At 52.6% G+C, this 140,595-nt stretch overlaps 2 protein-coding genes across 2 annotated transcripts; one reads left to right on the top strand and one right to left on the bottom strand.

The window, feature by feature from the left end:
- Positions 1 to 13,990: 13,990 nt before the first annotated feature.
- LOC138074481 (WAS/WASL-interacting protein family member 1-like) lies at positions 13,991 to 16,418 on the bottom strand. The gene is made up of 3 exons (XM_068966634.1): positions 16,112 to 16,418; positions 15,310 to 16,017; positions 13,991 to 15,129 (listed from the first exon to the last, which is right to left on the bottom strand). The coding sequence occupies exons 1-3, from the start codon at positions 16,416 to 16,418 to the stop codon at positions 13,991 to 13,993; spliced, it is 2,154 nt and encodes a 717-aa protein (XP_068822735.1).
- A 24,364-nt stretch (positions 16,419 to 40,782) lies between these two features.
- DNMT3A (DNA methyltransferase 3 alpha) lies at positions 40,783 to 118,430 on the top strand. Its single transcript, XM_068971520.1, has 24 exons — positions 40,783 to 40,883; positions 54,163 to 54,267; positions 68,724 to 68,994; positions 74,778 to 74,821; positions 75,271 to 75,417; positions 99,171 to 99,386; positions 99,613 to 99,771; positions 100,190 to 100,297; positions 100,515 to 100,671; positions 100,993 to 101,142; positions 101,269 to 101,313; positions 102,485 to 102,564; positions 103,079 to 103,191; positions 103,336 to 103,519; positions 103,769 to 103,853; positions 105,621 to 105,766; positions 106,579 to 106,669; positions 106,848 to 106,996; positions 108,009 to 108,094; positions 110,254 to 110,323; positions 110,987 to 111,105; positions 112,081 to 114,171; positions 114,687 to 114,771; positions 117,987 to 118,430. Exons 1-22 carry the CDS (start codon positions 40,821 to 40,823, stop codon positions 112,220 to 112,222), a joined length of 2,730 nt encoding a protein of 909 aa, XP_068827621.1. The 5' UTR covers positions 40,783 to 40,820; the 3' UTR covers positions 112,223 to 114,171; positions 114,687 to 114,771; positions 117,987 to 118,430.
- Positions 118,431 to 140,595: the final 22,165 nt, after the last annotated feature.

The following is a 140,595-nucleotide window of genomic DNA, read 5'->3' as shown; positions in this document are numbered from 1 at the left end:
CAGGTAGGTCCAAGACAGGCTGGGGAGGGCCACCTCACCCCCTCCACCAAGTACATCCCTCCCCGGGAACTAACTGTCGCTCCATGGGTGATGCAGTGTTTTCAAGCCTTTGAAACACCAAGTTCTTCCTCAGCCCCTTCTCTCAGGGCCAGAAGCTGGTTTGCCCTGGACGACAGAGCGCTCTTGGAACAACTTACCCTTCGCCGGAGGAGGTGTCAGGCTCTCACCGCTACAGTGAGACTGAGGGAGGGTTCTCTGCAGACCAAGAAGAGTCTGCTTCTTTTACTCACTTAACAGATATCTGTTGAGCAACTACTGCCTGCCAGACATATTCCAGGCCCTGGGCATACAGTAAAGACAGAGACAGGGTGCCTGCCCTCGGGAAGTTCACATTTTAGGGCAGGAGACAGACAGTGAACAATTGTGGGAGGACAGGAGGTGGTAAATGCTCAAGGGGGAAAGTGTGGTGAACGTTTACAGAGTGAGTCATGGGGGGAGGTCATGCATGAGCTCTTCTGGGTGTAGGTCTCTGCCCCTCCTTTTTAGGTGAACAAAGAGAAAACACACACTACCCTTGGCAGGAAATTCCCCTGGTAGGTCTCTAGTTGAGAACAGACTCTCTTGTCTTCGCCGCTTATGATTTTTTGGGTTATGTCCCACCGTGGCCAGGACCCTGAACCAGACTCTTCCAGCAGCTAATCCAGCCTCAGACTAACATCTTTCTGCCAACTTCCCCTCCCCTACTCTTGCCTCTTCAGGCCACCCCTGGGTTCTGGACTCCAGGCCTTTGTTTTACTCCCTGGTGGTTTTTGTCCATTTGTTCTGCCCATCCTTCTCTGACCATCTTCTCCAGTAACAAAGTTTCCCCATCACGTCCAGTCCCAGTAGATGACTTTCTACTTTGTAGCAAGAAAAGAATATTCTGGAAATTACACACTTTCAGTGTTTTCCTCCACCCTGACCAACCACAAGGCCAGGTAGCCCCTCTTGGCTGCCCCTGGATATCCCCCAAACCACCTCCGAACGCCTTCTCCTCCCCAGCTTCCCCACCTTCACAAGAGAGCCCAGTGGGTCTTCTGAAATGAGACCAATTTAGCTTCAGTCTGTGGAGTGGCTCTGCAGCCACTGCACTCAGTACTGCTGCTGCTGCTGTTGCTGCTGCCGCTAAGTCTATTCAGTCGTGTCTGACTCTGTGCGACCCCATAGATGGCAGCCCACCAGGCTCCCCCGTCCCTGGGATTCTCCAGGCAAGAACACTGGAGTGGGTGGCCATTTCCCTCTCCAATGCATAAAAGTGAAAAGTGAAAGTGAAGTCGCTCAGTCGTGTCCGACTCAGGGATCTGACTCATGGACTGCAGCCCACCAGGATCCTCCGTCCATGGGATTTTCCAGGCAAGAGTACTGGAGTGGGGTGCCATTGCCTTCTCCGACACTCAGTACTACACTTCCTCAAAACTCCTGCTCCTCTCCCAGGCACCAGCCACTTCTCATTATTGGCGCAAAGCAGTTTTTCAATTTGACATGTGTGTGTAATCACTGATTTGTGTCTGTGAGCTGCTTGAGGGAGGGCCCAGGTCTGTTTTGTTCACCAGTGACTGCAAAAACCCTGCTCAACATCAGATAGAAAGTGGAAGCTTAACAAACAGTTGTCAGATGTGCAAATAAAATATACCCACAAGTACAATTAAATTGGTAATATACATACAACAGTCAAAGATTAAGGAAACAAAAAAGAAGTGCGTTTTGGCTGAGTGGCAGACCCTAACCTTAGGTCCCTTATAACGATATATTTATTACAAGTGGGTCTGACCAAGAATTTCTCCTGGTGTGTCAATTTATGGGGCAACATATTAAGAGATGAAAAATTGAAACTCAGATAATCGTAAAGAAAAAATAACATTACACACCCTCAGGTAACTGTAAAACCAAACATATCACACACATACTTCCTCCTGCCTAGTTCAGGGGCTTTGACTGGGTGCTGTCCCGAGGACCTGCTCGGGACACGAAAAGAAAGCAAGAGCAAGTCCAACCAATCAGAAGTCAGCACCTACAGAGCCCCGCCCCTCCACATGGGTGACAGACAGCAGGCCCCGCCCCAGTCCAGCGCCACCTGGAGGTCTAGGGGGACAAATGCGGCGCCTGCCGGGAGGCGGATCTATCTGCCAGGCGGAGCGCGCTGAGCTGGCCAGGCGGAGCGCGCTGAGCTGGCCAGGCAGGGTCTCCGTGGTCTGCAAAGATAAGGCCTCCGCCCAACTCTAGTCAGGCGGCTCACGGGGCAGCTGTGGGGGTCATTGAGGGCGGAGCCGCTGAGGCGCGGTAGACAGCTGTTAACCTGTTCACTCAAGAGGCTTTTCCCACAACTTTCTGCTACTTCCTGTTGTTAATTATCCCTACTTGACCAGAAGAATGGGTGTGATGAGGAAAAAGTGGCTCAGAAAAGGGACACAACAGCGGTTGTAAATGCTTCAATAACATCTCTTTTGGGCCCAACATCCATTAAGCAGAGTGGACCCGGAGAAGGGGTGATGCCCTCTCTCTGGTGCCCAGTCAGTGGGGCAGGGGTGTGGAGGCTGTCCCTCTCCAGCTGGTGGCCTAGACGTCCCTGGAGGAGCCCAGACTGCAGCGTTACACTCAGACCTCAAGGTCGGACAGCCAGCGTGTCTTCAGCTGCCCCGGCCCTGAATGGGCCTGACTAGGTGGCCATCCACAGAAGGCGATGGCACCCCACTCCAGTACTCTTGCCTGGAAAATCCCATGGATGGAGGAGCCTGGTGGGCTGCAGTCCGTAGGGTCGCGAAGAGTTGGACACGACTGAGCGACTTCACTTTCACTTTTCACTTTCATGCATTGGAGAAGAAAATGGCAACCCACTCAAGTGTTCTTGCCTGGAAAATCCCATGGATGGAGCAGCCTGGTAGGCTGCAGTCCATAGGGTCTCAAAGAGTTGGACACGATGGAGCAACTTCACTTTCACTTTTCATTTTCATGCATTGAAGGGAATGGCCACCCACTCCAGTGTTCTTGCCTGGAGAATCCCAGGGACGGGGAAGCCTGGTGGGCTGCCGTCTATGGGGTTGCACAGAGTCGGACACGACTGAAGCGACTTAGCAGCAGCAGCAGCAGGTGGCCATCAGCCCTGGTCTCTCCCTCAGGGTCAGGGCACAGAACTAAAATAATTGTCATTCACTTCATGTTCCTTGTTCCTAATTTGAAAGGAGGTCTGAGGTCACAACAGGGTAGCCTGTGTTGGGGTGAACTGGGCCAAACAGTGCTGGCACCCTTGAGAAATATTCTTTCCCTCTCCCATGTGGCCTAACACCCAACGCCTCTTATTTTCCCTCATTGTTTCAATTTCCTCTTAATTCCCTTGTCCCCAGAAACATGCAAACCCCAATGTTGGTCACAAAAACTGGCTCCCGTGGCCCAGTTTCTCCCCCCCAACACCAAGCCTCTTTTTCCCTCTTGTTGCTCTCCTGCCCTGTTCATGGACTCCAGTATCCCCAGGGCTACAGGTCATGTTCGGCTCCAGAGAATTAATTAGTTGTAGAATAAAAGGCTTGATCTCCAATAAAGAGATTTCAAGACATCTGGGGGCAAGTGGGTTTTCTGAATACTCTGGATGCAAGAACTTGGGATGCTATTAGGGGAGGCGACTGCAAGGGGAGAGGAGGGTAAGACTAGCGAGGACAGAGCTGGGAGCTCTAAGTCCCACACTCAGCGGGTGAGGACCCTGTGTCCAGTTTCGGCCATCTTCATGACTTGGAGAAGTCGTGGCTCCTCTGGGAAGCTCCATGTGGACGCACAGTGGAGCTGGGAGTCCGGGTCTGGTGCCACTTGGTCACTGAGTCACCAAGATGCCTCTCAGGGTCTCAGTGGTCTCCTTAAAAGTGGCACAACAATCACCAGCTTGAGTGCCTCTGGAATTGTAATTAGGATCTAATGAGAGCTTGATCTAAAAGCCCATCTGAAACATTATGTCCTATTGAGGGTATTTTCTTCATTCTTCTTTCCCCTTAGGTGACAACAAACAGAGAGGACCAGGGAGGCAACTAATAAGAGTACTCTGAGCTGCTTTTTAGAGTGCAAGGGATCTCCCAGCTCCCTGCTGGATCCTTGGGGTGGGGGGCGGCCATTTCTATTGTCCCTGGCCCTGATCCATGTTGGACTAGAACAGGAATTCAAGTGGGAAAGAGAGGCAGTCCTGGGGAGTGGAAGGGCTCTGGAGTTGGGTACTGTCCTCCCTCACCCTGAAGATGCTCCACTGCCTCCATGGTGAGTGCTGCTTGGTGGGATACAGGTGGTGAGCCAGGCTTCTGCTTCCCTTGCTCTGCTATGGGTGGGGCAAGGGATGGGAGGAGGAAACAGACCCATGAAAAGAATCAAGCTGGGACCTTCTGTGCCACACTGCAGAAAAGAGGGGTGGGACTCCTTAGTCTGCCCATGTCTCCCTGAAGTGCTGGGAACAGCTGGAATTTGGGTATCACCACCTGTCTTGCTCCATTCTGTCATCTGACTCTCACACCCTTCTAATACTGTCCTGTTAGGGCCCTCTGGGGGAAGTTCAGGTTTGTCTTTGCTCCTCTAGTAAGCTGCATCTCAGCTGGCTTCCTGGTATGGTGGTTTAGTCGCTAAGTCATGTCCAACTCTTTGCAATCCCATGGACCGTAGCTTGCCAGGCTCCTCTGTCCATGGGATTCTCTAGGCAAGAATACTGGAGTGGGTTGCCTTTCCCTTCTCCAGGGGATCTTCCTGACACAGGGATCGAATCGGGTCTCCTGCATTGCAGGCAGACTCTTAACTGACTGTGCTATGAGGGAAGCCGGCTTCCTAGTATGCAGACCCTTATATAATCCTCTCCCCTTGAGAGTGGGCTGGTCCTAATGAAGAAAGAAAGTGAAAGTTGCTCAGTCGTGTCCGACTATTTGCCACCCCATGGACTATACAGTCCATGGAATTCTCCAGGCCAGAATACTAGAGTGGGTAGCCTTTCCCTTCTCCAGGGGATCTTTCCAACCCAGGGATCAAATCCAGGTCTCCCACATTGCAGGCGGATTCTTTACCAACTGAGCCACAAGGGAAGCCATGAAGAGAACAGGGCAAAAGCATCTAAGACTCAGTTATAGAAATCTGTGATGGGACTTCCCCGGCGGTCCAGTGAGTAAGATTGCAAGCTTCCAGTGTAGAAGGGACAGGTTCAATCCCTGGTTGAGGAACTAAGATCCTGCGTGCTGCACAGTGTGGACAAATAATAATAATAATAATAATAAAAGTCTGTGTCCTCCATCTCTCCTGCACACTGTAGCACTCTCCTGTCCACTCTAAGAGCGAAACCATGGGCCATCTTGTGAGCTGCCCTGTGGGAGGCCCACAAGGCAAAGAACTAAGGGCATTCTCTAGCCAACAGCCCATGATGAACTAAGCCCGAGTCCAGCAACGTGTGAGAAACTGAATCCCATCAGCAACCACAGGAGTAAGCTTGGAAATGGACATTTCCCTATTAAAACTTGGAATGATTGCAGTCAGACACCTTGACTGCAGCCTGTGAGTGACCCTGAGCCCAAGGACCCCACCAAGCTACCTACAGATTCCTGACACACAGAAACTGTGAAATAATGTTGTTGTTTAAGCCACTAAGATTCGGGTTCATTTGTTATGCAGCATAGATAACAAATACACTTTCTCTTCAACCCTGTTGCTTCGTCAGTGCTAAGTCTCTTTGTCCTTGGCCTTCATTCACTCCTCTGGTTCACTCCACCGGTTCACTCCACCCCCACCCCATTCACTCCACCCTCACCCTGCTGCCCCTACCTCTCCAGGGCTCCTCCCTCTTGTCATTTCTCTCACCCCCTAATTGTGGTCTCCCCCAGCATCTGTCTGTGTACTCCCGGAGAGCCCCTTGCTCATTGCTTCAGTAATGAGTAAGCTCTGTGTTTACGGAGATATTCTTCCAGTCATTTCCCCCATTCCTCCCGCTCATCTGCATTCAGTTCCATTTCTCTTCTGGCCCCTGAATATATATTTTATCTAGATGTTACTATAACAACTCAAATCAGTTAATATGTTCCCCCTCGTCATGTCTGTTTTCAGTCAGCAATACATGTTCCCTTCAGAAGGCGGCTCAGAGCTTCCCTAGATCCCCCGCCACAGCTGAACACGAATCTCCTCTCTTCCCATCTGCCTCTCTTCAGCTGAGACTCACTTTCTTTACATGCGACTGCCTGTATTCCCTGGTGCGACTTGGTTACTTCCCTGGTCGCAGCTTTTTAACCTGTAGCTAAAAACTAGAAATAGCCCAGATGTTTTTCAACAGGTGGTACGTTTCCATGCCATGGACTACTACTCAGCAATAAAAATGAAAGCATTATTGATACATATAACAACTGATGGATCTCCATAGAATCATGTTGAATGAAAAAAAGCCAGCCCCCAAAGGTTATATACTGTACGACTCCAATTTATATAACACTATTTACATGTGAAAACTATGGAAATGGAGAACAGATGAGTAGCTGCCCAGGTGAGTAATTGGGGCAGGGGGGAGGCAGGGAAGAAGTGAGCATTATTGAAAGAGAGCAACGTGGGGAATCATGGGCCGATGGAAATATTCTGTACCTTGACCACGTCAGTGTCAATAACCTGCTTGTGATATTACACTTAAGTTTTGAGAGATGTTATCATTGGGGAAAACTGATAGACGGTATAGGGGATTTCTCTGTAGTAGTTCTTGTAATTGCATGTGAATCCAAATTGGCATCAAAAGAAAAAGTTTAATTAAGAAAAAACACCGCCTTGAGTTACATGGAACTCAACTTATAACCTAGAAAGTACATTACCTAGAAAGTACATTCATTCCTAGAAGGTATCAATGAAAAAAAAAAAAAACAACACTGCTTAAAAAATAATTTAATCATCTACAATTCTTTATTTTTATTTTTAAATTAAAAAATTTTTCAATTTTTTTGGCCACACCCCATGGCATATGGGATCTTAGTTCCCCATCAGGGATCAAACCCATGACCCCTGCATTGGAGGTGCAGAGCCTTAACCACTGGGCCACCTGGAAAGTCCCCATAATTCCTTTTTTCTTTTTTTAAATTGAAGTATAGTTGATGTGAAATATTATAAAAGTTACAGGTGTACAATATAATGATTCACAATTTTTAAAGGTTATACTCCATTTGTAGTTAACATTGGCTATGTTTCCTGTGTTGTACAACATATCCTTGCAATTAAAAAAAAAAATCACCGCTTTTAACCCACTAAAATGTTTGTATTTGAAAAGTAGTAACAGAACCCCAAGTTTCTAATCTTCCACCTTGCCCTTAAGTCAAGAAAGCTAGGTGGACTGTGGGACTGCCCACTGTGCTCCCCTTAGACCATAAGATCAGGTCCAGAATATCTGCTCTTCTAACTGATCTGGCGCTCCTGCCCTCTTCTTCTGGAGGAGCAAAGAAAAGCAGGAAGAACTCAGAGAAGCTCTTTTAGGCAGGGGAACTGAGTCTGAGGTTGGGGCAGAAAGAGAGGGATTAGGGCAAGTCACCACAGGCAGGTCAAGTTCTCACCCTTACAGTGCCTTCTTTCCTCTAAGCTCAGGATGCCCTCGTTGACCGAAACTCCACCATCCTTCAGCCCCCGCTCAGATCCCATTTGCTCAGGGACTCCTGCACTCCAGCCCTCATCCCTTCTTGTCTGAGCTTCACAGTTTAACTCCTGATTAACTGGTGAATGTTAGTCTGGATTGTGTTGTGTGTAAACTCCTCACAGGCAGAGAACACATGTTTCACCAGGCTCTTCTGCACAGTCAGTTCAGGCACTCAGTTGTGCCCAACTCTTTGTGACCCCCATGGACTGCAGCACACCAGGCTTCCCTGTCCATCACCAACTCCTGGAGCTTACTCAAACTCATGTCCATTGAGTCAGTGATGCCATCAACCATCTCATCCTCTGTTGTCCCCTTCTCCTCCCGCCTTCAATCTTTCCAAGCAATGAGTCAGTTCTCTGATTCTGCACAATGCCAGGCACCAAATACACAGTATAGAAATATTAGTAAGTATTGGCTTGTAACACAGTCAAAGGGATAACCTCCTCAATTCATGAAGAGGTCATTTTGATAGAAAAGATAAATTGACAGTTCTCAGTTTATAAATGCAAACACCCCTCAACACATGAAACAAGTTAAACTTCCTCGTGGTCAGAGAAATGCAAAACGAAACGTACAGCAAGAGATCACTGCTCACCCAACCAGTGGGCGGAAGTCCAAGAGTCTGATGACATACTCAGTCGGCAATATTCTCTTTCAAATGTATTCCTGGTGAGAAGGGGAAAGGCTACAGCTCCTGGGGGTAATTTTTTTAACTTTTAAATTTAAAACTATCTCTCAGAAACTACAGAAAACTACAGAAAAGATGTAAATGTCGCAAAATAATTTATTTTTTTCTAAACTATTTGTGACAGAGTGTCAACATGGTGCCCAGTCACCCCCCCCTGCAAAAAAAAACTTACTATAGGATATATTTCTTTTTATCCGATACTAGAAATATATTCTTATAAGGACGCTGTCTTCCATAACTGCAGTACAAACACCAAAATCAGAAAAGTAACACTGATCCATTACTATCATCTATTACTAACCTCAGACCCAAGTTACAATTTTCTAATTTTTCCAATAATGCCCTTTGTACCAGAAATATCCAATCCAGCATCACACATTTACTTGTCTTGTCTCTTTAGTTTCTTTCCTTCCATCTGGAATACTTCCTCAATCTTTCCCTGACTTTCATGGCCTTGACACTCTTGAAAAATACAAGTCAGATATTTTGTAGGACATCCCTTTGCAATGGTGTGATGTTTGTGTCCTTTCAAAAGTCATATACCGAAACCTACCCTGCAAGGTGATGGTATTAGGAGGTGGAGCCTTGGGAGAAGATTAAGTCATTAGGGCAGAGCTCTCGTGACTGGGATTAGTACTCTTATAAGAGAGACCCTAGAGAGCTAGCTTGTAGCTACCACCATGTGGGGGCACAGAGAAAAGATGGCTGTCTATGCAGATGGAAGCATTACCAGTCATCAAATCTACTGGCATCTTCATCTTGAACTTTCCAGCCCCTACTGTGAGATATAACTTTTCATTGTTTATAAACCACCCAGTCTATAGTACTTTGTTACAGCAGCCCAAATGGATTAGGAGAGGGTTTGTCTAATGTCTCCTTGAGATTAGATTCAGGTGATGCCTCTTTGGCTGGAGTGTGTATGACAGAAATGAGGCTGCATCCTTCTCACTGCATCCTGTTAGGTGGTGTATCATTTCAATTTGGTCCACTACTGATGAAGTTAACTTTGATCACTTGATTAAAGGGCTTTTTCATTGTAAAGTTATTCTTTTCCTCTTTGTAATTAGTAAGTATCTTGCTGGGAAGTACTTTGAGGCTGTGTAAATATCCCATTCCCCACTAAACTTGCAATTTGTTTGTTTATTTATTTCTAGCACTGTGGACTCATGGATTCCTATTTTATGCAGTGGACTTATAATCTGTTGGTATCATTATTTTGGTGCTCAAACTTTCCCATATTTTCCCAGTAGAAGCTCTTTCTGTACCTCATCCTTCATTGAATACTAACTTTAAAGTATAGTATGTTCTGGGCTCATCTTGTTCCTTGCTTGACCCAGCTCTGGAAGCTGCCATTTCTCCAAAGAAAGTCCAGTTCCGTTTGGTAAAGAATGGTATTTAGAAACCAAGATCTGGGCATGAAGTATCCTCATCCCTGTTGAGGTTTCATTGCTTGTACATGCTCTCAGTGGACAGAAGAGGGGAATGTGTGTATGTATATACACAAGATGTAAATACACACACATACATTTTACATCTATTTTTATCTCTGGTTCTATCAATAAAAAGAAGTGAGGCTCCGAGTGGAGTGAGAGGCAGAGGCTAAGGTGTTTTCTGGAGGAAAAGGCTGAATCAGCATCTAGAAATAGGGGAGGGAAGTTGATGACAGTTGCTGTGGGAAATCCAATAAGAAGGTAAAAAGAACTGAATAAAGGACTGTATACTGGCACACGTAAAACCATATAGAATGAATTTGTGTCTTTATGATTTTCTTGGTGAATTAGGATAATGACCTCATTTATGGGTTACAAAGCATTTTTTCCCTTTGGTGTAATGCTCATAACCTCTGTGGTGGCCATGCACTGGAGTCCTCTCATCAGCTTTGGGATTTTAGGGGGCGAGTTACTAGTCAGTTCATGGAGATCCTAGGAAATGAGCTGACTGGCAGCCAGTTGAGGTTTCAAGGAAGTGATTCTGCAGTCATCAGACCCAGGGATTGCCCAGCCTCTGAAGGAATCCCCAGGAAGCCATGACCATGCCAACAGGGAGTTGGCCTTCCACAAAGAGGACTTCTTCCCTGCAGGCCCTCAGGTTCAGCCTTTGAAGACAATGAGCCTCCAGACCAGGACTAAGCTCCCTTACGGAGAAGTGAGTCCTGGCTGCCCCGCTGGCAGGGTGGACCCCTGTGTGCTTTTTCTCTTCCCGTCTCTTCCAAAGTCAGTCTTCATTGAGAATAATCTATTTTGTCTCCACCATCATAGGCTTGGTGTTTTGAGGGTGGTTAAATTTATAACGTAGCCACTGTTACAGATAATGAGAAGCCACGTGTAGACCATTGAGAGGAATGCACCTTACCTGCATCCTCTTCATCCTCCTTTGGGAAGGAGAGTAAGTGGATTTTTAGTTGTAGATGGTGAGGTTCTTTATTTTAGTAGGAGCATTTAAAAATATCTTTTTATTGAGGTGAAATTCATATAATATTAAATTAACCTTTGGAAAATATACAGTTCAGGGGCATTTAGTACATTTACAATGTTGTGCAACCACCACCTGTATCAAGCAGCAAGAGCATTTTGAAAAAAATATTTATTTGGCTGTGCTGTGTCTTAGTTGTGGTACGTGAGATCTTTAATCTTCACTGGGGCATGCGGAATCTTTGGTTGTGCCATTTGAACTCTTAGTTCCTACCTGTGGGATCTAATTCCCTGACCAGGGATTGAACACAAGCTCCCTGCATTGGGAGCATGGAATCTTAGCCACTGCCTACCAGGGAAGTCCTGGCAAGAGCATTTTTGATGCTTGCATGGGGAAAAGTCGGTGTACGTGGATGCTGGGCGGCCACTGGGTGAAGTGCAGTGTGTCTGCCCAGCACCCTTGCTTTGGAGAACAGCTCTGCCCCTTCTCCATGGGGTGCTGCTGGGTCTGTCTCCAAACCTCCTGCACCCACTTAAAGGGGTGGATACGTGATCCACGCCACCCCCAGGTTGTAGGACATGTTCAGAGTGGGCTTTGACCAAAGTCAGAACAACTGAAATAACCCTCAGGACATCTCTGCTAGGGATGGCGCAGAGAGCGAGGGTGCAATTGAAATGCAGAACAGGACAACTGTGTCTCATATTTGAGGCTCAAGGGGTTTGGAGGGTGTTATTTTTTTATTAATTTATTTTTTATTGGGAGGGTGTTATTAAAGATATGGAGGAACTTCCCTGGTGGTCCAGCAGTTAAGACTCTGCACTTCCAGTGCAGGGAGCACAGGTTTGATCCCTGGTCAGGGAAGATTCTGTGTGTTGTGGCCAAAAATACAAACATTAAAAAAAAAAAAAAAAAGGACATGGAACTTCCTGCCCTGGAAGCATTAGGGGGCTTCCTGAAGGAAACGAAATTATGTTCTTCCACTGGGATTCTCTAAGTTGGGAAGAGTAAGGACATAAGACAGCTGCCCACCACCTTGGAGTTTGTTTAAAGCACAGAAAAGTGCCCAAAGTGGGAAGAAGTCAAGAGTGAAGGTGAGAGAATCAGCTCTGGAGCTGGCACTTGAGTCCCTGGATTTATCCGTTCCCTGGTCTTCCTGGCTGTCTAAACTGCTTAATCCTTTTGTTAGGCAGGATTCTGTCACTTGTTTGTTACTGCAGGTGACTGATACTGCCCCTCACCCCAGATGATCTAGGGTTGACCCAGATACTCGCTGGGCCACAGTGGAGCACACACAAGTGATGGGGCCGTAGGAGCCTGAAGGCTAAATCAATCTGAGCTGGACCCCGTGTGATGTATGGTGAGGAGGGCCCAGTAGGGTTAGCCAGCATTGATGTGTCTCTTCTTGGGACAGCCTGGAGGGCCTTCCTCATGCCAAAGACATCAGGGCCAGGCGCCGGAACCAACCCTGCAGCCACACGTTTGCTTCTTACTGGACATAAGCAAACCCCCTAACATGGTCACTTTGGGCCTTTTGACACCAGCAACACAGACATCCAAGGTCACACTTATCATGGGCTCCCAATGATTTCATCACAGATAATTCTATTGAATAGAAAGCTGCTTTTTTTTCTTTTTTGGCCGAGCTACATGGCTTGCAGGGTCTTAGTGCTCCGATCAGAGACTGAACCCAGGCCACGGCAGTGAAAGTGCCGAGTCCTAACCATGGAACCGCCAAGGAATTCCCTACTGAAGAGAGACACAACTGCCCACTTGACCCAGAGAGTTTCAGTTTATTAAGAATAACTGTAAGGTTTTAGGGTAACTATCATGATTTCAGAGTCAGATGGACCATGCTTTGAATCCTGGCTCTGCTGCTTCCCAACTGTGTGGCTTTGACTGAGCCTCAGTTTCTTCATCTGTAGAGTGAGGATGACACAGACTACCATAGAGTGTTGCTAAGGACCAGGAGAAAAGTGCCAACCTGGTGCCTGGCACACAGGAGACACTCAGTAAACTGTCATTGCTATTTGGGGTATTATAAGCCCGAGGGTTTCCCTGGTGGTTCAGATGGTAAAGAATTTGCCTGAGTGCAGGAGACCCAGGTTCATTCCCTGGGTCGGGGAGATTCCCTGGAGAAGGGAATGATTACGTACTCCAGTTTTCTTGCCTGGAGAATTCCACGGACAGAGGAGCCTGGTGTGCTACAGTCCATGGGGTTGCAAAGAGTCGGACACGAGTGAACAACTAACACTGTCACACTTTAAGGAACTAGAATAGATAGTGCAACTATCTTTCTAAAGATGGTCTTCCCCTTAGCCAAACTTTAGCATGTTTATGGATGTCCACCTTGATGCCGAAAGCAAAGTGGCAGGGGGTCTGCAATGCGCATGTTCATTCAGCCAAAGCTTGTGCCAAGTATGGGGCTACAGAGGTGGCAGAGGTGGTCTCTGTCTTCAGAGACCACTTAAGATGGAAGAACATCTTAAGTCTCTGGAGCTGGCCAGGTAGAGACCACTGATAGCAGGACCTCTCACCAGTGGCATGGGGCGACCCCTTGAATGAAGGTGCCACTGAAAACTGTGTAGGTAGTGGTCTCTGACCTTGAGGCTAGGGGAGTTGGCAGACTGAAGGACCTGGAAGCATTAGAGGACTTCTGGAAGGGAATCTCTTGGATGAAAGGTCAGCTCTGTGACCCAAAGAGTTAGGTAACTGGTGCTGTGACCCTTGAAGGGCTGAAGTTAGTGGGGGCGGAGGGAAAAGGAGGACTGGTTCCAGCAGGGAGGGTGATGGATGCCTGGGGAAGGGGGCACACTATGTCCTGGGCCAGGGAGCTCAGAGCGCTGTAATAAAGATGAAGCGCTGGGTGGAATGGGAGTACACTGTGGGAGATGAGGGGGTACAGGCAGAAGAGGGGAGGGGAGTGAGGGGGCCAAGCCTAGTGGTGGTGGTTGGGAGAGTGAGAGTCGTGGTGCTGATGCAAGTACACAGAGATGCCCCAAGTCAGAAACCTGGAGCCCTGGGAACTCTATGGGAAATGAGACCAACCCTCCCGGCAATGGGGTGAGTAAGCACGAGGGTGGAGTGTAGGTGTGTGCACGGAATCTTAGAGCTGGAAGGGATCTTCAATGTCATTTAGTTCCACCTCCCAGCCAAGGAATCTTTCAGTCTTCCACTGACCAACTGAGGGCACTCAACTCTACTTGGACACCTCAAGGTACGGGGAGCTCACTCCCTTCAAGGGAGGCTCATCCAATAGAGGTACTCGAGCCTCCAAGACGGCCTGGATAGGCCTGGCGCCCCGACCTTGGCCCTGTTGAATGCACTGGCCTCCACTCGGCGGCGGCACCTGGCGGGGGTGGCGGGTGGCGTGGGGGTTGCGACGCGGATGGGCCGGCGCTGCTGTCCCCAGCCCCAGTGCTGAGGCAGGCAGAGTGCAGTGGGCTCTGGTGGAGGTCGGGAGAACTGCAGGGCGAAGGCCGCCGGGGGCTCCGCGGGCTGCCGGGGGGGAGGCACTTGACACCGGCCGCGGGAGAGGAGGGGCCGCTGTCCCTGCGGCCAGTGCTGGATGCGGGGACCCAGCGCAGAGGCAGCGCCAGGTAGCGGGGCGCCCCGCGCAGGGTTGGGGTGGTGGTGGTGAGGGCTGCCGCAGGCCCCCGGCGAAGTGGCCAGGAGAGCGGCCGAGGCGGGGTGCCCGGGCCCTGCGCAGGGTCGGGGCGCTGCGGGGTCCGGCTCCCCGACCCGCAGCGTGCGGGGACCCCCGAGCCGGGACGTAGGGGCCGGGAAGTCGGGCCGAGGGCGCTAGGACCGGCCGCGCGCCCAGGCCGCTCCCGCCGCGGCGCCCCGGGGCCCCCAAGTCTGCGCTGCCTCGCGGGCCGGCTCCGCAGCGCCGGGGCCGGGGCCAGCGCGGCCGCGGGGGGCGAGCAGCGGGCGGAGGCCTGAGCCCGCGGGCGGCCGGAGGGAGGGAAGGAGGAAGGCGGAGAGAAGGGGTGGGAGGGGGGGACCCGGCGGAGGAGGCGGAGAGAGGGAGCGCGACAGCGAGCGGAGGGAGGGAGCGAGCGAGCGAGGCAGGCAGGCGGGCCGGGAGGGAGGGAGGGAGGGCGCGCGGGCGGCGGCGGCGGCGGCGGCGAGAGCAGAGGACGAGCCGGGACGCGGCGCCGCGGCACTAGGGCGCGCAGCCGGGCCGGCCCGACCCCACCGGCCACACGGTAATGAGCGCCGCTGCTGGCGGCCCGGGAGGCCGGCCCGGAGGCGGGCGGGGAGGAGGGTAGCCGGGCGGGGGGCACGGTGGCGGGCAGTGCCCGGCTCCGGACACGCTCCCGGATCCCCGCAACTCGGCGCCGGGCGCTCCTGGGGCCAGGGCTGCGGGCGGCGACGGCGGGCCGGGCTGGCCAGGGCGGCGCGGGGGATTGGAGGGTTTGTTTATGTCCCCGCGGGCTCGCCAGGCGCCCCCTCCCGTCCCGCCCGCTCCCGGCGCGGAGCCCCCTCCGCGCCCCCGCCCGGCTCCGGGCTCAAGTTCAAGTCTATACAATGCTGCCGGGGGCCCCCCTCCGCCGCCGGCCTCAGCCTCGGTGCCCGGCTAGGCGCTGCCGCAGGGGCCCCGGCCTGGCCGCCCCCGCCTTCCGGGCCGTGCCTGCCCCCGCCCCGGGGCCCAGCCTGGGGCCTGCGGCCGGGGCGCTGGAGGGCGCGGACCCCGACCCGGAATAATCGGCTCCCGCCGCGGCCCGCAGGGAGCGGGGGAGGGGGGCGGGGGCCGGGCCCCGCGCAGGCTCCGCGGCGGCGGCAGAAAATGGCAGCCTGGCACGACCCGGCCCCCCGCCCCTCCCCCCCGGCTCCCGGCCCTCCTCGGCCCGGCGGGGCGGGGGGACCCTGGAGGCCCCCGGGGGGCGGGCCGAGGGGTGATCGGGGGGCCGGGCCGGGGAGCGCTGCGCAGCGATCTTCCTCCGGCCACCTGTGGCTGGGGGTGCGGGGTGCCAGCGGATCTGGGAGGGGCGGCGGGGGTGGGGAGAGTGCCAGTTGGGGGGCACACCTCTCCGCGGAGAGTCGAGCGGCGCGCGCGCGGGGCGGCGGGGGGGGGGGGGCGGACGTCGTGCCTGGCTCCTCCCTGTCCCCGCCGCGGGCCGTGGGAGCCGGGGCGGCGGCGGCGGTGGCGGTGGCGGTGGCGGTGGCGGCGCCGCAGTGTGGGGGCGGGGCGGGGGCGGGCGAAGATCCCGGACCCGGGCCGCGGGGACCGGAAAACGCAGGGGGGTGGGAGCCTCGGGGCAGGGGCCCGGGGCTTGCGGGCGGGGGCGCCCAGGGTCGCCCCCTGCAGCAGCACCCACCCGCCTGCACACACTCACACGCACGCGGACACACTCACGCACACGCACCCCCGCTGGGCCGGTGCAGACGTGTCCTTGAAAGCTTCGCATCTGCACGGTGAAGGACGAGGCCTCGCCGAAGCTGCGGCTCGGGGTCTTCGGCCTCTACGTCCCAGTGCCCCGGGAGACCCCAAGCTTCGGAGCCGCAGGCGGCTTCGGGCCGTGTCCCGCCCTCACCCCAGCTCCCTTCCCCCAGGCCGCCCTGCCCTCCCTCCCCCTCGGCTCCGAAGGGGCTGGCCGGAGTCCAGGGCCCGCCCCCGGCCTCCCCCAGCCCCCCATCGCTGGGGCCCGCGGCCCTCGGGCTGCCAAACTGCATTTCGCTTTCCTGGAGCCTCCCTTCTTGGGGCACCCACTCCCTTCCCTCTCTCCCCACCCCCCAGCCCCTGTTATTTCCCCCTTTTCTCTCCATCCCTTCCGTCCTTCCTTCTCTCTCTGCTGCAAAGCTTGTTGAGTAGGTGTTGACGCCTTGGGTGGGGAGTGAGGGGCTCGCTGGTTCTCAGGGGCTCTCTTCCCCCCGGCTTGCGAAGGGGAGCCCCCTGTGGCTGCACCTTGACCCAAGATGGCGTCCTGCACCCAGCTGGGCAGCTCCGGCCCGCGTCAAGCAGGGAGGAAGGGCCCGGAGCCCCGAAGCTACACAACTCGCCCCCTCCCAAACCAGCAGGGACAGGAGGCTCGGGAGAGGAGCCCGCCGCCCTGTGACCCAACTTGCCCCTCGCTGCCGTGCCCAGAGACTGCCATCAGCATCCCTGGGGGACTGTTCCGTCTTCATGTTTCAGCCGGGGCTGCCAGCGGCTGAACCAGGCCTCCTGGGCTGGCGGGCTGTGAAGGGATCCTGGGATCAGGTGCTGCTCCGCTGTGCCTGTTCCCTCCCGGCAGATGTGACAGCTGCAGCCGAGGGAGCTTTTCTCCTTGGGCGATGCCGAGTGCTAGGACTGGCCTGTGGGATTTGAGGAGCCCAGCTGTCAGGCGGACCCTCGTTGGACCGTCCCCTGTGCTGGCAGGGGCTGGTCTCTTGGTTGGTTTCCTGAGCTGCCTGGGTTAGGAGGCTTGGGTTTTTAGGAGTTCTTGCTAGGTTTCTGGGACAGGGTGGTCCCCCTTTGCCTCCAGGTCCCACTGAGGCCCTGGTTGGGCTGTTTGACGGGCAACTCTGTGAAAAGTGTGAGTCTTGTGTGCATGTGTGTGCATGTGTGCACATGTGCCGCACGCAGGCAGGGGCCCAGGCAAACCTGTGCAGCGGGTCTGGCACCTGCCCGCCTCCCTTCCCCAGGCCCCACTCCTCTGGGCCCTGGCTTCCTCTCCAGCCTCTTGTCCAGGTCCTTGGGCCTGTCTTCAGCTCCTCATCAAATGCACAGTTCCTGGCCCAGATGGACCGAGGCTCTCCTTGTCCTCCTTCCCAGGCTCATGGACCCACAATAGGAAACCAGCCTTCAAAAGTGAATTCCTTCTCGAATTCAAGGAGTGTCAGTTTCACTGTGCAAGGGCTCCTCCCCTCCTCCCCTCACCCCCTAAGCACTAGAGAAGCAGAGGAGAGGACAGCCAGGGCCATGGTCAGGGTGTCTGTGGACAAGATTCTTCTGTAGGTGGGGGTTGGACTGCAGCTTGAAGGCCCATTCCAGCTTTTAAATTCTATGGCTCTGATTCCATTGGTGTAGTTTCAGACCCAGGAAGCGGGGTGGGGTGGTCTTATTTCCACCACACAGGGATAATCAGGACGGACTTCTCAGGAGAGGAGGTCTGAGTGAGAGCAGGGCCTCCTGAGGGGTCGGCCTTTGAAGGGAGCTGGTGATGTGAAGGGTGGGGGGCCTTCAGGAAACAGGTCAGTCACATCTGACTCCACAAAGAGTGTAAAAGTTTAGCCTCTGGTTAAGCCCTCGCATGTGTGTGTCCTTTTGTAGGTTTACATGGGCATTTGTGTGTGTGTGCACAATTTCTGAGATTTCCTCCCTGAGTCCAGTTTGCAGTGAGCGTCTGAGTTCGCTGTGGATCTTCTTCAGGCTGAAACTCCAAACGTTCTCATCCTTTCTTGGTTTCCCTGGGGACCAGCCCCCATCCCAGAGCCCACCCAGAGTCACCTCATTAGAACAAGAGATGCTCCTAGTTTCATGCCAGTGGTCCTCTGAAAAAGTCTGCAAGGAAGACAGGAGAAGCTATAAAATCCTGGCCTGGGATGACCTGGCTGGGAAGAAGCAGGGCCAGAGCTGCCCTCTGGGGAGCTTAGACTGCCTCCTGCTCCAGCTCTCCTGGTCTCCTACACTGCGTGTCGGTCTCGCCTCTTGGTTCATAGTCTCCACGGGACAGGACTCTTGCCCTGGTCACCTCTGGGTCCCCTTGGTCATTTTGTGGGGCTTCTAAGGTGTCTCTCGGATAGTGAGGAAACTTGCTGCACATCTGTGTTTACGTCCCCGTCCTTTCCCTAGCTGCACGATTGGTGGCCAGGCTCTCTTCATCTTGCTTCTGCTCCGCCTTCCCCAAACAGTCACTGCCTACTTAGGCTCCTTAGGCTCAAGCCCCCCTGAAAAACAGATTCTTTTTCAGCATGAGCCAGGACTCCATCAAGGCTCCTGTTTTTTTTGGGAGCCAGATAGAAAGGGGACTCTGAGAGCAGTGTTGCCAGCTCTCTAATGAGTGAGTTAAAAATAGACCACCCTCTCCCCATCCTCTGCCTGAAATGTTACCATTAGAATCCAAGCCCTAGAATTTAGGGTTGAAAGACAACCTGAAGCTCTGGGAGCACTTGGGCTGGGTTGGGGGCTGTTTGGGTGTGGACCCAGGCCTGGTTTCTTCCAGGGTTGGCAGCGCTACCCAGAGCCCAAGGCCAGAAGGGCCAACTGCCTGCCCATCACATGTTCCCCTCCCTTAGCACTTCCTGCCACCTTCTGCTCTCTTGATCCTGGGGTCCCTGTCTTGGTGCCCGGGTCCCCTTGCCCGGTCCCATGCCCCACTTTCCAAGCCTTGCGCTTGGAAACAGGCAACAGTCAGGACCAAGGAATGGCCTGTAGGACTTGTTTCCACTTCCCTTTTGGTGTTTAGTGGAGAGTAGTGTGCTTGGAAGCCGGGCATCTCTGTGGGCCTGTGTGCTTTGCTGCTGCTGAGCAGGGGTTTAATAGTAGACCAAAGGTGCCAGATTCCTTTCCACTCAAATCTTAAAGGCTCGTTTTCAGGCGTTTCTCTCTGACTCTTTTTCCTTAAAAAACAAACAACCTACCAGATCTAAGATCCATGCAGTGTCAGATTTGCGTGTGTGTCCCTTGGCTAAGTGTGTGGGCAAGACAGGGTGTGGTGCACGTGTGTCTCTGCATATTTCTGTGTACGCGGTGTGCAGCTGTGTGGGGACAGAGACTTGCTTCGACATGAGCCTGTCTGAGGCGGCCCAAGTGAGGGCCTTGGAGTCGGAGGGAGCTGCATTCAGCTTCTAGCTGTGGGATCTGGAACAAGCGCAATTTCTTCGACCCTCCGTTTCCTCACCTGTGACATGGAAGTGAGACCAGGCTCTATGCACAGGTTGTTGGAAGGATAAGGCGAGATAATGCCCATCGCCCTTGGCAGAGTGCAGGCGCTCGGCATGAGCAGCAGCATCATCAGGTAGTTTGCGTGGCTTGGTGCTGCAGTAAGTGCGCTGGGAAGTCTCGTCCACCTTCCTGCCTCTGTGTGCAAAATCTTGGACAGATGAGCAAAGTGCTGATTCTGATTGAAATGTCTTCAGAGGAGGGAGGCTTCTCAGCGCCATTTAGCAATCCTTCTTGAGTTTAGCAGGTCACAGTCAACAGGCTGTCTTTGTGTCCACCTACAATCCCTCACGCCAGCTTCAGCTCTTTATTCGGGTTCTGTCCCAAGTGCAGCCTGTTTACTTCCAGGTACCAGAGACTTGCTGAGCATTTCCTGCAGGCCAGACCCTATGCCGGGCTTTGAGAGGGTACATGGTGAGTTTAGGGTGTGCCCAGGTAATTAATGCCACAGACCAAGGTCGAGGGAGAGGGAGACACAAAATGCTCGAAGGACAGTGAGGTGACAACCAACTGGAGAGATCAGGGAAGACTTCTTGGAGGAGGTGGTACCTGTGATGAGCCTGAGAGCACAGAGATGGGGCATCCTGACCGAGGAGAGGAAGCTAGGCTGCATGGGATAAGGTGGCTGGAGTGTGGCGGAGACCTTGGGGCAGTGAGTGGGGCCTCCATGTGCTGGAAGCCAGCCTGAGGCCCCATGCTGATTTGAGGGGAGTGGGCCCCCATGCCCTGTAGCTCCGGTGTGGCCTGTAGGAACTCACTTCGAACTTCCCTGCTTGTGGTGGCTCTGGCGGGTGGTGGGGGAGAAGAGCTGGTGGTGGGGGAGAAGAGAGGGAGGGAAAAGAAAGGGAGGGAGGGGAAGGGGCCAGCTGAGCTCGTTTGGTGTAGGATCTTGATGATTCCTTTATGTTCTGTAGACTGAAGCTTAAGAGCTCAGACTCAGGGAAACAGAGCAGGGTTTAAATTACAGGAACCCCGGGGTGTCGCAGCAATTAAGGGGAACACCAGCAGAGCTGTCTCTGTCAGTGATGGCAACGTGATGTGAATGGGTGGCAGGAGGGTCCCTGACCTGGCCTCCCAGAGGCATCCCCTGCCCCAGGCTGAGGCATTGCAGCACCCACATCATTCTTATAAGGGGCCGAGAGCACAGGAAAGGGGAAGGGGGTACCGCAGACCCTGCCTGCCCTGCCCTCTCGCCTCCGTCCTCCACATGCAGCAGAACTGAGCCGCCCACCTGGAGGAGAGATGCCCCCAGGTGTGACTGACTGGCAGCCCCAGCAAGGACAGCCAGTGGACAGGGCCCGCCAGGCCACATCTCCCTTGCTGATCACATCGCAGCCCTGCTTGTCTGGAGGACAGAGACAGGGAGAGGAGGTGTGGGCGCCCGGGGCTTTCCTAGCCAAATCCCAGCAGGGAATGCAAATTTTTTTTTTTTTCAACTGCAGCTCTTCATTGCCCATTCCCATCCTGCTCTGGTCCCCCCTGACCTCCAGGATTTCCCAGCCTTAGTTACATCTATAAGCAGGTTCCTATTTTCTCTTTCCTGAGGTCATGGCCCTGCTCACTGTCATCCCTATTGATCTTACCTCTCTGTTTCTGTTTCAAGTGTCAAAGTCATCTTTAGTTCTGAGCCAGTTGTTGGATGCCCCTTCTGGGTGCACAGAGGGGATGGAGGACCATCTCTCACAGCTCGCAACGGGACGGCTAGAACTTGGGTGTCCTGGCCGCTAGTCAGGTGCTCTTCCTGCTGTGCTGCTAGGTAGATGGCTCCTGGGGTCAGTGCAGAAGGTGTTCCAGACCTAATAGACCAGCTCGATCCTGGTGTGCCTGGTGCTTCTTACTTCAGAAGGTGAAAAGATGCTCAGAAGGACGTTACGCGGTCAGATCTGCAGTTGACTGAGCTGTGAGCTGGATGTGGGCTCTGTCATGGTGAATGCCCAGGAACACCTGAGCTGGGAGGCTGGGAGCTTGCCTTCCCTCAGAGTTTCCCCAGAGGACTCAGGGAGGGGCAGGCAAGGGTGCTTGGACCCATGCCAGGCAACTGAGATCCTCCAGCAAAGCAGAACCTGTTGGCAAAGGGCTTCTTGACAGCACGTTCCTGTGTGATTTATTTTGTAGACTCTGAAAGGGTACCTAAGTTAATGGATAAAAGGGAATCTAGTCAGATTCTCCCAAAGCCTTTGAAATGGGATACTCAGTGTGTCTATTCTGACATGTTGGATGTCCATGATATGGTGTGAGGTCACCCCCACAAGCAGCGTGCAGAGTCTGATCTCATTTTTGTCAAGTTCCTTTAAAATGTATACCAGTATGCACACGTATGCTAGCGATGCTTAGAAAAAAAATCGTTCTAGAAGGATCATCCAGCAAGCATGTCAGCATTTTGGTTATACACTTTATATACTTTTGTAACCTTTGCGACAGCGTAAAGGCACATGCATTCCTTTCTTAATGACCACAGCAAAAATAAAACCACACTTTTGAAGCTTCTGGATAAGAACTTGAAAAAAATTTGAGTCACCCTTAGGCTGGAAGGGTGGGCCCTTTTATAATGGATGTGAAACTGGCTTGGAGAGTGACAGCAAAGGGTGGAGCCACTCAGGTACTTGTATTTTCTGGAAAGGTTGCAGGGAGATTTATTGCAGACCCTGAGGTCTCCAAGCGAAGGCATGGACTGGTTGGGGTTGGGTGAGAGCGGAAAAGAGGCAGTTGGCAGCACCCCAGCTCACGCCGGGGCTGCAGACCGAGTTCGAATTAGAGGGCAGGGACGGGAAGCTCTCAGATCTGACCAGGATGACAAACTGATCATCGAGGATCTTCAGTCTGGTTGCCCTTGTGACCCAAATGGTCCCGGTGTGGACCTCAGGCGACCCAGCCCTGGCGTAGCCTGGGGAGCCACACCAGGGCAGCCACATGCAGGGAGGACAAGATGGCACTTCAGGAGGCCCCGCCAGGGGTGGAGGGGAGGCCTGGGAAACTCGTCTGGCATGTGGGCTCAAGCTGTGCCCGACTCTGATCCGGAGGCCCAGGAGCAGGTGGCAGTGACCCAGGTGACAGGGTGGAGAGGTGAGGAGGGGCGGATACAAATTCCTCTGCTGGTTGCTTGGCAACAGCGCCCACCTCCCCCTTCCACAATCGGGTCTCCCAGCCCCGGGCCATGGGTGCCAACTTGGAGCTTGCTTTGCCCCCTGAGACTGCCCTTTTTGAAGACGAGAAAGGGTATGTGGACTTCTCCAGCCCCGCCCCACCCCGCCTCTGGAGTGAGGCTGGAAGATAAATAAAAGGACCATTAGCATCAGCATGGAAGCAAACCTGTCCCTCTGCGGACCGCCCCTTGTCCCAGGTTGCCAGGAGACAGAATGTGCAGGACACAGAAGTGACCAGAGGGCGGGCAGACCTTGATTTGCATCTCAGCCCTGCTACTCCTACGGTAACTGAGAGACCTAAAGGTCTCTGAGCTGGGTGCTTCATCTGTGAATCAAGGATAAGAGGAGCATCTGCCTCTTACTGGTATTGCTCGAATATAATGAAATATTGTGTGATGACATCAGCACTGTGCCTGGCGCATAGTAGGTACTCAGGTGGTGTGCATTCCTTTTCTCTTAGTTGGGTCATGACAGGGGTGCATCTGGGGACTGGGTGAGATGACCCCTTCAAAGGCTCCCTTGTCTTCCAAGACCCCGCACGTGTTGTCTGTCATCCTCATCACCTCTGAGGGGTTGCAGGGCCTTTGTCTCCTCCTCTGTAAAGCCTGGATTTGGCTGTTTGATCTCCAGCCCTGGGCATCTCATCTCTGGGCCTTTAATTTTGATGTACTTCGATCAGTTTCTTGAGTCTCCGTGCCCACCAGGAACCAAGCAGTTTCCTCAAGCTCTGGGCCCTCTCCCTTCCTGCCCTCTGCTCTCTTTGGGTCCAGAGCAGGCACTGGCCTCTGCTCTGGTTGCTGGGCTCGCTGGCAGGGCCAGCTCTGCCCCCTGGCCCACAGGCATGGGAGGGTCTAGACCTCAGCCGGGCCTGGCAGCTGGCGCACAGCACTGCTTCCTAATGGTTTTATTACCAGCAACAATGTGGTGCTTGTTGCCATCCTCTCCCAGGCCTGTGGTTCCCAGCCCAACTAGCGGTGGCCTGAGGGCCTGCCTGGTACTGGCAGCTCAGCTGGGAAGCCCAGTGCGGCAGGGCAGTCGCCTCTGCGTTTTCTTTGGTCAACACCTTCTGTGTAGCCTGGACTCTGAGATGGCATGGTGAGAGACTGGGGCCCCGACTCGACAGGCCTGGCAGCTCTTAAGTTTTCTCTCCGGAGGCTCCTTGTTTCAGATCCACGAATAACATTTATTTATTCATTCACTAAAGACCTACTATGTGTCAGGCACTGGCTACAAAAATATAAAGAGGACTGAGCCGGTCCTCAGGGTGTCTGCAGCGGAGGCGAGAGTCTGGCAAGGTGACCATTACATCATAGGTGGGTGGAGAGAGCTCTGCGGCATGTGCCCAGGGCATTCCATGAGCTCAGAGAAGGGACATCTCAGGCAAGTGGAGAGGGAAGATCCAAGAAGGGTTTCTTAAGGAGGTGAGGCTGGAGCTGAATCTTGAAGGGTGGGCAGCAGTTAGCCGAGTGGTCCAGGGCATGTTCTCCCTTGGTGCGGCAAGAGTGAAGGGTGATGGGAGCCATGGGATGTGAGGCTGGGAGGGCTGAGCAGGGCTGGACAGAAGGCTGGGATGTTACCCATCAATAAGCATTGGGCTTGGAGTACCGTGCCCGTATTTGTGTATCAGAAAGATGGTCCAGGGGCATCAGGGAGGAGAAATTGGGCAGCTGAGGCTGGGGACAGATTGGCCAGGCAGAAGGCTGGTGCAGGAGTCCAGGGGAGCAGCAGCCCAGGCGTGGAGGAGGAGGAGGGGGAGGAGGGCTGTTCTGTGAGGCATTTAGGTGGGAGTGGCTGGGTGATGGAGAGGGTGAGGGAGCTGGCTCAGCCAGTCTGGTGGGCGGGGCCGGGGGTGCTGTCCATTGAGAGGATGCGGGTGGAGGGAGTCTAGGAGAGATCTAGGAGTGCTTCCCATGGGAGGCCGGTTGGAGTTGGGACTTGAGGGCGGTGCTTAGGATTTTTATGCTGCTGGAGCCTGGGCTGAGCCAGGAAGGTGAGAGAGGCCTGGATGGAGGGGGGCCCAGGGAGGCGCAGTGTCCGGCTGATGGATTAGAAAGGCAGGTGTGTTTTTCTCCATAACTGGTAGCCGTCCTTCTAGATTTTTGAGGATGGAAGTGACTTAACCAGGAGTTTGTACCACATGTACTGGGGATCCTGACGTTGGGGCCCTTGAGCAGGGGCTTCTGCTTCTCAGGAGCTCCCCCAAACGATGAGCCGCAAGGCCTAGACCCTGTTCTTCAATTCCCACTGCACGACCTGGAGGGAGTTGTCGTCACCCCCTGGAGTTGCAAAGTTGACATCCACCCTCCATTCAGAGGCAGGTCTGCCAAGGTAGGAGGGAAGATGGTGTCTCTGCAGTGCTTGTGTTTGTTTGCAGTGTCGGTAAGCAAACAGAAGAGAAACAAAAACTGTTTCTCTAAAATAGATATATGAGTCTTCTGTGTATCCTAGGAAGAGCTGTTTCTAAAGAGTTTCTAGAAAACGGCATGAGCCAGGTCAGCATCCCTGAACCCGGGCAGAGGCGAGAGGCAGCATGGCGTTGCGCCAGGGCCACCAGGCTTGGCGCTGGACAGGCAGTGATTTCACCTTGGCCTTGCCGCCTCCTAACCGCATCCCCCTCAGGTAGATCACTTAACTGCCCTTAGCCTCAGTTTTGCCGTCTGCAAAGTGGAAACCACCTTCCAGGCTTGTGTTGTTTGTTTCAAGAGCCCTGCTTCTTGCACTCAACCTGTGTGTTTTGTTTCATGTATCTTTTAAAAGAATGCTCCTACAGTTGGCCTCGCAGGTGAGTGAGGATCGCAGTTCAGCCGTTCCTGGCCCCTGTCTGGCGCTCAGGAGACACAGCCCCTCTCTCCCTGTCTCACAGGCTGAGCCTCCTCTTGCTGTTCACCTCCCCAGAGGCCCAGCCCCCAGTGGGTTTTGAGTTCCAGGTTCCTGGGAAGTTCCACTTAATCGTGTCCCATTGACTCCCTTGTTCCACAAACCTGGGCCACCCCAGTGTATCTGAAGAGCATCTGTCGAGCTCAGTGGGAATTAGGGGAGGGGGCTCAGCTCCTTTTCTCTTCTTAGTGGAGGGGAGGTGGAGGTCTGTGCAGAGTGGCTCCTGGCTGTGTGGACAACAGAAGGCGAAGGTGGGAGAGGCTCTCACCTGCTTGGGTCCTGGGTGGACCATAGGTTGGGAACTTGCCCAGGACCTGGCTTCCTGTGCCTGGAAAAGGGCTGTAGGGCCTTGGTCCATCTCTCTGGGAGATGACTTCGGGGTGACCTTGGCCTGGACAGTGAGGCCAGCTTCCCAGGAAGCAGGCACACGTGGTGGCCATTGGGCACACGTGGTGGCCTGTAACATGCAGCCACGCCCACGGGGAGAGTTTTGAAGCATCTGTGCCTTGCAGAGGAGGCTCTGGCGGGGGTGGGGGAAGGTGGGTTCTCAGTGGGGGCTCCTGTGGTGGTGATGTTGGCAAGAAGGCCAATCAGGCTGTCTCTGGCTGGGGATGGGGTGGGTGGGGACCACTGTCAATTCGAGGGTGGAAACCAGTGTTTCTCTGGTTAGTACAGACCTGCTCTTGCTTCCCCGTCACAGGGGGAGTGGGGCTTGTGTGGACCGAGGGTGTGGTGGTGTCATCACATGAAACGTACAGCATAATTAATCCAGCATACCCTTAATAGTATGCATAATTGTGCTGCCTGGTAATTAGGTGTAAATGGTAAGCAGTTCACATAAATGTTTTTGTAATTGGTATTAATTTTGCAGAGGCAAACTAAGTTTATGTGGTTTCCCTCTTGCTCTGTTAGTTTTCTAGCACAGGCAATTCCTAGCTCTTGGAGGAATTCTATTGCAAATGTTTGTTTATAGGGCCATGTTTTGTATTTTCTCTCAGAACAATGTTATGAATGGTTATGAGGTTCCCAAGCTGGTTTCCAAATGCCTCTTTGGCCCGCACTTTAGGTGAAATGTGTGATGCATGTGTGGGGAGGCCTCGCTGGGAATCCTCCTGCTCCAGGTTCCCAGAGCCTGTGTGTGTGTGTGTGTGTGTGTGTGTGTCTGTTGTGCGCGTGCGCTCACGAGCGCACATACGTGTCTTTCTGCATGTGTCTGTGTGTGAGTCTGTGTCTCAGTGTGTGCCTGTGACACCTCAGGTGACGGTGGCAGGTTAAGGGTGCTGGTAAAGATGTTATTTATTCTGGTTGCAAAGGCCTTTGCACTTGGGGATTAGGGGAAGCCTCGCAGCATTAGCCGGGAGAGAGGACTCTGGGTCAGGCCACAGCAGCTGTGCAGGAGCCATTCTTGGGCATGGTGTGAAGTAGGAGTCTAGGTTTCCTAAGGACACTTCACCGGCCTTACTCCCTAATTAATAACATTTTTTAAAATGAGTATTTATTAAGTGCCTACCTTGCTCCAGGTATCATGTTGAACATTCGATTCAGATTCTCTCATATCTTAAAACAGACTCAGGAGTCAGGGACTCTTATTCACCCCACCCTACAGGTTGGTAAAGTGAGGCCCGCGTCTGCCATGGCAGAAGTTTGAGGTGGGTTCTGGCTGAGTCCTCTTAGGGCTGAGCTGCACCAGGGGCGGCTGTGTCACACGGAATCGTCCTCCCCCCGGCTCCCCACCCCCGCCCCTCTACAAGTGGTTGGTTTGGGTTGGGGCAGAGGGTAGGAGAAAGGAAACAAGGGAGCAGTGGGTGGTTCTGACAGCCGCAGACTCTTTCCCGCCTGCCCTGGGTGGGAAGGGGCCGTGCCCCAGCAGCGGCTCCCAGACCGTGAAGGCCCTCTGGGGGACCCCCTGGTTTGGGCCTGGGAGGAGTGTGACAAAGTGTGAGCGGGCAAGCATCCATCACATGGGTGGTGTGGGGAGAGAATGGTCACAGACAAGCGGGGGACCAGCCTCTAAGGGCCTGAGTACAGGGAGGCCAGCTCCCCCTACTTCCCATGGTTCACAGACACACTGACCCAGGCGCCTCCCAACCCCGTATTCCCTGGACATCTGGAGGCTGGTGGGGCCCATAAACCCTGCAGCAGGTGTACGCCCTGGCCTAGGGCAGGTGGAGCAGGGGTCTTCTCGGCACAGTGCCTTGGGGAGCTCTGCCAAGCGACCCCTAGAGTAGGGGTTGCGGGGGGTCGCTCTAGGCACCGCAGCACTGTGTGGGATGTTGCAGCTGCCTTGGCATCAAGGGTCGCCTGGACCAGGGAGGATGGGAGGGGCAGGTGGCAGAAGCGCAGGGTGCAGGGAAGGACTCTGACCTCATGTGTTTAGGAAAACACGCACATCCGTCCACATGTGAGTCGCTAAATGACCACACGACAACCTGATTAAGGACCCCTGGGTGGATGGTCAAGGAGAGGTGAGAGGGGGTGGGGGTGCTGAGGGATGGAGGAAAGGGGGCCTGAGGGGGCTCTCTGGGAGGAGCCCGCCCCACCCCCCCTTTGAGGAGAGAACAATGTGAGTGTTGACACAAGTGTGTCGGAACAGGGGATGTGAGCCCGGGGCCTGGAATGATGGAGTCCACTAGGCAAGGTGGGGGCCAGGTCAGAGTGATAGGCTGAGGTCAAACTTGGTGAGCCAGCAGTGTAGACCAGACCCGAGTTTAGGCTTTATGGTATGTGAAAATCACTGGCATCAGAGGGTTTTTTAAAAAGAACAGCTTTGTCAGAATATAATTCACATACCATATAGTTCACCTGTTTAAAGTATGCGATTCGATGGTTTTTAGTACATTCACAGAGTTGGGCAACCATCACCACAATCAATTTCAGAACATTTTTATCAGGCATCATAGGTTTTGATTGAGGAAGCCATGTGTGGAGAATCTTTGCTGAGAGGCTGGGGCAGGAGGGAGAGACATCGCAGGCGGCGTTCCAAGATAACTGCCAAGGTCTAGACCTGTGGTTCCTGGGGGCGGGGAGGACAGGGATGGGAACAGGCGCCCGAGAGTCAGGTGCCTGGTGCAGTGCGGGGATGGAAGGAGGAGGCAGGACCTCAGTTTTCCCTGGGGCAGGTTTGGGGTTTTGACAGCTGAGGATAAGGTACTGCCACTTCCCACACAGAGAGCGGGGCCAGAGGAAACATGAAGCCTCTGGTTCTAGAAGAGTAGGATCTTAGGTAACTGCAAGTCATCCAGGTGGGGTGTCCAGAGAATAAAGATGGAGGCCTTGCAGTAGGAGGTCTGTGCTCACTGAAGGCCAGGGATCTCAGCAGAGAATTTCGAGTACAGCTGGAGCCGAGTGTGACCTGAGGGGGTGCCCGCTGTGCAGTAGTGGAAGCAAGACCCCAGCCAGCTCAGGAGATGGAGCAGAGGGCCCTGAGGGCCGAGAGCATAGAGCCAAGTGGGGAGAGAGAGCCAGAGAGTCCCCTTGCTTATGAACTTGCAGAAGCAGAGGTCTCCTGTTCACCCAGGGCCCAGCTTGGCAATGACACTCAATAAATGATTGCTGAGTGAGTGCTTGAAGCCGAGAATGACTAGCTGGCAAGCAGGCTGAATTGAGCTCAAAGATGCCAAGGACGGAAAAAAGGCCCTTTGAGGCCGTGGGTGACTATATCTGTCAGGGTCAATTCAGGAGACAGAAACCACATAGTGATTTGAACAGGAAAGTTTTAATATAAAGACTTATTAACCATAACGGGATTGGAATATCGCAAGACTGACCAGTAAGAAGTAAAGAGAACTGCAAAGGATACAGAAGTAGCATTAATGAGAACAGCCACTACACCTAAGGTGGCCACAGAGTGCCCAAGGTAGAGCCCCAGGGTTGAGAGCCTGACCGTGATGGAAAGGGCATGGCCCTGGCTCCCCGGATGACGGAAAAGTCACCAGGGTGCCGTGGTGGCACTACTCGCTGGACATTTGTGCTGCCTGTACCCCCCGCCCTCCCCCCCACCCTGCCGCCCATTCCCAGAACTCAATGGAAATCCATCCTTTTGGGTCCCAAGGAAAGTTGTTCATGAGGAATTATCTTGCTGGAGGCACAGTGCTGCTAAACTACCCCAAAGGAGAATTGAGTGGAGCTGTTGGCTGTTCTTGACTGTGAAACACTGCTACAGCCAAGTGCTGGAGAAGTGCCCTGGCTACTGGAGCTGGGCACTGGAGAAGCTGTGATGGGACAGGACTGAGCACTAGGAAAGGCACGGGGCAATAGGATCCGGTTGCTCGAGAAGTTGTATACAGTGCAGGAATCCTCCAAGAGAGCACTCTGGCTCTAGGAGAGAAAGCACCTCCTCCTCCCGTGTCTCTGCAGTGCCCTCTACTAAGGGGGTTTGATGTCAGGCCAGCTAGTCTGCTAGCTGGGGACATATTTAAAGGGCCTTGCTGCATCTTCACAGAGCAGGCAATGAAGGGTGAATCAAGTCGCTGGCACAGTCTGCTGCTTCAGCTGCACAGCTTCCAGTGGCTTCCTTTCTACACCCATGTGACTCCCCTATAACAACAGAATAGTTGTATTTCTACCTATCAAAGCAGCTCTCCCGCTTCCTGTTCTCACCCTGTCTTCCAAACAGGGAGTCCCAGCACTAATTGTCTCAATCACTGTCCACATGAATAATGTCTCATATTCAATCACAGTCTCCCTGAATATTCTGTTACCTAAAGACTAGACTGTAATTCGCAACTGAATTAACGAAATAAACTAAATTAACTTCCAACAACTTGTTTATAAAATAATGAGAAGATGGCTGGAAAAAAAAGAAACTAGTTACCATGTACAAACAAACACACGTCTCTATCAAGTAAATAGAAAGCGTGCAAAAACTGCCAGAGTTCTCATTTTTGAGTTTGTTCACAAGACCACGTTTGCTATCTGGCTTCCTTCTCCCGTTTCTCATCCTTTAAGTTCTCTGCACTCTGCTGGGACCTCAGCAGGGCCAGCTTTTACCTGGTGGAGTGACCCAAAAGCCTTGATTCTTGAAGGATCTGAATCCTTGGTCCCGGTTTTCCTTGGCACTCCCCCCACCCCCCTTTTTCTGTTGTTGTTGTTGTTTTTGGTTCCTGTAGTTTTTCATTAACCCTTACTTTTGGTTATGGAAATTCTAAGAGGTACCTGAGAGAATCCGCTAGTTCCAGAGGTTATCTTCCTGGCTTCTATTGTGTCCAGCAACCCGATTTCTCCTTGGTAACTGGGATTAGTCACTCCAGCTCACGAAGTTAACTCCTTCTTGTCTGTTGATTCAGCAGTATAAGGGGCTCCCCCAAAAGTCAGTGACTTGTGTTCCAGTGCAATCACTGCAGTATCCTCTTGGGGGGCAACACTCAGTGCCCCTGGACCCTTTCAGAGATACAGGGGTGAAGTGGGGGCCAGATGCAGGGATCACGGGGAGAGTAAGGGAAGAGCCTCTAGAGCTGGCAGTTGTGAACTCTGAAGGCTGGAGAAGCGGAAAATCACACAGGTGTGGACCGTGGGTCACTTCGGGGCAGGGAAGGGTGGGGACAGAGTCAGATCCAGGCCTGTGGCTTTCCAGACAGCAGGCCCCACCAGGGCCTCATGGGAGCTTTCAACCTGGACTCTGTGACCTGCCTCTCAGACGTGGGACACCCATCGACTCCCAGATGTGTGGCCCATCGCTGCACACACATCCCCAACCCCCTAAGACAGGGTTCCTCCTGAGTCACCATGTTCGGAAGTGCGTGCTCCTGTATGGAACTCTGTATTGGCTCGTTTTGGCTCCTAAGAACAACTTCAGCTCCTTACCAGTGTCTATTTTGAGTAAAAACCATTTCCCCCCGCCCTGCTTTTCGGGCTGTGTCATGGTAACCGTAAAGTATGAGCAGAGGACTCCGATTCAACTCATCTCTGCCCATGTGGCCACCATAATGGCAGCACTGGGTGTGATTATAAACGCTCATGCTGGTGGTGCCCCAGCCTCGAGGGTGGTGTGACAGCCACAAGCCATCTTGCCGTGACTCCAGAGCCGGCAGATGGGCTTTGAAGTGGGGGACAGCATGGCAGGATTGCTGACCTGCTGCCAGTGGCTTTTGGCGCTCTATGGGCCGCTGGTGGTTTGGGTGGGAATGACGTTTCTGGAAGTCAGAATGATGGTATGATGACAATCCTCTCCCTCGTGTTGAGAGAGAATGAGCAATCAGAAAGTGGCACTGGGGCCTCCCCCGCCCCCTTATCCAGCCCCAGTCTTGTGACCAAGAGAGGCTGTGGCGGGGAGGGGGAAGACGTGGCAGATAAACATCTCCGTCTGGGAGGCCGTGCTGCCTCCCTTTAGCTTTCTGCTGCCCCCAGCCTACCAAGTGTATCACCACCCTGGCGGATGATTGGCTGGTGTGGGGCGCACGATACTCTCCTGTCTTCTGTCACCCACAGGACGCGTTTGCACCTCCTCCTAAGCTCAAGTGGGAAATTCAGCCTTGAGCCTGTAGGCTCAAGGGGCACAGACAGCTCAGCTGGGGGCCATGCTACTCACATTCGTTGCCATGTTTGCAAGGACTCCTGAGTTAGATGAACCCAAATTCAGAATCCTACGAATCCTGCCGGGGGACTTTCTTCCTGAAGTACTCTGGAGAGGTAATTAACCTCTCCAGGCCTCAGCTTATCCTTCTGTAAAATGGGAATAGTAGTAGAAACAACTTCATAGACTTCATAGGATGGTTCTGAGGATGAGATGGAGGTAGTGCATGTCCCGTAGCACAGTGCCTGACACAGTAGGTGCTCAGCAAATAGAGGGATGACTACATGAGCGAATGGCTCCCGCATTGGGCAGGGCACTGAGCACCATGATTAGAAGGTCGCATGGCCTGTTACCACCCCTCCCCCTGCCCACTGCCAACCAACTTCACCAGGAAAGAGAGACGACCTGGAAACTTTGTTTTCTGATGAGTTCCTGCCCAAAGTTAAAACATGGCTCAGTGGTAAAGAATCCACCTGCCAATGCAGGAGACCGGGGTTCGATCCCTGGGTTGGGAAGATCCCCTGGAGAAGGGATAAGGCTACCCATTTCAGTATTCTGACCTGCACTGTATAGCCCATAGGGTTGCAAAGAGTCAGACACGACTGAGCGACTTTCAGTTTCACTAAGTTAAAACATGGCTCAGTGGTAAAGAATCCACCTGCCAATGCAGGACCCCAGGGTTCAATCCCTGGGTCGGGAAGATCCCCTGGAAGTGGAAATGGTGACCCATTCCAATATTCTTGCCTGGAAAATCCCCTGGACAGAGGATCCTGGTGGGCTACCTACAGTCCATGGGGTCGCAAAAGAGTCAGACCTGATTGAGTTACTAAGCAACAAAAGTTAACAGTGCAGTTAGAAGTCTACAGTGCACTTGCTAATTGTAAGAGATCCTGATGGAGTGAAAAACTGGGAGCCTCAGAGGGCGACAAGCCTGCATCTGTATTGATAGCTGGCTCCCCTACCACCCACGTACTGTGTGACCTCGGGCAGCTTTGCTAACCTCTCCTACCTCGTTCTTCTCATCTAGGAAATGGGGATAAAAATAGTCTGCACTTCAGAGGGTTGGAGTGAGGTATAAGGATGAACAGGATGTTGAAACTGTAAAGCTCTTTCCACAGGGCCTGGTGCGTTGTAAGAATCATAATCAGTATGAGCTCCTGTCTAAGTGAAGTACACTCACAGGCACTCCAGGGATGTCAACAAAGGAGAGAGAAAACTGTGGGCTTGGTTAGTCAGGGACCAATAATTGTTAAAATTTATTGAGTATTTTCTTTGTGTCAGGCACTCTAGTTAGCGTTGTGTTTTTTTTTGTTTGTTTGTTTTTTAAGTAATAATTTTAATGTTATTTCGTCCATTCTTCTTCTTTTTTGGACATACCACCCAGCTTGCTGGATCTTAGTTCCCTGACCAGGGAATGGAACCTGGGCCCCCTGTAGTGGCAATACAGAGTCCTAACCACTGGATATCAGGGAATTCCCTGTTAACCATTTTTAATACATCTCATTTTAATTCTCACAACAGGCCTGTGAAGTGGCAAGTGTCATTTTCCCCATTTTACAGCTGAGAAAACTGAGGTACAGGTATGCCTCAAGTTGCAAAGTTGTTGCTAGTTAAGCCAGAATTTGAACCCATGCAGTCAGGCCTTCCAGGTAAGACTTTAGGAGGTTGAGATTAGTGTATGAGTCAGCGTATGGCAGTCAGCCACAAGGCACACACTCACTCACACCAAAGTAGGGAAAGTCACACATTACTCAGGGGAGGTTCAGAGATGACCAGCCTTCAGGTACAGCTGGATCCAGGGGCCCCCAGACAGTGACTTCAGTGTTCCAGCCCTCTATCTCCATCCCTCAGGCAGGCTTTCTCCAACACAGCCAGCAGCCCCTGACTCACATCCTATCATTGTTAGTATCTTTCCACTGCACTAAAACGCTCCTGGGGGGCCTCTGGTTGGCCGTGCTGGGTCACATGCTTACTCTGTGACTAGGGTTGGGGGTGGGGTCAGTGCAAACACCACAAAACCCCCTGGGAAGGAGAGGAAAGGAACCAGATAGACCCAAACCATTGAAGTCAACTACAAGAAGAGTGGACTACCAGCTTCAGGGGTGAAGAAGGAACCCGGTGCCAAGATGGTTAGATATTTGTCTGCAGTTCACATACAGGATTCGAGATGGAGCAGGGTGGTCTGCGCTTACGGTGATCATGTTAGGATCATTTTTGATGGAGAATTTGGGTTTGTGGGCTGTTATGGTTTTGTTTCTGGAAGAGGATAATTCCATGCTGGCCCTTGTTGAGGTGAGACTTGGGTAACGGTCTAGTGGGTGCTGGTTGGAGAAGGCTTGGAGGCGAGACTTTCGGGTGAATGGCCCGGGGGTGCTGATGGCATTGGGGTTGGTGAAGAGGGTAGGGATGGCACTGGGGACAGTGTGGTGGCAGAGGCGGGAGCTGAACAGCAGGAGGGTGTGGGCAGGAGACGGTTGAGTTGTGGGTCTTGGGTCTGAGATGGACTGATGAGCAAGCGGCGTCATGGTTAGGGATGTGGGCAGCCATGGCACATGGAGATGCAGTTTGGGAGGAATGTAAGGGAGGTGAGCTGTGCCATGCATGGGCAGGGTTTGGTGGAAACGATGCTGGGAGAATTAAACATTTCGTGAAGGGTGTGGTGGTGGGGCGAGGAGGGAGGTACCACTTTTAGAGCTGATGATGGAACTCTGTGTGGGTGTGAGGAGCTGATGATGGTTATTCCGTGGGACGTGATGGTTTCATAGAGTAATAGAGGTGGAAGGACTTAGCTGCACTCTTACGGAGGAGGATGGAGGCCAAGCCCACCTGATGGTTCAGCTGTGATGAAAGTCCTCGTTCCCAAACCCATTCTCTCTTTTTAAAAATTACTCTTTATTTTCTTCACAGTGGTACATGTGTATAATTTAAGAAGTCAGACAGGACTAACATCTCTTCACAAAAATGCACTTGTTCCTCGCCTACTTCCACCTTCTTCTCAGAGGCAACCACTTTTAGCTGTTTCTTCTAGCAATTTTACAGCTCGTGGATCTGAGTAATATGCGTATTTTTGACTCTTCCATTGTAGACCTTTTCCATTGATTTCCTATGTAGTAAATAAGAACTTAACTCTCTTATATGGCCAGCCATGGCTTTCTACCCTGCCATCCTCCTAAACAGCTCTCATGGTAGGCATACTATTAATAGTACCTTACCAGTGTTCTATCAAAAATGTCTTATGCATAAAATAATATATGTATGTGTGTAGCTGGCAGGTAATGGCTCCACAGAAATTCAGGGGATTAGGACGTGGCCACATCCACATCTGAACCTCGTGTACACGTGTCACCTCGTGTGGCAAAAGAGCCTTTGCAGAAGTGATTAAGCAAAGGATCTTGAGCTGGGGAGATTCATCCTGGATCACCTTGGTGGGCCCAGTGTCACCATCAGGGTCTTTGAACATGAGAGGCAGAGGCAGGCAGGTCAGAGTAGTGCGATGGGAGGAAGACCAGCCATCACTGACTTTGAGGATGGAAGGGGGCCAGGAGCCAAGGAATGTGAGCTGCCTCCCAAAGCTGAAAAAGTCAAGAAAATGGATTCTCCCCAGGGCCTCCAGGAAAGAATACTGCCTGCCAGCACCTTGATTTCAGCCCAGTGACAAGAACCATTTTGGACTTTGTTTAGACTTCTGACTTCCAGAACTTCAGGAAACACATTTGTGTTTTTTTAAGCCATTAACTTTCTGGTAATTTGCAACATGTAATATGTGTACATCCACATGCATACATGCAAACATGCACTCGTTTGTATGTTTTATGTATACACACACACACACACACACACACTTGTTAAATCAACTAATACAACTATTCACAGCTGAGCTTTATACTGTACTACCATAGTTTCCTTTTTTCCTCCTGAAGTGACTAATTACCTTGCCTCTTTATGAGCTTTATTTTCTTTATACCTTTTGCCCATACCTGCCGCACCTGCTAATAGCTATCTGTATGGCTTTCCACAAGGGCAGTCACAGCAAGTATTATGTTTCAGTTCCATTTTTTGAGTTATCTGCTCTCAGAACTTACGGCACAGTGTAGCTGCTCTTCACTGACTTCTTCCTGTGGTCTTCCTTGGCATTCCCTTCACCTTCCTTCTGGTTGGAACTCCTGTTTTCTGGAGCTCATGTCTTCTTGCTCGGTTTACTCCCCTGTTTGGAGCACATTGCCCACGACAGATCTCCATTTTAATCCAAATCCATTATAGCTCCTGAATCCAGACCATAGAGTAAGAACAGCTAGTCACACCTGTAGTTCTGTCTGGTTAAAAAGACGGCCCTCCAAGTCTTGACAGCACTCCAAGTTAGGAGGCTTCCCTCGGATAGCTAGTGGTCCTTGGTTGTCCTTGCAGGATTAATAACAGGGGACTGAAATACAGATTAGAAGCTGGTTCATTTGCAGATCCACGTTGGCTGATGTAAACAAGCCACTTGGAAACCATTTGGGTTCTGGTTGCCGGTATCTGTATTCTTAGACCTTTCTTCCTGCACTGATAAGATTCTGCTGAAGAGAAGGTAGGGTCTGGCTCCTGGTATTCTAGGAACCCAGTGAGCGACTAGCCTGAGGTATTCAACATCAGCATTGAAAATATCCTTCATCTCCTTGGGTTTGTGTTTTTGCATTTATTTGACAGCACCAGGTCTTAGTTGCAGCACATGGGATGTTTGATCTTTGTTGCTGCATGCAGGACCTTTAATTGTAGCTTGTGAACTCTTAGTTGCAGCTTGTGGGATCTCCTTCCCTGACCAGGGATAGAAGCCAGGCCCCCTGCACTGGGAGTCTTAGCCACTGGATCACCAGGGAAGTCGCCATCTCCTTGGTTTTGATTTATTTTTCTTGCTGTCAGCTGTGCTGGACGACTCTATGCAAAGACCTTCTGTCTGGTGCTCTCCAGAGAGAAAACCTTCAGACTTTAGGGTGGAAGTGTATCTAGATTTTAACTTCTTTCATTTGATCTTTTTCACACATACCTTCTCTTCGCCCCTGGTCCCATGGATGATTCGTGGTGCTGTCATCCCAAGTGTCTTTAAAGGACTCTGTCATAAATCACTTGTCATGTGCTATCTGAAATTTGCCTGCCACAAATCTGCTTTCCAGACCCCCACATTCTGTTGGTGGTGTCTCCTCTCTGTTCAGCCCAGTCTTGTGAATTTGTGTCTTAAACAATCTTTCTCCCATATTGGATTTAGAAGATCGCACATTTGGGCAGTTGGGTGTGTGTATTCAGAATCCCAGTCTTTTTCCGTAACAGTTTTGTAGCTGGAGCAGTGATGACGGTGACCATGTCAGCTGTGATACCAAGATACTTTCCTGTAGGATTCCTCAAAGCAATTGTTGAAAAGCTCTTGTAAACATTATTCATGGTCACTGTGGACTTTAGCAGTATAAAGGAGAAAATAAAAGCTGCCTATCACGGTAGTGGGCCTTCCCTGGCGGCTCAGTGGTAAAGAATCTGCCTGCCAATGCAGGAGATGCCAGTTCGATCCCTGGATTGGGAGGATCCCCTGGAGAAGGAAACAGCAACCGACTCCAGGATTCTTGCCTGGGAAATCACATGGACAGAGGAGCCTGTCAGGCCACAGTCTACGGGGTCCCAAAAGAGTCAGACACCACTCAGCGATCAAGCAAGAACAACGAATCTTGGTGGGAGGGTTCTTGGCAAGGGTCTCTGGTGGTGGTGGTTTGGTGGTGCAGCCTTGGCACTGGTGAGGAGGGTGCTTTGGAGCCAGGAGCAGCAGGGTGGTCATGTCATGATGGACACATGCTGCTGCGTTGGGACCGTGGGCTGAGGAGCAGGTCCCTCCCCTCAGCAAGGCTGCTTGGGAGAAGAAGGAAGCTTCTAAGGACAGGCGGGCAGCGCTGTGTCCAGGCCTGGACCTTGGCCGCCCCAGTGGGCCCCAGAGCTCTGCAGTGCCTGGCCTGCCCGGCCCTGTGCTGGGTGATTTTCAGTGATGCTGGCTGACTCAGAGGGACACTTACTGACAAGGCTGTTCCATCGAGTTATGCAAAGGAGCCAAAAGGCTGACCCAGGTCAGCTGTGTTTTCTGTGTGGACAGAGTGTGCAGCTCAGGCGGGTGAGCAGGGGAGGGTGAGGGGGACGAGCATTTCCTTTCCGGGGTGTCTGCCCTCAGGGTCAACACCCTGTGATGTTCTGCTTTTCCCCTCTTGCTTCCTTCCTCCCTCTTGTCACCAGTGCTTTTTCTAACAGAAACCCCTGGACATTTCTAGCTCTCAGGGCAGCATTGAAACAAATTTCCTAGAGAGGGTTCTCTGTCCCTAATGTACTTGGTGCCCAGCTCTGTATGGACTTCATGCTAGGCCCTCGGGGCTCACAGAGACACCCAGACCCTCCTCTCCCTCAGTCTGCTCCCACCCTTTGCCCTTGGGGCCTCCAGCAGCTTGGCAGGACAGGGCTGGAAGACCTGGTTCTTGAAGATCAGCCCAATGCTTCCCTTTTACAGATGAGGAAACTAAGGGCAAGAGGAGCCCGAGTCAGGATTAGAGCCACCTCTGCTAACTCTGGGATAGCGTTCTTCCCAACCAGACTCTGCCTCTCTCGGCTTCCACCTCCTTTTTGAAGCTTTTGATTATGATGGGTGACTGGGGGATGTTTGTGCTAACAAACAAGGAGTGGGTTTGAGGGGGACTTGCTGGCTAATGATGGGCGGAAGCCCTGTGGAGTTCTGGGTCTGACCGGTGTCTGATGGGTTCCTGGGGTTGTCTCTGAGGGTTGGTATGAGCTGGGGGGATGGAGCTTTATAGAGATGCCCTGAGAGCTCTGGAGTTGGTGATCTGGGTTCAAGCCTCTGCTCTGACTCTGGAACTCAGATAAGCCCTAGCCTTCTGCAACCTTAGATTCTACAGTAGACGGTAGTGATACTCCTATAGACGGTAGTAACCACTCGTGGAGATGGTAATAATACTCGTGGCTGCCTGAAGAGGAGGGCCCATTCTGGGCTTCGCACAGCATGGGACACCCGGACCTGCTCTTGCTTCTGCACCCACTGTGCCAGCAGCTAACGGCACACACACGTTCTTCAGCTCAGGTGTCCATGGACCACCTGCGGCTTCCTTAGGGCTCCCCTTGGATGGGGGTGGGGGTGGGGTGGGAGCATCTTCAGCCCGTCCAGGCTCTAACTTATGGAGGCCCCTACTGTCCTAGCCCTAAGGAGGTCCCTCTTAGTGCCAGCTTCCCCTCCACACCACCCGGCCCCCAACGCCCATCCCTGGGGAGGGGCTGCACCCGTGGGAGACCCAAGCCTGCGCCTTCTCCGGCTCCTGGTTTTCCAGGGAGCTCTAGCTGGAGGGGGATGGGAGAAGAAGCCCTGGAGGGAGGGGGAGTGGGGGAAGCAGAACCGGGAACTGGAAGGGGAAGGGTGTGGGTGGGCCTCGATCCAGCCTGCCTCCCACTTTCCTCCTCCTGCCAGTCCCCTCCCCGTCCTGGCTGGCGCACTGGAGGCAGGGGCTTGGCCCAGGAGAACTCAGTGTCTCCTCCGAGTGAAGAGGGGGTGGTGAAGCCACAGCACCCCCACCCCCAGCTGAGGCCTGTGGTGGGGGTGGGGCCCAGGCTTTGTTAGTTCGCTGGCTTGAGGCCCACACCTGAAGCAGGGAGACTGAAAAGCCCCTAAAATTCAGCCATGTGCCTTCACAGGGCCCCTTGGAGCCCACCAGTTTCTGAGGGCAGATGGGGCCAGTCCATGGGGTGGAGGGGCAGAGCGGCCTGGCCTCCTCCCTCGGCGGGGCTGCGGCCACAGCCTCTCCCGCCCACAGGGCGTCCCCACGACAGCTCTGCAGACCTAGGCCTTCAGCCCGGCCGCAGCCCCCGAGTTCAACCTCAGCTTTCTCCGGGCCCAGGCGCCCGTCCTGAAGTGAGGTGACTTTCATTTCACTACATCCTGTGACTGCGGCTCACTTCCTCCACGTGGGGGGAGCGGTGTGGGGGTGGGGGTGCGGGGAGGACAGATCAGAGGAAAATGTAGCCAGGCTGGGGACCTCTGGGATTTCCCAGGGGGGTGGTTAGGGGTGGGAGGGAGGCTGCGGGAAGCTTTCAAAGGAAAGAACAGACGTGAATGAAGACACGGGAGGAGGCGGGAGGCAGCTGTGAGCCCCACTGTGCCACAGCCGTGCGGAGGCCCCGGGGGAGACTGTCGTCCCATCGCCGCCTCGGAGGCAGGTGTTGGGCTCCCCGAGGAAAGCCAGGCAGGGCCCTGCTGCCAACCTGGCTGCCTCGATTTACCCTGGCCCCTAGGGTGCCGGGTCCAGCCAGGCCCCGTGAAAAAGAGTCAGGTTGGAGGGGCAGGCCTCACAGGCTGGGGGGTGGGGGGTGCCCTGAAGCTGAGGGGCTGGCTCCGGGAGGGACTAGGGGTCAGGTGGGAGGGCCTGGGTTGGGGGGAGTGCCTGCCCTGCTGACCCCTCTTCTCTTTTCTTCTTCCACAGGTGGAGTCACTGGAAGCCCAACCCCACCGGCAGCCTGAGGCCGCGGTTCCCCAGGGTTTCCGCTCCGCACCTGGATCTATGTCTAAGTTGTAACTCTTGCTTACCAAGACCACGATAATTCCTTCCCCAAAGCCCAGCAGCCCCCCAGCCCCGTGCAGCCCCAGCCTGCCTCCCACCGCCCAGCTGCCCGCGATGCCCGCCAGCGGCCCCGGGGACACCAGCGGCTCCGCTCTGGAGCGGGAGGAGGAGCGCAAGGTGAGCGGCTGGCTGTACGGGGATGGGGGTTAGTGCTGGGCGCTGGACCGCATTGCTCATCTCCATATGGGGCTGTAGGGAGGAAGGAGTCTCCTTTCGTGATAAGCAAACTGAGGCATGAAGAGGTTAAATACTGGAGGTCAGGCTCCAGGAGCTGGTCTCTAAGCCCCCACCCCCACCCCTCCACGGTGTTTGAGCTGAACTTCAGACCCCAGGTCTGTGTAATTGTTAGGGGTTGGGCTGGCAGGGGCCCCAAACCTGGCTTCCTTTTTGAATTGGCCTCTTAATTAGCTGTGTGTCCTTAGTCATTTTACCTGGTTTAGTGGCCTCTGTTTGCCCGAGGGGTTAGTAGCTTTGGGGAGGCCAAAGACAAGTTCAAGGAGCTCTGTAGATGGGAGGCCTGGTGAGGACTCCCCCTGCCTCACACAGCCGGCTCACTGCGGGGCATGGGGTGCGGTGAGCTCAGGGTGGCACCAGCCACGGTGGAGACACTGGTTTCCCGCCCCCACCCCACCCTGGCTCTGAGTAGGCGTCACTTCTGGCCCTAGAGCCAGTGACATCCTTGTTTTTAGGGCCCCAAGAGGAGTGACCTGTTCGCCCTTCTGCTGAACTCTAGAATGGGCCCAAGCCAGTTAGAAGAGATCCCTGCAGACTAGTGGGAGTCCCGGCTGGGTCCTGACTGGCTAGCTGAGGACCTCACCAAGCCATGTCCACCTGTCGGCAGAGCCACTAGAATCCCCAGGGATGGCAGGCCCCGCCTCCACCCTGGCAGGGAAGCCGTGCCAGCCACGGCCTTCCTGGGGCGTCCCAGCTGGCAGGCCCGGGCTGGTCCCCGCAGTGTCCTCTGCCTGCTCTCCTCTTCCTAAGCGGGAGTGAGGGGTGGTGGTGCTAGGTGGTAGCTGGGAGTAGCAGGGTGTGCTCATGGGGCACAGTTGGTCTTTCTGGAACCAGGGGGACACCTGACACCAGGCATGGGGCCCCTGAGCCCTCTGAGGAGCGGCAGCTCTGGGGACCGCGATCGGCTGCAGGTCCGAGACCTGCTCCCTGCCTACTCTTCCCACCGTGTGTGCTTGGCTCCTTCTGAGGCTTGCTCATTCTTAGAGCCAGTTTCTGTTTTCTGGCTAATTTCCATCCATTTGGTCCTTGAGGACAGCCCTTGAAACAAATGGGGCAAGGACAGATGGTCCTGGTTTGTAGACGAGGAAGCTGGGCCCAGCTAATCAGTGGTAAGTCCGGATGAGAGCCCGGTCTTCTGCCCCACCTGTGTGGGTCCTGGTATGGACACACACACACACATGTGCATGCATGAAGCCCAGAAACCTGCCTTCCCAGCCCAGAATCCAGTAGAGTGCCTTAGGATGAGGGGCCGTGTATGCCTCCAAGCTGGGGACAAAATACATGCTGCGGCCCACCTGCTGGGGCGCCTAGGGGCTGCAGGTCAGTTCCTTTCTTTCTGATCCCATGGGCTTTCTGGGCTCCTCCCACCCAGGACTCAGACCATAGCAGACCCACACCCTGCCGTCAAAGAGCCAAGGCCACCTGCGGCCACCTGTGCTCTTGATCCGCAGCTGTGGCCATGACTAATTCCCTTCCCTCCTTGGGCTTGGCTTTGCTCCTCCATTGACCCTGACCCCCTCCCCTCGCCCGGTGTCCTGGCTGGTGCTGACACTGCTCTGTGTCCATGCACCTGCAGTCGGTGGTCAGCTGCCTCCGACAGATGAATGAGACGGGGCAGACAGGCCACATTCCTCCCGTTACTGGCCAGGGCTTCCCCGGGCAGCAGAGCCCCCAGGGAGAGCAGCAGATGGGCTCGCTATCATGACAGTTCAGGACAGAGAAAAAGCACTGGCCAGAGAGTCCCAAGTCCTGGGCCCCAGGCCTGCAGATGTCATTTCCTGGAGATGGGACTTTCAGGCCCTCTGGGCTTGCATTTGCTCAGCTGTAAAATGGGGATAGTAACTCTTACTATGCCTGTTTTATAGGGTGGTAGTGGAAGTCAGATGAGGTCACAGGCATGGAGTGCCCTGCAAACAGCAAAGTCTGGTCCAATTATGAGGGATTACGATTGCTATTATTATCTACCCATAGTAACTGCTCTGGTTCAAGAGGCAACAAACACACACACAGGCCCAAGCTCCTGGTGCTGATAGAAGGAGCTGATAGACAGGGGCTGGGGCATGGCGGGCGCTCCTCCCCGGTGTGCATGCTGGCTCACCTGGCACATCTCCCTGGCACCTCAAGGCTGGCTCTCCTGGCTCCAAGAGCCGCCCTGGGAGGGCGGGCAGAGATGCTGACAGCCACTCACGGCAGCCCGTGAAAGCCAGGCCTGGGGCAGGGGTGCCGCGTGGCTGCAGAGGGGAAGATGGGTTTGGGCCAGAGCCCAAGGAACCTGGCAGAGTTTCCAGGGGCGCCTGGCACAAAGGAGCGGTTTGGTGAGCCAGAGGGCAGGGGTGTGGCTGCCCACTGGCCCCTTCGCCGCCCGGCCCCACGTGCCCTTCCCACCTCCCCCGCCCTCCGCACCGGCCACGCCTCCCTGCACCTTTCACTCCAGTGCTTCCTGGAGCTACCAGGCCTTTGTTTATGCTGCTTCCTCTGCCTGGTGTGCCCTTTCCCTAAGCTTCTCTCCTCCTTTCTGATCAAAGCCCTGGCTTCAGTCCGCCTTGAATTACAGAGAGAATCAGCAGTTCTCAAACTGTGGTCTATAAACCAGCAATACCAGCAATACCTGGAAGCGTTAGATATGCAGATATTGAGGCCCCACCCCAGACCTGCTGAATCAGAAGCTCTGGGGAGAACCCAGAGATCCTTGTTTTAACCAGCCCTCTAGGGGACTTGAGAAGTACTGGTGTGGATCATATCCAGCCCTGCCACTGCCCCTGGAGGGCAGGACCCCAATACTGTCATTGGGGTGGATCCTCAAGGCCTGACTAGCTCAGAGCAGATGCTCAGAAAATACCTTATGGATAGGACAGAGAGGAAAATGAGAGTGGATGAGACTCCTTCACTGGAGAGCAATCCCAGAGCCCGGATCAAGCAGTCAGGGTGCAGCGCTGGGGGCGGTAGGCTGAGAGAGCAGAGAGGTCTGCGTTATTTGGTGTCCTTCTGGCTCCTGCCCAGCATCCCTTCTCCCTGCAGCCTCCCTCACCTTACCATCCGTGTGCTGGGCAGGGACGGGGCTGCTTGGGGAGACTGGGAGGAGGCAGGCTTGGAAGGGGTGCTGAGCTCTGGGACTCTGGCCAGGAAGGGTCAGCTGGGTAAATGTGGCCACAGAGAAGGGAGGGGGAGGTGAACTGCAGGAAGGCCAGGAACCTGGGTCCTGGCTCAGAGGGAATCATGGAGATGGGGTTCTAGGTCCCGCTTGGAGGGGAAAGGTAGGGCAGAGAAACAGGGCAGGGGACCAAGAGTGTTCCAAGCCTCGGGGCTGGAAGGGCCTCCTCGGATCCTCAAATGTGAATCAGTGTCTCACGAGGAGTCCAGGCCCCAAGCTGGGCCCCTCATCTTCCTGCTCCCCTTCTCCTCTGGCCTCAGAAACCTAACAGATGCATTGAGTGCTGACTGTCTGCCAGGTGCTCTCTTAAGCTCTGCGCTTGCCTTCTTACAACTATTCCCCAAGATAGGCTCTGTTATTTCCAACACTGTCTTATTAAAGACTAAACTGATGCTCAGAGAGGTCAGGTCACTTGTCTAAGGCCACAGAGCTAGCAAATGGTGGTGCTGGGATTATAACCCAGGCTTCTGAGCCTTTCAGGCTGCGACCCATGTGAAGGGGGAACAGAGTGGATGTTGCCTCCCTGCTGTGATATTCCGTGGTCCTAGCCACGTTTCTTCTGCTGCAAGTTAAAGAATGTTTATTTAGACTAAAAGTTGGGATGGTCAGAGAACACTTTTCTCTGCGTAGCCGTGCTCTTGCCCTGGGGTGGATGTTGGGGGTACTCACCCCTAGCAGGAGCTCACGTGTGCAGGCTAGTATGCACGACTGGGTACATGTGCGCACGTGTCCATGCAGACACACACACACACATATGCACCCAATACATGCTCTTCTGTGTAAAGACACTGCTGTATACATGTTGCTTCTTTCTCTTCCGCCTTCCCTCTTTTCTTTCTCTTCAAACTTAGGTTTTTTTCCCAGTACCTGGCACATAGTAGGGCTCCGCGAGTCTGTTGGGTGAACTGAATAGACCTCCCTGGAGGATCTAGCAAAGGGAAGGGGATAGGAAGATACAAGGATGGGTAAGCCATGCCTGCCCTCGGAGGAGGGAGGCTCCTCGTTGGACAGTTTGCCCTCTCCTGCTGGCTAGGAGAAGCGCCAGTGGTGGTGGTGGGGAGATATGTGTTTGTGCTGGGGAGCACAGCAGGTGTGCCTGTGTATGCGTGTATGTGTGTGTTTACATACATGTGTATATATACACACATATGGCCAGCGCCATGAAGGGGGCTTCTCCCTCCTCACCTAAGTCCAACCCAGAGGCCTGGCAAGCACTGACTTCCTGAGCTCTGGCTTGTGAGCTTCAAGCGCATCCTTGGGTGGGGTTCCCCTGACTCCAGGCTCAGCTGTTCTTGCTGGTCCACAGGTCTGGTGCTCGCCCCCAGGCATGCCTTCCCTTTCGTGCACTTAAATTGCACATGGTCACTCAGGGCCGGCTCTTTGCTTTATAATTGTCACCATAGGGGTAGCCGAAATAGCCTTCCCTCTTACACATTTAAACAGTTTCAGAAAAGGCAGAAATACCCTTATCTCTTCAGGAACACAGCAAATAATAACAGTCCACGGATAATAAAAAATGTCCATTTTTAGCTCAGTGGAGTTGATTAGATGCTCAGGCATGGAATGATGTAAATAGTGCCCTCCCTGCCCCCAGCTGCCCCAGAGCTGACCAGGACCTCCATTGTAGGGTTCAGGCTCTCTCAACTTCTCGAAGTTAGCTGCTACAACTTGTCGCATTTAAGTTTACAGTCAGTTCAGTCTTGAGCAGGGATCAGCTGGACTCTGGAGACAGGCCTGTGTTTCAATGTGGACTCACCTGCATGACTGCTGAGCATTGAAATGTGAGGTTTCCAGGAGACAGTGTGTGTGAGTGGTTAACACAGGGCCCTGGCACAGATTGAGTCTTTTATCATTTATCTTGTATAGTTAACTAGCTGTCTATCTACCTTCTTACCTTTCTCCCCATTTGCCTGTCTGTCTGCCTACTGCCCTATCTGCACTTTGGTGCCCAAGATCTACTGTAGCCCTGAGGACTGAGGGCCTGGGAGAAGAATGGGGATGGTACAGATGAGGCTGTGAGTGGTGTGGGTTTAAGCACCCTGAGCGCCCCTGGCCCCTTCTGTCACCCACTGAGCAGAAGCAAAACCGAGGGAAGTTGCGGGATGAACGCAAATCCAATGGCAGCGGCTCTGCTATCTTTGGAGGCTCCATGAGGGGCCATGGGTGGGGAAGCCGAGCTCAGTTCTGTGGAGCGAAGAGGGCCGGCAGGGAGCTGAGCAGGAGAGGGTGTCCCAGGGAGAGTGTAAAGTGGGGTGATGCCCTTCCTTTCTGGCACCTGGGCTGGGCACAAGGACTGGACCTGGCCTGCAGCTGCCCTTACGGAGGGCCACAGAGCAACGAGGGCTCTCACTTATAATCACCCCACTTAGCACATGCACAGCATGGAAAGGCAGAATCTAGAGGAATTACCTGTGCCTGGCAATTTCCTCCCTTAATCCTCACGGTAGCTGGAGGTGCCCACTGTCATTATCCCCATTTTTACAGGTGAGAAGTTGAGGCTGAGAGAGGCTGAGAAATTTGGTAAAGGTCACATGGCGGCAGAGTGGTTTTACCTGGATTCTTTCTGTCCACGAAGTGAGGGTGGCTGGTGGGGCAGGGATGAGATGGTGGGCTGTGCAGAACCTGGGTGGGCTGCTGAAGGGGTGAGGGCAGAGGCGCTTGGGGGCCGCAGGGGTGGCAGCTAGCCGAGTGGTTGTGCTCCATCCAGCCTTCAGCACAGTGCAGGCCCTTGTGTGTTTAGGTGGTGTCTCCCGCTCTGAACTGAGTTCCCTATTTGCTTATCTTTATATCCAGTACACAGTAGGTGCACAATAAATGTTTCTGAGCTCATCCACAGGCCTGGCCTCATGGCAGCCCTAGGACTGCAAGGGTGGGCATGGCCGGGCTGCAGTGGGCTGGGTGTATATTGGAGGAGCTTCTCTTCTGGAAGGCAGTGAGGCCCCAGCATGGCGCACGGGGTGTGAAGGACCTGGGAGAAGCCATGGTGTGCAAGTGCCCAGGAGCTCTGAGGGTGGGAGGGGCGCACAGGACACGGCCGCTGCCCGCCCAGAACCGGATCCTTTTGGGAGCCGTGGAAGACCTTCATCAATAGTTATTACACGAAGCCCACCGAGCAGTCGGTGAATGCTTATTGAATATGGTTGGATAGTTGGAACAGAGGACTGCTGAGCTCTGGGAGGTGACTGAGAGCAGGGAGGAGGGGGCCCAGGAGGACTGTGTGGAAGTGTGAGCACCCACAGTAGTGTCCGCTGTCTCTGCCCTCCCGTCCGGCCTCCTGAAGCTCGCCCTGAGGCCACCTCTCCGTGGCCTGGCCTGGGCCTGCCGGGCGTGTGTGTGTGCATGAGCGTGTGTGGGGTGGCCCGGGGGTGGGGGTGGGGGTCCTGTTCCCGTAGCTCTGCAGGCTGGGGCCTCAGGTGCCCAGAACGGACTCTGCCTGCCAGAGAAGCCAATTCGTTTCACTGAATTCCACAATCACAGACAGGTCTTGGGAGGCCGGCCAGCCAGCTGGCAAAGGCTGGTACATGCTTCTTGTCCCAGGGGGGCCCGGGCAAGTGGCTGGCTAGATCCGGCAAGTTCATTCCCTCAACTCAAACACCAACTTAAGACATCTGCTCAGTGGATGCCGGGTTGGTAGCATCCGGTGTGCGTTCCAAAAGGAGCACGTGTGTCTGGCTGGCTATCTCTGGGCGAGGGCCTCGTGGGATGTGCTCTCTCTTAGCAGGAGGGGTCCCCTGAGATAAGTGTGTGTGGATGTGTGTATGTGTGAATGCCAGCACATACCTTTACCTTGGCTTTCCTGCCTGCTCATGTCACACATATGTACACGTGCCAGGGGCACACAGCAGAGGGGGGTATCGTGGCATGTTGCTGTGGAAAGATCCAGGGGCTGGGAATGAAAAGATTTAAATTTTGGTTCTTAAGGCCTCCCTTGCTGGCTCTCTGATCTCTGAAAGAACCACTCTGAGCTTCAGATTTCCCGCCTGCGTAATGGAAAAAAAAAAAAAAAGAACCAGCTCTACTTTCTGTAAGGCATAAGAATAAAATGAAATAACGTATGTGAAAATGCTTTGTTAATTACCACGTACTATACAAATGCGAGAGATTATTATCATCATGGCCCAGCTCCTCAGAATGAGAAGTTGTATGTGGCTTAAAATAATCCATCCAGTGAGCTGTGTTAAAATGTAGGTCAAATCCTAGCCTCAGAAGTTGAGAGAGCCTGATGATAACTGCCTCATCTAACAGACCTCCAAATGCGAAGGGGCTTTGAAACCTGTAAAGGGTTATATAAATTGAAGTGACAGGATCATGTTTAAGACAAGAAGGTACATTTTAGTCACCCTCTTGCCTGATATACAATTTTAATGATCAAGCAGCCCTTGAGCCTCCTGCTTGGTTGTACTGGTGCAGGTTTGTGGATTTGCACATGTGCGTTTCTCTCTCTCTCTCTCTCTCTCTCTCTGTGGACTTGTTTATTGAGCATCTACTATGTGAGAGTTACTCATCAAGTATTTTGAGTCCCTGCCCTGTGCCAGGTGCAAGGAATGGAGGCACTGGGGACAGAGGCCAAGGTGAATAAGAGAGTTCCTTCCTTGGAGGGGCTCATGGGCTGGCCAGGAGGAGAGCCAGCAGTCAGTTGCAGCATTGGAGAATGGGTACACTGTGAGAGGAAGAACCCAGAGACTCAGTCTAGTAGAGGGATGGGAGGAGGGGCCTGGGGGGGAAGGAAGGGAATCTAGGAGGTGAGGTTGGAAAAATTAGGGTTTGCTGGTCAACCTGAGAGGAAGGTAATCGTGGCAGAAGCCAGGGTCTGTGTCAAAGTCCCAGGGAGGAAGCAGCCCACATTTGCACCTGGTGTGGTGGTTTTGCAATGGCCGGAGCTGCCAGCCAGAATCCTAGGTTCTGTCTTTACCAGGCTAAGGAGCTTGGGCTGATTCCGCTGAGCCCTGCGAGCCCCCTCCGCAAGGGCTTAAGCTCTGTGGAGTGACATAATCAGTTTTGCATTTTGGAAAGATCATGGAGCCCCAGTGTTCCTAAGGATCGCACTGCGGCGGGTACCAGCCAGATGTTGGGGTTTGTCTGAGCAGTGAGTGATGGCTGCATATGCAGGCCTTGAGCTGGGATTTGCATGGGGGTGGGGAGGAGACACTTCTGGGAATAGTTCTGGTCCATACGTGCGGAGCAAAGGAAGTTAGCAATTCTTGAGTGCCTCACACATGTCAGCTTTCCATATATTACCTCAGTTAATTGTTCTACCATTGCTGCGAAGGAGGTATTAGTATCCCCATTTTGTAGGTGGCGGAACGCTAGGCTGGAGAGGTCAACTAGCTGGAAGGGCCTAGTGAGGAAAGAGCAGAGCAGAAAGTCTAGCCTGCCCCTCCCCTGCCCACTCCCCAAAAAGCCCACCTCCTTAGAATTTCTGCCCATTCCCACTGGAAGGATTGACTAATCCAGTCCCTTCACTTGACAGATGAGGAAACCAACCTGGGCTCAAAGCTTGTTCTGCTCAATTTGTTACTGTTTTCCAGCTGCTCCAAGTCATTGTGGATCAGATTCTTCCCTTTCAGAGTATTAGTGACGCCTCCTAACTCAATGCTACTTGCAGATTTGATAAGCATATTTTACATTCCTTCGCTCAACCCATCAGCAGGGATACTGAATGAAACAGGCCCCCTGACAGATGCGGGAATGAACCACTTGATACGCCTCCTTGAGGGGCACGGCCCCAAGCCATCTGCTCACCCTGCTCAGCGTATTATCCCCTCTCCCTCATGGGTGTGAACGTGGGCAGGCCCGGAGCAGAAGGTATCACCGCCTCCCTCTGCCCTGCTATGTCGCTACATCACGGAAGAATGACACGACTGAAAATAGCGCGCTTTTCACAAAGCTCTGTGCGGGGCCGGATGGAAAGGGTATGGGCCAGAGTCACTCAGACCTGGCTGCAACTCCTGCCAAGTCTCATGGCCACTTGGCTTCCTGAGCACACCCCAGGGTACCTGAGGCCTGAGTGTTGGACTGGGCAGCAAAGGCCTACTTGGGCCCCAGGGACGGGCTCAGGACAAGGCCCCAGGGACTCCCTGTTCTCAACACACCAGGACTGGACAGATGGTCTGGTGTCAGGGTCCTCCACCCCTTCCTCTTGGGGGTGTTGCTAAGTCACTTCAGTCGTGTCCGACTCTGTGTGACCCCATAGATGGAAGCCCACCAGGCTCCCCCGTCCCTGGGATTCTCCAAGCAAGAACACTGGAGTGGGTTGCCATTTCCTTCTCCAGTGCATGAAAGTGAAAAGTGAAAGGGAAGTCGCTCAGTTGTGTCCGACTCTTCGCGACCCCATGGACCGCAGTCTACCAGGCTCCTCTGTCCATGGGATTCTCCAGGCAAGAGTACTGGAGTGGGGTGCCATTGCCTTCTTCGCTTGGGGGTGTTGAGTTGAATAAAATTCAACAAGGGAAGATGCACTGAGCGCCTCCGTGCATCGGGCTGAGAGTGCGTGGCTTAAGGTGAGGAATGACAGCAAGTCTCCAGATGGCAGGGGGTTGCCTATCAGGGGCCCCCAGAGGCTTTCTCCATATGCTGATGTGGGGGTGGGCCTGGTGGTCCTTAAAAGTCAGGTGTCTTTGTTTTCAGTCTGTGCAGGCGGCCTGGTGACTGGTTCCTGAGTGCTGTTCTGAACCTCTGACCGGCTTTCATGCCTCTGATTAATTCAGAGCAAAAGTTAGAAAATCAGATGAATCCTCCTGTAAGAAATGCAGTGTGTTAAAGAAACAGTTCAGAGGCCAGAATTTCTGGGTGGTGGGAGTCCTTCCAGACCCTTTGGCTGCCCAGAACGATCCCAGCTCACCTCAAGTACCCCATCCCAGCTGCTGCCTGTGCCTTCCAGGCCCGTCAGCCCCGACACAAGGACAGTCAGAGGCTCAGCTAGGTCTGGCCTGTGTTCTGTAGGCAAGTCCAGGGGCTTGGTGGGCCCTCTCTTTTCCAGGGAAGATGTTATTCCTCTCATCTGAGAGGCACGTGGAAAACCCACCAAGGGCTGCGTCTGTTCTAGGCTCTGGGAATTCAACAAGGGGATAAACCATTTTATTCATCTGTCTTCTTAAAAACCCGAGAAGCAGGCAGAATGGGCACCAGACACCTTTATGCCCCCACTTTATGGATGAAGCAACTGAGGTTCAGAGAGAATGGTCCTGAAAGCAGCACACAGACAAGCCAGGCACATAGCAATTTAGGTTTGCTCTAAGCTCTGGCTTTCTATGATCGACCGCTCTGTGAATGCTGAGTTACCTGGTCAGCGCAGTCAAGACAGTGCCATTTTAGCCACTGTGGAGTCTGACCGAAAGCACCATCTCAGATTAAATTCACCATACTTGGTTAGATTCAGTTGCAACCTTCACAAACATTAAGTTGCGCTGGGAATCCTTGCTCTCTGTGTGATCCAGGTGATTGTTTCTATTTTTTTTTCCCCCATTTAATCAAATGTTAATTCAATGAAAGTATGTATAAAAACTTTACAAATCTTAGAACTCAACTGTACATGAAGTAGGATGATGGGATATTCAGTTTTTGACATAAACGTACAGCACAGTTATTAACTGTGCTTCCGTTTCCCCTTCAGTCCTTATTTCTGGCTCCTGTTTTATCGTGTGAGACCATTCTCTTATTGGCCTAAAGGAAGATTAATGGACAACTTTTACTGCTGTCAGGCCAATGGAGGAAATTTCAGGTGGTTTTTTTTTTTTTTTTTTTTTTTAAGAAATGGGAGACTAAACATCAAAAATTAAGTTTTTTCCCAAACAGCAATTTTTTGTCCTGATTTTTCTCTGCCATTTTTGATGCCTCGATGAATGTTGCCAGTAAACTATCAGCATTAACATTTAAAGTCATTAAAGTTCGTACATTTGCTCACAACTTTCCCTGTAAGGTGCATATGCTTGTATCTTTCCCCCACCCCTGCATACTCACACTGATTTAAAAGCAGTTGACTGGTGCTAAAAACAAATTTACCATTGGCAACTGCTAGAATGGCATGTTGTTTTCTATTCAGAAAGACAATCTATAGAATGGTACTCTCAAGTCTGATTTTTAAAACAACCAACAAATTTGTTGGAAACTGAAACACGTATTTTGTTGTTATTCAGCTTTGAAAAAAGCCAGCAATTAGATAAGGCATGTGCATTAATTCACCTGTTTACAGCAAGTATCCACACATATAGGTGATTGTTTCTTAAACGGAGGTGTCTGTGGGGTCTTGGAAGATTGCTCAGAACCAGCAGGTCTGGCCCACTCACCCTAGGCCCCTCCTAGAGGCCTCTCCTGCACCTGGCTGTGTCCCACCTCAGCCTTTCTGCCCTCACAGTCTCTGCCAGTTTTTCCTGAACAGAGCCTTGCAAGGGCCTCTGGTCCCGAGGTAGCCTTTTCTCGCTGCCCTGCACCCTCCCCTCCTGTCCACAGCCAGCACCGTGCTCCCTGTCCTTGGCTTCTTATCCAGACTTCCCTCAGCTGGGCTCCGCAAACTGTCTCATCGGCCCCTCTCGGGGCTCTCAGTCCTCACTGCTGTGTCATTCGGCACAGCTTCTCCAAAGGCTGGCCATGCCCATCCCTAACCAAATCGCGCTGCCCTCGACTTCTCTGCATCTGTCAATTTTTGCCTCTTGAGTTGGTAGCTCCCTTTTTTTCTTGTACCCACAGTACACTGGTGTCCACTTTCTGCTCCTCTAAACACTCTCTCCATGTCTTCCAGCTCGACCATAGCTTTCCCCTTGGTGCCAAGGCCTGGCGTCTCTGTCATCATCTCTTTGCATGTCTTCCGAGAACTCCCAGAACCTCAACTGTGATGCCCCCAAATCTCCTTCCTGGTTGGGTCTGTCCCAGATGGGCCTTGAATGGATAGATGGAAAGAGGGGCCAGGGTTGCTCTTCCCACAAGTCTAAGGTCTACGACTGGTCACAGTAGGTTTTCGTCCGCATGTCTCACCATCACCTGAAAATTAATGTGGCAAACCACAAGCTATTTTGAAATCACAAAAAATGAAAGTTGAGTGGGACATTGAGAGCCACCTCGATGAAATCCCCTGGGAATCTGTGTGCCTCCCCTTCTCTGTGGCCCCAGCATGGTTCTGGGCCAGCGCCCTCCCCTGGGAGGACCGTGATGCCACCCAAAGCTGCTGATATCATCACACGGGCATGAAGGGCAGCTGGTGGGCCCCCTGCTGGGTTGGGGTCCCTTTCTCTCTCCTGCCCCAACACGGTTTGTGCTCGTGATTAGTCATGCTGGAGCCGCTGAGTCAGAAGCGACTTGTGGGTGGTTTGTGGCCAGGCTAGAGCAGTGAGGCAGGAGGACTTTCTAGGTTTATGTGTCTGCCCCACGAGACAAGCCCTGCAGGGCCTGGCCCTGGCACAGGTGAAGGGTGGTAACAAAACCAAGGTTCTGGTCCAACCCAGTCACAGAAAGAGGGGCATCACAATGAACCAAGACCCAGTCCCTGAGACACTCCCGTGGGGTGACAGCGCACTGTGGCAGGTGCTTCAGGGCAGGTGTGTGTAGAGCGGCTGCGACAAGCCTGCTTCCAAGGGCCTCGTGCACTTCCAATAGACGCTCAGCTTCATGTGTCTCTTCAGGGGATTCTCTTCAATAAAGGTGATTCACTCTATAGAGCTAATTTCATTTTTGTACTTGTGTTAGATTTTTTTTTTTCCCATATAAATAAACTCATGTCCAGAAACAACTTTTTTGTCAGAGCCTGTGTGATGAGTCTGTGGTTCAGAAAACGTGTCCACCCGAGGGAGAGCTGTGTTCTGCCGGGGCAGCGGGGCGGCCCACAGGTCCCCCCGAGGATATACTGAAATCGGCCCGCGGGAGTGGCTCAGCTCTGCCAGGCAGGCGGCGGGTGAAGACCATCCCTACCAGGGTGCCGGCGTGACACCGCCCTGGGAGCGTGGCTGCCCTGTGAGTGGGACTCTGGGGAGGGCTCTGGGGGTCCAGCTCCGGCTTTACAGGCTGTGTCTGTGCCCACAGGAGGGAGAGGAGCAGGAGGAGGCTCGTGCCAAGGAGGAGCGGCAGGAGCCCAGCACAACTGCCCGGAAGGTGGGGCGGCCTGGCAGGAAGCGCAAGCACCCCCTGGTGAGTGAAGTGGCGTCCACCCCAGCCCCGTGTGCACACATACACGTACCCACATGTGTAGGCTCTAAACATCCGTGATGTGTGGCCTGCAAGGACCTTGGCACACTAAGACTGGGGGATGGGGTGCACCCCTCCAGCTGTTAAGAGCCCAATTCCATTCCCTATTTTCTGGACCCCAAAACCACCCCCCACAACTTTCCTATTTTCTACATTGAACTGGATGCCCCCAGAGGCCAGGGGACTTGCATTATGAATCTTGTGGGACTTGAAGCAGGCCCCTGACTCCCACTTTCTTTCTAGAATGCCAGCAAGAGGGTAGGGCTTGTTTTTCCCTGGCCTGCCAGCATGGGCCCCTCCCTCCCCATCCAGACACCCACCTTGGGCCTCTGTCCCACCTGGAGAACTTGGAGGAAGGGGACTAAGGTCTGGAAGTCTGATCAAAGTGAGTAGGGAAGACATGCAGGCTCATGAGTCCCTTTGTCTGAGAGAAGGAGGGCTGGGCACTGTTTTAAGTCTAGTTGAAGTGGAGGACTCCAGCTTCTGGGTGCCATTGCCTCAGAATCCAGGGCGAGGCTGCTGGATTGCCCAAGATGAGGAGTGCTCTGTGGGGCAGGGCCTGGGGGCTGCAGGAGCCTGCCTTCCTTATGCCTTAAACTCAGAGGCAGAACAGTAGTTATTTGCCAGCACCAACGACAGCTGGTTCCTTTCTTTTCGTCCCTTCCAGCTGAGAATGGGAAACTTGGAGCAAGAAGGTAAGGAGGAGCCAGGAGCCCCGCATTAATTGTAACTCAGCCCTTCAAGAACATGTTCTCAGAGGAGCAGGATTTTCTTCCGTGGGGCAGAGAGTAGGGTGAACAGTGGCTGCAATGAGGGAGGGAGGGCTACACCTACTGGAGGTGACGGGGTTTTCGGAGTCAGGAGGTTTGGGAACCTGTGGGGCATTGAAGTGCACCGCTGCCAATGCTGCTCGGAGATTTGGAGTGGAAGAGGGCAGAAGTTAAGTCATTTAACTGGTAAGTAATTTTGAACACTTTTAATATTCAAGCAAACATGGATATTTTATGGCCTGGAATGAAAAATGCACAGGCAGTTGAAAGATAAAACTGGGGACTTCAAAGGAATTTCCAGCTTGCAGCAGATTCCAGGCTGAACTTCCAGATTCCTGGGTGCCCCTCCACTCCACTCCCCAGGTAGACTGGCTTGTCGGGGAAAGTGGGGGGCACAGTGCCGATGGAGTCAGAACCCATCGGTCATTCCATATCTGAGCCATGCATGTGCCTGTCATCTGCAGAGCACGCTCCGCCCTTACTTTCTGGTGCTAGGGGTGGGAGCCACCACCTGTAGCAAATGGAACTGGCAGCCCTCTGACTCATCTTTGTGAGTCCCTGAACCAGAGGGAGGGCACATGACGGAGAGGTGCAGGAGGTCCTTGAATCAGCGGGTACAAGGAAGTCAGGGCCAAGTATGTGTCTGGAGTTGGATGAAGAGAGAGAAGGGGGTGCAGCACAGCCCAGTGGATGAAGGGTCAGTGGGTCACACACCTTGGCCTGGAAAAGGGGCCCAGCAGGGAAGGAAAAGCACTGTCTTTAAAATCCAGCAGACCTGGGTTTAAATCTCAGCTCCACCACTGACCACCTGTGTGACCTGGAACAAGTCAACGCCTGAACCTTGGGTTCCCCTTCTGAAAAACAGAGATGATATGAATGCATTCCCCCTAGACCCCTGGGAAAATTAAATGAGTTAAAACACCAAAGAGCCAATGGTCAGCCAAAGTCGGTCCTGTTCTTACGTGGAACAGAAGCAGCAGCGCTGGATTTATTCCTCGCCAGCTGTGTGACCTTAGCAAGTTATTGAACCTCTTTGAGCTTTTGCTTCCTTGTTGGAAAAAATATGGCTGCCAGCCATACCTGCCCTGTCTACTTCCACAGATGCTGTGCAAACAGCAAGGTGGGCTTCAAATGTACAGTGTCATAAGCCTGCCCCTCTGGCCCCCACAGGGGCCAATGGGCCAGGGTCTAGAAGGCCTTTCGCATGGGAGCCTGGCATCAGCCTCTCAGAACTCCATGGGAGGTGCGCACATCCCATGCAGGTCAGTGTTGATGTGGTCCAGTCCTAACTGACATCTGAAGCCACCTGGACTCCCAAGAGAGGCCCTGGGAAGGGGGACAGAGCACGGGGAGGCAATGTTGATTGGGGAGGCGGGGGATCCAAGGCAGTGTTGTGACCGGGACCCTTGCACATTTCAGGGCACAGAGAACAGCCAGCCGGTCTTTCCTGGCAGCAGCCCCATGGACCCCGAAGGGAGCCCGCATAGGGGAAGTCTGTGCTGCAGCCCAGCGCCAGTCCATGGTCTCCTGGGCCTCTTGCAGAGCAGATGCTTGCCCAGGCCTCTTCCCCTCCCCAGCCAAGGAGCACAGCAGCCTGAGTTTCTGGGGACCTGGTGCAACTGTCACCCTGGGAACGGATTGACCAGGGTGCTTTAAGGCAGCTGAGTGTGTGTCATCCAGCTAAGCCTGGGAACCAGGCAGGCAGTGGTGGGCTCGGCTCAAACCCTGGCAGGTGGAACAGAGCAGGCAGTGCTGGGAAGCACAAGAGGAAAACCTGGCTGCAGGCGGGCTCTTGATTTGTGCCAACATTGCACACCCACTGCTGGACAGGAAGGGATCAGGTATATCCAGTGGTGTCCTCACCATTCCCCACCCAGGGTCTTTAGATTTTGCTCCCAAGGCCTACCTGTCTCTGGGTACCTTCCACTTTCTCCTGCATCAGCCTCCTGGCTGTGTCCTCACCCAGACCAGGCCCCACCTGCCCGCAGCATCTCTCTAAACACCCCCTGCTGCTGCTGCTGCTGCTAAGTCGCTTCAGTTGTGTCCGACTCTGTGCAACCCCATAGACGGCAGCCCACTAGGCTCCCCCATTCCTGGGATTCTCCAGGCAAGAACACTGGAGTGGGTTGCCATTTCCTTCTCCAATGCATGAAGGTGAAAAGTCAAAGTGAAGTCACTCAGTCGTGCGCTCAGTCGTGCCCGACTCTTAGCGACCCCATGGACTGCAGTCTACCAGGCTCCTCCGTCCATGGGATTTTCCAGGCAAGAGTACTGGAGTGGGGTGTCATTGCCTTCTCCCCAGCCCTCTCTTTTTTGGCCACAAACACATTACACCAACTGAGCACCTGCCAAATGAATAAGACTTATTTCAACCTAGTGTGTTCGAGAGGAGACCACATGTAATTACAGTAAATACAGCCTGGGGCACGTCGCTGTTCAAGAATCTGCAGGGGGACCTCCCTGGTGGTCCAGTGGTTAAGAATCCACCTGCCAATGCAGGGGACGTGGACTTGATCCCTGGTCCAGGAAGATTCCACACGCTGTGGAGCAGTTAAGCCTGCGTGCTGCCACTACTGAAGCCCGTGTACCTAGAGCCCATGCTCCGCAACAGAAGCCACTGCAGTGAGAAGCCTGAGTGCCACAGTGAAGAGCAGCCCCTGTTTGCCACAAATAGAGAAAGCCTGTGTGCAGCAATGAAGACCCCGTGCAGCTAAAACTTAAATATTGAAAGAAAAAATCTCCAGGGGCTCCGTTTCTCATGGGATGAGACCTGGAACACTCCGTCTGGCTCCTCACCACGTGACTTTTCCTGCTTCTGCATGGGTGCTCAGCATCCACCTCTTTTGCCAAAGAAACCCCGTCAGCTTGCTGCTCCCTGAGCACCCTAGGGACATTTGTTCTGATGTTCTTGGCAGCCTTACCTGCTCTCTGCCCACCCAGTGTCACAGCCCACCGAAGCCTGTCTTGCAAATGAAGCCCAGGGCAGCCATCGTGAGCCACGCCGGCCCTCCCTTTTAAACCAATTGTTGAATTAAAATGAACACTAAGAACTAAGACAACAGCCCTGCGATCCCAGACCTGGGTCCGCACACCTGACGGAGAAGCACCAGTCTGAGAGCTGTTCGTTCCCCGGTCTGTACAAAACCTGAGAATCAGTTTAGAAACCTTTATATCAACTTGATGCTGTCACCACATCTACAGGCACAATTTTGTTTTACAGAAGTATCATTCCCTGATGGATTGGGAATCTAAGATACCTAAACCAAAGCCTGGCTTTTCGCACAGAAAAGCTGGTGGTGAGAGCATGTCGCTTCCACCAGATCTTCCATTCAGAGGTGTACCGCCCCTTCCCCTTGCACCGGGTACCCGCTCACTGAGACTGGCAACCCTGAAGAAAAGCTGAGAGTGGCGCAGCGCTCGACTCCCTACGAAGGCCTTCTACCCCCGTGGGCCTCATTTGATGCTGACAGCAAACCTGTATGGGGAGGTGGGGACTGCTGTCGTGACTGTCCCCACAGTCAGAGGAAGAGACCAAGGTTCAGAGAGGGCGACCTAGACTTGGCCTCCAGCCTCCCAGCTGCAAAGCCCAGGGTGCTTATCCTCTCTCGCCACTCCAGTCTCACCACCTGGGAGACTGGGTACCCTAAATTCGCTTTAAGATAATATACGCAGGCCGGGCTGTTTGAAAACATGTGTAGACCTGGTCTGAAAAGCATCTAGAGGAAACAGAACTGAGCAGGGCGACTGACCCACATACTTGAGAGCCTGTGGCTAAGCGGGGAAGGGTAGTCTGAGGACTAAGAGGTGGGCCCGTTTCAACCAGGCGGCGGCATTGGTCTGTGGCACTGGCCTAGGAGCCAGGATGCTCACGGCCCCCACGGCAACAGGAAACAGGAAGCCAGCCACAGGGCTGGGCGGGGCCTCGGAGGGGAGCTGGCACCTGCGTGCAGGGCCTGCTGGCTGGCCAGTTCTCATGGCCCGCAGAGGGGACAGCACCGTGCGGGGCTGGTCGCTGCTGGCCGGAGAGCAGAGGCCCGCGTGTGGGTGCGAGTGTCGGGCTGGGAGCAAGAGGCATCTTTTCTGTTCTCCGGCTCCAAGGACATTGAGAGTAACAAGTGAGGGTGTCTGAAGCTGGTTCCTGCCTGATCGCAGGCCCAGACAGCCCTGCGACCAACTTTGTCCCTCGTGTTGGTTACACCTAGGGCTCTAGGAGGGACAGTATCCGCCCTTGCCCACCAGACCCTGGTGGGGGACTGGACCTTTGGGGCTCCCTGCCCTGTTTACTAGGTAGATGTACTTATTCATTGAAGATTTATACTCATCAACTTCCTCCAGGGTTATTTTTGCTCAGTGGGAGCACTCTGAGGTCACTTCTTGCTAAGAATAACCCAGAGAGGGAGGGAGGGGGAGGGGAGGAGGGGGCTGGGAGCAGGCACTGAGCTCAGCCAGACCGGCCCAAAGCCAGTGTTACTCACTCCTCTTTGGAGGCGGAACCTCCAACACCGTGCCCCAGTGAGTGAGCTCACAAGGGCCACACTGCCCCACTTCAGAGTGAAGTATTTGGGGGTGTAAGCTGTGTGAAGCTGGGATTCTGTCCCATGGCAGCTTAAAGCCAGCTGTTATGTAACTTGCTCAGTAGTGTCTGACTCTTTGCAACCCCATGGACTGTAGCCCACCATGCTCCTCTGTCCATGGGATTCTCCAGGCAAGAATAGTGGAGTGGGTAGCCAGAGGATTCGCTTCTCCAGGGGATCTTCCAACCCAGGGATCGAACCTGGGTCTCCTGCATTACAAGTCAATTCTTTACAGTCTGAGCCACCAGGGAAGCTAGCTGAGAACCTTTTAACTCGGTTATTGAGAGTTTGCAGTACTGGCTCATTTTCCCATCTAACAGATCCCTTTGCTTCTGAAGACAGCGCTTTTTGTGTCCAGGTTCGAAGGGCTCCTTCACTTACCTCTGGAACCTTGACTCAGTGACTTGGCACCCCTTATTTTTATGTATAAAACTTTCTGAAAGGGTGTCTCCCATTCCTGGGGCCCAGCCCCTCAGGGGGCGTCCCTGCCTGTGAGCCTGCATCAGGCACACGGCTGCCCACTCCCGTCTCCTCATGCTTTTGTAGGGGTGGGGGAAAACAGGGCTGGCAGGCCTCTCAGGAGGGCAGAGACTTTTCTTGGAACTGTGCCCTGCAGACGTCTCTGCTGTTCCCACAGCTGGTCAGTCAGATCAGCACTCATGGAGGCCTCCGGTACCCAAGAGCCTGGTCCGAGGTCTGCGCCTGAAGTGCCAAAGAGATGTTGTGGGGAGGGGCTGGACTTTCAAAGGGAGGTGATCCCTGGAAGGGGAAAGTAAGAGATTTTCCCACTTGGGACCCTCCTGAGCAGCATGTTCAGAGAGGGGACCCATGTGGCAGGGAGAGGATGGACTGTGAGCAGACTGGCTGGGCTGAGTGGATGGAGGTTTCATTTAAAAACACCTTCTATCTTGGTTGGAGAGGTAGTTTGCAGGCTGCCTGAGGGTTTACATTTTATCCTCTTGAAAATACGTTGTGTTTATCTGGAGAAGTTTTGAGACAGCATAGGGTGTGAAGTGATGGGAGTCAAGTTTTGGGAAGGTCATTCTGGCATTTGTGAGTATGACAGTTTGAGATACAAGAATGCAGGGAGATAGGGTGATGAGGCCAGAAAACATGTGCAGGGTCTCCTGGGTTGGGGGCAGCCGCGATGGGACAGGATGGGTGGGGCCTGCGCTGCCGGGCTGCAGACAAGGGGGAGACGTGAAGGTGCTGCTGGCCTCCAGGGATGGCGACAGTGTTATTGCCAGAGACAGAGACTTCTGGAAGGGCTGGCAGGGGCCCTTTCAGAGGCCGCTCTAGATAGCTGGTCTTAACCAGGGAAGCATCTGAGTGAAATCTCAGAATCTCCATTTTGCTTTCCCGAAAATCCCTGCTTATTTTCATCCCTCCCTGGCCTCTTCCCCAGAGCCACACGTCCCAGGCCACCTCCAGCGAGAGGCATTCATTCCCTCCAGTCCCAAGCCCTGAGGGCTTCCTAGGACCCCGTGGGCTTCTGGGGAGCCTGAGCTGCACCTGCCACACTCCCCCAGTGGCAGGGACCTTCCATGAACGCTTTGGGGCAGGGTTGTTGACGTCGGTCTTCTTTCATCATCCTCACCTAGAGAATTCTGTGCGTTTCAGTTCTGCCACCTCAAGAAAGATGTAACGGAGCTGGAAGAGCTCCAGAGAAGGGCAGCTAAACCGATCCAGGGGAAGGCAGGGCTGCCAGGTGAGGACAGACAAGAGAGAGTATGGCCCTCCAGTCTGGAGAGACAAAGGCTGAGTCGGGATGTGATTAAAGCTATGAAGTCACGGCATTGGGTGGGGCAGGATGAGCAAAGCCCGGCGGGGGTGGGTGAGGGTGGGCGGGGAGACACCCAAAGAAACTTTAGAAAGGTAGGTGAAGCGGAGAAAAGAAAGCCCCATTTTCCATGGTGAGTTCCCTTCTCACCGAACCTGTCACCCGAGGCCTGAATGTAGAGGCTGAAAAACAGAAAAAACTTCAAAAGAGGCTGACTTAAATCCTACGTGGGATCTTCTCCACATAATGGCTTTTTCAAGGCAGCCTCCAACTCACCCTGAAATCCTTTGAGGATGACTTCAAAGAGCACAGCCAAGCCCTCTTCCAGGTGGACAGGTGTCCCTGGCTGAGAGCGGAACCCCAGGTGGGCCACCGCTCACCAGGTGCTTGCTTGCTCTCACATCCATGTGTCACAACCAGCAGGGGCCCCAACTGAGTGACCTCTGCACCCTGAAGTTCTCCCCTCCATCCTCAGTTGCAAGTGGGCGTGCACACGCACACACACTGAAGAGATCTCTGGGGAGGAGGGTGGGTGGGAAGGCAGCTCCTGGCCTCAGTGGTGAGAGGAACGGTAGGACCTAGAAGTCGCATGCAGCCTGGGGGATCAGACTTGCCAGAGTTGGCCCTCTTTGGCCTCTGGTCCTCCTGTCCCTTGACCCCACTGGTGGCCCTTTTAGCTACTCCAGTGGCTAAAAGGAAATTGGAAGGGTCGAGGTCCTGCTTCCAAAGTCTTGGGGCCCAACTCCAATCATCCCAGGAAGACTGGGCAGGGAGGCATGTAGAGCCTCTCTCGAGAGTGGGCACGGGGGGCCTCTCTGGCTCTCTATGCCTCAAGGCCACTTCCGGCCAATCAGAACAGACAGTGGCTGGGGGAAGGGGCTGCAGGAAGGCCTGGAACAGAGGAGACTGGGGAGCCTGGGCCCAGTGCCAGCGCTTAGGGGACAGGGCCGCCCTGCTTACGTGGACAGTTCGGCTGTTTCCTGAAATTAGAATCAAGTTGGGAAAATCCAGGGCCTGGTGGGGACCCGATGGGCCTGCAGCAGCTGAGGGACTGGATGAACAGTGGGTGTGGGTGGAGGGGGATGCTGGTGTGTGTTTGTTGACATCATTCTGGGGCATCTGAGCACAGCTCTGTCCTATGGCCAGTGAGCAGATGTCTCTGGGCCATGGGTGCACTCCTTGTGTGTCTGCACATGTGATTGTGTGTCTGTGTGTCTTTAATCAAGAAGACGTAACTGGCAGGATGCCAGGGTTCCTGGCTGGCACAGAGCTGACTGCTGCCAAGGGCCTTAAAGGCACAATGGCCATTTGGGGGTGGGGGTAGGAGGGCAGGAAGACGGGAGGGCGAGGTGAGGCCGCCCAACATCTGCTAGCCTCAGGGCCTCCTTCCTCCGGGAGTGAAGGCCTTTTTCAGCAGCGGCTCCTGGCATGGGAAGAGAGGGTGAGTCAGGTGCTCAGAGCCAGGCCGGGACCTGGCTCCAACTTTCAGGGCCGTGCAGTGGGACAGGCAGGGTCCCTGGGTCTCCCCCCTCCACACCTGAGCTCAGGTAAGCCTGCATGCCAAGGCTGTGCTGGAGAGCTGGGCCCTGGGCCCTATCTCCCATGTATTATTTCCATCACCTCTTAACTTGCCAGTGTGTGTGAATCTTGTGTGTGTGTGTGTGTGTGTGTGTGTGTGTGTGTATTATAACTGTAAAAAGCCTCAAAAATCACTTCCCTATCTGGAGCCTCAACACTCCTCCCCACCTTGGAAGACAAGGCCTCACCTCCTGAGGCCTGGTGGGCGTACTGGGGTCTGGTCCAGACTTCCAGCAGAGAGGGAGGGGAGCAGGGCGTGGGGGGTGGGGCTGGGGAATTGGCTTTGGCCTGAACAGGTTCACTGCAGAAGGTTCCTTCTTGCTTCGCCTCTGGCCTTTCGTTGTGGTGGCTGCTGCCAAGGAAACAGCCGGCAGCCTTTCCCTGGCCCTGCTCAGGCACATCAAAGCCTCCTTTTCCTCCTTGCAGCCCTTGGGATTTGAGGTTGGCTTTTCCGGAGACTCAACCCAGGTGGGGAGGCCAGCTTTCGAATGCCTCTCCTGTACCTGGGTCATTCTGGAAGCTCTACCACTTAGAAGGTGTGTGACTGGAGGGCAAACTATGGAGCCTTTTTCTTTGGAAAAGTAAGAGCAACATAACCCATCGGGATAACTGTGATAATTACGTTTATTAATTGTCTAAGCATCTTTATGCCGAGCCCTCTGCTTAATACTGGGGAGCTGTCAGTGGAGTGGTTGGAAGGAAGAGAAATAAAAAGATAAATAAGGCAAAGCTCACAGCCTAGGAGGGAGACACACAGTAAACAAATAATTAGGTACCATGTGAGGAGTGCTTTAATGAGATAGGGTGTGAAAGTGCTTTGTAAACAAATGTGGTGTGCGGTGGACTGGGAGATGTGAGTAAATGCTGGAGTGGACTGCAGCGCCAGCCTCCACGGGGGCTCTTGGGGGGCAGAGGTTGGGAAAGGGGTGAGGCTGAGGGCCTTAAAGAGCAAGCAGGGCCTGACACAAATGCCTTCCAGAGGTGTATGTGTGTGTGAGAGAGAGAGAGACAGACAGACTTAAAATATTCCTTAGAAGACAGAAAGTAGAATAGTGGTTGCCAGGGGCTAGGAGGAGAAATGGGGAGATTTTTGTTTAAAGGGTACACACTTTCAGTTTGGGATGATGAAAATGTTTTCAAGATGGGTGGTGGTAATGGTTGTACGACAGTGTGAATGTACTTAATGTCACTGAATTGTACACTTGAAAATAGTTAAAATGGTAGATTCTATGTTACATATATTTTACAGCAACGTTTTAAAAAGTTAAAAAAAAAATGGTCCTTAGATAAGGTCCCTGTGTCTGTGCCCCTGTCCTCAGCCCAGGGCTTTTCAACAACAGCACCCTCCCTCCCCCTTTGGGGCTGCATAATTTCCGTGTTGGGGGTTGTTGTGTAGAGTATTTAGCAGCATCCCAGGCCCCTACCCACCAGAAGCCACAGTCCATGCCTGCCCCCACCCCCTGCCACCCCCACAGTGTGGTGACCAAAAATGTCTCAGACATATTGCCAAATGTCCCCTGGGGGGGCTAAATCCACCCCAGCTGAGAACCACTGCCTTCACTGCTTGGAATAAGCTGCTCACAGGAGAGGTCCAAGGAGCAGGTAGGCAGCAGAGAAGCAGGAGGCGTGATCTTGGGATGGAGGGGTCTTGCTTGGAAGGAAGACAAAGGCCAGCAAACTCTGAGGGGGCCCCAGGAGGTGGTGGGCCGGGTTTGAAGACCCAGAGTGAGGCATGTTGGGGGGGAGGTGCACGTGGGTGATGGAGTCTAGCTTTACTCCACTCTGTTGTGCCCACCCACCCAAAGGAAGAGAAGTGAGGCTCCCATTCCCCTCCTGCCACCACGCCTGACCCCCTCTCCCCGCCTCTGCAGGCACGAGGCAGAGGAAGGAGAAATTGTCACCTACAGCTGCTGGTGGCCCCTTCGAAAAGGGCTGGGGGTCGGGGGTGGGGTGCTTCTGCTGCTACCCTTTCTCCCACAGGAGAAAAGAGTGTCTCAGAGTGTGTTGTGTCTCCTCCACTCAAGGCAGTAGTAAAGAGTAAAAGCAAACAAAACCAGATCTTTAACCAGTTAGGTTTGACATGCAACGAAGTCGAGACTCCCTCTAGACGTGTGGACTGGATGCTCTCACTGTAACCTGGTCTTGGGCATTAAGGAGTTCATTATGAATACTAAAGAGCTGCCAGGTGCCCTACTCAACGCCCAGTCTAACCCAGTAGAGCGATCCCGTGCCGCCTCTGCGGCTAGTGGCCACAGAGGAGAGGAGGGGGCTGAGGGGAGGTAGAAGCAGAGGAGACGGAACCGGGAGGGCACAGGCCGGGCTGGGGTGGCCACTCCCGGCAGCTTCCAGGTCTGCTCTTCTCACCTGAGATGGAACATCCAGCTCCCCCCGTGGACCTCCTTCCTTCCTTCCTCTCAATGGTTTCTTCTGGGTGGATCTGACCTGCCCAGTTTCCATGCCTCAGAGAGAGGGACAGTGAGGGCCCACTAGTAGCTGGGGGTGAGGGGGGTAGTTCTTCATGGGTTAGATGGATCTCAAGTTGACAGTGGTAAGAGTCAGCAGCTCCCCTAAGCCCAGAACTCCAGTTGACTCAGGCTGGTGGGGAAGGGGGATGAGGGGGAATGGTGAGATCAGGGCCGATTTCAGCCCACTTGAACTGACACCCCCCAGGCTGGAGCTGTGCAGAGTGCCCCCTGACGCCTCCTCCGCCCACCTCTGGAAGGATGGCCTGTCTCACCCTCTTGCAGATTGGGGGTCCCTCCGGGGCAGGCCTGAGAGGGGTCTCCAGTCAGGGTGGCTCGGGACCCCGGGGCTGGGTCGGGTCTCAGAGCAGGTACTCCTGGGTCTCTATGCTCTGGAGCTGGCAGTCAACAGGAAGTGAGTCCCAGGGTGAGAAGAGGCGGTGTGGTCCCCGGGCAGGAAGTAAGTGACAGCGGCGCTGTCTGAACAGTCTGTGGGGCTGGGAGCCTACCCTGACTCGAGGTGTGTGTGGGGAAGCGAGTGGCTAGAGGAAAGGAGGACACGGCTATGGTAAGAGATTGGTGCCGCTGACCCAAACTCCTCAGCCTGGCCAGCGGGACCCCCCGACTCCCTGCACAGCCAGACCTGAGGGGGGCAGAGCCCCCGCTGCGGGCCCCTCCTCTAGGCGTGCCTGGCTCTCCGGTTGCCCGGACCATGTGACTGTGTCACACACAGGAGGCTTGCGGACTGAGAGGATTCATCCAAGGAGGGGAGCTCCAGGCCAGGGAGCCCACTGGCTTGAGCAGGGAGGTGGAAAAGACCTCCTGAGTCCTGGAGAGTATGTGTATGTGTGAGTCCCGACCCATGGGGTAGCCACCGAGGAGGACAGGGCCTGCTTGCTCTGCTGGCTTTGGCCTCCAGTGCCCAAGCCTGGTGGAGGACTTCTCCCTTCTCCACCCCATCCCCGAGGCCTACCTCTTCCTCTTGCTGCAGCACCCCCGACCCCACCCAACCCCACCCCACCCCACCCCACCCCCGCTGCTGAGGAGCACACACGTGTAGCCTTCCGTGGGAGGGTTTCTTCCTGGAAGCAGGCCTGCCCAAGCCGGTCCCACATGCCCCCTTCCCCTGGAGAAAGCAGCCTGGCCAGGCCTCGAGGGCGCTCTGCATGCCCTCAGGCTGCTCTGTGTAGGGAACCTCGTCCAGGGCGGACTCTGGCTTTTATTTCTGTTGTTTTCTCCAAGGCCCTTGTCCCTCTTCGCCACCTCTGGGGTTTCCTCGCCATACAGCAGTGGGCTCACCGGTGAGAGTGTGGATCCCTGGGGCAGAAGCCGCCTTGGAAACTGCAGGGCCTGGCAGGGAGGGGCTGGGGAACCCAGCGCTCCGTCAGGCTTCGGGGTGCGTTCTTCATGGGTATAGCTATCTGGAGGGAGTTTGGCAGGATCTCTTTCCTCACACTTGGATGAACAGACCCTCTTCCCCAGCCAGGCCACTTCCGGGACTCTGGCCTATGGAAATTCACAGGTGCAGAGAGCCATAAGTGCAAGAGGTTCTCTGCAACAGAAAGCCAGTCGGCCCACAGCCCACCACTAGGAGACGGTTTGAATAAATTAAGGACCATCCTTTCAATAGAATGTTGAGCAGCCGAGGCAGAGTGAGCCAGATCCATACGCGTTGGTATGGAGAGATGCCCGCTGTGCTTGCAAAGTGAAAAAGCAAGTTGCAGAACAGGATAAGTCATATGATCCCTTCTTAGGGGGAAAAAAAAAATTCTGGATCTGGATGTGTGTGTAAATACGTGTGTATAAACATGCAACTTACGCATGACTAGATGCACAGGAAAAAAGTTGAGAAAAGACACTCGCCAAACTGTAAATGATGATTCACCTGTGGGGAGTCAGTCTGGAGGTAGGGAATTGAAATAGGGGCTTTAACCTTCCAATGCTATTCATTTTTGTGTGGTTAGAATTTTTGTATATGACTGGCTTTTATAAATAGAAAAAAAATGACTTGAAGGAAACCTTCCTATAGGACTAGCCTAGTCATCTCACCTTACAGGTGGGGAAACTGAGGCACACTCTTGAGCAGCACCTTCCTGAGGCTTTTGCTGAACTCGTGCTGCTCCCGCCCTCCTCTGGGCACCGATTCTGCAGGGGAGCCAGTGGGCAGGGCTGCGGCGGGTGGTCCGGTGCCCGCAGGCGTGGCAGAGCGCCAAGCACAGGGGGAATCCTGTCTCTCCTGCCCTGAGAGGACACCTCTGTCCCTTCTGAGATGTCCTGGCCTACCTGCCCCCAGATGGCCGAGGACCAAGTGCTCGCCAGGCTCTGTCCTCACAAGGTGTGTGAGTGACCTCAAGCTAATCACAAAAGTCTCCGAGAGCCTCCCCAGGAGGCTGGGTGCTCTGAGGGGTAATGGCTGAGAGGGAACTTCGCCCACCGTGCAGTGACACTTAGGAGGGACAGTTGTGACAACTCTCAGTGTGGTTCCTGTAGCAAGCTCAGTTCTGAGACTCTTGGGGCCAAAGCACGACACTTCCTCTTGGGGGGGAACATGGCACCACGTACTCCAGACTTGCTGCAAGCCACTGTGTGCTGCTGGCCGGGGGCCTTGGCTCTCCTAGGGTCTGAGCGCCCTCGAGAGGCTGTGGGGCCAAAGCTGAGCGAAGGAACAGTGCTCGGGTTGGGGTTGGGGGAGAGGAGGCCCCCCCTTTCACCCTCGCACTCCACATGCCAGGCCGCAGCTCAAGAGGACAGCCAGAAGGGCGTTGACACAGGAGTCAAATCAGCCCCGGGTTACTAGGAATCCTCTGGGGAAGGGTCCTGGTTTGAAGTGGGGATAGAATGAGGAGCATTCGTTTTCAGTGGGGGCCACAGGGAAGGCTTTGGGACCCCCCCCCGTCACTTCAGTGAGTGGGGGTGCTGTGGGCTGGGGTACAGAGCTGTAAACATGTTAGTAATGAAGACAACTAGCACTTGTACAGGGCTTCACAGTTTACAAAGCACTTTCTCATACATTTTCCCGTTTTCTTCTCTGGAGTCCACAGACCTTTGGACTTCAGAGGGTGAAGCCCTTGAATCTGAGAGAAAGAATTGAGTGTGTTTGACTACATACACATTTATGTGAACACCATTTTCTGGACAGACGGTGTGTAATTTTCACCAGAATCTCCACTGGGCCAATGATGCATGAGGGGCTGAAACCACTGGTCTAACGCTCCCCTCATGTTTATCTTTGCAGGTGGAAAGCAGTGACACACCGAAGGACCCTGCCTTGACCTCCAAGTCCCTGTCCATGGCCCAAGACTCAGGCCCCTTAGAGCTGTTACCCAACGGGGACTTGGAGAAGCGGAGTGAGCCCCAGCCAGAGGAGGGGAGCCCCGCTGGAGGGCAGAAGGGCGGGGCCCCAGCAGAGGGTGAGGGTGCCACTGAGACCCCGCCCGAAGCCTCCAGAGCTGTAGAGAATGGCTGCTGCACCCCCAAGGATGGCCGGGGAGCCCCTGCAGAAGAGGGTAAGTCCCGGGCACAAGGGGGGAAGCCTCTGCAGGGCTGGCCGGGATCCCCCTGAGGGTTAGAACTCAGGGCCTGGAAGGTCCCAGAAGGCCCCAGCTGGGTGGTGGCTGAAGGTCTGCTTGCCAAGGCTGTGTGCCCTGGAGGCTACTGGCTGGATGTAGCCCGCGCATGTTTTATTTGACCCAGGCAGTATTTTAAACATTAAAAAAAAATTATTTGCCAATATTTGAAAATCAAGAAATTTCACATAAAAATCTGGAGTTTTGGGGTCTCATAAAAAAACAAAAACAAAAAAACTAGATTTGGTACAACAGTGAGTTTGCAGAATGCTAGTGGTTGCTGAACTGGGGTGATGGCTGTCTCTCCACAGGCTGGTTGTTCTCCTTGCTTTCCATCAGCCTTGGCCTCGCCTGCTCACTCTTCCACAAGACCTGTAGCTCTTAGGGATCCACACGCTGGAAGCCCCTGGCCTGGGCACTCAAGGACAGCAGGTGCCCTTGTGGGTGTTATAAGCCCCGTCAGCCTTTCCCAGTGCAGATGTCCTAAGCCCACCACAGTTCAGCAGACGGGACTGAAGTTCAATGGTGACAGAGTAGGGGAGGGGTAGGGCAGGTGGGGGTGGGGTGTGCACTGCCCAGCCCAGACCTCTTCCTCTAGGGACTTTCTGGCCTAGCCCTGGAGCCCTGGAAAGTTGCCCACTTTTTTCTTTCAGGTTAAGCCAGTGATTTCAGGGCCAACAGAGCTGTAAACATGTTAGTAATGAGGACAACTAGCATTTGTACAGGGCTTCACAGTTTACCAAGCGCTTTCTCATACATTATCACGTTTGATCCTCCCAGGGCCCTGCCAGGTTGTTTTGCATATGTGCATTTTAATTTCAGAATGCCTTCCTTCCAAGAGTACATGATGGGGAGTGAATCAATCGATTAATTGGCGTGACTTAATTTCACATGCTTCCAAACATCATATTCATGCAGGGTAGAGAGCATCTCCAGAAGAGATTTCCCAATTTATTAAAAAAAAATCTTTCATTCATTTACTATTCAACTAATATTTACGATGCTCCCACCACGTGCAAAGGGCTTTCTGAGGTACTCATTCTGCATCTGTGGTTTTATTTACTCTCTCAGTCTTCTTCAAGAGGTATTATGAGCCTCATCTTAAGGTGGGAAAAAATCAAGGCTTAATGAGATGCAGTGACTTGCTCAGGGACCCCAAGCCTGTTGGCAGATTCGGAATTCATTCATCTTGGTCTCTAGCTTCAAAGTCTGTGTGCCCTTCCCATGCCCCCTGCTGTTCTGGGGGGTGGGGTTGATATGGCGGCCGGTCCTGAACTCAGCACCTCTGGGGATGTGTCCTGACATGCAGAGGAGTGGCCATGGGGCCTGATTTGAAACAGGAAGAAAGGGAGAAAACACCATCTCCCTTTACAAAGACCAGATGTGCAAGAGCAGAACTGGGAACCCACTGGTCCTGCCCACCAAACAGGCAGCTCCTGGGACCCCACCATAGCTTGCACCCAGCTGAGGCCCAGGGCTGGGGCAGGCCTTCCTGCCTGTTGGGATGGAGCCAGCACTGTAAGGCTGCTCTTAACTCGTGAGAGTTTGCTTTCGGTTTGGGATTTCCCTGTTCTCCGTTCTCAGGAGCAACTCCTCTAGTTGGTCAATAGGGGTTTATTAAACACTTACTTGATGTGTGCCGAGATCCGGGGAAGCTATCACAAACAAAAACCTGGTTCTTGCCCTGGAGGACCTCAACAGTCCACTGAAGAGATGGACATTAATGAGAAATGCACACTTACAAGTGTGTGTTTATACACAGAGATAAGTTCTTGAAGAGAAAATAAACATGGTTCTCAGGAACTGTAACAGAGGAGCCCCAGACAAGCTGGGCTGTTACACCTAAGCAGAAGGATGAGCTGGGGTTTACCAAGCGAGGGGGTGAGAACAGGTGGGAGGGAGCAGGGTATCCAGGGACCTGACAGAAACGCACACGTGTGGAATGGGGGGAAGGAGGGAGAAGGGTGTGCCACAGGGGGACAGCAGATACGGCCAGTGCAGCTTCAAGGCTGCCCTCTCGAGGGGTGACATGATCCGCTTTACGTTTTGAAAAGATCCCTTTGCCATCTGGATCCTGGGATGGAACAGAGGGGCCGGGAAGCAGGATGAGCAATCAGGCGCCGAGGGGAGGATGGCAGATCTGGAGAGCTGTGGATGAGCGCCAGGGACAGGAGGGGGGCGGGCAGAGATGATGTCAGGGTGACTTCTGGGTTTGGGACTTTCGCACACTGAGGGATCCTTCTCAGACTCTTAGTGCAAAGTGCAGTGGGCGAGAACGTCCTGTGTGTCCTTGATCTCCAAAATTTGGCCTTGGAGCACTCCTGTGTGGCTTCAGCTATTGAGGCTGTAGAGATGCTGGCAGGGATCAAAGCTCGGATCCCTGAAGGTCATGGTGAATTGCCTGGATGCAGAGACTGGTGAGCTGGTTCCTAGAGGGGTGGGCAGTGGCCTACTGGAGGCTTGGCCACTGCTTCAGCAGTTGGCCCCATAGAATGCATATGCAGCTGCTTGGTTCCAAGAAGGAAGGAGACTGAGGCCCCAGGGAGAAAGTGACTTGGTCATGGTCTCTTTTCAGGGGCCCCATCTGTCTCTCCCGGAACTCCTCTCATTATTTCCTACACAGGAAACATGGAGGACTTTAAAACAGTCTTGGCCTGGGCACCCTCCTGTGTGCACGTAGGAGCCCCAAATCCTGATAGTACAGCCAGGAGAAAGGAGGAACAGGGGAGATGATGAGTAATAAGGACACGAGCCACCTGGACAGGCAGGTGGTGGCCTTGGAACTGCTCCTGCACTCCTAGCATTAAGGCCATCATGGTGATAGTAGTAATGACGGTAATGTAGCTTTCTTTTTTACTGAATATTAACCATGTGTTGAGTGTTCTATGTTCTTGCTACTCAAAATGGTCCATGGACGAGCAGCGTCTCCTGGCATCACCTGGCATGTTACAAATGCAGTCTCCAGCCCCACCCATAGACCTATTGAATCAGAATCTACATTTGAAAGAGATCCTCATGATTCTGAGGCATATTAAATTTGAGAAGCCCTTTTCTTTATGTAACTCTCTCATTTAATCCTTGCAAGCATCTAAGGAAGACTTTTATTATCCCCATTTTTCAGATGGGGAGACTGAGGATTCAGACAGGTTAAGTTAGTTACTGAGATTATACAACTTGGTGAAGGGCCAGATGAGGGTCAGCACAGAGCTTCTCTCTGCTTAGACTGACACACTAGTCCTGGGCTAGTAACTACCCTCTGAGGCCAGCCTGACCTCAGTCCTGTCCTTGGGATTTTGGTTCATTTTAAAGGGAATTTGGAGGTGACCCCCTGGCAGAGTATGGCCTCAGACCAGCAGGTAAGTGTTAGAAGCACTCTGGCCTCCCCTGCCCCCAGGACCTGAGATGCCCCAGGGTTATGTCCAAGCCTGCTAGGGCCATCCTGGAAGACACACAGCCACCTGGCCCAGCCTGCGACCCTGGGTCTGGGCCGGGAGCAGATGGACGGCAGAGGGAGTGTCCAGAGAGCAGCTGACCACCCCCTGACTCAGGACAAGTGCTGCATTCTGAAGCAGCCCAGTTGGTTGTTTTGCTGGGCCGGGCTGGAAAGTGTGTGTGCGATATCACTCAAGTGGGCATGCGCGGAATCTGTCATGGAGAACATTCCAGAAAGAAGCCAGTTGGAAACCGCATGAGGAAAAGTAGTTCTGTTTCGGGGAGCATGGGGGCTGGGGAAGGAGGAAGAGGGGAGCCTCAGGGCGGTGTGATGTGAAAAGGAGATAGCCGGCTTGGGAGTCAGGAGCCCTAAAATCTCAGCTCTGGTAGTAAGTCCTTCCGCTCCCCGCCCCACCCCACGCCCCCCCGCCGCGCCTCAGTTTCCCCCTCGAAGGGCAAGACAAGTATCCCATCATCTCGACAATTCCTTTCAGCCCCGATTCTCGGTAATTCTAGTGAACAGAGGATTCCCCACAAGCCAAAAGCTACGGAGGGTCCCCCGGAAGAAAGGTCCCAGGCGCCGCGTGATCCGAGGGTGGGCGCCCCCTCCTGGCCAGCCCAGAGCGTCGCCGGGTGGAACACGGGGGGTCTGAGAGACGTTGGGGGGCGGGGACCCGGGGAAGGAGGGAGGCCCGGAGCCGGCGGGCGGGGAGGGGGGGCTGGCAGTGGTGAGGCCAGACGGCCTAAAGGAAGCACGAGGAAGCGACAGGGAAAGTCCGGTGAGACGTACCTTAAAAGGCCTGCTGTGTACACAGCGCTGGCGAGTTAACACGCGCCCCCGCTTCCTCCCGGCGCCCTGGGCATCTGGCACCGCGGGGTCCACACCTCCCAGCAAACCCGCAGGTGCAGCCCTGCCTGCCCTGTCCCCAGGCTCCAGGTCATCGAAGCCCAGAGCGGAGCCGCAGGTCTCCCTCCGTGAGTGAGAGAAGGGGGAAGAAACAGCCTCTTCAGGGGCTTGGGGATTCAGAGACCTTCAGTGCTGTGGCTGGTTTCCGCCTCACAGCCAGGAGATGCAAGAAGGGCTGTTTTTTCCGTTTTGGGCTCTTTGTCTCCCCTTCACGCCGCCCACAACCCCCCTACCCCCAGCCTACCAAGTGACCTTGAGCCAGCCTTAGTGACCTTCCTGCTTTGGGGCCAAGCACAGTAATCTTGACTTCAGATAAAGGAGGTCTGGGGCCCAGGTGAGGGGAGGCTCACCCCGCCCCCCCCACACACACCCCAGCCTCCCTGCCTCAGCACCCCCAGTCTCCAGCAGGAAGCTGGAAGGCAAAATTAACCCAACCCACAGCCAGGCAGGGCTGCAGACTCCAGAGTGTGCCAGTGAGGAGCCTGAGAAGGACAGGACCAGCCTAGGAGCTCCGGGACCTTTTGGAGCTTGGGACCTGGAGAAGGACAGGAGAGGATAAGGCTTCCCTGCCCCCCACCTGTAAAGGCTGTACTGCTGGGGCTTCAGCCCCCAGGGGAACCTTCCATTCCAGGAACTGGAGTCCGGGCCAACTGAGGAACCGTGGGGAAGAGGATCAGGGAAATGCTGTCTGAAGCATTAGCAGGGTTATGTACCTATCCTCAATGAGGAAAAAGCTGGGAGAGATTCCAGAATGACTGTGGAGAGTGGGAATCCAAGGCTTCTAGAATAAAGACAGAACTCAAAGACCTGAGAATGGGGTACAGAGGCAGATATTCATGGTAGAAGTATGGTGTTGAGAACTGCAGGAGCACCTTAGAAACCATTTCCAGCATCTTTATTTTCCACATGAGGAAACTGAGTCTCAGAGAGACAAAGTTGCTTCAGTAGTCTTGCTCCGGTCCTCCTGCGCCCCCATCCTTCCACCCCCAGAGCTTCTTTGCCACACCCCACACCTCGCAGTCTGGCCTCCCCTCCAGTAACTGAGCTCTCTTGACTGGGAGTAGCCAAAGGGGCTCTTTCCAGACCCTCCTGTGTGCCTGACTCACTCCATGGGCCAGAAACCACAGCCCTGGCTTTTCTGTTGTTCCTTTGGGTTTGGGCCTCCAACCCTGCCCAGGTCCTTTTTCTGCCCTGGCTGCGCTCCGAGTTCTGGGGCCAGCATGATATGATGCCTGGCACACAGTAGGCCATCAGGTTTGACATAGGCGCGACCGAATGGCTGGAGAAGCCCTATCCCCGAGGCAGGGACCCCAGGCACAAGGTGAGGCCTCTGAGCCACTCCTGTAACTCTGCCGACAGTCCCTTTGTTCTTCCCTCTCCACAGGCAAAGAACAGAAGGAGACCAACATCGAATCCATGAAAATGGAGGCAAGTGTTTTCCTCAGCCCCCAGGGGCTCTGTGGATCCTGATTCTAGAAGAAAGCCACCGCTCTGACCGACCGTGGCGAGTGTGTGTGAGGGGAGCCCGAGGTGGCCCCTGGCCCCTTCTGTACTTGTCCCTCCGTGAGGAGCAGAGGAAGTGGGTGTGGAGGTTGGAAGGCCCCCAGCGAGGCAGCCAGCTGGTCCCCACTCCGAGACCAAGCACGTCCCCTCCTGTTTTATGTCCCGCCCCACATCCCGCCCCATCCCTCACTCCTCCCACCCAAGCAGGGGCTTGTCCCGAACTCCAGGGCCGGCATCTCCGGCCAGGAGTCAGAGCTCCTGTGTTCTGTACGAGGTGAGTGCCTCCTTGGTTTCCCCTCCAGGAGGAACGACCCTGCAGCAGGGCTGTCCATGCCCACCTTAATGCCGGTCTGTCTGTCGTCTCTCTGTCCTAGGGCTCCCGGGGCCGGCTGCGGGGTGGCCTGGGCTGGGAGTCCAGCCTCCGCCAGCGGCCCATGCCGCGGCTCACCTTCCAGGCGGGGGACCCCTACTACATCAGCAAGCGCAAGCGGGACGAGTGGCTGGCACGCTGGAAAAGGGAGGTGAGGTGCCTTCTCTGGCCTGGGCCCCAGCCCGTCCCACAGAACCGGGAACCTGGAAGTTAGCTTCAGCCACCGTCTGTGGCTGTTGTCAGGCCCTGGCTGAGCCTCAGTTTCCCCTTCCCCTTCAGGTTAACCTCTCACTCTACAGGGAACTGCTGGCTCCCTAGGCAGTGACTGCGCGTCCTTTGTTATTTCCACAAATGTTACTGGACACTCAGCGTGCAAGCAGGCAGTGTCTAGGCCTCATGCACGTATAATTCCTGCCCTCATGGAGCTGACATTGTGATGGGGGAGATGGACAGAAAACAAGTTAGAGCTCTTATTAGACCTGAAATAGAGGGTAGCAAAGGCCTGCTTTAGGTGGGGTGGTACGGAGGGGCTTCTTGGAGAAGGCAGCATTGAAGTTGAGACCTGGAGGAATAAAAGAGCTGGCTCTGTGAGTTGTGGGGTGGGGGAGAGTATTCTAGGCAGAGGAAACAGCACAAGCAAGGCCCTGACTTGTTTGACTGTGTAAAAGACCGGTCTTCTCAGAGTGAACCAAACGGGAGAGAGTGGGGCCAGATGAGAGGCGGCGAGGGGAGGTAAGCAGAGGCTGATCATACAGAGCCTTGAGATCTGTTTAACGCTCAGGTTTAACGCTGAGTATCCTGGGCAGCCCCTGAAGGTTTCTACGCAGAGGAGTGATTCGATGTAGATTAAAAGAGCAGCAATGGTGAAGGAGAGGAACAGACCTGGGCTTGCTAACCGATGGGAAGGATGTGGGAGGGGAGACGATGGACATGGCCCACGGGGGTGATGCGTGTGCTGCTGCTTCAGGTGGGAAGACTAGAGGAGGAATGGGTTTGGGTGGGAGGGAAGCAAGCGTTTAGTCTGAGATACTAAGGTGCCCGGATCCCAGAGCGGAGGGAGGCCAGGCTGCAGATGCAAAGGTGGGAAGGCATAGAGCCATGAACACTGATGAGCTCACCTAGGAGACCAGAGAGAACTGAGCCGCATCCTAGGCCTCGGGCAACAGAAACCCTGCAGTGATGGCCGCATGAGGTAGGGGCAGTGGCAGGAGTGGTACTGAGAAGGGGCCTGGGAGGAAGAGCCGCGTCTCAAAAAGGAGAGAAGCTTTTCCAGAGGCAGTGGCCACCTTGTGCAGGCTGAATTGAGACGGGCTGTTTGCACCTGCCCACCTGGAGGCAGCCGGTGACTTTTCTAAGAGAGGCTTCCGTGCGGGTCAGGAGGGAGGAAGCCAGGCCAGGGCTTCGGCAGCGAGAGGCGGTGAGGCGGTGGAGACCAAGGGGCGAAAGCAGTCCCCCCCGAGCAACCACTGGGGGACTGCCCTCCTGTGTGTCTGATGAGCAGAGAGAAAGCGTGTTGACCAGGAAGGGAAGGGACCCGCCATGAATTGCCACCTGCGGCCTTTCACCTTCACTCTCACTGGTCTTTACCCCAGGCCTACAAAGGAGGGTGTTATCCCATCTGCATTGTGTGAAAGCTTGCTCTAGAGAAAGTTCAGAACCAGGTGGGAGAGAGAGAGGGTGGTAGCCACTTGATTATTTCCATTTCCTCTGCGATCCAGGAAGGCAGAAATTTCTCTCCTGGAAGAGCCTGGAAAAGGGACAGCCTCTGCAAGGTCTCTGAGCTATAAGTGTGGTCTTTGGGATGGAAATTTCGTTCAGGACTTGGGGCTATTCCTCTGGCCGGTGGGAGGGGCTTTGCTTTTTAACTACTTGTTACGTGCGGTCTGTGCTGCTTCTCTCCTTTAGCCCTGGGGCCAGAAGCTAGATATAATGACTTTTACACTTGACGGGCTTCCAGAAATTTGGTCATCCTCAAATTATACTTGAAGAACCCTTATGGAGGCCTGCCCTCAGTTGCAGTTAAAATAAAAAAGGCAGTCTTTTCTCAACTCACAGGGAAAAGTAAGATAATAGATACATTTTCTCAATCTTAAAGTTGCCGCTAAAATTTATTAAAAAAAATTTTTTTTTTGGCTGCACCATGTGGCATGTGGGATCTTAGTTCCCAGCCAAGGATTGAAACCGTGTCCCCTGTGGTGGAAGCACAGAGTCCTAACCACTGGACCACCAGGGAAGTCCCCCCAGCTAAAACTCAGGGTGAGGGATCGGGCACCTCAGGCAGAGCATCGCCAAGGACCTTAGACTGATTCTGCCTTGGGTCACCTTTGCACCAGCAAGAGGCGGCTTTTGGCTTTTAAAGGACGAGGGAGAATTTAGGGAAAGGGGAGGAAAGGCAGGGCAGAAAGAGACTTAGAGTGTGTGCAGAAGTTGAGAGGCACAAGACTGTGCGGTCTTTTCGGGAATGCAGGTCCGCGGCGGCGGGTGAAGCACAGAATGCAGGCTCAGAGCGGCAGGAGGGTGGCTGGGGAGCTGGGCTTGTGTGAAGGCTGTGGGGCTTCGCCTGACCCGTCTGCCCCTGGTCCACGTGCCTCGCCTGTAGCGCCTTCTACCCTCAAAATATCCCCCTCGGCTTAATTTCCTTTTCCCATGACCTCCCTGGTCGCTCCACACTGTGAGGTCTGCTCTTTACCATCTGAGTTTACCTGCCACCTTAAGCTTTGAAAAAAAAAAAAACTAGAAACTAAGAAGACTTAGAATATCACAAAATAAATGAAATTTAAAATAACTGGATGAGAAAAATGGGGCATTTCCAACCCCTCTGGCGAGGCTGAAGTGGGGATTCCTCCCTGAGCTGGGATGCTCACGTCTGTCTGTCCCATCTCCTATTCTCTGCACCTCTGTGCTCGTCCTGGGAAGGATTAAATTTTGCCGTAGTCGTGACCAGGCCCTGCAATAGAACCAGCAACAACTCTCCATTGTCTCCCTGTCATGTCAGAAATCCTCTGGCTGTTTCTCAAGACTTTGACCCTCACTGTGACCTCCACAATGGCTGCACCCCCCAAACCCTCCCACTACCATTCTCTGATAGAACAGTCCCTGTGAGAGACTGGTCTCCCCTTTCTGCTTCCTTTCTGCTATACTTTTCCCTTTTCATTCTTCAGGGTTGAGTCCGAGAGCTGCTGCCTCCTCCAAGAAGCTCTCTGGGATCTCTCCAGTCCACACTGCCCTCTTCCCTTCTCTGCACTCCTGTAGTCCTTACTGTTAATATTGTTGGGTTTAGCAGTCAGTTATATTTCATAGAGTACTTTTCACTAACTCTTACATGTTATGTCTTCACCAGTTATGCCAAACCTGATAATTGGGCAGGGAGAACAGGCTCTGTGAATAGCTGTTGGTGGGCTAAGCAGTTGGGAGGTGGGCAAATATGAGACAACTTTTCAGGGAGCTCGGGCCCAGGCCATTGGTTTCTGGTGGTGCTGACAAGTGTACCCGGAGAATAGTGTGAGGCTGGGGGACTGAGGGCAGGCTCCCACGGGCAAGGCGGTGCCTGAGTCTTTTCCATCCCACGTTCCTGCTGTCCCCTCTGGTTCTCCACTGTGCTTGAGCCAAGGAGCACCTACCTTGGCCTGGCAGAGCTAGCCCAGGGTGGGGTGTGGGGAGGAGAGACGAGAGGCACCTTCCCCCAAAGGAGGGCAGTTCCAGACTCTTCTTTCTGTTTTCAGAACAGCGTGGCCCTGAAGGAGCACTTTAGGCTTAGGAAGGGCTTTTCACAGGTGTTACCTGGTTAACCCTCACGAGTGCGAGGCAGAGGCCTGGAACTGTCATCCAGCCAGAGGGCCTGCGGGCTCCCTGTGTGTGTCAGTGCTGTGGTTTTAGGATGCGGTTATAGCCCGGTGATATTATGACTCTTTTTAATGTCTTCACCCCAACCTATTCTAAGTTGCTTCAGGGTCAGGAAACCATGTCCTGCTGTTCTAGAATCTTGCCTCTTTCCTGGCTCCCAACCCAAATGGAGGGACTCCTGCATCCTCAGACTTACTAGATGTTTCAGTTCAGTTCAGTTCAGTCGCTCAGTCGTGTCCGACTCTTTGTGACCCCGTGAATCGCAGCACGCCAGGCCTCCCTGTCCATCACCAACTCCCAGAGTTCACTCAAACTCACATCCATCGAGTCAGTGATGCCATCCAGCCATCTCATCCACTGTTGTCCCCTTCTCCTGCCCCCAATCCCTCCCAGCATCAGAGTCTTTTCCAATGAGTCAACTCTTTGCATGAGGTGGCCAAAGTATTGGAGTTTCAGCTTCAGCATCATTCCTTCCAAAGAACACCTGGGACTGATCTCCTTTAGAATGGACTGGTTGGATATCCTTGCAGTCCAAGGGACTCTCAAGAGACTTCTCCAACACCACAGTTCAAAAGCATCAATTCTTTGGCGCTCAGCCTTCTTCACAGTCCAACTCTCACATCCATACATGACTACTGGAAAAACCACAGCCTTGACTAGACGGACCTTTGTTGGCAAAGTAATGTCTCTGCTTTTGAATATGCCATCACTTATTAAATACTGATAACAAGTAATCAGGGGCTTCCCAGGTGGTGCTAGTTGTAAAGAGCCTGCCTGCCAATACAGGAGATATGAGACCTGGGTTAGATCCCTGGGTCAGGAAGATCCCCTGGAGGAGGAAATGGCAGCCCACTCCAGTATTCTTGCCTGGACAGTTCTATGGACAGAGGAGCCTGGTGGGCCACAGTGTGTGGGGTCAAAGAAGAGTCAGACACGACTAAAGCGACTTAGCGTGCACACAGGCAACAGTCATCTCTGGTGCACATAGTCCAGTCTGTCCTCTCCTCCCTTCTCCCTCCTGCACTCAGAGGCCCCTTTTCTCTCCACAGGCAACACAGCCTTCACTTTCCTGGAAGTGAGTCCAGGTGCCAACTTGTCCACTCGCTGGACCCGGGACCTTCTGCATCACTTAACCACCCCATCCCCGCCCCGCTCTCCCGCCACTGCTCCCGCCCCTCAAGCTTAGGTCCCTGCGCTGTTTGTAGACTTTGGCTGTACTCTGCTGTCCTGTGTGCGTCTCATCTTCATGGAACCCCACTCACCAGTGTGTGTTCTGCTTTTGCCCAACCCGAGCTTGTTCAGCACAGGCCCTCTGGGCACCTCTGCTCCCAGGGCTTGCCGTTCAGGAGGTACTCTGTAAAAGTTTGCTGAATGAATGAATGACTACTTCTAATCTCAGAGTTGTGTGAGTTAATAAGGGATATATAACATGTACAGCACAGGGCTAGAATATATAGGACGTGCATAGTTCTTTAAAACTGATTTTATATAAGTATTATACAAATACATTCTTTAAAAAAAAAAACAACCATCCCTCCCCAGTGACTTTAATTCCCCTACCAGAGGTATCTGGTGCTGTCTCTATCCATCTATGTGTGTGTGTAAATTTATAATTTTGCTTCACAGCTGCTTTTTTTCTCTTTTCCTTTTTTATATAAATAGAACCACACTATAGTTTCGTTTTACAGCTTGGTTTTTCACTTACGATAAGTCTGGGCAATCAAGCCACATAATTACTGTTCTCTTCCACTGTATGGATTACCATGATTTTATTTAACCGTTCTCTTATTGGTGGACATTTGTGTGGTTTACAATAGTTTACTGCATAAGCACCACAGCAGTGAACATCCCTGGTCATATCTCTGTGTGCATCTGTTTCTCTCAGAGAGATACCTAGAAAGAGAAATGCTGGGTTGAAAGGAATGTGTATTTTGCATTTTATACAGTGTGCCAAATTGTCCTCCGAAAAGGGCAGTGGCAACTTAGGCTCCCGTAAACAGGGTATGAGAAGATTTTCACCTGTGCCAACATCAATATTTTGCTAATCCAATGGGTGGGAAAAACACTATCTTGTTATGATTTTAATTGGCATTTCCCAGATAAGTGAGGTTGGACATCTTTTCATGTGCTTATTGGCCATTTGTGCTGCTGCTTCTGTGAGCTGAGCAAATGTTGCTTCCTCTTGCTTTATAACCCTGCAGTCTCAACAGACTGTGCTTCCTGTCGGCCATGGGAAGAACAGCCTCTGAGTGTCCAGCGGGTCATCTCCTGCTGTGCTGTATTCCATTTAATAAGCTATCCCCAAGCACCTTCGGTGTTGGGGGGTTGAGGGTATTGTGGCAGGCACTTTGAGAAGAAGGAGATGAATTAAGTGTGATCTCCTGGGCTTTAGTACAGGAGATGTGAGAAATGGCAACATAAAGTAGACCTTTAAGGACTAAAACCAAACTATTAGCCAAGTATGTGGGTAGCAGTTTTAGGGGATTCCAACTGGCAGCCGTTCCTTGCTTATTCACCATATAGTATATAAACTAATGAAAACCCGAACCCTTACAGTATGGCCTCAGGAAAAACATTGCCCTTAAAGGAGATGATGCTCTTTAGAGCAGATGTGACAAGTGTGCTTTACCGAACGGCTGAACGAACACCTTTTAAAGGCACTGTTGTGACAGCCTGTAATCAGTAGTGAGTTCCAGGGCTGGCCCTTAGGACAGGCTGTGAAACTGTCATCACAGAGGCGCCCGTTGTCTCTCCAGTGGACCAGCTGTTCGCCCACTGAAATGTTCACTCCATCTGGGGGGGCCGGTGGGTACAGAGAGAAGAGTGCTGAGAACAACCCCCACTTTTTAGTGGTGAGAAAACAGTGAAGGAGGCCCTGGGTTCAGCAGTGGCCACGTCCACACCTGAAATAGGCCAGACGGGCAGCTTTGTGAGCACCTCCTTCATCTCGGGCAGCTCAGCTGGTAAAAAATCCGCCTGCAATGTGGGAGACCTGGGTTTGATCCCTGGGTTGGGACGGTCCCCTGGAGAATGGAAAGGCTACCCACTCCAGTATTCTGGCCTGGAGAATTCCATGGACTGTAGAGTCCATGGAGTCACAAAGAGTCAGACATGACTGACCGACTTTCGCTTTTCACTTCATCTCAGGGACAGTGCCGAGAGCATTAACTTCTACCACAATCCTAATGATAAAGTAATGTTGTATTTCAGGTTTCACAAAATAGAGACCACCCCTGTGGCCCGGCCCAGATCAGAAATCTAAACCTAAGTCAGTGCATGGGCTAGGCCGTCCCTGTGTGTGTGTGTGCTCAGTTATGTCTGACTCTTTGCAACCCCATGGACTGTGCCCTCCAGGCTCCTCTGTCCATGGGATTCTCCAGGCAAGAATAGTGGAGTGAGTAGCCAGAGGATTTGCTTCTCCAGGGGATCTTTCAACCCAGGGATTGAACCCCCTGTTTTGTGTTTTGCATCTCCTGCATTGGCAGGCACATTCTGTACCCCTGTGCCACCTGGGAAACCCTAGGTGGTCCATGGGCTAGCCCAGTGGTTAGGAATCCATGCTTCCATATAGGGGGCCGAGGTTTGATCCTCAGTTGGAGAACTAAGATCCTGTATGCCATGCCTCAGCCAAAAAAATTTTTTTTAAAATAATAAAGCTAGGTCAGTGCAGGTACGGGAAACTCCTGCTAACTCTTCAGCTCAGTTTAGTGGATTCACTTTCCCCTAGGAAACAAGACTTGCTACCTTATAAGGAAATCCCATCCTTGCTGGCCAATCACGCCCTGTTCCTGTTCCGGATGCCTCTTCTGTCAGTGGGCGGAACTTACGCTGGCCCAGCATCCTTGGGAAGGCGCTCTTGCAGCTCTAAGCCTCTGTACTTCCCCAGTCTGTGGACTGTTTTCCCTTAAATAAAGGACATCAGACTTGTTACTAAATTGTATTATTTTTGTCATTTCACAGGTATACTATTCACAATTACTATAAGTAAGCTAATTTTCGTCCCTATTTTACCACTAGGAAGCTAAGATTCTTGTAGATGAGATAAGAGTCATGTGGACATCCTTGTGGAGAGGCCTTTGGGCTAAACCAGACTCCAGATCGCAGGCTGCTTCTGTTTAGCAAACAACTCCACTAGAACTGTGTCTTCTTGGTTTTCAGTCTTGGCTTCCCCTGAAACTACTGGATAGGGTTGGAGGGAGCTCACTGGCCCAGCTCTCTGTCCCTCCCTCGGCTGCAGGTCTTCAGGCCACAGGGTCTTGCCAGGTTTGGGTCCCTTTCACCCTGGGGACCCCTTCCCTACTTCCTTCTCCACTCCTTTGGTCCTGAGCCCTCGCCCTTGAACTGCTGTTTTTCTCATGATTGGTTTTGATGTTGTGAAATTGGATTAAATGGAATGAGATTCAGGAGGCCTGGTTTCTGAGTACAGCCTCTGCTGCTGCTGCTGCTAAGTCGCTTCAGTCGTGTCCAACTCTGTGCAACCCCATAGACGGCAGCCCACCAGGCTCCCCCGTCCCTGGGATTCTCCAGGCAAGAACACTGGAGTGGGTTGTCATTTCCTTCTCCAATGCATGAAAGTGAAAAGTGAAAGTGAAGTCGCTCGGTTGTGTCTGACTCTTTGTGACCCTATGGACTACAGCCTACCAGGCTCCTCTGTCCGTGGGATTTTCTAGGCAAGAGTACTGGAGTGGGGTGCCATCGCCGTCTCCGGAGTACAGCCTCTACCCAGTATCAATTTGAGAAGGTTGTTCTCCTCTCTGTACTTTAGTTTCCTCGTTTGTAGCAGGGTACAAATGGACCAGATGACCCCTGAGATTCGGAAATAGCATAATTTAAGGGGAGGCGGACTGAAGTCATGAGCTGTAGCTCCCTATGTCTCCTTGTATGGACGTCCTAAATTAAATGTTTGAGTGAATTCTCATACCTCACATATATGCTTCTTTTAGAGGCACATACATAAAGTATCTTAATAAAGATGCTTAGAAAAAACTTTCACAAAATTAATGTTTTGTGCTAGAATCTAGTTTTCCTTTCCTCTTCATGGTGGACCCCTTTTATTGTGTTTGCTGCCAGGATCAGAAATAGTAGGGCTTTCTACTCACCTGGGCAAGGGAGAGGCTTGAAGCCACCACTAAAAAGGTGATGTTGCAAACACAGCCCTGTCTTAACAGGCACACGTTCCTGGGGGCAGTTCCTCAGCCCAGGAACTGCACATCCCTGTTCTGGCTTTGGTCACCAGGTGTCTAGCTAGGTCTGCCCCTTACTGCTCGTTTTCTCTTCTTTAGTCACACAGTCACCCTTCATCCTTTTGAGAGTTACAAACCTTGACTGAGCAAATACTTTGAGCTCAGGCTTTCAGAAAACTCCATATTCATCTGGGTCTCTGCCACTTTCCCACATTTTCTAGACACTAAAGAAACACGTTTAAAGGAACGTCAGAACCCCACCCTGGCAGCAGTAGGCAGTTAAGTGCTGCAACCCAGTAAGGACTAGGACAGAAATAGGAGGAAAGGAGCCATGGGAGCAGCTAACTAGCCCTGCCCAAGGAGGCCGGGAAGGCCTGCCGTAGAAGAGACATCTTGCAGGCCTGCTCCTGGGATAGGAGTTTGCCTGATGGGGACAGTGGGGGAAGGGCACTGAAAAAAAAACCCTCTAAAAACCCTCTAAGGGTCTAAAAAAAACCCTCTAGGAGTTTGGGATCTAGAGCACCTCAAGATTTCTTGCATTTTTATTTCAGCTTTCAGAAACCACCTCATAGCCCTCGCTGTGAGGCAAACAGAGAAGATCCAATGGTGCTATTCTCTCTGCTTTCATGATCAGAGCATTCGTTAAGGAGGTCCCTGGGATGCTCAAGCACGGGGCGGGGCGGGGGGGGGGGGGCGGTGGCTCAGCCGGACTGTGTGACTCTTGTTAAGGAGCCAGTACTCTAGATGTCGTAAACGGACTTGAGTCTGTATTTACTAAATACACACAGCGCCATGCTGGCACTGGAGGAGACAGTGGACACAGTCCCTGTCCCAGGGCACACATGGTTTAGAGGAGGAGGTGGGAGTGCCCACCGTGAGCCACAACATCAGATGGAGCATGGGCCTCGGCCTGTGTTTCTGCCACCAAGAGTCTGGTGAGCACAGAGGAGGGCAAGAGAACTTCTGGGGGAACTCCTGGAAGGTTCCCTGGAGGAGATGTCCTTTGAGAATTCCAATAAGGATAAATAAGGAAGGCATTTCAGGAAAAAGAACCACTGAGGGCAAAGACAAAGAGGCATAAAACTTCTGGATTGGTCAGGGAACAGCGTGAGAGCCGGTAACTAGGTGTGGGAGTTGGCAAGGAAGTGTAAGAAGAGAGAAAACTGCAATGGGAGATGGTCAGATTGTTACCAGCCTCCCTGTCATAGTGAGAGACGTGGGCTTCACTGTGCAGGAGGGAGCTGGAATGTTAGAGAACCGGGTGTGTATTTTGGGAAGGTAACCCTCCCTGGCTGCAATGCAAAGGGACCCAAGGCAGGTTAGAAGGACCAATTAGGAGGGCGTTTCATCTGATTTTCACGAAGGGGCCAGGCAGTGGGAGGCAGACTTGATAGAACTGATACAGTTTGCCTCTGGTTGGAGGGGAGGGAGAAACGGCTGGTATCTGGGGGCTGGGGTGAGTGGTCGGTCATGATATGAGCTAGGAAATCCTGAGCTAGGGAGGAAGAGCAGGTTTGGAGCAGGAAGGTGGTATGGACTTACCACTTTCTTACGGATTTATTTTGATGGTCAGAAGCTTTTCATTTGAACGAAGTCCAGTTAACCAAATTCTTCTTTTATTGGAGTGAGTGTGTGTGTGTGATCTCTGAGTTCTCTGCCTACCCTAAAGTCATGAAGATACTCTCTTAGGAGGAGTAAATTTATCTGCTTGTCTGGCTGTGTCAGATCTTGGTTCCGGCATGTGGGATCTTTCGTCGCGGCGTGCAGGCTCAGTAGTTGTGGCGGGCAGGCCTTCTTGCCATGTGCCACAGGGCTCAAACCCCCGTCCCCTGCATTGGAAGGCGGATTCTTAACTGCTGGACCACCAGGAAGTCCCAGGAGTGGACTTATAAGTTAGGTTTTGGACAAGCTGCTTTTGAGAAGCCAGCAGGGTGGCTGACAATGGGGAGGGGTTTAGCAGGCACTCAGGAGTCATCCACTAGGAGGGTAAGTGCAGGCTGGCGAGCAGGGAGGGAGGAACCCTGCATTGGAAGGACCAGGGTAGGGAGGGTCAGCTCACCTACCTGGGGCTTCTGGGAGCAACCAGCTGGCAGGAGTTCCAGAACAACTGAAGGACCACTAAAGGCCCCCTTTGCACCTGTCTCTGGAGGCTTTTAAAAGAGTTGCCTTTTAAATAGTACCGAGATTCGCATAAACAGGAGACTGCACTTTTTTATTCCTACTTTTTTTTCCTAATCTGAGTTGAAAGTGAAAAATTAAAAATACACTGCCCATTATTCCTTAACTAAAGAGTCATATAGCATCTGTGAAGAGTTGTTATTAAGGGACGGCAAGTCAGAAAAACAGTAAAATTTGCTCACAGTGTGCAGTTGGCATGGGAGAGGGGGAGGACCAGGATGGCTAGAGATCTGACGGGTTAGAACTGAGTGACTGACACACACGTTCTGGAGCTATGAGGCAGAGACCCTGGTGTGATTCCTGGGAAATCTGACTCTCTAGTCAGATGCCCATGGTTCTGGGGCTTGTGCAAGTTTGAGAACCACCCAGCTTCAGATGATCGGACATAAACCAAACCCGACACAGAAGCGTAGTGAATAGTGGTACTTGCTCAGTCGTGTCCAACTCTTTGCAACCTCATGGACTGTGGCCCGCCAGGCTCCGCTGTGCATGGAATTCTCCAGGCAAGAATACTGGAGTAGGTTGCCACGTCCTTCTCCAGGGGATCTTCCCAAGCTGGGATCGAACCCAGGTCTCCTGCATGGCAGGCAGATTCTTTACCACTTGAGTAAACCGGGAAGCCCCCTGACACGGAGGAGATGCCTCCAGAGATGCATTTATTGTGTCACCCACCACCCTGATAGTGAAGGACAGGGAAGCCTGGCATGTTGCAGTCCACAGAGTTGCAAAGAGTTGGACATGACTTAGCAACCGAGCCACCACCACCCGGTCACCCTCACGGGGTCTCCCTGCACATTCGCATTATTAACCATTGCTCTCTGGGCCCCCCACCCTGGATTCAGTACGCTTGGAATTTAGTTCTGGGCCCAGGCGCAGATCTCTCCTAAGGCTGTCCAGGTGACTAAGGGCTTGAAACTCAGACCGTGAACACTGAGCTCTAACGCTGGCACAGCTAGAGAACTGTTTCCCAGTAGAGGTGGGGGGAGAAGACCGGAAAGGACTTGGTGCAGGAATTCAAATGTTTCCTTTGGGATGGAGATGGTAGGCGTTCCTAGTGTTTTCAGCAACGGGTTTACCCCAAGGCTTGTCCGCTGGGTTCCTCCTGGGTCTTCCCTTTGGACCCTGAAACTTGAGAGGGTCTGCATGCCTGAATCTGAATGGTGGTCCCTGAGGTCCCTCCCTTTGACCCCTGGAGCCTGGGGTGGGGGAGGGGAAGAGAAAGCAACCCTGGCAGTTCAGGTTTACTTGATTTCTTTGGACCCACACCCCCCAGGTATAAAATTAACAAGTCTCCCCAGAGTCTAGTTTCTAAAGCAAAGTGACTGTATGTGGTCAAGCTAACTTGTCGAAAGGTTCTTTCCAAACCTCTTACATGATATGCCCTCCTGACTTCCTTTGACCTTACCTATAATACTCAGCAGATATCTGTGGTCCCATCGGACTGATTAAGAAACTAAGATCCAAAGAAGCTAGGCACTTACCGAAAGCTTTGTCATCAGCTGTGATCCTCTGCTCCCATCCTGCCCCTTCTGTTCTTTTTCCTGGCAAGGGGCAGGTGAGACCTGGGGACCTGCAGCACCACCGCCTCCACCCTTGCTCCCTGCCCACAGCCTGCTCACAGGCAGGGCCGTGCTCACCCTGCAGCTCCCGGTTAGGGGCTGGAAGTGATGGGGCGGGAGAGTCGGGTTTGTGGAGAAGCCTTCCTCTTAAGGAGCAGACCTGGAGCCGTCGGGAAAGAGGGGTCAGATGGGCGAGGGCAGAAAGGAGGCTGCAGCTGAGGCTTCGGGAGCTGCTGGCAGGTCTGGCGAGTTGAGACTTCCAAGCATGTAATGACTGGGAAGGGACGGGGGAGCCAGGAAGGAAGGGATGGGAGAACCAGGGAGAGAGGCAGAAGAGATGGAGACGTGAGGGGTCAGCGAGGAGGTGGCTCCCAGACCCTGCATTTTACTCTGGATCAGATGTTTGTCATCAGTGGAATGTAGAACAGGCAGGAGGCCCTGGGCGGCTCGCCTCCCTAACAGGTGTGCACACAGCTGTGCTTGTGCATCTCTCTGGGAAGCTAACACAATTGCAGATGCCCCCAAAGATCTGCCGTCTGAGAAACCTGGGAGGCTGGGCCCTGTCCTGGCTCACCGTCTCTCATCTTCCCTCAGTCTTCCTGCCTTGACTGGTCCCGGCAGCCTCAGATTTCCTTCAGCACATGGAGAAAGCATATCTACCACATAATTTACCATCTAATTGCATGCTGTCTTGAATGAGGGCTGTGGCTTCATGTGCGGTGGGTCCTGGGCACACAATTAGGCTGTGAGGAGTAACAGGAGGGAGGTCAGCTCCTGCACTGGCTCCGCCCCCTCCCTCCCCCAACCCCCAATCCCCCTCCCCCATGCGCCCCCACCCCCGCCCCCACCCCAACCCACCCTGCCCCTGCTGGTGTGGTGCTGCTGCTGGATGCTAGGGTTTTGGTGTGATTCAGGCAGGCTCAGAGGTTGGCTCCTGGATAAAGCGCAGCCTCCTTACAGTTCTGAGAGTAGACTAGATCCGCAGGGGTGAGGGGTTTTGAGGGGGTGGGCTGCCCCTGCCTCATGGCCTTTGCCTAAAGATGAGCCTCTCTTGGGCCCAGGTTTGGGGATGGCACCAAGCCCAACCAGGCCAGTACACTGCAGTTTCCATGGTGACCCTTTTGGTTTCCTTCCGAAGGAGGATGGATTTCCTCTTTCAGTCCAGGTCGTCTGCCTGGGCCGCCACCACTCTGAAACACTCTGGGGACCAGGCTGTCCAGCTCCACTCCCCTCCACTTTCTGCCAGACGGGACAGTTTGTGGAGAGGCTCAGTTTTAAGTCACAGTCCAATATCAGACATCAGCATGTTCTGGTTTGAAGGGGGAGCAAGAGAGACAGGCGCAGAAGAGGGGGTGACTCCCCTCCTTCTACCTCCCCCTCCTCAGTTTTGACCCTTTGGGTGGGCTCAGTACCCTGCAGGCCTGTTTCCTCATTTGTAACAGCCAGGGCCCTCGGTGATCTCCATACCTGATTGGAAGCAGAATCACTTAGGGGAGGGGGTTTTAATAGATTCCTGGGCTCTACCCCAAGCCAGCTCATCGCCATAGGTGGGCCTAGGAATCTGTATTTTTAAAAACCTCCTTGGGTGATCCTGATACAAATGGGTTTGAGATTCTCCTGTCAAGGTGACCTCTGAGGCCCCCACAGGAAGGAAAGGAAGCTCTGCCTTGTGCTGAGGACTGACTGGCCTTTCTGGGGTCCCTGGAGCTTCCAAAGAGCCCATCATAGGTCACTCTTGTCAGGAAGCCGGTGTTTCCTAGTCACACTGGCTAAGCCAAGACCAGGCCCCCACCTTTTCCCCACAGGAGAAGCCAGGAGAGAGAGGATTGGGGGGTGGGGGGAGGTTGCCATAACAACCAGCTCCAGGCAGAGGCCTCCCTTCCAGGGGCTGGTACTTCACCCCAGCAATGGTGGTTTCCATGGAGATGGGTTACTGAGGGACAGGGGGAACATTTGCCCCACTTAGTGTATTAGTCAGGAGCTGCCAGAAGGCAGAACCATCTCTAGGTGGGAGCCTTGGACCCCTGTCAAATTTGAGTCCCCCCCGCCCAACCCGACTGTGGCCTCTGCTCTCTGGGTGCAGGTCTGACGCTTTCTCCCCGCTTGGTTGCTCTCTCTGTGACTGGTCTCCCTAGCAACAAGTCCTGCTAACTCCTTGCTGTTGGCTCTGTGGCTATTTTTAGCTTCCCTGCCAGCAGCCCAGTCCTGGTCATTTGCTTGCAACCTCCATGTGGATTGCAGGGGAGCAGGAAAACAAAGATTGCTGGCCTCTTTTGGGAGCTGTGGACCCAAACCTCTTAAGCACCTATTGGAACTTTGCTGTGGAAAGTATTTGCCCCCATTTGGGAACTTGGTCAGTAGACTCCAGATGAGGCTCTGGAGACAGTGTTGGATTCAGTTTAGCAAACGCTGCTTTAATCCTCTACAGTGTGCAAGAGGCTCTGGTCCACACTGCTTCCACGAGAACCCGAGTGAGAGCCGGGCCCTGCCCTCTAGGGATTTTTAATCTTGTGAAGAGGAAAGAGGAGTACACCTTAGTCCAAGCAAAGATCGGCAGGTGCTAGGAGAGGATTACAAGGTGCTCTGGGAGTATGGGGGAGGAGGCGGGACAAGGTAACTTTCAGGTGGGGAATGATAAGGGTGAGGGGCCAGAGCAGCACTGTCCAGGAGAATGTTCCGCAATGACAGAAATGTTCTAAAATCTGTGCCCTCCACTACAGTAGTCCCCCTCAGCCACCTGGGCTCTTGGACACTTGGGATGTGGCTAGTGCAACGAGGAACTGAATTTTCATTTTTATCTAATTTCAATGAATTTAAATGGTTTTGTGCAGCCAGTGGCTCTCTCACTGGCCAAGTCAGGTCTAGAGAAACCTTCATGGTGGAGGTAACTGGTGAATTGGGCTGAGAAAGATAGGTAGGCTTTTGACTGGTGGAAGGTGAAGGGGAGGAGCAAGGAACGGCATGAGCAAAGGCATGGAGGCAGGGAAAGGGCATATTTGGGAAACAGCAAGTGGGGGGGCTGAGTGTAGGTTGTGTGAGGTAAGGGCTGCAGATGGTGGGGGCCTTAAGTGCCATGCAAGGAGCGCAGGATGTAATCAGCAGGTGGTCAGAGGTCTGCCGTGTAGCATGGAGGCTTCTGAGCTATAGGTGGAAGGGCAGGATTGGAAGAGACATCCATCTTGACCTTGTGGTTCTTGTCTAGATAAGTTCTCATTTGTCATGGGAGCAGTGGGAATGTTTGTGTGTCAAGAAATGCACAGTGTCTACCAATATGTGGCTTTGCAGATGGCTTCCCAGGGATCCTGGCTCCTCCAATTTTGAGTTCAGGGACTCAGGTGCTAAAACGTCCTGTTCAATGGACGCCACATAACCTCCCCACCTCCCACCAGCACCGGATTTTATGACAAAGCATGCTTCAGAATGCTGAACTTCGAGTTAAAATCAGTCAGGCATTCCCACTTGCACCCGTGGGAGCTGCTGCTCCTGGGGGGAGGATCACGACTTAGCATCTCATCTCCGCTCCACAAGCTGGAAAGTCAGCTTCACAGCGCTCCCTACACTCATGCTCCCAGAGACAGGGGTGAGGCCCACACCTGGATGCTCAGTTTACAGATTTATAATAGGACTTGTCCTTCCAACACAGATCCATCCAAGTGCTTGTCCCCATTTTATCTGGCAACTTACCGGTATCAGAGTCACTGGAAAATGTAATCAAAGTTAGAAGTTTGCTTGATGAACACAGGATCAGTGCTGAGTCAGGTGTCCTTAAGAGGTATTTTCATCAGGCCTGTTGGAGCACTGCAATCTGCCTGCCAAACAGGAAATATGCCCTCTCTTTCAGGTTGCCCTCTCTTTTGGACCATGCTGGATACTCCCTCTCCAATGCTTCTTTTAGGCTCTTGACATCTACCAGATCTTCTTTTCATCCAGGGGTTCCTCCTTTCAACATACTTTAAGAACACGTCCAAGAACCTGGCTCATTTTACGTGGCTCTGCTGTTTTAGGTTGACTATCTTTATCTTGATCAAAAGACCTATCCCAATAACTACCCTGGGCGGGTTACTTTGGAAGGTCGAGAACATATATGACCTGAGGATCCTAGAAGGCTGCCCTGGTTTTTTCCTGACCTTTGGCTAAAGTCATTTCTTAGCCTAGATCCTGGGATCGCTTCTGCTTTGAGGTCTCTGTGCCCACCAAGTACAAGGTAGACACAGATCTCAGTCTGAGTGACTCACTGTGTAGAAAAGGGGAACCTTTCCCCTTGGTGTAGCTACAGGAGAGGGGTGGTGCTGTAAGTAATAAGAGGACACCTTTGAGTTGAGCTTCCTTTTTGCTTAAGTTGGGAGCTATGTGGAAGAGGTAAGATTTGGGCTTAATATTACTAAGCCCAATTTTTTATTGAGGTATAGTTGATTTACAGTATTATGTTTCAGGGGTACAACATAGCGATTCACAATTTGTAAAGATTATACTCCATTTATAGTTATTATGGGGTTCTCTGGTAGCTGAGCTGGTAAAGAATCCCCCTGCAATGCAGGAGACCCCGGTTTGATTCCGGGATGGGGAAGATCCCCTGGAGAAGGGATAGGTTACCCACTCTAGTATTCTTGGGCTTCCCTGGTGGCTCAGACAGTAAAGAATCCACCTGCAGTGCAGGAGACCTGATTTAATCACGGGGTTGGGAAGATTCCCCTGGATGAAGGGAATGGCTACTACCCACTCCAGTATTCTTGCCTGGAGAATTCCATGGACAGAGGAACCTGGCAGGTTATAGTCCATGGGGTCGCAGAGTTGCACATGACATACACACAGTTATTATAAAATATTAACTATATTCCTTGTGCTGCATATCCTTATAGTTTGTTAAACAATAGTTTGTACCTCTTAATTCTCTACTTTTATCTTGCCCCTCCCCCCCAATTCGAGCTTAATTTTAGAGAATGAGAATAAGTAAGTTTGGCAGCTGGAGGGAGAAGGCACTTTTTGAGTGGGCCAAGGGAAAGCAAAACTGATGGTCCTGATCCGTTTTGACACTTTTGAGTCCTGGCTGCATACACAGGTGTCATTACTTATTGAAGACCAAGACCCCGGAATGTAGAGTCTAAATGTTTACCCACATAACAATAGAAAGAGAGATGTCATAGGTGAGATAGTGTTTTTAAAGAGCTGGCCAAGCCAGATCAGAAACTTCATTTTGAGAGGATGCCTGGGGTGAGGTCTAAAGTGGCCTGTTAACAGGGCCTGGATGCCGGGGAGGCATGAGTGAGAGAAGCCAAGCAAGTCCTATTACATTCCTCAAAGGGTGAGAGCAGGCAAGAGGTATAAAAGCATGGAAACTGTACCAAGCAGGTACCTTGATTGGGCTGAAAGATGGCTAAGAGCAGACTAGGGCCTTTGTTATGTGGAAGGGCTCCTCTTTGCTGTAGAGGTTCTGGGTCTCAGTCAGGGCTGGGAGGGGGTTTGTACGGCTTGGGTGTTCTGTGGAGAAGGCTCTCTGATGTGGGGTCCTCTTCCCTTTTCAGAGCCTTCTTGTTCTCTGGTGGCCCCCAGGAGGGTGCTGAGCCCTGGCAAGGATGGTGGGTTCTCCTCACAGCACATCTTTTGACCTCATTATACCAGCACCTGTTCCAGCTGGTTTGTTCCCACTGTCTGTGGCTGAACGGCAGGCACCTGGGGGCATTATCTCCTTGAGATGCTGGTATCCTGGGCCTGGGAGGGCAGACGTCATCACTCCTGTTTTGCAAGTGAAAAAAAACTTCTTGGAGTTAAGTGGCTTGTTCAAGGTCACAGGGACAGAACCAGAACTCCAGTCCTGATCTATCGAGCAGTGCAGCCGGCCACACAGCCATTTTATTCATCTTGCAAACTGAAACCACACTAATCTTTTTCCAAAATACCCATTCAACTCATGTCAGAAAACCTGCCGTTATTCTTCACTGCAATAGGATATATCCACTGACATCTCTTTTCTGCACTTTCGCTTTAGTTGTATTGAGGGGATGGGAGGTGGAGGTGGGCAAGGGTTTTCCTCCCTTTCCAGCCTAACATCTCTTATTTCCTACCTGGCCAGCCTCAATCCAGATCTGATTCATCCTCCAGGTTCAGTCTCTGCTCCACATTGATCTCATTAACCTTATTTATCACTCATACTACTTGTTTTTGGTTGGCTTCCAAGCCATCCTGGCCCATTGGACTTGGTATTGGTGGTATAGTTCTCTAGAGATGCTTTTCAATGACCTTTTCCAATTACTCCAAGTCTAGTTGAATTTGTTAGCTCCTTGAAGGCAGTGTCTGCTTCTGGGTTGTTGCGGGGGTTGGGGGTGGGCAGGGTGTGGAGGGACAGAGAGTGAGTGTGTGTGTGTGTATATATATGTATATATTTTCTTTGTGGGGAGGGGCCTCTGCTCAGGAGGAGGGAGCATGAAATGGTTGAAGGTGCAACTGGAGGCTCCACCTGGAGGCTCCAGAGGAAGAATGGAGTCTTGAGCTGCAGATGTTAGTGCTGCGAATGGAGGTGTTATATTTTTGCACTCCTCTCCACCCCACCCCCAACCCTGCACCTTGCAAACAGGAAAAATGAGACATAGAAAGCAGACCTAGAATGACCCAGGGGACCCAAGAACTTGGCTAGGAAGTTATTTTCTAAGCCTGAACTCCTCACGCCACGGTAAGGCACCACTCTATCCACGGGCAGTGTGAGGAGGAGACCCCCCCATCCCTTCTCGCCGCCCCCCACCCCCCACCCAAGTTCTCGTTCTGGAGCGCTCCCGGTTTTGTGCGGGCGCTTTCTGTCCCGCTGTGTGCTTTGAATTTTCCTTCAGCTTCCTGGGCCTCTCCGCTCACTTGTAAGCTTTTCCTTTTTTCTTTTTGGTTGCGCTGCGGAGAGACTCACTTTTAACAACTTTCTCCTGGCTGTCCCAGACGGTCCGAAAGCTCCTCTTTCCTTTCGTCTGCGCTCCCGGTTCTCGGGGCGCTCGCAGCTTACCTCCGCAGCTGGAGCGCAGCGCCTTCCCTCCCGACCCCCGTCCTTCCCTCCCCGCGCTGTCTGCGGGCTCCCCGCCTCGCCCCCGGCTCCGCGCCGGGTTCGGGCCGAGTTGGGGCGGGGGCAGGGACAGGGAAGGCCGAGCGGTGGGATGGGGCGGGCGCCGCCTCCAGCCTGGCTTGGGCGGGGCCCCAGGAATGGGCGGAGGCCCAGCCGCGCCCCCAGGCCCCAGCGCCGGCCCGCGCCCCTCGGACCGGAGGAGAGGGGCTGGCCCACTGCCAGCGTCTGAGAGTCGGCCCCCTCCCCCGGCCCGCTCGCAGCCAACCAGGCACTCCAGCGGGGCCCACGTGACCTGGAGTTCTAGACAAAGAAAATGTTCAATCCCTCCCCCCCACCTCCCCCCTCCCCCTCTCTCTGGCCCCCTCCGCCCCCCAGCCCCATCGCCCCCTTCCCCTCCCCCCAGACGGGCAGCTACTTACAGAGCTTCAGGGCCGGGGCTCACACCTGAGCTGGACCACCGAGGGGCTGCACCTGGCCTTATGGGTAGGTTCCTGGACGGAGCCCTGGGGAAACTGGGGGCGGGGAGGCGGCAGGGGCCGGTGGGAGGATCTCTGGGCCTGCAGCCCTCTGGGTTGAGAAGAGTCAAGTCTGCCTCCCCGGCCCGCGGGAGCTGGCTCCCCTGCCTGGCCTGAGTTCTGGAGATGCTGAGTTACTGCCGTCCCACCCACTCTCTGCTCAGGAGCCCCAAGCCCCACTCCTCCCTGCTCTCAGGTGGGACCTGGTGGCTCCGGGGCCAGGAAGAGCAGCCCTGGCCTGAGCCTGGAGCAGTGGTCCGCGAAGGCTGGGGGCAGACTCCGGCCCGTGGAGTTGGGCTGGAGGCAGTGGTTTTGCTGAGCTGGCTGGCAGATGGGTTGTTGGCGTTTCCTGGCTGACCTGTGTTCCTGGCTAATGGACCACGCTGTCCTCAGGCCGTGCCAACCTTGTGGACTCCCAAGAGGGATGGTCTCCTCTCCTGTGTGTTCCTGGGAGCCACCGTTAGGCCACCAGAAAGAAATGGTGTTGGAGTGGGGGGGAGCACTGGGACCCTAACACGGGGCTGTGGGGTGGGCCTTATGCCGGCTTGGGATGGCAGAGGCACTGGAAACAGCCCTGGGTCTGCTGCCCCAGCGGGCGTCCGCCTGGGTCCCTGGACCTCTGACCTTTGGCATGGGAAGCAGCCTGAGTCCGGAGGGAGGTGGAGGCGGGACAGCTGCCGGAAGACATGGGGGACTGGACGGGGAGGCCTTGCCTCCACCAGAGTGGAGTTGCCAGTGGCTCTCCAGGCTGAACAAACTCCAGGCCAAGTGGCCTCCCGGGTGGCCTGTAGTGGAGCTGCAGTGGTGTCTTCATCCTGCCCACTCTCTTGGCTACTCTGGCCTGGGACCTTCTGAACTCAGGTGGCGAGGAGGTGTGTAGGAGCTGTTAGCCCCAGAGCCCAAGCCCAGAGTTAATTAACCCTTATTTCTCCTATTGTCTGCCCGGGGAGGAGGGTTGGCACAAATGTGGAAGCCCAGCCCTCTCTCACTGCCCTAGGCAAGTCTATTCTAATTAGCCCCTCCCCCACCCAGCCACCCTCTCGCCCCTTCTTCCCCTTTCCTCTTGCCTCCTGCTGCTAACCCCCCCCTTCTTCCTTCCCCCACTCCTGCTGGCCGGGTCCTGTTGGAGGCCCCTTCCTCCTCCTCTGCTTGCCAGACCATGCTGGATGCATGTTCTCCTGCACCTACTGGGTTGGGGGCGCTTAACAGCCATCAGCAGCATCCTCTGACAAGCTGGGGGAAGTTGTGGGGGAAGAAGAATGTTCAGGAACTTGCTTTGGAGGGGGTGAGAAGAGAGACAAAGGGGCTGAGGGGGAGTCAGGAGGGTGGTGGCAGGCACGACTCCCTTCTAGACTAGGGGAAGCGGAGGGGGGTGCCCGGCGTGCCCTCCAACCAATGCTGCTGACTGTAGATCCGTTGCCATCTGCACACCTTGTTCTGGCTGAGGGGGCCATCACCCCTAGAAACTGGGGCTTTGGGTCATCCAAGGCAGCACCCTGGTGTAGATCAGCATCCGTGCCTGAAGTTGACGGAGGAGCGCGTGGTGGAGGGAAGGGAGCAGAGATGGCGAGGCACACTTAAATCTGAGCACATCTGGTACTGGGATAGTGCTGCTGCAGCTGACAGTTCTAGAGAAGAAGCCCTCTCCCCCCAGGACTTGAGTGCACACCTAGACACACCTTCCTGTAGGGGAGGAAGAGGTAGATAATTGATTTAGGTTGGGGTGGGGCAAAGTCCCCAGGTGAGAGTGGGGCTGGGGAGGGAGGAGCAGTAACCCTGCATTCTCCCGCCCCCTGGTCTCCAAGGGCTCATTCTTCCAGCTGTTCGTGCTTTGGGGGCAAAGGATACTTTATCCCACTGTAGAATTTGAGTTAGAGAAAGAACTAGGACTTCCATCCTCAGGTTTTAGGAATTGCCGCAAGCAGCAGGTTTGGTTTGTGGCTAGGAGGCAAAGACTTGAAGATAGAACAAAATAAAATGAATCTAAGAGACAGTAGACCCTTGAGCTGTTCTAACCTGGGACCTGGGGATCCATGGATAGGCTTCAGAGAGTCCTTAGAATTCCTGGTACATGCATAAATCATATTTTTAAACCAGTCAGAAAAGGTTAACAGCAATCCTTCAGTTCAAACTCCTTTTTTAGGTGGAGCAACTCAAGGGACTGCTCCAAAGTCAGCTATTAATTAGTAGCAAGGCTAAGACAGGAATGTAAATGCTGTGACTTCCAGCTTGGAGGTCTTGTACTCCAGGTAATCTTGAGGCTGGGTTTGTATTCACAGCTCTAAACTCTCAGGGAAAGTGTTATTTTGATGATGGGATTTTTTTTTTCCCCCTGAATCTGATGTGGTGAAAATGGGGGCAGAGCCTTGAAGTTTGAGGGCCACGTGTCCTAGATTCGATAGTTGGGGTGAGGTTAGGTGGAATGCCCCTCAGAGCTCTCAGGCATTTCATCCTCTGTAGGGTGATGGGAGGGCTTCCCTGGTGGCTCAGTTTTAAAGAACTCTCCTGCCAATGCAGGAGATGCAGGAGACGTGGGTTTGATCCCTGGGTTGGGAAGATCCCCCTGGCAAAGGAAATGGTACCCCCACACCGTCATTCTTGCCTGGGAAATCCCACGGAGAGAGGATTCTGGTGGGCTACAGTCCATGAGGTCGCAAAGAGTTGGACACGACTTAGCGACTAAACAGCAAAGGCCATGGGAATCCTGGAGCAGGTTTCGAGAAGGAAGGGGCCTGTGGTCACAGCTTGAGAGAGGAGCATGAAACAGTGAAAGGATGGAGGCTGTTGAGATTGGGCAAGTCCCTGGGATTGTCAGTGGGATGGCAGAGAGGATGCCTGGCTATACTGTGGACTCTCTAAATGACTGTTGAAAGAATGAATATGTTGATGGATCTGAAAAGGTGCACATAGAAAGAAGGCGTTAGAATCTGGTGACCAAGTAAGTTAGATATAATCCTGAGAACTCCAGGATGGCGTGTGAGCAGGAGAGCAGGCAAGCTCTTCTGGGTCTTGTGGTGGTGGTTGAGCAGATGGGAAAAGAACGAAGCACTCTGAACACAAAATAGTGATTTCATTGTTAGGCATCACAGCAAAACTAGAATTGTGTGGAAGCCAAGACCAGGAATAGAAGGGGTCGACTACTCAGGAAAACTGTGGAGAAAAGGACAAGAGAATCTGTTTCTAGACTGGGGAGTAAGAGAAGAAAGGATGAAACCAAGGTCTGTGCCTAATCTTAGGTGCACACACAAGGTCTGTGCCTAACCTTGGTATCTAAACAGAATAGTCTCTGAATATAATTGATGCATATCAGAGAGTGGGCAACTGATGATGCTGACCATTGAGGAAGATTAGTTGAGGGAGGAAGATTTCCTAAGAGGCAGAAGAGAAGGCTGGAATTGAGTCAAGTGATTGAGTTCACCTCTCAACTGCAGATCTTTCTGTTTTCCATGGCAAGCCCGTTGAGTTGATGAGGGAACTTCTGTCTCCAGCCCCTGACCTTCTGTCATGATCTCCAGACCATGGAGAGATGGAGAAGTGCCCCTTGAGTATCAGATCAAGGTAACTTCTGTTCCTTGTTTCCCCAGGCTGAGAAGAAAGCCAAGGTGATCGCAGTAATGAATGCTGTTGAAGAAAACCAGGGGTCCACCGAGTCTCAGAAAGTGGAGGAGGCCAGTCCTCCCGCTGTGCAGCAGCCCACTGACCCTGCGTCCCCCACAGTGGCCACCACACCTGAGCCCGTGGGCGCCGATGCCGGGGACAAGAACGCCACCAAAGCAGCTGACGATGAACCAGAGTACGAGGTGAGCCGCTGGCTTCTTCACCTGCCTCGTCCGGCTCCTTCTGTCCTGCTCTTTCTACCTGACCCCACGTCTCTTGGTCTCTCCAGTCTTGCTCTGTCCATTCCGATGGAGCTCCCTCCCGGCTGTCGTGACCCTCAGACGTCCAGGGCTGGGGTGCTGTGGGGGGAAGCAGGGTGGCAGGGCCTTGTGACCACCCTGTAATGACTTCTGCTCCTTGGGGCTCCAGGACGGCCGGGGCTTTGGCATTGGGGAGCTGGTGTGGGGGAAACTGCGGGGCTTCTCCTGGTGGCCAGGCCGCATTGTGTCTTGGTGGATGACGGGCCGGAGCCGAGCAGCGGAAGGCACTCGTTGGGTCATGTGGTTCGGAGACGGCAAGTTCTCAGTGGTGAGTCCGGGGTTCGGTGGTGGCCTGGGGAGTGGGGATGGGAAGGGGTCTTGGTCCCAGGGTCTCTGGTTTCGGCTGGGGGTGTGGTTGGAGTGGGATCATAGGAGAGGGAGCTGTGTTCATCCCCACTCTGCAAATGTGTGGTTGGAAAAGTCCCCAGAGGTAATTAGGTTGCACTTGGAGAGCTTGGCTGCCTTCCAGGAACCCTTTACCCGGAATGCCCTTCCACCTGCATCAGGTCCTCCCCGCACCTGGGGCTGGACTCTTCCTTTGCATTCTGTGATTACTTATTGGTGCATCTGGTCCTCTCGAGGGCAGAGGCGGGTCTTACTGTTCCCCCCACTCCACCATGCCAGGCATGTGGTGGGTGCTCGATGAACTTGGGAAGAGGTGCAAATGAGGCGGGTTGTGCCTCCAGGTGTGCGTGGAGAAGCTGATGCCGCTGAGCTCCTTCTGCAGTGCTTTCCACCAGGCCACCTACAACAAGCAGCCCATGTACCGCAAGGCCATCTATGAGGTCCTGCAGGTCAGTGCTCCTCCAAGGGGCTCAGTGGCGGGCAGCGGGTGGGGGTGGGCTCCGTCTGGGGGCTGGAGCCCAGGGTTAGGCTTGGGCAGAGGGTCCACCTGCGAGGCCCTTTGGCCTCCTCTCGTCACTTGCCCCCTTTCTGCACCTTCTCCCGCCTCTTGCCTGAGCCCACCTTCGCTACTCTCCTGACAGCCTCCCCTACACGTGTTGCCCCCAGGTGGCCAGCAGCCGAGCGGGGAAGCTGTTTCCAATGTGCCATGACAGCGACGAGAGCGACACTGCCAAGGCCGTGGAGGTGCAGAACAAACAGATGATCGAGTGGGCCCTGGGAGGGTTCCAGCCCTCTGGCCCCAAGGGCCTGGAGCCCCCAGAAGGTACATGCAGGTGCACCAGCAACTCCGCGCCTGGGCTGGGGGAGCCATGCTTGGAGGGGGGGCCTACCAGGTCTCTCTCCCATCACAGTGGCCTGTGGGAATGCTACCATCCCCATCTCCCTGGGGTCAGGGTAGGGGCAGGGCTGCTCTGGGACTCCGAATGACCTGTTCCCCATTGGCTTGCGGGCCCGGAGTTGGGAGTAGGAACAAGTTAGGGACCAGGCTGCACCCCCTTGTTGTTGTAGGCAGATGTACAGGGGAGGGAGCTGGGGTTCCTTGTCAGCGGTAACCGTGGTCTCCTCACCTGCTTCCCTGATCCAGAGGAGAAGAACCCCTACAAAGAAGTTTACACAGACATGTGGGTTGAACCCGAGGCAGCTGCCTATGCGCCGCCCCCACCAGCCAAAAAGCCCCGAAAGAGCACAACAGAGAAGCCTAAGGTCAAGGAGATCATTGATGAGCGCACAAGAGGTAGTGGGCCTGGCTGTGGAGGGCGGGGCCCCTGGAGGGCGTGGTGGGGTGGGGCCGGCATTCAGAGGGGTGGGCGTGGCCCTCGAGGGCCCTTCTAATCCCGTGCTCACTCTCCTCCCCTCCCAGAGCGGCTGGTGTTCGAGGTACGGCAGAAGTGCCGGAACATCGAGGGTGAGTCCTGAGGGGCTGCTGGGTGTTGACTCTGGGAAGTCGGTTATCTGTTGTCTGTGGGCCGGTCCTGAGGGCCCATGGGGTGGACGTGAGGCCCACAGGTGGTGGCCGGCACAGAGCAGTAAGGTACCAGGGAACATCTGCTGTCGTGGGCCAGGGGTACTTGGAGGCGGCTCTGTCCTGTACCTGCCATTGCCTCCAGCCTGCTCGGCACACCCCTGCCTTCCCGGTGCTACAGTCTCCCTGTCAGTGGCAGGGGCCGGTCACTAGGGTTGTTGGTCAGAGAGCGGTGGCCTCGTTTGGACTTGCACGCGTGCTCAGTCACTTTAGTCGTGTCCAGCTCTTTGCAACCCCCCGGGACTGTAGCCTGCCAGGCTCTTCTGTCCATGGGATTCTCCAGGCAAGAATAGTGGAGTGGTTGCCATGACCTCCTTCAGAGAATCTTCCCTACCCAAGAATTGAACCCACATCTCCTGCATTGCAGGTGGATTCTTTACATGGGGCTTCCCTGGTGGCTCAGAGGGTAAAGCGTCTGCTTGCAATTCGGGAGACCCGGGTTCGATCCCGGAGTCAGGAAGATCCCCTGGAGAAGGAAATGGCAACCCACTCTAGTACTCTTGCCTGGAAAATCCCATGGACAGAGGAGCCTGGTAGGCTACAGTCCATGGGGTCGCAAAGAGTCGGACACGACTGAGCGACTTCAGTACTTACTTACCTAACACTTTACACCTAAGCCACTGGGGAAGCCTGGATTTAAGCTTGGCCCTTTTACCTTTCTTTTCTCCACCTTCTCTCATCTGGTGGTCATTAGTGCCTCCCATGTCTGTCTCCCTTTGCCAAATGATGGTGTGTCCAGCTTGGGGCCCTCGGGGCTGGGAAGGATGGGATCAGGGGACCCAGGCCCTAAGGACTGGCTGCTCAGGGACATCTCCGGAGTGACCCGGGGTCAGGCCTGTTCTCGCAGGCAGGCATTTGTCCTCATAGCATGCCTTTCCTGAAAGGTGGCATCGTTGCTCTGGGAGATGAGTAGGCTCCTGGGATGGGGCTGCATGGCCTCCCTGTTCCATGGGGCCCCTCCCAGACGCCTTCCTGCCTTCTTTTCTGGAGCCAGGCTTTGGCCCCAGGCGGGAGGGGGGCCCTTCAATGACACTCTGCTTCCGCTGCTCCCCAGACATCTGCATCTCTTGTGGGAGCCTCAACGTCACCTTGGAACACCCTCTCTTCATTGGAGGAATGTGCCAAAACTGCAAGGTAGGGCACGCCCAGCAGAGACGAGGCCCTAGGCTGGCCACACCTTCTGGCCTCTGGGCTGTAGTACGTGTGGTAGCTATAAGGGTGACTCTGAGGTTTGCTCTTGATGCAGAGTCCTGATAAAATGGACCCTGGGGGTTCAAGTGTCTGACCTGCTGTTGTTTTGCCTCTGAGAGATCCTTGCCCCCGCCTTCTAAGGCCTGGTTCTCGTCCTCAGATGGCGTGCTCACAATGTCACAGTCACTAGTGTGAAGTAGGGGCAGGACACGTCGTTGAGTTAGGGTTAGGGTGCCTCTCCCCGCTGTGTCCACTGCAGTGGGTGGGGAGACACGGCGTCCCCTTCCCAGATGTGTGGTCTGGGCGGAACCCTGACTGGATGGGTGGCAGGGTCATGTCTCCAGGGCTGTGTGGAGGTTCCAAGGCGAGAGCCGGGAGGCTGGGTTTACCGCCTGCCTTTGCACTGGCTGGCCTTGGTGCTGCCGGTTGGTCTCTGAGCCTCCATGCTGCTCCCTAGAACTGCTTCCTGGAATGCGCGTACCAGTACGATGACGACGGCTATCAGTCCTACTGCACCATCTGCTGCGGGGGGCGTGAGGTGCTCATGTGTGGGAACAACAATTGCTGCAGGTGAGGCCCTGCCCCGAATGCGGTGCACTCCTTGCCCGGCACCTGGGCTTTCACTGCCCGTCCTGCCCAGCACTGCAGCCACAGCCACGCTCCATCCTAGCCTGGGGGTGAGCGTCCCCTTTGCTCCACTGTGCTTCCTTCCAGGTGCTTTTGCGTGGAGTGTGTGGATCTCTTGGTGGGGCCAGGGGCTGCGCAGGCAGCCATCAAGGAAGACCCCTGGAACTGCTACATGTGCGGGCACAAGGGTACCTACGGGCTGCTGCGGCGGCGGGACGACTGGCCGTCTCGGCTCCAGATGTTCTTCGCCAACAACCATGACCAGGAATTCGTGAGTGCTGGGTGCTGGGTGGAGGGCAGCTCTTTTCACCCCCACCTGCCAGAGCCAGAGGGCAGAGTCTGCCAAAGCGAGAGCACTGGATTGAGGTCCTGAGCACCGTGTAGCCATGCCTGCACTGCCAGCCAGGAGTGTGGGGGTCTGGAGGGCCCAAGTGCTCACAACTGGCAGAGAAGCCTGCCCCAGGTGTGGGTCTGTGGTACATTCCTGGATGCTCACCTGGCCTGTTGTGCTGGCTGCTAGGACCCTCCGAAGGTTTACCCACCTGTCCCAGCCGAGAAGAGGAAGCCCATCCGGGTGCTGTCTCTATTTGATGGAATCGCTACAGGTGAGAGTGGTTGGCATCTTGGTCCTAGGATATGGGAGCTGAGCTCGGGGGACTGTGTGTATGTCACTCTGGCAAAACAGGGTGACAGTTAATATTACAGCTGTTAAAATGTTAGCCTAAGGAGGAAACTCTTGTGTTGAAGGAGAAGTTGAAAATAGGTGGTAAACCAGCATGTTCAGTGGGCATTCCCTTAAATGGGCAGGGCCAGGGGGCTCTTCAGCAGAAAATGGAGCAGTTGGTGGTCAGAGATTATTGAAGATTTTCACAAAACCTCAAAGGACAGACTTGGCGACCAAAGTAAAAACATAGGCAGTCCTGTTGTGCTTTGATTATAAGTCACAGTGAAAAACAAACTGTAAACAAAAGAGTCTAAAGAATATTTAAATTGCCCATAATCCTATAATTAGTGTTTTGGTATATGTCCTTTTACATTTTTAGATTTTAGATTTTCTTCTGGGCTTGTATGTTTATATAATCATATGTAGATATTAAAATGCATAGTGTTATATTTTGCCATTTCATTTATAGTGTTACGAGTAGTTTTTCACATCAACCAATATAGGACTGTGTTATTTGTAAATGCTACATAGGATTCCGTAGAGTGAAAGTACCATAATTTAATGAACCCCTATTGGGTGGTTTGCTTTTTTCCTGATTCTTCTGGGCAGTGTGGTAATAAACATTCTCATTCATGCGTCTTTATATACTTAACTGTGTAGCCAGTTTTTAATTTCACGTGTTCTTAACCTGAGTCCTGACATCCACTCCTCTGCCCTGCCCCCAGGCTGAGGCTTTTCAGTCTTTAGGAAAGAACAGTCCTCCTCAGAACTTGTCCCAGGACCAGAGGAAGATGGGAAGGCTGGGCCCAGAGACCTTGGCCAGAGGGTGGGGCTGGTCCCCCCAGACGGATGTGTGTCTTTACCCAGCTCAGTGCTGTTGTGTGAACCTAGAGGAGTTCATGTACAGCTTGGGTTTCCCAGGCTAGAACCTGGAAGCCTCCTTAAGCAGCATCACACCCCAAGAGGCTGGGCAGGCTCCTTGTGGGGAGATCTCCTGGGAGCAGATCTGCTGGGAACAATGAGAGATCATACAGGGTCTCCTGAAGCTCTCAGCGTCTGTTCCGAATGCTGGTCTGTTCCAAATGCTGGTCTGTTCCAGCCAGTTTGTGGAAGGGTCCTGGTCAGGAAGTGTGAATACTGGTTAGCTCAGGAGGAAGCACATTCAATGAGACCACCCACTGTGCCGTGAAGACCCAAAAGAAGGGTTGGATCAGGCATGCATGGTACTCTGAGGTGGAGAGGGTGCCCGAGTGTTGGGGGCTCAAAGAGGCGGGAAGGCCATCCTGGGGGCCATGGAATGGGGTGGGCATCAGTGAAACCTTTTTAGAGCAGGCGGTGTTTATGTTGAATGTTGTTGGATGGCTGAATTGCAGCGTGATGTTAAGGGCCAAGGAAGGACACGTGTACAGAAATAGAAAAGGAAAGCCCACTCGAGATTCAGCTGCTGTTCTTCCCTGGTTCCGGAAAGCCCTGGAATGTCCTGCCTGGAATGTTTTCTGAATAGATCCAATTAGGCATGAGACAGCCTCAACGGTAACAGCTTCAGTGTCTTTGTTACTGATAATTCCAGTTGGACCCGGAAGTTTCTGGGCAGGGTGGGGCTTGGGCCTGACTCTGACCCATGTGTCCGGCTTGGCTCAAGGACCCCTTGCGAAGACCAGGGTGCCAGGCAGGTGGCCCAGTGACTGCTTTTTGCTGGCTGGTACAGGGCTTCTGGTGCTGAAGGACTTGGGCATTCAGGTGGACCGCTACATCGCCTCCGAGGTGTGTGAGGACTCCATCACGGTGGGCATGGTGCGGCACCAGGGGAAGATCATGTACGTCGGGGACGTCCGCAGCGTTACACAGAAGCATGTACGTCAGCGCCGCAGTCCGCCCCTTTCTCCACGGCACTCAGCTCCTGGGCCCGCCCCTTTACGTCACTCAGCCCCTGGGCCCGCCCCTTCCTCACGTCACTCAGCTCCTGGGCCCTCCCCCTTTTCAAGTCACTCAGTTCCTGGGCCAGCGCCCCGTTGCTCTCATTTTCCTCTCCCTGCTTGCACTCTCTCCCTCCTCCTCTTTCATCTCCCTCTTTTGTCTCGAGGCTGGGCAGGTTCCGCTGGGACTTGGGGGGGCCAGGCCTTTAGGGCCTGGGCTCCTCCCTGGCTGGTTTCTGGGCCCCTTTGAGTGAAGCGTTGTGGGGTACACTAGGTTCCCATCCTCCTGGTACTGCTAGCCACAGTTTCACCAGCCTGCATTTTGTCGCGGTAGTGGGGTCTGGTGGGGTCCTCTCTGAGTGGCCCCCTTGCCTTTCCAGGTAAACATGTAGACCTTGAATCCCAGGCCCTGAAGGGCATTGGAAAGGTTCAGAGGGCACAGGGCCCCTTTCATCTGGCGCAGCCCAGACTACTGTCCCTCCGTGGCTGTTTTCCATGCTGGCCTCCTAGATGCTCAGTTGAGTCCCTTCATTTTACTATCTGGAAAACTTGGCCCAGAGAGCCTCACTGACTTGCCCATGGCTGGAAAGAGAGAGAGTGTGTATGTGTGTGTAGACAGCATACAAAGCATCTGGTCTCTTCTCTCCCAAGCGAAGTACTTTTTTTTGCCAACTTCACAGATCATTTCTCTCTTCCTTTCCGCCTCTGTCCCTGGACATCAGGCCCATCACATTACCTTTATCCTCCCAGATCCAGGAGTGGGGCCCGTTCGATCTGGTGATTGGGGGCAGTCCCTGCAATGATCTCTCCATCGTCAATCCTGCCCGCAAGGGACTCTACGGTAGGTGCCTCATCGCCCCTCCGCCTCCTGAGCTGGCGCTTCCGCACATCGGTTTCCTCTTTGGATATTTCTGCCCTGGGACGGCTACTCCCAACGACCCTGCCCTCCCCGTGCCCGAGCCACACCACTGTCTCCTGCAGACAACCCCAGCTGATGGCTTTCTCTTCCGACCTCTCAGAGGGCACTGGCCGGCTCTTCTTTGAGTTCTACCGCCTCCTGCATGATGCGCGGCCCAAGGAGGGAGATGACCGCCCCTTCTTCTGGCTCTTTGAGAATGTGGTGGCCATGGGCGTTAGTGACAAGAGGGACATCTCGCGATTTCTCGAGGTATAGCCAGCACCCTTGGTTTGGCCAGCTCACTAATGGCTTCTACCTTGGACTGCTGCTTTATCCCTGTCTCATCTGCATTGTGGAGCTGGGGACTGGGAACTTCTGCTTTGCAAGGGGCCTGTTGGGAAGCTCTGGGCTTCCCGAGTAGGTGAGGAGGAAGCCCACCCCTGATAGAACCCGTGGTCTCACTCTTAAGAGGTGGTATGTCAGTGTGGCCTTAGCGCTTGGAGGACCTAACTGTCATAAACAAGGTGGAGTGCCAGACTTGGCTTGGAGGTCTGTGTGGTGTTTCCCTGGGGGAACCTTTTGAGATGCCAGAATCAATTTTCCCAACCAGGATGGTTTGTCCTCAGTCCCAGCCTCCATAATGGGTGCTTTACGCCACCTGGGAAGAAAACACGGTTTATCTCAGTTTTTACTTCACGTAATGTGGGTCCCAACTTGGCTGAGCCCAGTTTGGGCCTGTGCAGAGGGTTTCTGGGCCAGAGCCCTTCTCTGGCTGAGCAGTCTGTGTGCCCAAGTCGGGTTCAGACCCCTCAAGCTGGTGTTGACTGTGTTGGAGCAGGCATCTGTTTTGCTCACTATCGGGACATGCAGTAAAGACTTCCACACTTGTTGGAATGTTCTTTCCCAAAGCCTCCGGGTTAGCTGTAGCTGTGTGGTCCAATGAGGTGGACATCCACCCCATGTGGTGTTCACACTGACATTAAGATTCCCCAGTCGCCCCAGCCTCCTCAAGTACCCAGCCATCAGCACCTGGTAGGCTAGTGGCTACTACATGGAACAGTGCAGATAGAACATCTCCATCTCGGCAGTGTGGACCATGTGCGGGTCTAGAATGTTCCCGTGGGAGCATGTGGAATGTAGCTGAGTTTGATTCTGGCTTTTCCAGGGAGCTTCAGGCTGTCACAGTGTGACCTCCTGAGAGAGAAGTGAGAGCCTTTGAGGCTCTAAACTAACAAAGTTTCCTGGCCCGCTATAATATTCATCTCTCTCTTTTGTTTTATAGTCCAACCCTGTGATGATTGATGCCAAAGAAGTGTCAGCTGCGCACAGGGCCCGCTACTTCTGGGGGAACCTACCTGGTATGAACAGGTTGGTGAGAGCTCCGTGCCCAGGTGGCCGCGGGTGGGTGTCTGCAGGCAGGATGATGGCGCAAGGGGTGGCCAGCCTCCCCTACAGACCAGCTTGCTGCTCTGCCAAGTTTTCTTTGTCTTTCCTTTTCCTTGAGGAAGAAGGGGAGTCAGGGTGTAGAATATAACTTGGCTAAGAATCGAAAAACTAGTGGTCTCAGATAGGACCTTTAAAAAGCACACTCTTGACACAGAAGACCATATATTGTGCTGCTGAGTTACAGGGTTGGTTCTTCTGTACTGGTGATGTGTCAAGAGTCAGCTAGTCCTTAGTTTCCTGAGGTAAAGCCATGGAGGATGTGTTTGGGAATGGGGAAGAGTGGTGCCCACTGCTGGGCCATACTGGCTCTGGAGACACTGTCTTGAAACAGCAGGCACCACACAGCTTAGAGCATCCTCCTCCACTTACTGTTCACACACATCGTCAGCATCAAGTCCTTTTTTGGGAAGATGCCCTTTGTGTAGGTTGCACAGAGATTTTAATGTCCCGGAATGAAGAAAACTTCATTTCTTCAGTGTAATAGTCATAAAAAGGCCTATGAGAAGAGACCACCAGGTTTCTTCCCTGGCGAAGCATCTGCCTCCAACGTGGGAGACCCAGGTTCAATCTCTGGGTCGGGAAGATCCTCTGGAGAAGGAAATGGCAACCCACTCCTGTATTCTTGCCTGGAAAATCCATGAACGGAGGATCCTGGCAGGCTACAATCCATGGGGTTGCAAAGAGTCAGACACAACTGAGCCGACTTCACTCACTTTATGAGGAGAAAAGAATTCTGGTTGAGAGTCAGCAGTTTAGAAGCAGAGGGAGACTCCCCCAATCGCGATAATATATTACAAAGAGAAGTATTTTCCAGAGTGTTTTAAGTTTGGTTTTTTAAAAAATTATTTTAAAATTGGAGGATAATCACACTATTGTGATTTTTGCCATGTATCAGCATGAATCGGCCATAGGCTTACATGTGTCCCCTCCCTTCCAAACCGCCTCCCACTCCCACCCCAAGTGTGGATTTAAATCTCCATGGTTTTCTTATAAATTAGATGAACCATTTAACCTGAACTCAGTCATCTACTATGCCTCTCTGCCAATAGCAGAAGGTTTTAGGAACTTCCCAGTCTCAGACCTGTTTGGCAAAGCTCCTGTCTTACTTGAGGGCTTGTGGCTCAGAAGGAGGTGGGTCAGTGGGCACCTGACCTAAAAACTGTCTTGGTGTCCCCCTAACCTTCCCAGGATGTCTGTGAATATTGTATAGGGTGGATTGGCTTATGTAGTCTAGTATTTTTATAGAGCCACTAAGTGATTATCTCCTGACAGACCTTGGGCCTGTGGGATTTTTCTTACCTGCTTCTTCCAAGCCTAAAATTTTAGAACTCTGAGCTTCCAGGAGGAGCGGAGGTACTGCAGGGGACAAAGTACAAGCACAGAGGGACAAAGTACAGGGTGTGTGTGTGTGTGTGTATGCACATGTGCACATAAACAGAGGGGAGTTTGGAGGGGCAGTTTGACTGTGGGTCCTGGGTGGTGGACCACTATGTGAAACCTTTAGTAAATAATCCTAAATGTCAGAAAAGGCCATCACCTAAAGTGATACTTAGTGATCTGGTCTACCTTCTGAGAAGTGACACGTTTAGTGTCTCAGAATTTTAGTCGTCTGGGGACTGTGCAGAATTTAAGTTCTTGTTAACTGTACATGTAAGTACAGTTACTGTTACAGTAAGTACGGTAAGTACAGTTAATGAGTGTCATCTACTGTACACACCTGTAACCATCACCATAGTCGAAATACAGAACATTCTGTCATGGCAAAGCTTGCTTCATGATGAGTACTTTTCAGATGCAGTCTTTAGGGAACGGATTTAAAAATAATTGGATGTTTCCCCTTCTTGGCAGGCAGGCGTTATCTGTTTGTAGTTTGGGACCAATTTTGAGTTTACCTTAAAGGATTTGGTGCTTGATGGCCCTGTGTCCGTGAGTGGCCACAGTGTCTGTACCTGTGTTTGGGGGAGTTTGATGGGGGTTCTTTACTTCTCCATGTGAATCAGATGGTTGCTGGGTCAGTGCCGAGAGTGCATCCCTGCCATTCTCCTGGTTTCGGTCGTTACCCTCTCTCTCCTGCCTCCTAGGCCATTGGCATCCACTGTGAATGATAAGCTGGAGCTGCAGGAGTGTCTGGAGCACGGCCGAATAGCCAAGGTTAGCCCCAGCATCAAAGCCCTCTGCTAGGGGTAAGAAGAAGGGCAGGATGCGCTGGAGCGGCACCAGGGCTGTGTGCTGCCTGCGGAGGATGCAGCTCGGGGTTGCAGTTGGCCAGAGGGGGAGGGTCTGGAGGAAAGCCTGAAGGGCAGGGGAAGAGGTTGGAATCCTTGCTGCTTGCAACTGTTGCTTGCTGAGCATCGCCCCGCTGGTCCCATGGGAGGCAGACGCTAAGGAGTCTTGGCCAAGATTCCTGGGCTTTTGAATTACCAGGCCAGGATCATCATTGCATGAGCCTTCAGAGCAGATTCTCCTATGATGTGGCAGTTCCATTTCTCTCTGGAGAAATCTCTTGGGACTGCTGGCACCCCAGGGGTATCTTTGCACCCCTGGGTAATTTGGCATCCTTTTGCCTGTAAATCATTACTCCTGGGGAAGAAAAACAGTTCTTAGAAGACTTGGGAAGGATGGTGACTCAAGCTGCTGTCTCTCTAGTCCTTGGCCAGCAGGATTGAAGTGAGGACGGCTGGGTGCCCTCTGTGTAGGAGGAAGAGCAGGGCAACCCTGGCCCCTGGATGGAGCAGGCCTTGTAGGCTTTGGACGTGGCAGTCGCTGTCAGCTGCGGATGAGTGTTCATCTTCCGTTTCCTCTCCCATCTTCTAGTTCAGCAAAGTGAGGACCATTACTACTAGGTCGAACTCCATAAAGCAGGGCAAAGACCAGCATTTCCCCGTCTTCATGAATGAGAAAGAGGACATCTTATGGTGCACTGAAATGGAAAGGTACCCACTCTTTGTGCTGGTGGGGGGTGGGATCCCGGCCTCTGTGCCAGGCTCAGATCCCCTGCAGACATCGTGTGAGCGGTGGGTTTGTTTTCCCAGGCATTTCCCAACATGGCTGATGCCTGGGGAAGACTCTGGATTGTGAGGCTGGGCTAAACTAGGGGGCATCTAGGAATCTGTCCCTGGTGCCTTGGCTCCCAGCAGTCCTGCTCAACTCTAAGGAGACACTGCAGCTGCAGAAGCTTCCCTGCTCCATGCCGCTTGTGTTCGGTTCTTTGTAGACCAAGACAGCGTGGGAGCAAATGGGCCTTACAGCCTCAGTGCCCTCATTTGTGCAGACTGGACTTGAGTCCTCATTCTTGGGGTAACTGCGATTTAGCCAAACAAAGAGACATGTAACACACAACCAGAGCAAGCAGAAGCTCCTGGCATCAGGCATGAGTTGGGAGCCTTGCAGAGTTTTCCGTCGTCCAGGGGTGGGGTTGGGAAGACACAGGGGTGTGTATTTATTACAGACTTGAGATGCCCACTGTGGATCTCAGTCTCAGGTGAAGCATGTCCTGGATGTGTTTTTCACAAACACTGACTTTGTTTCTGGGCTTCCTGTGTGGGTCAGCGGCAGAGAGTCCACCTGCCAACGCAGGAAACAAGCGGGTGATGCAGGTTTGATCCCGGAGTTGGGTTGATCCCCTGAAGGAGGAAATGGCCACCCACTCTGGTATTCTTGCCTGTGAAATCCCATAGACAGAGGAGTCTGGTGAGCTATATAGTCCATGGGATTTGCAGAGTCAGACACAACTGAGCACACACACGTTTGTTTCTACTGGGTGGTAAATCTCTCAACAGTCATCACCTTAACTTGCCTTTGGACCCACAGAAAGCAGCCAGGCGCCTGAGACTCGAATTGGTTATCACAGACACAGGATCGCCCCAGGCCGGCGCTGACCCCTGCCCCTCTCTGCCTTTTCTCCCCAGGGTGTTTGGCTTCCCTGTCCACTATACCGACGTCTCCAACATGAGCCGCTTGGCGAGGCAGAGACTGCTGGGCCGGTCGTGGAGCGTGCCGGTCATCCGCCACCTCTTCGCTCCACTGAAGGAATATTTTGCTTGTGTGTAAGGGACGTGAGGGCAGATCGAGGTAGTGATACAAGGTTAAACAGACAAACAAAAAACACAAAACACAACAAAACACCAACAACGTGAGGATGGAGAGAAGTATCAGCACCCAGAAGAGAAAAAGGAATTTAAAACAAAACAAACAAACCCCACAGAGGCGGAAATTCCGGAGGGCTTTGCCTTGCAAAAAGGGTTGGACATCATCTCCTGATTTTTCGATGTTAATCTTCAGTCCTATTTAAAAACAAAACCAAGCTCCCTCCCTACCCCCACTACCCCCTTTTTTTCTGGTCAAACCTTTGTTTTCTACTCTTTTCAGAGGGGTTTTCTGTTTGTTTGGGTTTTTGTTTCTTGCTGTGACTGAAACAAGAGGGTGTATTGCAGCAAAAAAAAAAAAAAAAAAAAAATCAGTAACAAAAAATAGTAACCATACCTTGCAGAGGAAAGATGGGAGAGAAGGAAAAAAAGGAAATTCTATAGAAATCTATATATTGGATTTTTTTTTTTTTTTTTTTACTATATATCTTTTTTTTGTTGTTGTCTCTAGCCTGATCAGATAGGAGCACAAGCAGGGGACAGAAAACAGACACTCAGGAGGCAGAGGCCCCTCCCAGCCACTGAGCTGTCTTGCCAGCACCATTCCTGGTCATGCAGATCACAACCCAACTAGCAGCAGAGAGACGAGAACACCACACAAGACCCTTTTATACAGTATTCAGGTGCCTACCACACAGGAAACCTTGAAGAAAATCAGTTTCTAGAAGCCGCTGTTACCTCTTGTTTACAGTTTATATATATATGATAGAAATGAGATATATATATAAAAGGTACTGTTAACTACTGTACAACCCGACTTCATAATGGTGCTTTACAACAGCGAGATGAGTAAAAACATCAGCTTCCACGTTGCCTTATGTGCAAAGGGTTTTAACCAAGGATGGAGAAAGGGAGACAGCTTGGAGGTGAATCGTTTCCGTGGTGGGGTGTTTGATTTCCCCTTGGTGTTTAACAAGGTGTGAAGGAGAATTTGGGAACAGCGTTCTCCCGCTTCTCCCTGCCAAAAAAGGGGGGTGAGATTCGGTGGTTGGGACCGTGGAAAGCTGAGAGTGGGATCCATCCAGGCTCACGCAATAACCTTTTGATTTTTTTCGAAAAGGAGACTCCCTCGGCAAGATGGCAGGATGAGGGGTCTTCATTCCCAATTTCTCACATTAGCCGATTTGAGGGCTCCTTGCGGTGGGATCAGAAAAAAAATCCAGAGTGCGGGCAAGTGACAATTCAGACCCCACCTGGAGCAAATAAAAAAACATACAAAACGTACTGGTGCTCTCCTGTCTAAGTCGCTTTTTGTGTGTTCTTTTATGAGGCCCCCGCCATCCACCCTCTGTGCACAAGGCGGCTTCCAGCCCCTGGAATGTGATGTTTTTGGTCATCTCCAAAGGCTGCAGTTTTATACTGGGAGGCTGATGACACCTTTTGTTATAATTATTCTTATGGTTCTGGTTATAATTATGTTTGTTTTCAGATTTTCTTTTAAGAAAACAAAAACCCAACCCCCCCTCCCTTTAGGTTTCAAACCAAGGTGCGGGGAGCAGGGTGCTTTGAAGTTAGTGGTGGCCCTGGTGCCCTGGCTCCCCACCCCTCGGGCCAGGTGGGCCACCAGGCGTGGTGGGCAACAGCTGAGCGGCCAGGGAGGGTGTCCCTGAGGCCGGCCTTCCGGGCGTATCCCTCTTCTCTTCTGCTTCCCTCCTCTCGAGTCACGTGTGTCAGGGCTGGAGGGAGGACCAGGCCCCTCTCTCCTCGCGTGTGTGATCGGAGTGGTGTGTATTTTTTTTCTAGTACTTGGTCTGATGAAAGCTGTGCTCTTACCTCGAGTCGGCAGCACCTGGAGCCCCAAGTGCACGACACTTGGTTCCGCTTCCCACCGAGGCAGGCGGCCTGGCGTTGGCGGTAGGCAGGGATGGCGTGGGTGGCTCCAGGGTGAGGGCCCAACGGGCAGACGCCTGCCTGAATAGATGGGGTGTAGATATGTGGCATATAGAGATATATATTTTATAATGGGAGGGGGGAATGGCACCTCCTGGGACTGGCAGGGCTGGGAGGTGTGCTGTCAAGCACATGGTCCCATGTTCGCATCCCTAGAAAGATAGGGCCTATGGTGATAGGCGCTATATAAATACATAGATAGGGTCATGTATAAGAAATATGTCGTGGGGAGTGGGGGAAGGAGGCTTAGAAGGCTGAGTCTCGGGCCCCACTGCAGACAAGCCCCACACCAATCAATCAGTCCCACACGCACACACAGGAACATGTTTCTATACCGATGCATAACAAATGCACGTGCACACACACACACACACACACACACACACACAGCCAGGGAGCTCCCAGTGCTCTTCTCCCCAGGATTCAGGACTTTGCGGAGTCGGCCCTGCAGCTCTTTACCTCTGTTGCCCTGTTTGCAGGTAGACTGTCAATCCCAGAAGTTGCTAGGTGCTGAAGACAGGAAAAGGAGGAGGTTTTCTTTTAGCAGGTGCTCTCCTCTAGCAGGTAGCGTTCTATCTCTTTTGCCCCTGGTGATGTCAAAAGATTCTTCTGTTAGCAACCTGTGACACTGACCTGCAACCCTAGGCACCAGTCAAGTCAGCCCTCAGCTCCCCCTACCTATTCTCCCCCGTCCAAAATGAATCTGACGTCCAGGGCTGTCTTGGCCAGGGGGCTTCCATTGGAAAGAAATGGGACAGCAAACCTCATCTTTGGAATAAAGCAAATTAGTAATTTGTTAAAAAAAAAAATTAACCAAGCTTTGAATCCCTGCTCATTGCTCAGGAGTAAGCTCACAGCTGGTGGCCATGGTCTCCCACTCCTTTTAGGGGGTGCTTAGTCCCACACCCCAAGCTACTCATTTCCTTATCAGATTGGTTTTTAAGATCATACCCAGTTGCTTCCTGCCAGCTCCATGCCGTGATGGCAGGTGGTGATGGTGGGCTCCCCCGGGGCTGGAGCAGCTGGTGGGTGGGGGGGGTTCCCTCTGCCCCTCCCTCATTGGAGTCTGTACCCAACTGTGGTGCTTACCCTGCCCCCCTCCTCCAGCCAGGTTCCATCTTCCCGGCCCAGAGCCCACCAGCACAACTCTGGAGGGCGGGGGAGGAGGGCTGCGCAGACAGTCCAAGGTGCTCCCTCCCCTGGTGGCGGCCGATGCTAAGGTCTTCCCAGCCCGTGTCAGGACTGTCTCTTCCTCTGCGGACCTTCTGCTCTGCTAGGCTATGTGTCTGCTGCTGTGTGCAGGAGTTTGCTTTTCCCAGTGGCCCAAGTTCCATCCAGGGAGCTTGCATGGGGAAGAAACTTGGTAGCCAAGGATGTGGCAAGCCTTGAGGGGTCGGCGTGGGCCAGCCAGCTTGCTTGTTGTGGCTGATCCTTTTTCCTCCTGGTCTGGCAACCTGACTTGGCCAGAGGCCCCCTTGCAGGGATGAGCATTAACAATTGCCAGCTTTTCTTCCAGCCACACCCGGGGGCTTGGTCCCACAGTAGAACTTGGCAAGTCCCAAGGGGACCTTGGGAATGTGCCAACTTGGCCAGGCTGGGGTGCTCTTCACAATCTCCTTCCAACCCCTGGGGTGCCTCTGGGTATACCTTCTAAAGGAGAGTTGTGCTTGGACAGGCCTAGTCAAGGTTGTGCATGGATTAAGGTGGGGGATCATTGGTAGAGGCAGTGCAGTGGGAGAAACCAGGAAGGCCTTTGGAAAATTCTGGAGCATGTTCTTGGTGGAGTTTTGTTTCTCTTGAGCAGGCTCATTTACAAATTCCTAGAAATGGGGGTTTCCAGGGACTTAGGGTGGTACCCCCTACTTACTGCAGGTGCCAAGCGGAGTGTGGTGCCAAAGAGATCCGTGGCTCTGGGCTGGGGGAACTGGCCGAGGTCACAGAGCTGGGGGTTGCCTGCCCAAGGAGGAAGCTGGTCCTCGGCCGTAAGCTGCTGTACTCTGGGGGCCTCGAGCTGGTTGGTGCTGACCCCCTTCCCTGGGGACCAGCCGAAGCACGTAGGCCGGGGAGCCGGGGGTGAAGGCTGGTGGGGTCTTGTAGTCAGAGGACAGCCACCCGGGTGTGCCACTGTCTGTTTTTCTTTCTAGACCTCAGAATCTTCCTGCTGTTGAACATTCTAGAAATACTTCCCAAAAGAGTACAGGGGGCCGCTTGGCTTTTGAGATGGGCCTGGGAGAGGTTGGCTGGCGAAGGTGCCTGTGTGGGTTTTTAATGAGTTTGTACGATGCGGATTGGGACAGGCCGACCCAGCAGGAAGGAAGGCTAGTGGACATTGAGCTAGTCTCCCCCTACTTCCCGAGCAATTGGCAATTCTGGGGAAACCTCGATGGGAATAGCCCACCATCTCCAGCACAGGATGGTGTACAACAGGAACAAGGAAAGGATCCTTTCAGCATTGCCATCCAGGGAGTAGTCTTAGTCTTCATCTCACTGATGACATAAGTTATATATAAAGCGGGTCTCGGAGGCAGTTTTGAATTCCTGTTGTCCTGCCTGGTGCAGAGATGCTGTGGCGAGGGTGTCTTTAAGAGGTGTCATTTTCAGGGAACTTGCAGGGTTAGGGCCATGGGACCTGCCTGGCACCGCGATCAGATCTGACGAGAGCTGGTTGTTACTTGTGGTTAGCAGAGCCCAGATGCTGGTGAGAACTGGGTTTCTAGCCAGGCCTTGTTTTGATCCTGGGAGATGAGGAATCTGAATTTGTCATCAGGCAGGGTCTAGTCTGGACGCTTCCAGCGCTTGTGGTCAGAGATGACACTGGAGTTGTCCAGCTCTCTTTTCCTCCACCTTTGGAGGGATGGCGTGGAGCTGGAATCCCCCCCTCCCCGCCCCCGCCTGGCTGTTCCCTGCTGGGGCAAGGATTAACCACAAGTGTTTGGAGGATCTAAGAGGAAAGAGGACAGGTTTATATCAAGAATGGACTCCACTGTTCTAGCAGAAGCTCTTGGATCTTTACGTTTTGGTAAAGGAAGGCTGGGGTCTTTAGGATGTGAGGTCAGCCCCTCTTGCACTGTGTGTTCCAGAGACCCAGCTGAGCGGGCCTTTAGTTGGCCACCTCCTGTTCACCGCTGGCCCTCTACAGTGGAGTCCAGGGGAGAGGGACAGACAAGCAGGTCAGAAGCAGTGAGGACAAGGATGGAAGGTCCTTGGCTGGTCATGACTGGCGGAAATTGCCCTGGCGGAAGCCCCCAGACTCCTGTAACTCCCCTAACTGGAAAACTCCCCCGAGGGGCATGGGAGGGTGGCTTTCTCAACCTCCAGTCTCATGGCCTCCAGCCCTGGGCCCGAGAACATGAGCAGGGATCCGAAAGCATCACCTGAGTCCCATTTCACTTCACAGACTGATTTGGTAGCACAGCCCTAGAATCCAACCAACCACAAAAATACCGAAATTCCTTAGAATACGCAGAGGGAGGAGGTGACTCAACAAGGTGCTAAAACATTTTATTAAAAATATATATTGTTAAATTAAGTCTGCTGTCTGGACAATGACTGTTTGTTTTGTTTTCTTGTAGTGGAGTTTAAAAGAGACTATTATTTTACTCTGATATATTATTATTAAAAAGGCATTTTAACTTTGTACTTGAAAACTAAATGAACGATTTCATGTGTTTTAGCTGAGGCATTGAAGTAGCGGGTGCTTACTTATTTGTGGGAAATCATGTATTCATACTGAAGAATAAACTCCGTAGCTGATTTGGTAATAACTTTTACTGTTACAGACGATTTCGCTTTGACCCCGGCGGGAGAACACTTTGACTGCACATTCCACGCAGCTAAATGCAGGACTTACTCCCCGACCCTTCCCTTCCCGGCCCTCTTTCCTTTTTCTTCAGTTCCTCTTCTGACTCTTTGTTGTTGTTTTTGTTGTTTTTTCTTCCTGGTTCCAGCATCCTTTCACCACTGTTTTTTTTTTTTTTTTTTTTTTTTTTAGGGTTGCTTCTCTATTTATTGACAATAATAATGTACATTTCACAGTCTGGTTCTGGGACATTGGGGAGGGGGTGTGAGAAGGCCCTGCGTGGGTCCCCACCACCACTCCCCCATGTCCTGTTGTATCTCTGTGTAAGTGATGCTCGTGACATAGCTGTTATGAAATAATTATAAAGAGGTCAGTGCGTACAGCAGATGTAGAAAGTCTGTCAATTCCGCCTTCATCACTTTTTTTTTTTTTTGTGCCCAGAAGAATATAATAAAGCTCCTTTCTAATGTACTTGTGCTGGAGAACACTTGAATAAATGGACTGTTTTTGTGCAAAAAGAAAAATGGAAAAAGCACCGTAATAATGTCCTTTTGTCTTGCGTCTCCTTCCCCCTGACATGACTGTTCTCAGCCTTCCCCAGAGAGGTTTAAGTGCCCCAGTCGGGAGGTCCTAGCATTGGGTTTAGGCAATGCAGTTCCTCCCTTTAAAACACCACCTGCATGAACATTGGATAAGGATTGTAAACCAGATGAAAAAAAGGGTGGTTTGATTGACTGGAAGGTCAAAGATCAGCTAGTGAGGTGTAGTTGCTAGAAAAGCAAATTCTGTCCAAGGCTGAGCCGGGAAGACGATCATCAGAGGGGTCACAGGGCTTTGGTCATGGGCACTGTTCCCCTCTCTTTGGGTTTTTTTCCCAAAACACAGGGGCATCCAGAAGAGAGCAGCGGTGTGGCGGACAGTCTGGACTGGGCAATGGACCCTGCGAGACACAGGCGTTTGGCCTGAAAAAGGGAGACATGAGGGATGAGTGCGGACAGTGACAGGGCGAACCCCAGGGGTGGGTGATTCTGGGTCGTTCTATGTGGCAGGTGGAAGAGGGGCCTGTGGGCAGAGGTGAGCCTGTTTCAGCTCAGCATAGGGAGATCCTGTTTCACTCCTGGCCAGCAGTACTAGGGCTGCCCTTGGGACAGCAAAACCCTGGTTGATCAAGAGGTGCTGAACAGCCACTGGGGCTCATGCTGGGCTTCCCCGAGACTCCAAGTCTGGGTTCTTCTGGCTGACCCGTCCCTCCTCGGCACTGTCTTGCTAGTAGACAGCGCCTTGTGGTTGGAAGAGCCTGTCCACACACGACATCCCTTTTGTCCTCGTGATTCTTTGCCTGATGGTCACTAGTTCCCTGTCCTTCCATCTAAGAGACTGTTCTGAGCAGACAGAAGAATTGGGCTTTTCCCATCACATCTCCCTAAGACCCCCATGTCATGCTGCTCTTCCGTCCTAAGCGCCAAGCAGATGCAGCCAACAGTTCCTTCTCTTAAGGGAGGGCTATTCAAGGTTTCTTTCCTACATTAGATTTTGGGGGAGGTTTAGGATGGCACCACTTTGCTGGCAGCTTTGAAAGAAATGATAAGGGGAAATTTTGAGAAAAAGAAAATAACAGGCTTCCCCACCCCATTCCCCGCCCCCCCCCCCGTGGGCACTTTTTATTTTCTTTACAAAATTGTAAATGTGTATTTAACTTCTACTTTTTTCTCGTATTTTTCAGTGTTGATGTAGAATTCTTTTTTAAAAAATGGCTGCATGGCATTTTCTTGTTGGATGTTTGTTTATATCTATATATATATATGCATTTTATTTTAGCTATAAATAGAGCTGCAATAAATATCTTTATATGTTGGCTTTCCCCCCCTATATTTTGTATTTTTTTTCTTTTAAGATACCTTCCCAGAAATGAAACTTACTGAGGCAAAGTAGATGAATGTGGTTGTTGGATCCTGACACGTTTGCCTGATGTCCACCCAATCCTCAACTCTGAGTTCAGAAAGAAACAAATGTAGTCTTTTGTTGGACAAACTCCAAAATGTGTTCATCTCAGTGAGAAAGACTCAAGACTCCGTGTGAGAGAGAAGCTGGAAATCTACAGCTACAAGCCAGAGATGGGAGCAATACTAATTGGTCACTAAATTTTGAAAGTGAGCTCATTTGGAGTGCAGGCCTGGAGGAAGCCTGGTAGACACTGAGAGTCTAGCTCCAAAGCTAAGGAGAAATGGGAGGGTGTTTTTGGTGCCTTCCTGCTCTGTAAGCCAAGGCTGAGCACCCCAGTGTCATCAGCTGGGGGGTGGGAGGTCTGGCCAGAGCTTATGGGAGGGAGCTGCTGGGGCCATTTCATTACTAGAAACCATCCTGTGAAGTTGTTTGATGATAGAGGGGTTGGGAGTGATAGGGAAATGTCAGGGTTGGGCAGGAATCAAGGTAGATGGGGGTCGACTGCTCGGGGGAGAGCAGGCTGCCCTGGGTGGGGAGAAGGTGCCACATCCACCAGGTCCAGGCTTGTTGGTTGAAGAGATCCTTCCCTGGTTAGCTTGGGTCTGGAGTGGAATTAGAGGAGGGAGGAGAGAAGAGGCTGGCTGGGAGCTGGCTGGTTGGCGGAGCCAAAGCCGTACATAGCAGGGCCAGAGGGGCAGGCGTGGGCAGTGGGTGTCATTCCTGGGGGGTGCTGGTTTTGGGGGTGAGGCTGCAGTGGGGGGAAGAAAGTGTATGTTAGAGGTGGGGGCACAGGGAAGTCACATCCAAGGAGGATGAGGCTCCCTTTGGAGAGTCCCCTGGTATCACCCCAAAGCTCCCTTTCTCTTTAGCTCCAACACGCTTTAAAATGGGCTTTCCTGGTAGCTCAGATGGTAAAGAATGTGCCTGTAGTGCAGGGAGACCCTGGCTCCGTCCCTAGGTCAGGATGGTCCTCTGGAGAAGGGGATGGCAACCCGCTCCAGTATTCTTGCCCAGAGAATTCCATGGACAGATCATGGGGTCTCAAAGAGTCAGACATGACTGAGCCACTTTCACTTTTCACAGTTTAAAAGGCCATGGCCCACTCACCTCAGTGATACCTTTCCCTCCCCTCAGCTGGGATCCTAGGAGGGGCTGCGGCCAGGCTGGAAGGCTGGAGGCTTGGGGATGACAGCCTCTGAAGGGTGAACAACTCAAACAGCAATTTCCAGAGTTGGGTTCAAATGTCAAAAAGCAGCCCTGCCAAGCTCTCTCTGTTCAACCCCAAAGTCCCAGGTACACTGAACTGTGTTAGAAGAAAGACCATCATTTAGAATGCGCTTGTCTGGATCCTGTGTGGCCTCAGGCAGGTCAGCCAGCCTTCTTGAGCCTGGGTCCTTCTCACTGGAAACTTGAGCTTTGATTTGTGGTCAGGCATGTGGCCTCTGGTGGTACCCTTGTGTAAAGGGAGGAGACTTGGAGCCTTTGGCCCTGAGGCCCTGATGGGTCTCAAACCCTGCAGCCCCCCCTCCCCCCTGCGTCACTGGAGGAAGGAAAAATGCCAGCATACAGAAATATACCCACCTGTCCATCCCTTGTCTGACCCTGACTCGGCTTGTGTAACAGCAACATGAGCTTACTCCATCACCGAGGTCCTGCCTGGCCCAGTGTGGGGACTTCCGTTACCTCCCTGTCCTTCCTCCCCTAACCACCCCTCTCTCCTGTTTCGAGAGGGGACTGTGCTGATCCCCACTCAGATACCCTGTTTCTCTGCTCCACTTTACAGCAAAACTTGAAGGCACTCCCAGCCCTCACCGGCTGTGTTTGCTCACTTCCTTTCCCCTCCCCACTCCCCCAGCAGGGCCATCACCCCCATCCCATGACCTCTCAAGAGCTGGACCAGGGGACTCCCCTCCTCCCTGGGTTGCTGACATCACACTCTGCATGTCCCTACGCCCCTGGGTCCCTTCCTCTTCCTGTCCTCGGCATGTGGGAGGGTCTGGGACTCCCACATCCTCCTCCACCCCAGCTTCCCTTGGAGGCCCAGGTTCATACATCCAGCTGTGATTATATATCCAGCTGGCCCCCACACTTGGAGGTTACACAGGCACCTTAAATGTGACCTGAAAACCCGAGTTCTTCGTCTCCTCTCAACCGGCTCCTAGCTTCTATGTGTCAGTAACTGGCGCTTGTGTGTGTGTGCTAAGTCACTCAGTTGTGTCCAACTCTTTGTGACCCCCATGAACAGTAGCCTGCCAGGCTCCTCTCCCCATGGAATTTTCCAGGCAAGTATACTGGAGTGGGTTGCCATTTCCTCCTCCAGGGAATCCTCCTCCAGGTAATCCTCCTAACCCAGGGATCAAACCAGAGTCTCCTGCGTTGGCAGGCAGGTTCCTTACCACTGAGCCACCAGGGAAGCCCTTCTGTCACCCTACAGAGAGTGAAATACCTGATAGTATGTAGCTACCGGGAAGCCCCTTCACTGGCATCAGAACCCTGGGGCTCATCCTTGATTCCTCCCTTTCTGTCATTTCCTATATCTGGTTCACCAGTCCTCACCTCTATCTTGTTCTAACAGTCCTCACCTCTAAATGTATCCTTCATTCAGCCATCTTTGCCTACCCTGCTTCTGCTGCTTTAGCCCAAGTCCCCATCATCTGTCCCCTAACTGGTCTCTCTCCCCATCTTTTTGTCTTCCTGTCCCTGCTAGCGCATTCAGTACACAGAATAATCTCATAAAACATCAAACCTTCAAAAAGCCCCATCAGTTGTGTGCCTGGTGGCTCAGATGGTAAAGAATCCACCTGCAATGTAGGAGACCTGGGTTTGGAAGATCCCCTGGAGAAGGAAATGCCAATCCACTCCAGTATTCTTGCCTGGGAAGCCCCACGGACAGAGGAGCCTGGCAGGCTACAGTCCATGGGGTCGCAAGGAGTTGACTGAGCGACTAAGCACAGCACAGCACTTACCTATCTTCCCTATGAGAGCAGAGCCTTTTCCCTGTTTTGGCAGGATCCCCACAGCCCAGACCAGGTCTGGCACATAATCTCTTTCTAGTTATTATAATCATTGTTATTACTTAATGAGTGCTTAGTATGTACCAGAAATCATTCTGTATTAACATCTTCACAACCTCTGTGCCAGGTACTATTATCCCATTTTACACATGGGATACATACTTGGTCATGATCACTGGGCACACAGTGGCAGTGTCTGAATTTCAAAAACTGTCTGCATACTTCTAGGCTGCAGGTTGCAGCCCGAGGGATTACCTGTCCCCACCTGGCCTCTCATGTGTGTTGGACTGGTCCCCTAGGGTCTCTGTGGCAACTCCCTGCTCCCTCTTCAAGGGTCTGGGTGTGCAGCCCCTCACCCTTCTCTACTTAGTCCTGGCTCCTTCTGCACCCACCACCCCAGGGGGCTGTCTCTTTGGAATGAGGGAAATGCAGGAGTTGGAAGCCCAGGCATAGGGGGACCTCGGTGAGAGATTTCCTATTTTATAGCTCCTACTCTGTGCAGACAGGCTTCCCAGGTGTCACTAATGGTAAAGAACCCACCAGCCAGTGCAGGAGACAAAAGAGAGGTGGATTTGATTGCTGGGTTGGGAAGATCCCCTGGAGAAGGGCGTGGCAACCCACTCCAGTGTTCTTGCCTGGAGAATCTCCACGGACAGCGTGGTGGGCTACGGTCCATGGGGCTGCAGAGTAGGGCACGACTGAAGCGGCTCAGCATGCACACATTCCCCATATTAGTCCTTGGGTTTCTCGGGGGCCTTGATGACTCCTGGGTGTGCAGCCCAAGGGGACTCAGCTATGGTGGGACCTCTCCCTGGATGTGCGTGGGGAAGGGAGCAGGGGCCCAGAGGGTACCGCTCTCACGGTCTACCTGCCTGGGGACCAGGGCAGGAGGTGGGCCCTGCTGGCAGGGTGCTCACCCTTTCTGAGTGAGGATGAGGTATCGCTAGGTTCCCAGAGGAGCAGGTCTCCTGATATGGGTCAGCTTTCACCACCTCCCACCCGAATCACATTGGTAACTAATGCAGCGGGGCATGAGCTGTTGTACTTGAGGGCTGGGCTTTGAGGCTGCTGTGTCTGGACAGGCCGCTGGTCTCATTCCCTGCTGCTCTGAGGAGGCAGGGACCCCTGAATGCGCCTGGAGAAGGTCCAGTCGGGCTCCGCACAACTAGTTGAGTGAAGCCTATGGAGAGAGGTTCAAGACCATCCCTTATCGGTTCTGACCCTCCACTTAGTGGACAGTGTCACCAACCTCTCTGAACTGTGGTTTATTCACCCCCAAAATGGATTCATGTTCTGCTTTGAGTAGGTCCTCCGAGAGTGGCTGTGGGAAGTCCTCGAAAGCCCGGTCAACCTGCCCCATCTCAGGGCTGGCTTCCACTGGAACGCAGGGCCAGAGACCCGGGGCCTCTCTGTCTCTCTCTTTCTTCCTCTCTGGAAATGCTTTTATCCAATTACTTAAGTCATACTTGGCCACTGAATTAAAAACATTAGAAATTTTAAAAAGGCACAAAGGGGAAAATATTATGTGGTAGTTACATGGGTGTATATTTTTGTCAAAACTCATTTAACTGTGCTCTTAAATACATTGCAGTTTATTGTATGTAAATTATACCTCAATAAAGGTTTTATTTTTAAGACTCCCACGTTATTGACATTTTAGTATATTTACTTGTAGACTTTTATTGGTATATAGTGTATATTCCATTATATATACAGATGTAAATGTTTGTGTCTATGTATAAATCTATGTACACAAACTCTAAACAAGTCTTGAATTCTAAATGTATGTGTGAATATATACATATTTGTCTTTTAAATAAAGATGGACCACGATGTGTGTGCCCTTTGTGAAGGTTTTCCACTGAGGCAGCTGGCACTCTCCACCTTCAAGAGGTCTTACCCACCCTCATGGGACTGGGCTGTGCACACCAGGCCCCCATCCAGTGCTGCGTGAACTAGTCTCTTGGGGTGGGGAGCCTGAGAGGAGCACTTCCTGGACTGGCTAGGCCTCTCTCATCTGAATTTCTGGAAAGGCCTTTTAGGCACTGTGAAAAAGGAGAAAAGGAGAAAAGAGGAAAGAGGAGGTATCAAGCCTGTGGGTGAACCTAGGGAAGAGGCAACCCTGATGGAGGGATGTGGAAGTGAGAGCATCCAGGAACTTAAGGATGGCCTGGGCAGGGAGGGAGGCCCACTCAAGGGGTCAGGAACGGCCAGTGGCCATGGGGTGGGCTCGGTCACAAGAAGGAACACAGTGTCCTGCCTGACTGAGGGAAGGAGGCTTGGCAGAGCTTGGAATAGGTGTGAAGGGTTGGGAGTGGGGGGAAATGTGTGGATGGATACAGGGTCTATGAGAGAGGCAGGGCCCCCAAAACTGCCGCCCAGCTTTCTGTACAGCTGGAGCCTGCACTGGGAAGGTCTAATAGGTGTTCCGGATCTCTGGGTCTGGCAGTGTAGGACGTACCGTCTAGTCCAAGGGCAGAGGATGGACAGATGGCACCGTGGAGTGGTGCTACGGGGGCTGTCCTCATCTCCAGCAGGAAGATATGCCAGCTGTCACCGTGACAGACACTCTGATCAGCTCATCCTCCACCCCTGGAACCCTATGTGATGAATCACACTGTCTCCATCCTGGCGACATATTATAGAACCATGTGTTTAACAAAAAGGAAACAGACCCTTTCAGTTAGGAAGGATGCGGTGTTGATTCACAGAATTGAATGGATCTCAGGACCTGCCTCCAAGTACTGGTTCTCTCTCTCTTTCTCACTCTTTCCTTGTCTCTCAACCTCGCTCCACTTCTGTCTTTTGTTTTGGCTCCCTCTGGCCTCCTTCTATAAATAGGCTGATTCTATACTGGGGGAAGAAGGCCAATGAGAGCACGGTATTTACATGCTGTCAGCTGACGGCCCCAGTGGAGCTCTCCTGATAGCCTTATATCTAGCTCAGGGAAGTATTCTGATTGGCCCTGCTTAATCCTGTGCTGCTAAGCTGCTAAACCGCGTCAGTCATGTCTGGCTCTGTGCGACCCCATAGACGGCATCCCAACAGGCTCCTCTGTCCCTGGGATTCTCCAGGCAAGAATACTGGAGTGGGTTGCCATTTCCTTCTCCAATGCTTGAAAGTGAAAAGTGAAAGTGAATTTGCTCAGTTGTGTCCAACTCTTAGCGACCCCATGGACTGCAGCCAACCAGGCTCCTCTGCCCATGGGATTCTCCAAGAGTACTGGAGTTGGGTGCCATTGCCTTCTCCTGTACCAACTCACTACTGGGTCCAATCACTTTGTCCAAGGAAGCTGGGTACCCTGATTGGCCAGATCAGAGTGATATGGGGGAGGGGGAGGCAGCCCTTGCTTCCAGAAGGGCATGGAGTTGAAAGGGGCTGGTCAAACCCAAACAGTAGCAACCAGATGCCATGACATATGGTTTCAAGGATGAAGAAGGCAGAGGGCCCATGTCACAGAACACACTGTCTGCTCAGGGAGATTGGACTGCAAGAGAGGTTCATTAAAAATATTCATTGGTGGTTGTCTTCAGACCACGGAGAGACTGCCCAGCTTTTGGAAAAAGTAGAATAGAAGCGGGGCAACTGATTGGTTCACATTTTGCAACTTGCACTATCTTGCAACTGATTGGTTCACATTTCCAAGGCCACAGCAGCTTGAGGAATCGAATCTAAAAATATGGATCTTAGTGATGGTAGGAAGGCAGTGCAGCAAAGCAGAAAAGACATAATGGCCAGAGTTTTAATCCCAGTTCTTTACTAGCTGCGTGACAATCAGCTTGACCCCTTCAAAGACTCCACTTCCTCATCTGTAACATGAAATAACTGATGGCCTCCTTCCCCGGGCTGTTGTGAGGATTAAGATATGAAAGTCAGACAGACAGCTCAACAGAGTATGTGTATGCACACTCAGTCAACGAGTTCTAACATTATGGTATGAGTGTTTGACCTATGCTGCCACAAGTGAAACTGCTGGTATCCCACCTCCCTCCCTTTTTTCTAGGGGATCCTTGCTTCTCAGAAGTTGCTCCAGGGGCTTCCCTGGTGGCTCAGTGGTAAAGAATCTGCCTGCCAATGCAGGAGACACAGGTTTGGTCCCTGACTCAGGAAGATCTCACATGCCACAGAGCAACTAAGCCTGTGCGCCACAACTATTGAGCCTGTGCTCTGGAGCCCAACAGCTGCAACTACTGAAGCCTGTGTGCCCCAGAGCCCTTGCTCCACAACAAGAGAAGCCACTGCAATGAGAAACTCACACACCACAGCTAGAGACTAGCCCCCTTTCGCCACAACTAGAGAAAAGCCCGAGGAGCAACGAAGACCCAGCACTGTCAGTTCAGTTCAATCGCTCAGTCGTGTCTGACTCTTTGTGACCCATGGACTGCAGCATGCCAGGCTTACCTGTCCATCACCAACTCCCAGAGCTTGCTCAAACTCATGTCCATTGAGTCAGTGGTGCCATCCAGCCATCTCAGCCTCTGTCGTCCCCTTCTCCTTCTGCCTTCAATATTTCCCAGCCTCAAGGTCTTTTCCAGTGAGTCAGTTGTTTGCATCAGATAGCCAAAGGATTGGAGCTTCAGCTTCAGTCCTTCCAGTGAATATTCAGGACAAATAAAAATTAAAAAAAAAACAAAAACAACCAAGTCACCCCAGATGCCCTCTTTGGGCAGAAGTAAGGCATCCCAGCCTGAGAAGGCAGATGGGACCCCTTCGGGTGGAGAAAGGTGCTCTGAGGACCTGCTTTGGGCTGGTCTGTTCTGCCTTCCCTGTAAGCCTATTGCACGAAGGTTTGGCTTCAAGCCCCCTAATCTACTTAACATCAAGAGGGGCTTGGAATCAGCAGGCAAGAGCCAGAGTAAGGTGGGACACCTGGACAGCAGCCCTCTCCAGTGCTCCTTCTCTGGGGCTGTGTGCACACCGCCTGTGGCCCTTCCAGCTTATCCGTTTCCTTCCCTTGCCCTGCCATGGACCTGCTAAAGGGCCGGTGTCCCAGTCTCCCTAATCTTCCACCTGGGCGCCAGCCCTGGCTGACCCCATCTCTCACTCCACACCAGGTTTCTGGGACAGAATCTGACTGCCCGGCTTGGAGTGGAGCTCACTGCTAATCCAATAAGCTGGGAGGGGTGAAGCCTTTTGTGATGTTGAAGCCCTTGCTTGGGGATGGGGCATAGCCGGCTTCCTTAGAGGTCCTGGCGAAAGGCCAGAGAGCCCTCGCCCCAGATCCTCAGCTGCCTACTTGCATCCATGCCACATCCCAAGGCTGCCTTGTGTCCTAGCTTGACCAGTGATACCTAGAGAAGTATTCAGTGACATGAGATTCAAATTTCAGCACTGTGTGAGTTTCCTAGGGCAGCTGTAAGAAAGTGCCACAAACTGGGTAGTTTAAAACAATAGAAACGTACTGTCTCGCAGCTCTGGAGGTGTAGAAGCCCTCCAAAATCAAGGTGTTGGCAGTGCCAGGTACACTTTCAAGCCTGCAGGAGGATCCTTCCTGGCCTCTTGAACTTCTGGTAGCCCTGGGTGCTCCCTAGCTTGTGACAGCATCACTCCATCTTCACATGGCCATCTTTTCGCTGTCTCCAAATGGTCTTCTCTGTGTGTGCCTGTATCCAAATGTCCCTCTTTTTTTTTCCTAAAAAATATTTATTTGACTGCATTGGGTCTTCACTGTGGCATGCGGCATCTCTGTTGCGGCACATGGACTCTCTAGTTGTGGTGTGCAGGCTTAATTGCTTGGCAACATGTGGGATCTTAGTTCCCTAACCAGGAATCCAACCCAAGTCCCTTGCATTGCAAGGTGGATTCTTAACCACTGGATCACCACATTCTTAACCACTGGACCGCCACAATTCCTGTCCCTCTTCTTATAAGGATGTCTAGTCATACTGCAGGATTAGGGCCTTCCTTAATAATCTCATCATAATTTGATATCTGCAAAGACCCTATTTCTAAAGAAGGTCATAGTCTCGGGTACTGGGGAGTTAGGACTTAAGCTTATCTTTTTGGGGATACAATTCAACCCATAACAAATGTTCCTAAATAAAATGCAATGGGATCACCTCCCTGCTCATTCTGTGGCTAGCTGTGACAAAGACCATATGTGAATTGTGAAATACTTAACTATCTGGTCCTTTATAGGAAATATTTGCTGACCCCTCCTTAAAGGATTGGGTGGCGGTAGGAGGAGTCCACAGAAGGAGAAGGCTGGGGGTGTGGGGCGTCCTGGGCTGAAGGGACAGCAAGGCTAACCACAGTGAAAACCAGGATGTGTCTGAGGCACCATGAGCCTGGAGCTGTCACAGACCAGGTGCTTCAGGAGCTGGAGTTAAGACACAAAGCATCTCCGGTTGAAACATCTTCAGAAACGCTCCCAGGTGGAGTGGCTATGGGAGCCCTTTTGCACAAGCTGCACGGGGCACACCTGGAAGGAGACGCCTGGGAGGAGCCGTGGAGATCTGCTGCGGAGAAAGCCCCGGTCAGGAGACTTTCTCAGGTGCATCATTGGAGGAGGCCAGTGGGCGCTATATCACAAGCTCCTCTCCCATCAGGCCCCAGCTCCCTCCAGCTGCTCCACGGGAGTTTGCTTTTAAGGCTGACGGTCCAATTCTCGATTCTCGGGTCAGGCCCTCTTCAGCTTCAGATGTCCTGGAAGCTCTTGGGCGTGTCGCCTGCCAGGTGGTGAGATCTCTCGTTGTTTCCGTAGCAGCTGGGCCATGGGAGCCGCCCATCTCCCATGCCGCAACCCAGGACTCATCTTCTGGCTGGGCTGGTGGACTGACTGCACTCGGGGCCTGGATGACATTACCTGAGTCCAGCAAAAACAACCCCACAGCAGCCCTGTTAGAGAGCGAGCGCTGGGGCACTGCGCCCCACTTGGCTGCTGGCAACTGCAGCTCCAGGGACGTTCCTTGACTTGCCCAGGATCACAGGGCTAGGCCGGGCCTGGCTGGGCGGGCAGCTCAGCCTCCTGCAGCCCTGGTCCAGGTCTCCCTCCTCTTTTCATTGATAACATAGCAACACTGAAAGAGAAACAGTGAAAGGAAAATCTCTCAGATCCCACCACCTTCACACAGTTCTACACACGCGTGTGTGCTAAGTCGCTTTAGTCCTGTCCAACTCTGTGCAACGCTATGGACTGTAGCCCGCCAGGCTCCGCTGTCCATGGGATTCTCCAGGCAAGAATGCTGGAGTGGGATCCTATGCCCTCCTCCAAGGGATCTTCCTGACCCAGGGATCAGACTCGCGTCTCTTATGTCTCCTGAATTGGCAGGTGGATTCTTTACTGCTAGCACCACCTGAGAAGCCCTACACATGCACATGTTCTTTAAAAAAGCATTCTGATGTGCTAAAATTGTAGCGAACACACACACACACGAGTAAAATAAAACTGGGGAAATCTGAACGAGGCCAGTGGATTATATCACTGTCAATATCCCCATTTTGCAAAATGTCACTACTGGGGGAGACTGTAAAAGTGGCAGTTCTCTGTATTATTTCTTACAACTGCATGTGAATCTGCAATTACCCAAATGAAACGTCAATTAAAAGAAAAACAATTGCATGAAGCTGAAATCCATGAGTAGGCAGCATTTCATGTTAAACCATTTTACTCTAAGATGATATTGTAAACATTTCTGCAACCCTGGCAATAACCATCTCCTGGCTGCACAGCATTTCATTGTGAAGGTGTAAAATCCTTTATTTAACCATTCTTCTTACTACATCTTAACTTCTTTATTTTTTTTCTTTTTTGACTGTGCCTTGAAGCATGTGAGATCTTAGTCCCCTGACAAGGAATGGAACACGTGCCCCCTGCACCAGAAGTTTGGAGTCCTAACTCGTGGACCTCCAGCGTCCCTGTTTCTAAATTTTAGGCACTGTCAATAATGCAGTAATGAACACTACTGTGCATATAGCACTTGTAATTCTTTTGAACTACTTCATTAGAGTAAATTCCCAGGAAGTGGGAGTACTGGGCTTAAGGAAGGCTGGAGCTCTGTGGTTGTACTGTATTTTATTAATGTTTTGATACCTTTATTATTGCCTTTTCCAACCTACAGACTGGCTTTTTCCCAAGTGAAAATTCTCTGCTGTGCCTTTCAGCATTCAGATTTGTAGGAAAGAACCAAGGACAGCCCCACCTGTTCCTACCCACACAATGTCACCTGGGATTTGAGTGGCAGAATGCAGGGGCAGCAAAGTTCAGCGAGAGGAGCTGTCACCGCCCACGGGGGCCTTGGCAGGCATCCCGGGACCTCGCCAATCCGGGTGGGGTGACACCCAAGACTTCCTCCCCAGCAAGACAAAGCAGCAGAGGCTAGGTGGGGCCTGCAACTTCCCCCAAAACAGAGCGGGCACTTGCTCGGTCTTCAGGGCACTCCTTTCCTTTCTAGAACTCTGGGATTCGGCTAGGGGCGCCAGGTGGGGAGGGCCCACACTTTTCTGGGACAATCACCGCCCAGGAGGCGCAGCAGGGTGAGCCCTGGGCAGTGGCCCTTCTCCAGCTTTCTGCGGGCCTGGGCCCTGCCCCACCCTCCGGGGTGAGCTGGCACTGCTCGGGGTGCAGGTGGGCCCAAGTGTGGGGGCCACTAGCCACATAGCCTGCTGGGAGCCAGGGGCCAGCCTTCACCTGCTGGGGCTGTATTATTTCATATTATTTTATCTTAATGAATTTGTTTTATTATTCAAAAATTTGTTTACTTTCTACTTCACTTAAAATGTTAATATTTTATTTTATATTATTAAAAATAATCATATAATTTCACTTTATTTTTATATTGTGTTTTATTATTACATTTTTTATTCTTAATTTAATATAAGGTTTTATTAATCTAATTCGATTTGTGGGGGCAGTTAAGATGGCCAGATTAAAAACAGTTGAATTTGAATTGTAGATAAGCAGCAGATACTTTTTTCTTGTTTAGTATGCCCTATTTAGTATATGTGTGTTCCAAATATTCTGTCTTGTACTTTTATTTAAATCTGGCCACCCTGTGAGTGGCAGAAAGCCTTTCTTTGCAGGGAGCTGACTGAGAACCTCAATACCTGACACAGAGAAACTGAGGCAATTCATGTGAACTGGGGGTGGGCAGGAGGGAAGACTCTGTGTGCCCTCGCTCCTCCCCCGGCGGGCCTGGAGAGCCCCACTGGGCTGAACCGACTGCCAGCATCTCTACAGGGGCCAGAGAACAAGATGGCAGGCGTCACAGCAAGAATCCAGGACGAGCCTCTGTGGTCACTGCTTCTGTCCCCCCAGGTGTTAGAAAGGGACCAAGTGGCGCCGAAGAGGGAGCACATTGGATTTTCCCAACCATGACCAGCCCACAGCCTCTGAAAGTGTCCCTTGTATCCATCTCCTGTGAGCCTCAATCTCTGAGTGTGGGTCTAGGGTTGTTGGCAACTGTGGAATCCGGGCAAGAGATAGATACTTCAGCTTCTCCATCTGTGAAATGGGGGCTATTGTCAGGGTTACACAAAGTGAGTGGAAGGAAAGTGCTTGGTAAACTGCAAAGCACAGATACTCTGCGGTTCGAATATGTTGTACTTTCTCTATCAGTTTTTCTCTAGTTGCTAGGTTGTGCCTGACTCTTTGCAACCCCATGGACTGTAGCCCACCAGGCTCCTCTGCCCTTGAGATTTCCCAGGCAAGAATACTGGACTGAGTTGCTATTTCCTTCTCCTGGGGATCTTCCCAACCCAGGAATTGAACCATATACCATCTCTCCTGCATTGGCAGGCAGATTCTCTACCACTGAGCCATCAGGGAAGCCCTGTCAGCTTTACTGGGGTATAATTCAAACAGCAGCATTCACCAGTTTTAGGTCTTGACCTATGTGGATGCTTATGGTAGAAATTCAAATAGTAAAGGAGGATATAAGGTAAAATGTCCAAGACAGAACCCTCTCTCCCTCATCCACAACCTCCAGACCTGCTTCTCAGAGGCAACCAGTTTCTTCTATGTACTTCTGATTTTTTAAAAGCATGTAGCTGCTTTTCGGTGCATGCACATTTGTAATCGCATATAAGCGTATATGTGTATATGTGCGCAACTTTATAGAACATACGGAGCAGACTTCTGCACCTTGTGTTTCCCTTGTGAGTGCATGCCGGGGCTCTTTTCCTGTGGCTGTGTCCAAAGACAGCTGTCCTGTTGTTCCCAGCGATTTGCTCTTATAAATAATGCTGCAGTGCAATCAATTCCTACAAGTGGAATTGCTGGCTTAATGGAGAACAGTTTGCGATTTTGCCTCACCCTCACCAACATCCCCATATTTTTGTCACCTTTATAGGTAAAAATTGGCAACTTATTTTAGTTTGTATTTTTAAAATTATGAGTTAGGCTGAGCTTTTCACATATCTGTTACCCACATGGAACTCCTTTTCTGTTGAGTCACCTTGCCTGTTCTTTCTACTGGGTTCTTATCTTTAAGTTCCAAGCATTCTTTGCAGTTAAGGAAATTGGAACATTTTCTTTCATATTGTAGTAAATATTTCTCCCAATTTTTCAATGGTCCGACTTTCTGTATTTTTGCCAGGAAAGAGTTTTATGCTTTTTAGAATCAAATTAATTAATCATTTTCTTCTCAGTTTATGGAATTAGTACCATGCTTTTCTGCTTTGCCATTACAATAGCAATATATTCATGCTTTCTTCTTATGCTTTCATGGTTCGATTTTTACATTTAGATCTTTGACCCACCTGCAATTTATTCGATGTGAAGGAGAAAGGTATGGATCTGCATTTAATTGTTTTCCAAATGGCTAGCCATTTTCCCAATACTATTTACTGAATAATCCATTCCCCTAATCAGGTAATGCCAGCTTTATCATATTCTAAATGTCTACCTATAGGTGAGTCTATTTCTGGACTCTTTATTTTGTTCTACTGATCTTCCTACCTATTCTTATATGTGTGCCAAATTGGTTTATTTACCCCAGCTTTATCATGTATTTTTTTCCTACTTAGGTTTTTTTTTTAGAAATTTTCTGGTCATTCTTCACTCATATTTTTTCCCAGATGAATTTTAGTGTTATTTTATCAATATAGTGGGTAAGTGAAGTTGCTCAGTTGTGTCCGACTCTTTGCAACCCCATGGACTGTAGCCTACCAGGCTCCTTCATCCATGGAATTTTCCAGGCAAGAGTGCTGGAGTGGGCTGCCATTTCCGTCTCCAAAGGATCTTCCCAACCCAGGGATTGAACCCGGGTCTCCTGCACTGCAGGCAGACGCTGAAATATGTATTACACAATGGTTTAATCGCATCGTGGTATGTGATTTGGGGGAAAGGTCGTAGGAGTTGGGTGAGTGTAATAATTCAGAACATTATATCATAGGTATGTGGCAAACTTACAGATAAGCCTAGGGAAACTTCACATTTTCACAATACTGGCTTTTGTTCAAGACCAAACATGTCTTTCCATTTATTTGAGTCTTCTCTTTTGTGCCTCAGTAAAGTTAACAGCTTTTCGTTAGATTCATGTTACCTACTTCTGCTTCCCTGGTGGCTCAGACGGTAAAGAACCCGCCTGCAATGCAAAAGACCTGGTTTGATCCCTGGGTGGAGAAGATCCCTTGGAGAAGGCATGGCAACCCACTCCAGTATTCTTGCCTGGAGAATCCCATGGCCAGAGGAGCCAGGTGGGCTACAGTCCCTGTGGCCTCAAAGAGCTGGATGCGACTGAGCGGCAACATAAGTGATGGTAGAGGTGATGGCATCAGTACAAAAGGTACACACTGATTACAGCCAGGATGTAAGTGGCACAAATACGTAACCGGTTTCTTTTACTTGTTTGTTCACAGCCATTGCCTAGAACAGTGCCTGGGTCATGGTGGGCACTCTGCTGATGCTTGATTGAATGAATGAACTGGGCATAAAATTGGCATAAGATTGGAGGTTCCAGCAGCATCAAAGGTATTAAGGTGATGTGATTAGTCCTTATTCCCTTATTTTATGTCTTCCCCATTGTCTATAATGGAGTTAGGCAACTCCTGGAATGAAATTTTTTTCCCTACGTTCTTGGTCAAAGCATTTCCGAGGTGGGATTGCACTAGGTGGCCACCAGAGGGCAGGGCTGCCCTACTGTCGGGGACAGTAACCACCAAACCAAGTTTCTTCTAAAGCCTGGAAGTCACGTAGAGGTTTAGTTATACCCTTGGGACCTTCCTGGTGACAGGAATCAATTCCACTTCTCCCTCACTCAGATCTCAGCTTCCCAGATTAGAGGCAAAAGCTTTTGTGTGAGGAATACATCCTGTCCCATTGGGTCCTGCACCTTCTCTGAACCAGCTTTTAATTTATTGAGTGCCGAGCCCCTTCTGAGTATCTTTTCTGGGATCAGCAGTCAGTGGGACTTGGTTACCTCCACGAAGCTTGTCCCTTCTGATTATAACCTTCAGATTCACACGGGGAAACTCGGGCCTGAAAAGATGCCAAGCTTGGCAAAAAAAAAAAAGAGCTTGATTTAGGAACCCATCTTATTTATTTTTGTGTCTATTCAAACAGCGTTATACTGGTCCGGAAGTTAGGACTTGTGAGAGGATTCATTCATTCTCCCCAAATAGGCACCAGGTCCCTTTTCTGCCCAGGCACTGCTCAAGGCCCCGGGGAGGCAGCAGACCCTACCCTCATGAAGCTCACAGTTTGTTGGTGGTGGTGATGGGGGGACAGACAAGGAAACAGAATGTGGCAGTGGTGATGAGCCCTATGAAGGAACACAGGCTGGATAAGCGCGTTGAGAGTGATGGGCTGGTGGTGCTGTTTGTATCAAGAAGTCAGGGGAATCTCCGAGGAGGTTAATTTTGAGCAGAGACCTCAGTAAAGTGAAGGGGCAGAACTAATGGCCTTCTGGGAGAAAGAAGCAGGGACAAGATGTGCAAAGGCCCTGAGGCAGGGGAGTGCTCGGGTGGGAATGTGTGTACGGGTGGGAACACATGTCCTGGAGAGGCACACGACCCCACAGACCCTGCAGGCCATAGCCTTTCCCTCTCAGCAGTTGCACTGAGAATAGTCTGGGGAGGCGCAAGGTGGCCACAGGGGGATTGGTTATCCGGGTGAGTGGATAGTGGCTTTACACCCAGCACCCTCAGTAAACGCTTGTTGAACTAAGCTATTCTGGTCTGATTTGGCTTGAAATCATGACTCCCTGGCTCGCTGCGGGGAATGGAAAAAGCACCACAGGAACAAAACTTCCAAAGGAAAAACTGCCCCAATTTTGGTGGTTGGGATAATAAAAAGGAAGACTTCCCCCCCCCCCCCCCCATTCTCCATCAGGAACCAGAATTCTAACAGGGCAAGGCTCCTGGCTAGAAATGCCCAACCAGACCTTGAATTTGGCAGAGGAGCTGTCTGAAGTCCAGGGCAGTGAGGTGACTCATCCAGCGTCACAGTGGCCACCTGGGACTCGGGAATGAGGACTCTTGCCCTGCACTGTGTATCTCTCACTGCTTCCTTCCTTTTCCCAGGCTCCCAGGTGGGCTCTTCTGTGTTCCCACAGTATGAGTTGCTCCTGGCCTGGGATCCTGCCGAGGTCTGGCTACTCGCCAGCTTGGCCAAGTTGCTCCCAGCCTCCCCAACCTTGCCCTGTTCTTCCCAGGACCCCCAGCCGGCTCTGGTCCTCTTTCCACTTGGCTGACTCCCCGGTTCTCTCACTCCTAATTCAGAGCAGAAATAGATTTGATCCATGGCTGACGCTGTCATGCAGTGCTGATGAGAGAGAGAACTTGTAGTGTCTGTCAAAAGTATAAGTGCCATGTCCTTAGACCTAGAATCCCCCTGCAGGATTTATCCTGTGGAGACACATGGAAACTCTTGCCCAGGGATCGCCACGGAGGGCCCTACATTGTGAAATAGCCCCCTCTGAAGTGACCCCTCTTGAGAGTCCCTTGGACTGCAAGGAGATCGAACCAGTTCATCCTAAAGGAAATCAGTCCTGACTATTCATTGGATGGACTGATGTTGAAGCCGAAGTTCCAATACTTTGGCCACCTGATGCGAAGAACTGACTCATTGGAAAAGACCCTGATGCTGGGAAAGATTGAAGATGGGAAGAAAAAGGGACAACAGAGGATGAGATGGTTGGATGGCATCACCGACGCAATGGACATGAGTTTGAGTAAGCTCTGGGAGTTGGAGATGGATAGGGAGGCCTGGCGTGCTGCAGTCCATGGGGTTGCAAAGAGTCAGACATGACTGAGCGACTAAACTGACTAACTGAAGTGGCCCCTGCATCTTGTGACTCTGCCACCCAAGCCCTGAATGTGGCTGTTGCTCTGGGCACAAGGCCTCCTCCCTCTCTCCCTTTCTGGCTGGGTCTCACTCAACCAACTGCCTTTCTTGTTGCTGGCTCCGCTGGGTCTTTGTTGCTGTGTGCAGGCTTTCTCTAGTTGCAGTGGGTGGGGACTGCTCTTTGTTGAGCTGCGTGGGCTTCTCTTTTTGCGGAGCACAGACTCTAGGCACACAGGCTTAGTTGCTCCTTGGCATGTGGGATCTTCTCAGACCAGGGATCCATCCCGTGTCCCCTGCGTGAGTGTGCTCAGTTGCTCAATCATGTCCGACTCTTTGCCACCCTATGGACTGTAGCCCGACAGATTCCTCACCAGGCTCCTCTGTCCATGGTATTTCCCAGCCAAGAACACTGGAGTGGGTTGCCATTTCTTCCTCCAGGGGATCTTCTCAACACAGAGGTCAAATCCATGTCTCCTGCATTGGCAGGCAGATGCTTTACCACTGAGCCACCTAGAAAGCCCCCCCATGGACAGGTGAACTCGTAGGCACTGATAAGAATCAGGGAATTCCCACCCAACTGTCCTTTTATTTTTTATTTTTCAGATATAATTCACATGCCATAAAATTCGCCATTCTGAAGTGCGTATTTCAGTGGTTTTTAGTGTATTCACCAGGTTGTGCAGCTATCACCACTGTACCATTCCAGGACATTTTTGTTACCTGCAAAAGGAGCCCTGGACCCGTGAGCAGTCAGCCACCCCCGTTACCCTCTCCCCTCAGCCTTAGGCAGCTGCTGATCTGTTTTCTGTCTCTGTGAATATGCCTGTTGTGTACATTTCCTATAAACGGAACCGTGTGACAGAGGGCCTTTGTGTCTGACTTCGTTCACGTAGCATAATGTTTTTGAGGCTCACCCATGTTGTAGCACGTATGAGTACTTCATTCCTTTTTTTGTCCAAATAAAGGTAAGTGTAAATCATATTTTGTTTACCCATTCATCAGTGGATGGGTATTTGGATTCTTCATTTTTTTAGCTATCATGAATAATGTTGCTGTGAACATTTGTGTACAAGTGTTTGTTTGAATACGTTTTCAGTTCTCCTGGGTCTATATTCAGGGATGGATTGAATGGGTCATTTGATAACTCCCTGTTTCACTTTTTAAAAAAATATTTGGCTGCACAGGGTCTTAGCTGCGGCATGTGGATTCTATTAATAGTTCCCTGACCGGAGCTGAGAGCACGAATTCTTAGTCACTGGACCACCGAGGAAGTCCCTCTGCTTCACTTCTTGAGGAACTGATGAACTGTTTTCCAACCAGCTGCACCATTTTACATCCCCACCCACAGTGTGTGAGGCTTTCAACCCCCAGCCTCCTGAAGGTCTGCACCGGGATGCACTGTCTCCTTTGTTGGGATGAATGACACGCAACTGTGCAAGCCGGACACTTGGGAACCATTCTTCAAACCGCCTGCATTCTTGACCCCTTCAGCCAATAAGTCCTCTCAATTCTATCTCTGTAAATAAGCCTCAAGCCTGTCAGTCCCTCCATCTCCCTGCACACACCCTGTCTACCAACATGACTCACTCAAACAGTCATCTCCTCTTGGGATCCTCACCTCCAACTTGCTCCCTCCAATCTATTCTCTAGCAGAGTCACTTCTTTAAAATAAATTTTTGCATATTTCATTTTTAACTGTAGGATAATTACTTTATAATATTGTGATTTTTTTTTTTTGCCATACATCAACATGAAACAGCCACAGGTATACATAAGTCCTTTCCGTCTTATACCCCCTGCCACCTTCCTCTGCCTCTTACATATGCCTCACACGTCTGTCTCCCACCACTAAAGTAAATTTTTAAACATTCAAGTAAGAGAATTCCCTGGCAGTTTAGTGATTAGGACTTTGCACTTTTACTGTTGAGAGAGTATTCAACTCCTGGTTGGGAAACTAAGATTCCACAAGCTTCAAGGTGAGGTCAAACATAAAAAAATAAAAAATAAAATTTAAAAATAGAAGATTTAAGTAAAAGTTATACATTGTGCTTCTGCTCTGTCATGTCTGACTCTTCGACCTTATAGACTGTAGCCCACCAGGCTCCTCTGTCCATGGGAATTTTCCCAGCAAGAATATGGAAGTAGGTTGCCATTTCCCCTCTAGGGGATCTTCCTGACCCAGGAATCAAACCTAACTCTCCTGCATCTCCTGCATTGGCAGGTGGATTCTTTACCACTGATCCACCTGGGAATCCCTAAAGGCATACATACACATGGTAAAAGGAATCAACTATTAAGAGATAATACAATGGCCCACAAGGCCCTCCCTGCTCTGACTACCAGTTACCTGCCTGGCCTCATCTCCTGCCTCTCTCCCTGGCTCACTACAGCCCGGCCTCCCAAGTCTCCTCACTGTCCCTTAAACGCGCCAGGAGTACTCCTGCCGCAGGGCCTCTGCACATGTGGTTCCCTTTGCTTGGGATGGCACACTCTCTCCTTTGCCTCCTTCACCTCTTTGCTTAAACATCACTAAACGATACATTCTCTGGCCCATCTTCTAAAACTGTAACCCTCCTTCTCTTATTTCATCTTTCTCTCCTGTTTTTTTTTTTTTACCCCCCCATAGCACTTATCACCCTGCTTCCTACATTTTTTGGTGGGGGTGTTTGTGCACGTGCTAAGTCACTTCAGTTGTGTCCGACTCTTTGTGACCTTATGGACCGTACCCCACCAGACTCCTCTGTCCATGGGATTCTCTGGGCAAGAGTCCTGGAGTGGGTTGCTATGCCCTTCTCCAGGGGGTCTATCCCCACCCAGGGACTGAACCCACATCTCTTAGTCTCCTGCACTGGGAGGCGAGTTCTTTACCACTAGTGTCGAGGTGCTGCTCCTTAACTTCTTGCAGGATCTTAGTTCCTTGACCAGGGATGGAACCCATGTCTTTGGCAGGGCAAGTGAAGAGTCCAAACCACTGAACCCCCAGGGAGTTCCCCTGTATCCTACTTTGGATTTTTCTTATTTATTATCTCCGTTTCTAGAAGATAAACTCCATTTTTTGGCTGTTTTGTTTACTTCCGTATCCTTAGTGCCTTGAACAAGACCTGTCAGCCAAGTAGCTCAGTAGATACCTGTTGAATGAATAAATGAATGAAGGAAACTCAACTGTTCTGCCTCTTATCTCTTTCCCCTCCTCCAGTTCTCTACCTCAGGGGTAACCATTCTCCATTGTTTCCCTGTTTCTCTAAATAACGTGCAACTGCTGCTATTTCTGATTTATCGATTTTAAACACCTATCAACTTCCTCTGACCCTGCTACCTCTTTCCATGATCCCCAAACTGATATTTTACATTGAGTTAAATCATTAGGATATGGAAATATCGTTCCCTGCAGACAAATTTGCCCCCTC

This window comes from Capricornis sumatraensis, chromosome 1 (assembly GCF_032405125.1).
Source record: "Capricornis sumatraensis isolate serow.1 chromosome 1, serow.2, whole genome shotgun sequence".
NCBI classification, from domain to species: domain Eukaryota; kingdom Metazoa; phylum Chordata; class Mammalia; order Artiodactyla; family Bovidae; genus Capricornis; species Capricornis sumatraensis.
Note: the sequence above shows the minus strand (reverse complement) of the source record. Positions and strands in the feature narration are given on the sequence as shown.

Bases quoted from the DNA above. Each gene is read 5' to 3' on its own strand.
- LOC138074481 (XM_068966634.1), bottom strand. From the start codon at position 16,418: ATGCAGTTTGGCAGCCCGAGGGCCGCGGGCCCCAGCGATGGGGGGCTG. The intron at 16,018-16,111 runs GTGCGTGTGCGT...CCCGCCCGCAAG, and splicing joins TCTGCACCGGCCCAGCGGGG to CCCCGGGCCCCTGCCCCGAG. The intron at 15,130-15,309 runs GCTGAGGCCGGC...CGCCCTGGCCAG, and splicing joins GCGCCTAGCCGGGCACCGAG to CCCGGCCCGCCGTCGCCGCC.
- DNMT3A (XM_068971520.1), top strand. From the start codon at position 40,821: ATGCCCGCCAGCGGCCCCGGGGACACCAGCGGCTCCGCTCTGGAGCGG. The intron at 101,143-101,268 runs GTAGTGGGCCTG...CTCCCCTCCCAG, and splicing joins CATTGATGAGCGCACAAGAG to AGCGGCTGGTGTTCGAGGTA. The intron at 105,767-106,578 runs GTACGTCAGCGC...TTATCCTCCCAG, and splicing joins GCAGCGTTACACAGAAGCAT to ATCCAGGAGTGGGGCCCGTT.